This window comes from Raphanus sativus, chromosome 5 (genome assembly GCF_000801105.2).
Source record: "Raphanus sativus cultivar WK10039 chromosome 5, ASM80110v3, whole genome shotgun sequence".
NCBI classification, from domain to species: domain Eukaryota; kingdom Viridiplantae; phylum Streptophyta; class Magnoliopsida; order Brassicales; family Brassicaceae; genus Raphanus; species Raphanus sativus.
Window position 1 is genome coordinate 4,343,655 of NC_079515.1, and position 135,760 is coordinate 4,479,414.

General features: G+C 33.9%; 25 protein-coding genes, 3 long non-coding RNA genes, 1 other non-coding gene and 1 pseudogene across 34 annotated transcripts; 17 read left to right on the forward strand and 13 right to left on the reverse strand.

The window, feature by feature from the left end:
• The first annotated feature begins 10,720 nt into the window (after positions 1-10,720).
• Positions 10,721-12,028, forward strand: LOC108857054 (uncharacterized). The gene has a single exon (XM_018630976.2). The coding sequence runs from the start codon at positions 11,150-11,152 to the stop codon at positions 11,786-11,788; it is 639 nt and encodes a 212-aa protein (XP_018486478.1). The 5' UTR covers positions 10,721-11,149; the 3' UTR covers positions 11,789-12,028.
• Positions 12,029-15,574: 3,546 nt separating this feature from the next.
• Positions 15,575-17,981, forward strand: LOC108835679 (fasciclin-like arabinogalactan protein 18). The gene is made up of 2 exons (XM_018608905.2): positions 15,575-17,061; positions 17,546-17,981. The coding sequence occupies exons 1-2, from the start codon at positions 15,735-15,737 to the stop codon at positions 17,614-17,616; spliced, it is 1,398 nt and encodes a 465-aa protein (XP_018464407.1). The 5' UTR covers positions 15,575-15,734; the 3' UTR covers positions 17,617-17,981.
• Positions 17,982-18,672: 691 nt separating this feature from the next.
• Positions 18,673-22,181, reverse strand: LOC108857999 (lysine--tRNA ligase, cytoplasmic-like). Its single transcript, XM_056986439.1, has 15 exons — positions 21,935-22,181; positions 21,773-21,848; positions 21,616-21,687; positions 21,363-21,528; positions 21,167-21,260; positions 20,989-21,074; positions 20,766-20,902; positions 20,626-20,688; positions 20,344-20,469; positions 19,874-20,253; positions 19,625-19,781; positions 19,387-19,530; positions 19,094-19,306; positions 18,956-19,010; positions 18,673-18,884 (listed from the first exon to the last, which is right to left on the reverse strand). The coding sequence occupies exons 1-15, from the start codon at positions 22,045-22,047 to the stop codon at positions 18,853-18,855; spliced, it is 1,914 nt and encodes a 637-aa protein (XP_056842419.1). The 5' UTR covers positions 22,048-22,181; the 3' UTR covers positions 18,673-18,852.
• A 1,817-nt stretch (positions 22,182-23,998) lies between these two features.
• Positions 23,999-24,997, forward strand: LOC108808760 (glutathione S-transferase T3-like). Its single transcript, XM_018580864.2, has one exon. It carries the CDS (start codon positions 23,999-24,001, stop codon positions 24,995-24,997), a length of 999 nt encoding a protein of 332 aa, XP_018436366.2.
• A 1,120-nt stretch (positions 24,998-26,117) lies between these two features.
• On the forward strand, positions 26,118-27,423 carry LOC108812000 (uncharacterized). The gene has a single exon (XM_018584128.2). The coding sequence runs from the start codon at positions 26,158-26,160 to the stop codon at positions 27,421-27,423; it is 1,266 nt and encodes a 421-aa protein (XP_018439630.2). The 5' UTR covers positions 26,118-26,157.
• Positions 27,424-30,800: 3,377 nt separating this feature from the next.
• LOC108861661 (uncharacterized) lies at positions 30,801-33,666 on the reverse strand. Its single transcript, XM_057010322.1, has 10 exons — positions 33,277-33,666; positions 33,043-33,173; positions 32,841-32,949; positions 32,713-32,752; positions 32,541-32,630; positions 32,354-32,453; positions 32,140-32,264; positions 31,971-32,073; positions 31,289-31,869; positions 30,801-31,220 (listed from the first exon to the last, which is right to left on the reverse strand). The coding sequence occupies exons 1-10, from the start codon at positions 33,392-33,394 to the stop codon at positions 30,983-30,985; spliced, it is 1,635 nt and encodes a 544-aa protein (XP_056866302.1). The 5' UTR covers positions 33,395-33,666; the 3' UTR covers positions 30,801-30,982.
• A 1,154-nt stretch (positions 33,667-34,820) lies between these two features.
• On the reverse strand, positions 34,821-35,820 carry LOC108861666 (dihydroneopterin aldolase 1). 2 transcript variants are annotated; one of them, XM_018635594.2, is made up of 3 exons: positions 35,663-35,820; positions 35,204-35,420; positions 34,821-35,122 (listed from the first exon to the last, which is right to left on the reverse strand). In XM_018635594.2, exons 1-3 carry the CDS (start codon positions 35,709-35,711, stop codon positions 34,927-34,929), a joined length of 462 nt encoding a protein of 153 aa, XP_018491096.1. In that variant the 5' UTR covers positions 35,712-35,820; the 3' UTR covers positions 34,821-34,926. The 2 variants fall into 2 exon arrangements, with proteins under 2 accessions (XP_018491096.1, XP_018491097.1); XM_018635595.2 differs by having other exon boundaries at positions 35,204-35,408; positions 35,663-35,814.
• Positions 35,821-38,173: 2,353 nt separating this feature from the next.
• Positions 38,174-39,250, reverse strand: LOC108861665 (protein RISC-INTERACTING CLEARING 3'-5' EXORIBONUCLEASE 1). The gene is made up of 2 exons (XM_018635593.2): positions 39,104-39,250; positions 38,174-38,938 (listed from the first exon to the last, which is right to left on the reverse strand). Exon 2 carries the CDS (start codon positions 38,928-38,930, stop codon positions 38,325-38,327), a length of 606 nt encoding a protein of 201 aa, XP_018491095.1. The 5' UTR covers positions 38,931-38,938; positions 39,104-39,250; the 3' UTR covers positions 38,174-38,324.
• A 227-nt stretch (positions 39,251-39,477) lies between these two features.
• LOC108861667 (uncharacterized) lies at positions 39,478-40,811 on the reverse strand (annotated as a pseudogene).
• Positions 40,812-41,377: 566 nt separating this feature from the next.
• Positions 41,378-43,074, forward strand: LOC108861664 (uncharacterized). The gene is made up of 3 exons (XM_018635591.2): positions 41,378-41,756; positions 42,401-42,508; positions 42,613-43,074. Exons 1-3 carry the CDS (start codon positions 41,439-41,441, stop codon positions 42,922-42,924), a joined length of 738 nt encoding a protein of 245 aa, XP_018491093.1. The 5' UTR covers positions 41,378-41,438; the 3' UTR covers positions 42,925-43,074.
• Positions 43,075-43,857: 783 nt separating this feature from the next.
• On the reverse strand, positions 43,858-45,182 carry LOC108861663 (floral homeotic protein PMADS 2-like). Its single transcript, XM_018635590.2, has one exon. It carries the CDS (start codon positions 45,058-45,060, stop codon positions 44,107-44,109), a length of 954 nt encoding a protein of 317 aa, XP_018491092.2. The 5' UTR covers positions 45,061-45,182; the 3' UTR covers positions 43,858-44,106.
• A 1,820-nt stretch (positions 45,183-47,002) lies between these two features.
• LOC108861662 (syntaxin-121) lies at positions 47,003-48,756 on the reverse strand. The gene is made up of 2 exons (XM_056986671.1): positions 48,069-48,756; positions 47,003-47,636 (listed from the first exon to the last, which is right to left on the reverse strand). Exons 1-2 carry the CDS (start codon positions 48,616-48,618, stop codon positions 47,176-47,178), a joined length of 1,011 nt encoding a protein of 336 aa, XP_056842651.1. The 5' UTR covers positions 48,619-48,756; the 3' UTR covers positions 47,003-47,175.
• Positions 48,757-48,808: 52 nt separating this feature from the next.
• Positions 48,809-49,877, forward strand: LOC130495243 (uncharacterized). The gene is made up of 3 exons (XR_008934515.1): positions 48,809-48,919; positions 49,149-49,276; positions 49,416-49,877. It is a non-coding gene; the product is annotated as an uncharacterized LOC130495243 (long non-coding RNA).
• Positions 49,878-50,276: 399 nt separating this feature from the next.
• Positions 50,277-54,182, forward strand: LOC108836370 (T-complex protein 1 subunit eta). The gene is made up of 14 exons (XM_057011243.1): positions 50,277-50,482; positions 50,565-50,825; positions 50,930-51,055; positions 51,130-51,333; positions 51,751-51,920; positions 52,011-52,146; positions 52,392-52,508; positions 52,621-52,740; positions 52,822-52,920; positions 53,012-53,101; positions 53,357-53,444; positions 53,542-53,630; positions 53,780-53,854; positions 53,935-54,182. The coding sequence occupies exons 1-14, from the start codon at positions 50,468-50,470 to the stop codon at positions 54,019-54,021; spliced, it is 1,677 nt and encodes a 558-aa protein (XP_056867223.1). The 5' UTR covers positions 50,277-50,467; the 3' UTR covers positions 54,022-54,182.
• Positions 54,183-54,201: 19 nt separating this feature from the next.
• LOC108857978 (E3 ubiquitin-protein ligase PUB24-like) lies at positions 54,202-56,110 on the reverse strand. The gene is made up of 2 exons (XM_018631977.2): positions 55,733-56,110; positions 54,202-55,410 (listed from the first exon to the last, which is right to left on the reverse strand). Exons 1-2 carry the CDS (start codon positions 56,070-56,072, stop codon positions 54,329-54,331), a joined length of 1,422 nt encoding a protein of 473 aa, XP_018487479.2. The 5' UTR covers positions 56,073-56,110; the 3' UTR covers positions 54,202-54,328.
• A 2,382-nt stretch (positions 56,111-58,492) lies between these two features.
• On the forward strand, positions 58,493-60,521 carry LOC108858000 (uncharacterized). Its single transcript, XM_018631996.1, has 7 exons — positions 58,493-58,639; positions 58,878-58,956; positions 59,062-59,158; positions 59,597-59,726; positions 59,800-59,981; positions 60,072-60,195; positions 60,285-60,521. Exons 1-7 carry the CDS (start codon positions 58,493-58,495, stop codon positions 60,519-60,521), a joined length of 996 nt encoding a protein of 331 aa, XP_018487498.1.
• Positions 60,522-61,631: 1,110 nt separating this feature from the next.
• On the forward strand, positions 61,632-64,073 carry LOC130512568 (uncharacterized). The gene is made up of 10 exons (XM_057010675.1): positions 61,632-61,778; positions 61,947-62,184; positions 62,299-62,395; positions 62,466-62,590; positions 62,665-62,749; positions 62,842-62,986; positions 63,104-63,159; positions 63,362-63,485; positions 63,550-63,759; positions 63,882-64,073. Exons 1-10 carry the CDS (start codon positions 61,632-61,634, stop codon positions 64,071-64,073), a joined length of 1,419 nt encoding a protein of 472 aa, XP_056866655.1.
• A 507-nt stretch (positions 64,074-64,580) lies between these two features.
• LOC108834593 (uncharacterized) lies at positions 64,581-77,085 on the forward strand. The gene is given in 13 exon segments (XM_057010681.1): positions 64,581-64,869; positions 66,188-66,268; positions 66,356-66,517; positions 67,093-67,158; positions 67,538-67,979; positions 68,062-69,008; positions 69,102-69,693; positions 69,763-70,148; positions 70,284-70,418; positions 70,513-70,767; positions 70,770-71,134; positions 75,973-76,435; positions 76,511-77,085. Coding segments are annotated over 13 exon segments (4,758 nt in total).
• On the reverse strand, positions 71,445-72,788 carry LOC130512517 (uncharacterized). Its single transcript, XR_008946052.1, has 2 exons — positions 72,393-72,788; positions 71,445-72,064 (listed from the first exon to the last, which is right to left on the reverse strand). It is a non-coding gene; the product is annotated as an uncharacterized LOC130512517 (long non-coding RNA).
• Positions 74,134-75,681, reverse strand: LOC108840631 (uncharacterized). Of its 3 annotated transcripts, XR_001947941.2 has the most exons (4): positions 75,044-75,680; positions 74,707-74,800; positions 74,580-74,621; positions 74,134-74,473 (listed from the first exon to the last, which is right to left on the reverse strand). It is a non-coding gene; the product is annotated as an uncharacterized LOC108840631 (long non-coding RNA). The 3 variants fall into 3 exon arrangements; XR_008946053.1 differs by having other exon boundaries at positions 74,580-74,800; positions 75,044-75,681; XR_001947940.2 differs by lacking the exon at positions 74,580-74,621 and having other exon boundaries at positions 75,044-75,674.
• A 1,031-nt stretch (positions 77,086-78,116) lies between the features above and the next one.
• Positions 78,117-80,195, forward strand: LOC130512570 (replication protein A 70 kDa DNA-binding subunit B-like). Its single transcript, XM_057010682.1, has 9 exons — positions 78,117-78,245; positions 78,338-78,602; positions 78,692-78,788; positions 78,881-79,002; positions 79,078-79,162; positions 79,241-79,379; positions 79,453-79,634; positions 79,726-79,849; positions 79,932-80,195. Exons 1-9 carry the CDS (start codon positions 78,117-78,119, stop codon positions 80,193-80,195), a joined length of 1,407 nt encoding a protein of 468 aa, XP_056866662.1.
• Positions 80,196-83,174: 2,979 nt separating this feature from the next.
• LOC108856212 (myosin-binding protein 7) lies at positions 83,175-85,791 on the reverse strand. 2 transcript variants are annotated; one of them, XM_056986334.1, is made up of 4 exons: positions 85,521-85,791; positions 84,084-85,410; positions 83,767-83,813; positions 83,175-83,608 (listed from the first exon to the last, which is right to left on the reverse strand). In XM_056986334.1, exons 2-4 carry the CDS (start codon positions 85,323-85,325, stop codon positions 83,506-83,508), a joined length of 1,392 nt encoding a protein of 463 aa, XP_056842314.1. In that variant the 5' UTR covers positions 85,326-85,410; positions 85,521-85,791; the 3' UTR covers positions 83,175-83,505. The 2 variants fall into 2 exon arrangements, with proteins under 2 accessions (XP_056842314.1, XP_018485476.2); XM_018629974.2 differs by having other exon boundaries at positions 84,084-85,427.
• A 789-nt stretch (positions 85,792-86,580) lies between these two features.
• Positions 86,581-88,800, forward strand: LOC108856296 (uncharacterized). The gene is made up of 2 exons (XM_018630065.2): positions 86,581-86,722; positions 86,953-88,800. The coding sequence occupies exon 2, from the start codon at positions 86,959-86,961 to the stop codon at positions 88,666-88,668; it is 1,710 nt and encodes a 569-aa protein (XP_018485567.1). The 5' UTR covers positions 86,581-86,722; positions 86,953-86,958; the 3' UTR covers positions 88,669-88,800.
• A 913-nt stretch (positions 88,801-89,713) lies between these two features.
• LOC130512802 (uncharacterized) lies at positions 89,714-90,973 on the forward strand. Its single transcript, XM_057011160.1, has 4 exons — positions 89,714-90,011; positions 90,337-90,533; positions 90,632-90,769; positions 90,860-90,973. Exons 2-4 carry the CDS (start codon positions 90,339-90,341, stop codon positions 90,938-90,940), a joined length of 414 nt encoding a protein of 137 aa, XP_056867140.1. The 5' UTR covers positions 89,714-90,011; positions 90,337-90,338; the 3' UTR covers positions 90,941-90,973.
• A 427-nt stretch (positions 90,974-91,400) lies between these two features.
• LOC108848080 (glutathione S-transferase T3-like) lies at positions 91,401-92,093 on the forward strand. The gene has a single exon (XM_018621493.2). The coding sequence runs from the start codon at positions 91,401-91,403 to the stop codon at positions 92,091-92,093; it is 693 nt and encodes a 230-aa protein (XP_018476995.2).
• A 1,087-nt stretch (positions 92,094-93,180) lies between these two features.
• Positions 93,181-94,114, forward strand: LOC130512572 (uncharacterized). Its single transcript, XM_057010683.1, has one exon. The coding sequence runs from the start codon at positions 93,191-93,193 to the stop codon at positions 94,112-94,114; it is 924 nt and encodes a 307-aa protein (XP_056866663.1). The 5' UTR covers positions 93,181-93,190.
• A 6,662-nt stretch (positions 94,115-100,776) lies between these two features.
• Positions 100,777-101,112, forward strand: LOC108861235 (putative defensin-like protein 165). Its single transcript, XM_018635067.2, has 2 exons — positions 100,777-100,828; positions 100,928-101,112. Exons 1-2 carry the CDS (start codon positions 100,777-100,779, stop codon positions 101,110-101,112), a joined length of 237 nt encoding a protein of 78 aa, XP_018490569.2.
• Positions 101,113-105,895: 4,783 nt separating this feature from the next.
• Positions 105,896-108,269, forward strand: LOC108860574 (amino acid transporter ANT1-like). Its single transcript, XM_018634438.2, has 3 exons — positions 105,896-106,260; positions 106,988-107,635; positions 107,807-108,269. Exons 1-3 carry the CDS (start codon positions 106,012-106,014, stop codon positions 108,209-108,211), a joined length of 1,302 nt encoding a protein of 433 aa, XP_018489940.2. The 5' UTR covers positions 105,896-106,011; the 3' UTR covers positions 108,212-108,269.
• Positions 108,270-123,811: 15,542 nt separating this feature from the next.
• On the reverse strand, positions 123,812-123,884 carry TRNAR-CCU (transfer RNA arginine (anticodon CCU)). Its single transcript has one exon. It is a non-coding gene; the product is annotated as a tRNA-Arg (tRNA).
• Positions 123,885-124,202: 318 nt separating this feature from the next.
• Positions 124,203-133,804, reverse strand: LOC108863198 (ubiquitin C-terminal hydrolase 13). 2 transcript variants are annotated; one of them, XM_018637535.2, is made up of 32 exons: positions 133,648-133,804; positions 133,293-133,359; positions 133,000-133,156; positions 132,753-132,910; positions 132,149-132,414; positions 131,834-132,052; positions 131,634-131,742; positions 131,404-131,519; positions 130,998-131,096; positions 130,771-130,880; positions 130,418-130,492; positions 129,904-129,982; positions 129,665-129,811; positions 129,512-129,592; positions 129,291-129,410; positions 128,875-128,997; positions 128,085-128,162; positions 127,883-127,971; positions 127,574-127,682; positions 127,415-127,483; positions 127,224-127,331; positions 126,919-126,974; positions 126,671-126,848; positions 126,479-126,580; positions 126,321-126,392; positions 126,081-126,146; positions 125,861-125,926; positions 125,314-125,394; positions 125,115-125,231; positions 124,914-124,988; positions 124,746-124,832; positions 124,203-124,656 (listed from the first exon to the last, which is right to left on the reverse strand). In XM_018637535.2, exons 1-32 carry the CDS (start codon positions 133,675-133,677, stop codon positions 124,615-124,617), a joined length of 3,351 nt encoding a protein of 1,116 aa, XP_018493037.1. In that variant the 5' UTR covers positions 133,678-133,804; the 3' UTR covers positions 124,203-124,614. The 2 variants fall into 2 exon arrangements, with proteins under 2 accessions (XP_018493037.1, XP_018493038.1); XM_018637536.2 differs by having other exon boundaries at positions 133,293-133,356; positions 133,648-133,782.
• Between the last annotated feature and the right edge of the window lie 1,956 nt (positions 133,805-135,760).

A 135,760-nucleotide genomic window follows, 5' to 3' on the forward strand; every position in this document is an offset into this window, starting at 1 on the left:
AACAACCGCAACTCAGAAAGCATAGGACCATGTGAAGGAGAAACACCAAGCTTTTCCCAAAATGGTTTATGATCAATCTCCACCTCTTCATTTATGTTGAAAGGCTCGCAATTTAAACTTGTAATATCACCAAACTCATATAGCGAAAACCTTATTGCCTGACCTTCTATAGCACTCCATATCTCATGGATATTATTAACCACCAATTGGTTTGTAAGTAAATGGTGAACCGCCTTGGCTGACCAGGTATAATTCAGCTCTTTCAGCTTCAGAATAACTCCAACAGATGATGTTTTAATAGATTCCCACGCATCTAAACCAATTTCTTCTTTCACCATCTGCAAATTAGCCAAGTGACAGTTATGATTCATGCTTCGATGCTGTAATGGAGATTTCCCCTCTTCATAAAGTCTTGCTGGATATCTTTTTCCACTGTTTGATGTAGTCATCCGTCTGAAAAGAAATGTTAGATGTAGTAAGTATTACAAACCAAGACCGAGGAAAAACGACCAAGACCCAGACCCAGACGATACCCAACTGATATCAACAAATGTTCAAACGAAAAACACTTCTATCTACTCTGTGTCATGTGAAAATCAAATTCATTTGATACTGAATATTAAAAATCGTTTGACAGAGACTAACCTTTGGTGGAAAAATAGGTGGATTAAACTGATTGATGTGGAGAGGAGCTTGTAAGGGATGAAAGCCTTAAGATTCACGCAGCTGAAAATTTTAGAAAGGGGGTTTAGGGTTCGTCGATTGGGTTTCGGGTTCACTTCTCCTATGTGAATCGAAGGTTTTAATGGTTTAGGGTGCGGAGATGACGAAATCGATGAGAAATCATGATGAAAACTAAAGAGAGTCAAGAGTTTGAGGATTTCACAATTTTGGGATTTAGGGTTCTTGGAGCTACAGAAGAGAAAGATATCGTGGTTGGTTTTTTTTAAAGAGATTTCACCATTTTTTGGTCAAGTAATAGGAATGGGAATTTTATCTTAATTGATATTTTTTTACCGACGGGGCATTTGAGTCCAGATGAAGCCTTTTTTTTTTGTGTGTGTTACTCTAGTAATTTCTAGTAAATTGTATGTCATTCCAACTAATTTCTCTTAAAATTATAAAAAGATTTTTTGTGTAATAAGAAAAAAAAATTAGAATGACACTGAAATAGAGGGAGTATATAAGCGACAAAATATTTTTATATTCATCTTTACAATTGGTGATAAACACCAGATTTTTTTTTTGATAAAATAAGCACCAGATTTTAACGACAAACACAATGTGTTTTAGGAATGAATTTCTTCTATCAAAGACTATTCTAAACTATATGTAAACCAGAACAATATATATATATATATATATATTTTTTTATTTTTTTTGAGTAAGTGTCACATGTAGAAACAACTGGCTCAATTCCATTTTAGAGGCTAGAAATTTCTTGTAGATGTATTTCGATTGATCATTTCAGTTTTTTCGTTTATAAAATTGTAAAGGCTTACACTATACTTTGTTAATTTATCTCTTAGACATATACATGACGAATCATAAACAATGTTTTGGTGATAAATTCCAACAAAACGTAGTGCGTGACTAATTCCTAAATGAAGAAGATGAATGTGACTGGAACGTGTTGAGACCAGGAGTTTGCAAACAAATGTGTTCAACGTTTCTTCATGGTTGCACAAGTCACAAGGTATTATGACGTGGCGTCATTTTATTGGTTGGAAATATTAATTACGATTTGACAAGAGATAATGATTGAAGCTTAGAGATAATAATGAATCAGAAGATTTAGACTTATCAAGATTAAAAAGAGACTGGTTTGAAGGATAAAAGGGATCAAACTTTGCAAGTTTGTTTTCTACAGTTTTGGAAGTGCAGAGAGAAAACAGTGTTGTGTCGAAGTTGAACAAAGTTTTGGGTGTTGAACAAGTCGGGCGACTTGGCTGTTAGAGTAAGGTTGGGTAGATTAGAAATTGGTCAGTGTCGATTCACAGGTGTGAAGTCGAGTAAACCTGATTAAACAAAGACTGTAATTTGTTTAAAAGATTTCTAATAAAAGATAACCTTATTTGGAGAATCTTGTTCATTGTTTCTGTGTTTCTGTGTTCCTAGTTCTTTCATTTGGTATCAGAGCGGGTCACCTACCTAGATCTAGATATCTATAACAGGTTGAGGTCCTGCGAAGAACATGGAAACAACAGAGTTTGTAGCGGCTCACAGATCATTCATGTTGGATGAAAACAACTTTGGACACTGGAAGGTGCGCATGAAACAACAACTCAAAGGGATTGAGGAAGATGTTTGGACTGCAGTTGAAACAGGATGGACAGATCCAACGATCTGTACTGAAGATGATGAAGAGATAGCTAAACCCAAAAATAAGTGGACAAAAGCAGAAAAGACTGCATCGAGACTCAACGCAAAGGCGCTATCAGAAATCTTCAATGCAATCAGTTCAGATCAGTTTAAACTTGTGCAGGGATGTTGTTCAGCCAAGGATGCATGGGACACGCTTGTGGAATACTATGAGGGAACATCCACTGTTAAAAGAGCAAGACTAGACTATTTGGCCTCTCAGTTTGAGAATTTGAGGATGGCGGATGAAGAATCTATCACGAGTTTTAGCTCAAAGCTGACTTCTATTGCAAACGAGGCAATTGTCCTTGGAAAGAACTTAAGGTAGATTATGATTCAGATAGTGATGGAGAGATAAATAGGTTATCAGACCTTTTGTCAGAAGAAAAGGAGAAAAGCAGAAATCTTGAGCATAATCTGAACGAAAACAACAAGAAGATCAGGATGTTAAGCAAAGGAACAAAGGATTTGGATACTCTTCTTGCCATGGGACAGCCTGCAAAACAGAATTGGGGTCTTGGATACATAAGAAATCGTGTGTCAAGCTCTAGTAGTGGAACAGATCAAGCATGTCTCACCAATTTCGTTTGTGCTAAACCAGTTTCTGATATTAAATCAAAGGAGATTGAATCGCATCAAACCTGTTCAAGCAAAGAAGTACTCGTTGAACAGACAAATCAGAAGTTCAAACAAGGTTGTTACTTCTGTGGAAAACCTGGACACATACAGAGATAATGTTATGCTTTGGAAAGCAAGATGAAGACAAGGAAGGCTGGAGAATGTAGTCTCAACTATGGATGTTATTCTTGTGGGAAACTTGGGCATACTCATCGATTTTGCTATGAGAGAATCAACAATATCAAGAAGGCTTGGAGTGAAAGCAAATGTTATGTTGAGTCAAAAAGCTATGGTAAGGTATGGATTGCAAAATCAGATTTGTATTCCAAATGCAAGGAGACTGTTCAAGGGCTTGTGTGCAATGTAGCATGTTCAGAGAAATTGGGATGTCCGAATGTCAATAGGAGATGGGTTAACACTAAGGTTGTTCGAGGTATACTCAGATATGTTAATGAAGCCAATGCTTTATGCCAGGCATAAGCAGGATGGGGCTCCAAGAGATGTGACAAAGGCATGATTTGTTATGAAGATTTTCAAAGAGTTTTGTCACTCAAGCAGGGGGAGATGGAAGAGTTGTTTCAGCTTGATGGTACTTAGTTGAGGGGGAGTTTCTTGCAAGTGTTCGCTAGTAAGCTTGAGTTGTAAAACTCAGTGAAAAAGGGGGAGATTGTTGAGACCAGGAGTCTGCAAACAAATGTGTTCAACGTTTCTTCATGGTTGCACAAGTCACAAGGTGTTATGACGTGGCGTCATCTTATTGGTTGGAAATATTAATTACGATTTGACAAGAGATAATGATTGAAGCTTAGAGATAATAATGAATCAGAAGATTTAGACTTATCAAGATTAAAAAGAGACTGGTTTGAAGGATAAAAGGGATCAAACTTTGCAAGTTTGTTTTCTATAGTTTTGGGAGTGCAGAGAGAAAACAGTGTTGTGTCGAAGTTGAACAAGGTTTTGGGTGTTGAACAAGTCGGGCGACTTGGCTGTTAGAGTAAGGTTGGGTAGATTAGAAATTGGTCAGTGTCGATTTACAGGTGTGAAGTCGAGTAAACCTGATTAAACAAAGACTGTAATTTGTTTAAAAGATTTCTAATAAAAGATAACCTTATTTGGAGAATCTTGTTCATTGTTTCTGTGTTTCTGTGTTCCTAGTTCTTTCAGAATGTGGGTCTTCTCATGAAACGTAAGGGTGGTCAGAGAAAGGACATTAAGATTCACCTCGGATTGGTCGGAAGAGACCGGCCAAAAAAGGAACGGTTCATCGCTATATGACAATTTAGCTTAACTTCTATTCAATTTTTTTCTGGTTCTTACTTTTTCCCTTGAATTTCAGTTTTTCCTTATAATATTGTTCTTCATACACATGCTTTTTGTAAAATGTGTATTTGGCGTTTTTTTAAGATATATGACAATCTTATGTTGATAACCTTACGTCGAGATCATTTAAATCCTCTATGAACCGACCCATTTTGTACCCATAAACTTGAAAAGAAGAAAAAACACACTCAAATTTTAGTCGAGTATAAACTCAAGCACACACTGTTGCACACTCATTCAATAGACATCATTTGAAAAAAAAGTTTGCTATGTGTCATCAATGCATTAATTTTTTAAAAAATAATAACATGACATATTAATAGTAATGACATGATTTAAAGTTAACCGTAACATGAATATTTGTATTTAATGTTGATTTATATTTTGGTAAATTTTTATAAGTATAGTAATAATTCATAGATCATCATTAATATAACAATAAATAATAATAGTAGAAATAGAAATATAATAATAATTTATAATTTTCGTAATGTTATTTATTCTAATTTTTATAATTTTTAAACTTTCATTACTAAAATAAATAAAATTTTATGCAGTTTTTAACAAATTATAATTTTCTATTCTCAATACCATTAGTTTCTTTTTAGTATCTAAAATTTTAAAATATTATTTAGTTTTACATTTCGATAATTATAACAAAATTTTCTCTTAATTTTATAAAAGTACTTAATATATTTTAACTAAAGGAAATAGATAAAAAAATCTTTCCAAAATTATAGTTTTAAATATATACATGTATACTTCATATAAATTTAAATAAATGATATATATTTTATCTTAATTCTACATATAATTAATTGAAAATTTGAAATTAAATTGTAAGCAAATAACAACACCTGATTTTATACTCCCTCGTTTCAATATTAAATGATGTTTTATCCTAATTAACAGATATTAATAAAATTATTTTTATCAAAAATATCAATAAAATGTAATACAGTATAAAACTAATTTATTTAATTATAAATATATATAATAAAAACACAATTGATTACACGGTTTTTTATAAAGTTAAAGTTATCTATATTTTTTTGGTAAAACAAAGTTATCTATGTTTGTGTAAATATCATCTATTATTATAAGACAAAAAATTCTCTAAAACTTCATTTACATTGAAGCGGAAGGAGTATTGTCTTTGTTTTTTTCGGGAATGCAGTGTCAGCCGTGAGCAGCACAAAATTATAAAATAATTTAAAATGAGAGGTTAGCAATAAAGTTAAAATAGAAAGTCAAATGATAACAATAATTGATGCTAATCACACGTCAAGACATGTATGGGAGAGGCTGTTTTTTACAGCAGCGAAGAAAACACGAAAAGATAGTAACGATAGTAGCTGGCGGGAAGTGTATAACGACGCTGCACTTATATTTCTCTGTTTTGTTTGTTAAAGTTTGGTCGTTCGCCGCTGACGCTGTGTCCAGAAATATGACCAGGGCTACTATATATAGGTGAAGAACAAGCAAATAAATAAACGGCCCACTCGAGAAATAGTTGACTAATGTCTACAGCTTAGTTGGGTCGACCTTTGGTTCTGGTCTCTTTGAGGCCCATAAATCTCTTTTAGGCCATGAATCGTGATTCTGATTCTGGCTCGGCCGCTTAATATTCAACCTAGTTAACCGATATCTAAACTCCACTAGACACTTAAATAATTTGAATTTTAGCCGACTTAATTATAAAAACACAACGATTAGTGAAACTTTTATTTCAAAATAATTATCTATTTCTTGGCTATACACATCGCAAGCAAAATAAATATGTCACATTATCACATATAAATATCTGAAGTATGGAACCAAACGACTAATCATTGATGTCCATATAGACTTGGTTAACATGATTTTTTATCGTCATTATTTGGAAAATGTACACGTGTGTGACTGTGTGTTTTATGATTTATCTCCTTTGAGTTGTTGTTTAGCTTCCGGCGTCGCACTAATCTAGTGGTGGACGTTCGGTTTTTGTAACCGTCGTGGCTCCTTACTCAGGTGAATGGTCGGTTCTTGTTATTTTGAAAAGTGAAGGCTTGTTATGCTCCGATGGTTTTTCGTTTGGTGTCTTGGTAACGATTTGAAGCTTTGAATTAAAGCTCGCCGCTGTTGGCTTGAAACCCATTGTAAGCTTGGGTGTTAGTGCATGTTTGGAGGTTTCGGTTTTTTGGCTATAGTTCTTGTCGGTCTCGTGATGATATGGGTTAGATTGGTTAAGCTCTCGTGAGACGATGATGCTCTCCGTTTTAAACAACGACAAGAGAAGAAAGTGAAGTTTGGGATCTCGGGATATATATCCGATGATCGAGTAGGTGGTCTAGATGTGAGCTCGGTTTGTCCGATTAAAGCTCCTGGAGGAGGACCGCCGGTGTTGAAGGTTGAAGTTGTGGTTGCGTCCGATGCGGCGCCGCTCAGATTAGGGCAAATCCCCCGGTGGAGGCAGAGAAGAGGTGCATGATACGCGCCTAGAGTTTTCATTCGGATGGGCCTTGGGTTTGTTGTTGGGTTTTAAAACTTTTATTATCTGCTTAGTTTATTTTGGATTGACTGTGGGCCTTGTTTGGTTTCAGGCCGTAGGCCATTGTAAGAACTCTGGATTTGGCCCATTATCTTTATAAATCAATTGACGGAAAAACAAAATTCTAGATTTTAGTGCTATGTTTTTACTATATTTCCTATATACTTTAGTGACATGTTAGTCCGAGACTTCGAGAGATGTGAGAAATATGCATTTATGACTTTTTCATGACTGGTTTACACGTGTCATTGGATTCATTTTCTGTCACGAAAATGAAAGAGACATCAATCAAAGAATCAATCAAGCAGAAATTCACCCTCTTACGTCCAAATCTTCAATATGTCATCATCTCAGTTTTTTTTTTTTTTTTATAATCCAGAGGTTCCCTGTTTACGCAGATCATTTCTCTGGATCCGATCAGACAGCGGTCCACTTCACCCGGAGGAGGCTTAACCTGGGTTGAGGACAAGGCCCAACACCCAGTACCTCATCATCTCAGTTATTGCATTATCATTTAAATGAAAATAACCTTCTAATTACATATAAAATCTTTAATCAATTCATAAATGCAAGTCAAAACAAGCTTCAGATGTGAGAGTTCGTAGTCTTCTGGAACTTTCATAGATATAATGAATGTGAGAAATGATTCACCGTGTCCTTTTCGTGTCTTTCTTCTAGCGCTCTTGCTTATCCTCTCCACCCCATCCTCTTAGTCCCTTCTTTTCAGAATCATTATCAACTTGATGACTAGATGTTTGTGTAATTTGATTATGAATTTTAAGTAGAAATCGTTGGAATCAGTGGGGGAGCCACATTGTATGAGTTGGGCGCATCTGACCCTAATAATTTTTCAAATTTTAATATAAAACATTGAATAAGCTCAAAATGACCCATTGTTTTTAGCAAATATACTCCTAATTCACTGAAATTTTTTATTTATGCTCCCAATAAAAATTTGTTTTGCCTCCGCCCCTGGTTGGAATCAAGCTGACTCATATCTACAGAAATACAGGTGTGTTATTGAGATTTCGTAGGTGAAGTAGAAAGTGACTTTGATTGAATCTTTCTGTCCACCTTATGATTTATGGATGCATAGGAGGGTCCACATACTAGTGTGTATTGGAGCAAGATGACCTAATTTGAAACATGGTTTATATTATTTAATTCTTATCGATTTTGGTCGCTTGCTCCTACTCTCTCGACTACCAACCGGACCGGACCCATGCAAGTTGTTAATAGGTACCTCGAAATAGAAGAATATAGTTAGACGTGAGAGGATATCTTTCACACTAAAAATAATCAACGTTAGGTGCTAACTATAATTTGGAGGCAGCTTTTAAAATCTAGTCCTGATTGAATCAACGTGTACGCCCGTTTTCTTTTTGACCATCTTTTGTCTTTGTGTTTTACAAAATATTTAATATATTGTCTAGCAAATCAAACGTATGTCTTCCATATTTATCAACTGGTTTCTAACTAGTTCAGTTACAATGGAATCAAGGTGGCTTACATCATCATCATCCAGCTTCAAAACGAGCACGGTTTAATTGTTTCAGACTGTGTATTGGATGTCAGTGTTTTCTTTTACTTGGAGCTTAAAGGTCTGAAAAGATGCAATCTTTTGTTTCAGTCCAATGTTCATGTTATGATGTCCAAACTATTCAACCCAAATGTTTTTTAATGCCCCGCATGAAATATCTAATAATGTTTGGTTTTGCTTGGAATACTTTTATTCTTGACACTACCCAAAATACTCGAAATTTTGATTCAATATACTCAAAGAACATGTACGTTATACATACTACATATACGATCGTTCAAGTCCCTCTAAGAGCATCTCCAAACGACACTTTATAACTTTAATTATCAAGTTTTTTGTTCTCAAAAAAAAAACTTCATCAAAACCTCAAATTTAAAGTTTTGAGTAGTGAAATTTCACATATAGAAGATCACTACTTAAAACTTCAAATTTGAAGTTTCATTTTTTCATTGTATTTTAGTCTTTACATTTACATATTATATTTATAATTCTTAAATATTTTGTCCTTTAATTTTTTTAATCCTTCAAAATTTTACAACTCATAAATATTTCAAATTTGCTTTTATAATTTTAATTTCTACAAATAAAATTAAATAAAAACTTTAAAGTAATTTTTTCAAAACTAGATTTAGATAACAACAATATTAGAAAAGAAACTTAACAAATCTACTAATTTACAGAATAATGCAGTAATTTACTTGTAATTTAATATTTAATTATGTATTTCTATGTAAAATTATATATTTTATTGTATCATTTTGTTTATTAATACTTTATAATATTTTATATATGTGCTATTTATTTATAAATTTTTATGAATTTAAATTAAGTATCATAAATATAAAGACCATAAAATAAAATAATTTTTTTTTGAAGTTAAGTTTGAAGTTTTTTTTGGAGAAGACTATCTTACAACTTCAAATATGAAGTTTTGCAAACTTTAAAATATAGTGTTTTTTGAGATGCTCTAATTAAGACATGTGAGAATGGTTTTTAATTTGTTCTATGCATTGTAGCAACTATTGGGTCGTGGGGGATTTTCTGAACCAATCCGGTCCATTGCTAGTGATGAGTGTCTTCTTCAAATTTAAAGCAAGACATTTAAACTGTTCATTCTTTCTTCATTTATAGTCTGTTTTAATGTATTTACCTTTACCCACTTATGGATTTGATTCTTCTCGTCTCTAGTGTGTTGGAGTTATTATATTACGATTATATACCATTTACATATTTGGGGAGGTAATATAAAAGTTCAAAGGAATCTTCCTTACGATAATTGATGTTTCTATTTTTCTAAATGTTTTACGTAAATAGATCGTGGCAGTGTGTAGCTGTAATTGTTATCTGTTGAACTTGAAAAAGCAACAAAAACAAATAAATCTGAATTTAGGGTTAAGTGGTATATTGATTATCTCCTGCCAAATATGTCTTTTACCACGTTGTTTTCTTTTATGCTATACACATAAATGCATGATGCATTTTGTATTCATCAAAATACAGAGCGAAAAGCACCGTATCTTGGTCGTCCAGTGAAAGTAGTTAAGAGGCGAAGGAAAATGGATTTATTCTCAAAACAATCCATCATTTATTTTTTCTTGCTCAGATGCGAATATTTTCAAGATGGTACGTACTTGCATTGACCTTTTAGAAATTTTGTGTCTTAATGGCATGAACCAGTCCCCAAAGAATAAGAGATTAGTAGCTTTTTATTAAGATAACATTCTCATATAGCATCCTCATATAACTATTGGTATATACTTACAATCGATAGTGGTACGCCACACTTGATTTTTGTTTGTTTTTGACAACGCATCAGTTCGTTGACGAAGATAAGAATATACAAAAAGAAACAAACCAATCAACATCTAACAACCACGAGAAGACTTCGTCTAAATAGATTAATCCAGATACTGTCAGATTCTTAATACACATACGCTCGTATATTTATATTGTATGATAGATAAGGTAATCATTATTATCACTAATTCTTCAACAACAAATGTCATCATTTCATTTTGATTTTAATAGAGCAAAGATATGCTTCTTCTTTTTGTTTTCTGATAAGATTTAGCATATATATGAACAACAACATTTTAGATTTTTTAACTAAAAGATTTACGTTTCCAGTTGTAGATATTTGTTGGTCAAAATTTTACTTTTACAGCTACTTCTATTTGACAACAACTAATAATAAGTAAACATGATGACAAAGATGATAAGTATAAACCCAAGTAGGGAAAAGAAACAACCGTATAACTATTGTGATCAGAGAAAGCACCAACCTGAAGAAGATAACAAATATTAGTAAATAATTTATATATAAATATAGACCAGACCATTCATTCATCTTCCTCTCCTTTCTTTCAATCAAACCAAAACCTCTCTCTCTCTCTCTCTCTCTCTCTCCCCTCCATATCGGACAACCTCTCAAACAAAATTAAACCTCGAGTTTTCCCGAGAAAGCATTTCTAATTTTCTTTGTTCAGAACTCAAAAAAAAACGATTGGAACCTAAAACTTGTCGTGCCTAATTTTATCTGTTTGGTGTCTAATATTGTTCTCTTACAAAAGTCACACCACATTCTCCGTTGTCTCTCTGGGCCCATTCTTCACGTATCAGCCCCGAAGACTGTTTACTTCGCACATCACCGGAGAGAGAGAGACTCCGTTGGTGCCTGCGTTTTGAACCGGTCTTAACCATTTGATCTTGAAGAAAAATTTGAGTTTTTTTTATTTTTTTTTTGTAAAATTCTCCTTTTTTACTCCGACCAAACTGAAATTATGAACTCGAGGTTACGTTACGATCCTCAACAGATCTCAAGGCGCACACAACCGTCTGACACTCCGTCGTCATCTCCGTCTCAAAGCTACCGGAGACACCCTCTCCTCCAGAGAAGCCTCTCCTCTCCTTCTCCCACGGCGGCAGCCACCTGCGGCGGATCCACTCCCGCCGAGTTCTGCGGCGGCACGACGGCGAGCTGCGCCGCCGTGTGCTGCTGCTGTCCCTGCGGTCTCGTCAACCTCCTCGTCCTCGCGATCTACAAAGTTCCCCGGGGTATCTGCCGCCGCGCCCTGCGCATCCGCCGCCGCAAGCAGCTCGTCAAGAGCAGGATCTTTCCTCCGCTTCCGGCGGACGGGAGAGTGTTCCAGAACTCCGAGTTCGCGGTCCATCCGGTGGATAGCAACGACGTCTCCGACGAGGACGACGAAGATGATTTCTTGGATCTCAAATACTTCGGCAAACCGGCGGCGGCGGCGGCGACGGAGCTCGCGGCGGATGAAGAAGACGACGAGGCGGTGTTGGCGTTGGAGAAGGAGATGTGGAACAGGTTCTATGGTGCTGGTTTCTGGAGAAGTCCGTCGCAGAGGGAATCGGTGTCTGAGAAGTCTCCGAGAGTTTCGAAGTCTTTTTCGTTGTAGCCGAGGCTGTTGTCGTTCGCTGAAGCATCATAACTGAAAACAACGAGCAGAGGCGGGGGAAGAGGAGTTTTATAAAAGATTTGTTAATAGTGTTTCTTGTTTTCTTGATGGTGTTGTGCATTTGTTGGATCGATCTTTGGTGTGAGGGTTCTTATTTTCAAATGTTAATGGGATTTTGTGATCATCAAAGATGAAAATTTCGAATCTGAAATCATGTGGTACGATGTGTTTGTTGGTTCAGTGACATGAGATGAAAATGTATACAAGAAAAGTACGCAACTCCACCTAAAATAATTTGGCAGATGAAATATTATTGAGGGATCGTGACTGCATTTACTTCATATTTGATGTGGGATTTGGATTTGCTAGATTGGTTTTAGTTTGTATGTTTAATTGTTGTACTAAGCAATATTCAAGAAATCAGTTAGACACAGGTTACAAGCTTTTTATGAGATTATTGACTATTCAAGTCATTTTGACAACAAAAATTAATTTATTCTGTTGAACACAAAGATCATGTGATGTGGTGAATAATTACTGGCGTTTCGTGGAAACTGTCATTTTCCTAAAGTGTTTTTAATTGATTCGTAGGTGTTATGGTGACTGGTGGTGAGGCAGTGAAGCTAATGTGGGGGACGACAAAACTCAGTTGGCTTAAGTGTTTAGCATTAATTTCAGGTGTTGCTACAACGACTATCTTCTTCTGCATCTCTCTAATTACTTCTTCTTTCCCTTTCCATGTCTCGTTTTTTTTTGTTTTTTTTGTGTTTCAGTGTCTCTTACTAGAAGTCTTCTCTAACTCAGCTTTGATGTGACCCTTATTGATTTTCCCCCATTTTCTGGTAAACATCAATACACCATGCAACTGTTTATACTTCATTTGGTAAACTGAACATCCAAAGGTCCCAAACCGTCTTCAACCATTAATTTTTGACATGAAACTTTTGTTTGGATCAAACATGTGCTGAGATCTGTTTTATGGATAGGTTGAAACAAAAGGAAAATATATTACTATTAAACATGGAGACATCGAACAAAATAATATAAATTATACTGTATAAGATAAACTCTAGCTACCCTTATTCTAAATGAAATCATGCTTCTTGTTTTTTCTAGCACAAAAAATCATGCTTCTTGTATCCAAATAAATGCTCGAGAGTTCAACTATCAGACGGTGATTTTTAATTATTAAAATGTTTGGGTTGTTTGTTCTTTAATATAAAAATTTTCAGGCCATTGAGACCCGGAAGAAGAAAAAATCCATAGGCCATTCTGTTTAACTTTTTATATGTTTAGTTATCTTTCGGCTCTTTCGGCAACTTTAACCAATTTGGACCTTACAGTTTCTTTATTATACAAAGATTCGAATATTTAATTCTTAATATAACAATTGAAAAGCAAACGGTCGTCAGCAAAATGGATTCACATAGGTTTACAAAAGAAATAGAAAGTAATGAGCTAGGCCCATTGATATGACCAAGCTCCAATGCAATAAGACAACTCGGGCCTAATACAAGCAAAACTTCAGTAAGTTATGTATTTTTAAAAGTTTGGGCCTTAAGAGGTTATCTTTTCATTAAGTAATGAGTATCGTTTAGTCCTTAAAACCCATTAGTCGAAACGCGTGAGTACACCTTCCAAGTTGAAGTACGTGGTAGAAACAGGTAAGTAGAATTGAGGTGGGACATCACACGATTCACGAACTTAACGTAGCAACCAAAAAGGTGTAATAATAAGTACTAGATCTTGACCCGCGCTTTGGAAGCGCGGAATATTTTACGATGAAAAATTTCACTAATAACTTAATAAATATTTTGATAATTTTTAAAGAGTGTGTATTTAAAATATTTTTGCATTTAAATCAGTGTTTTTAAATTCAACCCGATTGTGATTATATCGGTTAATCCGGAGATCTGACAATTCAATTTAGGTTTTTAAATTATTCATATTAAAAAAATTGCTAAAACCCGAGACTAACCGATTGAACTGATGGATGACCGATATGTAATCTAATTTGATTTAAATTGTAATAGTTTCATAATTTGTAATCTTATAATCCAAATTTTAAAGTTCATTATTTTGCAATTTATAAAATTATGATGTTTCTACAAAATTTTAAAGAGAAAATGATAGATATAAAATAACTAAGATTGATTATTGTATTGTTTGAAAATATTGATAGTAGTATAAAAAATATATTGTTTGAAAACATTAATAGTAGTATAAAGAAATAAGTATATTGTTTGGAAACATGGATAGTAGTATAAAGAAAGTAATAATAGTGATTTAACGTAGGTTTAAATATAAAATATAAAGGTGTATTTAATTTAAAAACTTACAAAATAAATGTTATGTCCAATAGAATGTTTCTGTTTTAATAAGATAGATACGAAAATGATTGTTGTATTAGGTCACACACCGACAGCTTCAATTTAAGCCACGTGGTCTTCCCTACTTCTTCGGCTTAGCTTCACATGTCTTTTATGTTTGGTTGAATTTCTTAATCTCAAGTAATCACTACATCATTACCTAATAAACTATAGAAGATGACTAATTAACTATCCTTTTATTATCATCTTGATGAGTTGACGGATTGTCTTGGTCTTTACTACAGTAAACTCGTAGGAAAAGTTCAATACCATCGCTTTCTCTCTCTACCGTATTTGACGGGTGGATGTTGAACAGAAATTTTTTGGGGGCAAATTATATGTAAATATACACATACAGCTAAAGCATGATTTTAAATGGAGACAAATAACTTAATTTTGGGTAAGTTACAAGACATTTGATAATTTTACAGAGGGCAAGTGACATCTCCTTCAGGCAATTGATCCGCCAGTAATTTTAGAGATTTTATTGATTTTTTTTCCTTTTGAACATTGCTATTTAGTCTTACCAGTACATATACAGTTGCAACTATTTTTTTTATAATCAAGATACATACTCAATTAATATAGTTGCAACTATATATAGATGAATATCGAATTGCATCACTGTATTTTGTCGAGATAACTTAGAGTTTTGTTCGGTTGACGTCCTCCTCCAGTGGTGCGCCGGGGTGTTTGCCAGCCACTGCCGTTGAAGCCTGCTGGAGCCACTTCAGTGAGTCTTCGACTGAACATCCTGTCAAGTTATACTCTTGCTTGCTGGATCTTCCGTTTAAGTAAGAAGGCATTGGTTTAGGGAAGTTACATTGTTGTTTTCTTATCCTAAATATTTTATTAACTTCATGATTTCCATTGTTTAGAAGCTTAAACTTAATCCTTAGGTTTTTACAGGTTTTTTAAAACTTTTTGTGATCTCTAAAAATTAAAATGGCTGTCAAAGCAGGCTATGGCTGCAAGCTTCTTGTAACCAAAACCATTATTACAATTTAGCAAAAAAGAATATCGAATTCTTAAATGTTTTGGTACAATCACCATTCCTTTGTTGCACATGGCCATTTGATACTGACCAAAATATATAGTTACTCAATTGGTCAAGTAGAATTTATGGAAAAGGTTCTGTTTCTAATATAACCTTGTTTGTTCTGAAATAGTAGTCCTGTTTTTGTTTATTACAAAATCCTCTAATAAAGACAAAACAAAGTGCTGTTTATTTACTGATTATACAAAAGATTTAGCCAGAAAATAATTGAAACGTAATGGAAGTCGAGCTGAGTCGAGCCGAGGCATAAAAAGCCAAAGACAGCTAAAAATAATTAAAATTTTCAGACACCGTGTGGTCCCCACCACCAGCCTGTCCGAAAACCCAAACCTGTTTTGATACACAACATAGACAAGAGACCAGCCCAAACTCACACCTCTCTCTCACATCTTTCTTCGTCTTCTTGCTTGCCTGTCTTTCACTCCCACTTTCCGAACACCGACGCTTCAATTAATCACTACTGAACACAAAGTATATTCTCCACAAAAGAGCATTTTTCACAACCTTCCAGAGAAGCACCATGGATCGCTGCAGCATCTATGGTTGCTCCGCCGTAACTTTCTTCTTCTTCTTCCTCCTCGTCACTGCATCGTCTCTTCCACAGAACCTCGAACCGGTTCACCACAACAAAACCGGGTCCGGTCAGATAAACTCAAACTCCGTCCTCGTCGCTCTCCTCGACTCTCGCTACACCGAGCTCGCGGAGCTCGTCGAGAAAGCCCTCCTCCTCCAGACACTCGAAGACGCCGTCGGCCGTCACAATATCACCATTTTCGCCCCTCGCAACGAAGCTCTTGAGCGTGACCTCGACCCGGATTTCAAACGGTTCTTGCTCCAGCCAGGTAACCTCAAATCTCTCCAGACGCTGCTCTTGTCCCACATTATCCCCACTCGAGTCGGATCCAACCAGTGGCCCGAAGAGAATTCGGGTCGGGTCAAGCACGTCACGCTAGGTAACAACAACCAAGTGCTGCATTTGAGCAAAACCAAAGGAAACGGAAAGATACTAGTAGTGAACTCCGCCGTGATCACCCGACCCGATGATTTGACCCGACCCGACGGGTTGATCCACGGAATCGAACGGCTTTTAATCCCCCGCTCCGTCCAAGAAGATTTCAACCGGCGGAGAAACCTCCGGTCTATCTCCGCCGTGTTACCCGAAGGAGCTCCGGAGGTCGACCCGAGAACAAACCGTCTCAAGAAACCCTCCGCCGCCGCCGCCGTCCCCGCCGGATCTCCGCCGGCTCTCCCGATCCAATCCGCCATGGCTCCAGGTCCGTCGCTAGCTCCGGCACCGGCTCCGGGTCCCGGAGGTCCGCGTCACCACTTCAACGGCGAGGCTCAGGTCAAAGACTTCATCCACACGCTGCTGCATTACGGCGGGTACAACGAGCTGGCGGATATCCTCGTGAACCTGACGTCGCTCGCGACGGAGATGGGACGGTTGGTGTCGGAAGGGTACGTCCTCACGGTGCTAGCTCCCAACGACGAGGCTATGGCGAAGCTGACGACGGATCAGCTGAGCGAGCCCGGAGCTCCGGAGCAGATCGTGTACTACCACATTATACCGGAGTATCAGACGGAGGAGAGTATGTATAACTCGGTTAGGAGGTTTGGGAAGGTGAACTACGAAACGCTGCGTTTTCCTCATAAGGTTGCGGCGAAGGAAGCTGACGGTTCGGTTAAGTTCGGTTCCGGTGACCGGTCTGCGTACTTGTTTGATCCGGATATTTACACGGACGGTCGGATTTCGGTTCAAGGGATTGATGGTGTTTTGTTCCCTGAGGAGGAAGAGACGGTTAAGAAACAGAGTAGTCCGGTTAAGAAAGTTGTTCAGCCGAGAAGAGGTACGTTTTGATTGAATATGTGTTTGTGTGTTTACGGTTTATAGATTCCGCTTTTGATGATTTTGTTTGACATAGTCATATGAAATCATTAGGTATCAGTGAGTTGATCTAATGTAGATTGATCTAGTTTCTTGAAACATTAGCATAGTGACTCTAATTGGGCTAGAAATGGTAGGGAACATGATTAGGTCGTTTTTGAGGATACATGTTGTAGTTCTTGTGATCAAAATAATCTGTTAATTTCGATTTTTAGTACATAAGTGATGCTCAAGGTATTAATCATGTGCTAACAGTAAAGAGTGATTAGGATAATATTAGAAGATATCAAACAGAAGTAAGAATCATTAGAAGCTTCATCAACATCACCTAAAGCATCTTATCACGTTTCCAAATATTTTAATCTGGTGACAGGAGATTGTGATTGGAATTAATTGATTGTGATCATGACCTTGTAATTAAAGGTTTCCTTTTTATTATTCAACAGGGAAGTTGCTGGAAGTAGCATGTCGAATGCTTGGAGCTATTGGCAAAGACTCATATTTAAGCACATCCTGATAATTCACAAACCAGAAGAGATTATTAGAGACAAGTCTCTTAAGTGTATCTGTAAACATGCACAAATGTTAGGATTCACAGGTTCATAGAGAAGAATGAAGGCTTGGAAGAGAAAAAAAAAGAGGAACATCATCAGCAATGTTCAAATCATTCTTCGAAGAAATATGAAAGAGGGTTTGCTGGGTTTTTCTATAAATATATAAAAAAATATTTTTTTGGGCAGGTTTGTTTTTTGGGTTATAAAAATTGTAATTAGATATATGAACTCTCAATTTTTTAATTGATTTGTGGTGTATGAAAAAAATGAATCATAAAGTGGGAAACAAAAGAAAAAGACTTGAGAACCCACCACTACCTTTTCTTCAGTAGTAAGGATCTCTCTTATATTCTTTTACTTGGTGATTTTGTGTGTGGGTTGTTTGGTAGGTACTCCACTTGAATGGTATCATTATCATCATCATAATAACCATTCCAAAATAAGAACTAGTGGTACCAAAGAAAAGATGAAGTACTTGGTATGCACACAATTTTGCTTATTAATTTTCTGTATTTTATTGTTTCAGCAATAAACAAAATAAATAAGAAAGGTATTAGGTAGGAGCCACAATGAAACATGTGTCGGAGAGAGCCAGTGAGGAGGTGAGTTGGCTTATGGCTGTCTTGTGAGATATTATTTGATTTGAGACCCAATTACAACCCACAGCATAAAGTTGTCTGCCTTTTTCTATGTGATTCATTCACGAAGATATACATATTTTGTTCTTTCTCAACCGATGACTTTTTGTTTATCTCCCTATCTTAGTAAAATAGCTGTAATTCTAAACTAGGGTTTTCAACCGCATGTCATTTCAACCACTTTGACAATGACACACATTATCTTTTCCCATATAGATCAGACCCGGTCAGACGGAGGTGCTCCTCGGAGAATCAGCTCGTCTAACCACCACTTGATCTAATGAAAATGGGCAGTTGACAAAAAAAAAAAAAAAAAAAAAAAGACAATGACACACAAGTAGTATAATACTTTTAAATGATTATTCGTTGATAAAAACAAAATCTTAGGAGAACGAGATTAGAAGACAATAAAAGAGATCCAAAAGGTCTTACAGAGGGTTTTGATAATAACAAGTTGTTTGTAAAAATATGGTTTGTTCGTACATCGCAATTAAAGTTGCATAATAGCAATTTGACTACCAAACTTTAGAGGCAAAAGGCAAAAGAGATGAAAACTGTGCTCTACTCTCCTTTGTTCTCTGCTTGCAAAGAAGCTGTAACAGTACAAAGTTGTGAGAAAGTTAACCACGGATTTATTGTTACTCAATTAACAACTAGATCGTACCTTTAACAGATGCTGGATCGTCTTGTGGTCTCATTGCCGGGAAGAGAATAACCTCCTGCAACGTTTTTTTTTCAGTTCATCAGTTTAGTCCAAAAACAATTGCTCATTAACAAGAGATCAGAGATATAATAGACTGACCTTGATGTTCTGAGAGTCGGTAAAGAGCATGGTAAGCCTGTCTATACCCAATCCCCACCCACCAGTAGGAGCCAATCCATATTCTAACGCATTGCAGAAAGTCTCATCCAATGCCATCGCTTCATCGTCTCCAGATTGCCTATCCTTTAGTTGATCAGCAAACCTTTGACGCTGAACCACAGGATCGTTCAACTCCGTGTAGGCGTTGCATAGCTGCCATCAAAGTTACAAAATATGTTAAAGTGAAGCAGCTCTAAGAAAGGAATCAAATTCATAGTAAGCTTTGTACTTACTTCATGTTGGTTGATAAACAGCTCAAATCTCTCGGTCAAAGCGTTGTTTGATCTATGCCATTTTGCCAAGGGAGACATGATCTCGGGATGATTGATGATGAACGTTGGGTTCACACATGTCACTTCCAGAAATTCTCCAACAAGCTGCAAAAAAAGAGACAGCATCTAAGATTCCAATATTCGTATGCTAGACGTTGTCCCAGACATGAAACAGAGAGAGACATAAGACTTTACTTACTTTATCTAGCAGACGAGCTGTTGTCTGAGGAGGAGGGCATTTCACATCGAACCTGGCGCATGCATCAATCAAGTACTTGTTGGCTTCTTCACTAGCCAAATCTTTTGGTATGCTAAGGTTAGCCACCTTCTCCAACTCTCCTATCATCTCAATCCTCCTACATAAACAAAAAAATTTACGCCGATCATTCACACATTTATAAGCTTTATCCTTGTTGTTTAAATCATTGAGAGTATTGACGACTCAAACCTGAATGGAGGAGTGAAGTCGATTTCGATTGGCTCCTTATCATAACCATTAGCATGATACTTGATCTTGTAACCACCTGTTAGTTCCTTGACCATTCCACTCACCATATCCTCAGTCATTTTCATCAGGTCGTTGTAGTCTGCGAAAGCCATGTAGAACTCGCAAGTGGTGAACTCCGGATTGTGGGTCAGGTCAATACCCTCGTTTCTAAATTGCTTCCCAATCTCATAGACACGCTCCAAGCCGCCGACAATAAGTTGCTTCAGAAAGAGTTCAGGTGCGATGCGCATGTACAGCCTCATGTCTAGATCATTGTGATGTGTCACGAATGGTCGGGCAGCTGCTCCACCGGCAATCATGTTCATCATAGGTGTCTCAACCTATATAAAAGTTTAAGAATACCAAATGCAGGAATAAGAGAAGTTCAGAATGAAACTATTATTTAGCAATAAAAGGGGAATCATAGAAACCTCCAAGAATCTTTTACTGTCAAGGAATCTGCGGACATAAGAAATGATGTTAGCTCTGGTTTTGAATATCTGGCGAACCTCCCCGTTCAACATCAGATCAAGATAACGCTGGCGGTATCGAGATTCCTGACAGGGAAACCAAAAAAAAACATCAAACGCTTGCCCGGAAAAAGACAACGTAATCTAAACACGCAACCAGGAAGTGATACAACAAAAGATAATGACATTAAGTAATGTAAGAGGCTAGAACAAACTTTTAAGCTTTTGAAAAATTAATGTTACCTGATCTTTAAGAACATATGCTTCGGGATTTCTTGGTTGACCTGGAATCCAGTTTTCAGGTTTCTACATAATAAAGAAAAGCGAAACAGTTTTAGTGTAAAATAAGGAAACTCTTAAGATAATATAGTCTCAGCCTTTACCTTTGCTTTTGCAGTATCATTCTCAGCCTTCACCTTTGCGGTATCATACTCAGCCTTTTTCGGCATCATGTGGAGGCAATGGGACAGAACAATGAATGATCTGGGGAAGATACTTAACTCTCCTTTCTTGGATTTTCCTGGAATTAGATCAATATAAACAGTGAAAAGATGATAAAATAGGCTAAAAGAATGAATAATTAGAAAAGATAGAGGCTACACAAACCTGGAAACCCAGTGACACCAACAATATCACCACGCTTAACATTCGCATGGAGCTTTGAAAACCCATCTTCGTCCAATCCTGACTTACTGAGGTAAGAAGAAAAGTAATATGACTAAGCAAAAAAACAATCAATAGTTACGCAAAGAAGAGAGTCAATCCATAAAACAAAAGCACTCACCTTGCATCAGCCATAACTTGAACCTTGAGATCCTCACCATGTAGATCATAGAAGAAGAGCTTGGAAGAGGAAGATCGCTTATTCATTATCCTCCCTAGTAGCAAAGATTCAGAAAAAGAAAAAAAAAGAATGAACATCCTTCTCAATGTGGCGGCTAAAGAAAACGTCAACAATAGCATTTAGCTATAACATATACCAGCAAGAGAAACTTGAGCGTCTTCAACATGATCACCATCGTTCAAACTACCATACTTGTCAATGTACTCAGGAATAGACATTGACACAGCAAACTTGTGAGGGTATGGATTCTCCCCCTTTGCCTTCTCCGCCTCAAGATATTTCAACCTGTTCTCAAAGTATTGCTGCCAAAAAAACAAAAGATAACAATATATCTACATAAGCTGCATTGCACAAGATAATTTAGAAATAAAACCGATTAATATATATACCGTTGGATCCATATCCTCATCATCTGCTGCCACAGACTTCTGGCGGCTCTGGGAGCTCGTCGCCTTTGGAGCCTGTGCATACAACAATCAATAGCAACACTGATAATCCGAAACGTAATAATAATCAGATGAAACCAAAGAAAAGAGTATAGATTACAAGTTTAGCCTTCTCTTCTTCCTTGCGCTTCCTCTCTTCTTCTCTCTGCTTCATCTTCAGTTCCTTCTTCAGAGCACTGTTACAAAAAAAAAATTAAAAAAAAATTCACGATAAAAAAAACTTTGATTCTGCTACAGTGAAAGGGATTAAAGGAAACGTTACTTTTTACTCGGAGCTTTAGCTCCATCAGTAGTAGCACCAGTATCAGAGGTAGAAGAAGAATCCATGGATAGTTTGGAAATCGATTGTGTAGTCTGATCAACGGAACCGTCCATAGAAATCAAAATGTAATCCAACCGCTGAATCGGGCGACGACGAAAACCCTAACCGTCGACGGCGAAGATGAGGAAAGGGGGAAGTAGCGTCGATGAGTCTTTTCTTTAGGGTTTTTATTCCTCTCTTTCTATCTTTTTTTTTTTCACGCGGGTCCACCCCATTTTTAGTGATTCATTTACTCGTAACCGGGTTCTTGGCTTCTTTCGGTTTATGCACAAACCGAACCGGTTCATTCAAATGTTCGTCAATATGTTATCAATAATTAAGATAAGATGTTTTCTGGTTATATTTTTCGAAAATCCATATAAAAGAAAACATAAAACGTACTAGAATGATTTAAAAAGTCAACCAACAATTAGTTATGTTGACTCATGACTCCCTTTACAGAGGAGGTCCTTAGTCCGAAGACCTCTTTAAACACTTCTCCATATCAAGAATCGTGAGCCTCTACAACACCAGTGGTTGACATTCTATTACATGAGTTACCCCTTATATATACTCGATGTCGCCTTCGGCAATTAGCAATGTGGGATTTGGTAATAACTATTGAGCCCATTTTGATAGAAGAACACAAATAAAAATCCATTACTTTGGTAAAGAAAACTGAGCGTTTACAAAGAAACGGTTAAGCTCTTAAAGTTTTTCCATTCTTAACACCATAAAATCCAAGATTTTGTGTCATTAAAGAGAAATACTTACATTGTTGTTGGAGGAACAAAACAGGGCAAAGAAGGATATAGGGCATGTTTGTTTCTCCATCTGAATGAGTCATTTGGATGAAGATGAGAGTTTTATTTGTTTAGACACTAAGAGCATGGTTATCGGTGGGTCTTAGACCCATTTCTTAGCATTATTGGGTCGAAAGAAAAATGAAAAAGACCAAAAACCTTTGCAAACGGGCCTTAGCTAAGAAGTGTCCGGGTTGGTCCTTAAGTGGGCACGTGTCGGGCCCAAAAAAAACAGGTTTTTTTCACCCCGACAGACGAGTCTCTCTCTCTTCTGTTCTTGTCTTTTCTTCTTCTCTCGAACTCTCTCGACGGCGATTGCATGTCGATCTTCTCTCCGTTCTGAATCGATCTAATCCGTCCTCCGTTCTGAATCAATCTCTTCCGTCTTCTCTCCGTTCTGAATCGATCTCGTCCGTCTCTCTCTCCGGGTCCTCTCGTTGATTGTCCTCATCGAAATCCTCTCGTCCGCCGATTGTAATCTAAACAAGGTACATGTTTCTCCTCCGTTTAGAGATTTAGGTGATTTTGTTGCGATGATATGATTATTTTTGTGATTATTTTGTTTGTGTATTGTTCGTGTTTCTCCTCTGTCAAAAATCTTGGAAAAAATATTCAGATAATCGAATGGATATTTAGTAACAAGGATTTCTTTGAGAATTAGTGTTTGCTTTAGGTGAGATTATTCATGGGTGATTTGTTTTTGAATTAGGGTTTGCTTTAGAGATTTACATGATTGATTCATTGCGGTCTTAAATATTGCTTTAAAGATTATTCATAGGGGATTTCTTTCTGAATTAGATTATTTTGTTCGTGCATGATTTACTCTGATTCATTCATTAATATTGAAAATATTGAAAACATTATTCATTCAAATCTATCCACCAAATTACAATCGTTATTAATGTTAGCTCTGCTTTTGTACCAAATTACAATCGTTTATTAATGTTTGGTCTGTGTTATAGTTATTGGTGTGCATTGAAGTGTTGTGCTACCATTGCGAGTAGTGGCAACTGTAGTGGTTACTGTTCTTACTTAGCGAAACTGATTCATTTGTAGTTGACTTGGTAGCTTTGTAGTTTAGTTGATTAAATTGTGGCATTGTAGTTTTAGTTGATAGTTTTGTAGTACTAGTTGATAGCTTGTAGTTGTAGTTGAATAAAGTGTTATTACTTCTGATTAGACCTTGGTGGGTTAGCGTTAGACTTTATTACTGGAACTTATTATGATTGAGATGAGCTTATTTAACGCCAACCATCCTCCCCTATTCTATCCAAACCAGTTACCACAACGGTTTCTCTTCTTCACTCTCTTCTCTGTTCTTATGGATTCAAGTCATCCACATAGTCAGTCCTCTAGCTATGTAGGCTTGCTAACCAGTCAAGATGAAAGCATTGCACATGGTAACTTTCCTTATGAAAGTTACCATTCTAGTGTAAACTTTGGCGCTTCAGAAATCCCCCCTTTCAGTTCACAGCAAGCTCCACCTCCAACTCAAGACACACCAGTGAAGCGTGGGAAGAGAAATAAGTGGTCCCCAGCCGATGACGAGGTCTTGATCAGTGCGTGGCTAAACACATCGAAAGACACCATAGTCGGAAATGATCAAAAGTACGGAACCTTCTGGAGACGCGTAGGAGAATACTATGATGCAAGTCCTCATGCTACAGCGAGGGGTGATAAGAGGTCTCATCAAAACTGCAAGCAAAGGTGGCAGAAGATCAATGAACTCACTAACAAGTTCTGTGCCGCCTTTGCAGCTGCAGAGAGACAGCAAAGCAGTGGTCAGAATGAGACTGATCTTCTGAAAACGGCTCATGATATCTTCTTTAGGGATCATGACGTCAAGTTCAACCTTGAGCATGCATGGTGTGTGTTGAGGCATGAGCAGAAATGGCTTTCACTCAACACTATTAAAGCCACTATCACCATTGCCACTGCGAAGAGGAAAAATGCTGAGAAAGACACCCAAGCTTCAAGCTCCGAAGTTGGTATGGATCAGATAAGGCCTGAAGGTATCAAGGCTGCGAAAGCCAGAAGGAATAATCGTCAAGGGAAGGCTCATGCTGATTACAAGGACATTTGGGAGATCAAGAAGGAGGATTTGGAGAAGAAGGAGAAGCTCTCTAAACTGGCTATACTAGACACTCTGCTAAATAAAAAAGAACCTCTATCTGAAGCTGAAGAAGTTGTCAAGAATAAGCTACTAGCCCTGTATTTCTGATCATCTCGTTTGAATGTAGTTCCTGCTTGCTTTGCTTGAATGTCTTAAATTAATCTATCGTTTGAATGTAGTTCATGGTTCATTTGCTTCAATGTAGTTCATGCTTTGCTTCAATGTAGTTCACTTTATCGTTTAATAAAAATCTGTTTCATTGTTATTTATATTTATGTCCTTGCTATATCGTTTGAACCTCTTCACTTTATCTATATTATTCATGTCTGGTTATTTATATTATGTCTTTGGTATTGCAGGTTAAATAAGATATGGGACTACATAGCTACAGCCAGCCATCTCTTGACAGTGGCTATAGCGCAACCGTGGATGGTCCCTATAGCGAAACGGATGATCTTATTCGTATGGATCAAGAAGAGCTCAGCCGCAATCGTATGGAGCAAGAAGAGCAGCTGCAGAGAGACAGTATGGAGCAAGAAGAGCTCAGCTATCGACAGTATCCGCCACAACCTGAGGTCGAGTTCGGATTCCCGCAGAGCTGTTACTGCGGAGGTCAACCTCATATAGCAACCTCTTACACAAAGATTGATCCAGGTAGAAGGTTCTACACCTGTGCGAATCGAAACGATGGAGATTGCCATGTATGGAAATGGTGGGATGACGCAGTCATGGAGGAGATGAGAGCAACAGATAGACACATACTTCAGCTCGCCGAGAAGGTTGATGCTCTTACCTTAATGAGTGACAATGATACTGATCAGAAGTTGGGTAATCTTGAGATGATAGTAGCTGAGCTAGGTAACAAGAATGCAGGTTTAACCAATCAGTTTGAGAAGGTTACTTGTGTATTGGTCATTGTTTTAGTTGTATTAGGTTTGGTGGTAATGTTTAAGTGAACTGGTCATTGTTTTAGTTGTATTAGGTTTGGTGGTAAACCCGTGATGCATATGTTTCAGTCACGGGTATTGTAATATATAGTTCAAGTGAACAAGATGCTTTCTTTGTAACCCGTGATGCTTTCTTTGTACTATGAACCCGTGATGCTTTCTTTAAATGAACCTGTGATGCATATGTACTATGAAAACATCACAAGATGTATAAGAAAAATATCAATCTCTATAAATATGAGTATGGTTCGATCATTACACATATACAAAGCAACCTCTTCTACTATCTCTTTAAATATTTCCTTCCTTTTTCAAATCAGAATGTCTTCTTCATCTCATTATCATTATCATTACCAACCAAATAATGATGATGATGCTGAATTTGAATCCCTCTTTGATGAATTATTACAAATCCCTGATATTATTGTTGAACCGAAAGAGCGAAGAAAACGTATTTTTATTGAGAGAAACCGAGAAGAAGGCAACATCAAACTCTGGAATGATTATTTTTCTGAAACTCCTACATACCCTTCCAATATATTCCGTCGCCGGTTTCGTATGAGTAAGTCATTGTTCTTGCTTATTGTGCATCGTCTCTCTACGGAAGTAGAATATTTTGCTGAAACAGAAGATGCGGTCGGAAGGTCAAGTCTATCAGCGCTCCAAAAATGCACGGCAGCCATTCGTCAATTAGCATATGGTGGTGGGGCGGATACGGTAGACGAATATGTGCGACTTGGTGAAACAACAGCTCGAAAATGTTTGCACAAGTTTACCGCCGCAATTATCCAATTGTTTGGCGAAGAATACTTAAGACGTCCAACATCAGAAGATCTTGAAAGACTACTACATATCGGAGAAGAGCGTGGATTCCCCGGGATGATTGGAAGCATCGACTGTATGCATTGGGAGTGGAAGAATTGCCCCTCCAACTGGAAAGGTATGTATTCACGAGGAACCGATAAACCAACCATTGTGTTGGAGGCCGTAGCTTCTTACGACCTCTGGATATGGCACGCATTTTTTGGAGCTCCAGGTACTATGAACGATCTCAATGTTCTTGATCGATCTCCTGTTTTTGATGATATTATTTATGGAAGAGCTCCGGGAGTCGACTTCACTGTCAACGGAAGGGAGTACAATTACGCCTACTATCTCACCGATGGTATTTATCCGGAGTGGGCCACATTTATTAAATCTATCCGACTACCACAAGGAGATAAAAACAAATTATTTGCTAAAAAACAAGAATCTGTCCGGAAAGATGTTGAGCGTGCTTTTGGAGTCTTGCAAGCTCGATTCGCCGTCATTAAGAATCCATCTAATTTATGGGATAAATCGAAGATAGCAAATATTATGAGAGCATGTATAATACTCCATAATATGATAGTGGAAGATGAACGACGTACACAGAGTCCAGATGAAACGTTTCAAGATGCCGATATTTCTTTTTGCGTCAAGATGCCTACTCAGCAATTCGATAATGTTGATTATGTCGCTCAACAAATTCGGGATACACCAATCCATACTCAATTAAAACTTGATTTGATCGAAAATATATGGGAGAAATTTGGGTTTGAAAATTAACATTTCATGTTTAAGTTTCCATGAATTCAATAAATGTTTTTTTTTCAACTTTGTAATTTTTTTTCCAACTTTGTAATTTTTTTTTCAACTTTGTAATTTTTTTCACGAGTTTGTAATTTTTTTCAATGTTATTTTAATTTAATAAGTTTTATTTTAAACACAATTCACTTACTAAAACAATAATTAAATTTTTAACTAAGAACCAACTTATGTATCTACCAATAATCTACCATTTTACTAAAGTTTCTTAACTTCATTCCTTAATCTACATATATTAATAAACTAATCTTAAGAAACAATTAGTTGGTCCTAGCAATGAGCATGCTCTAAAAGTGTAACTCATTCAGATGAATCATTCGGATGACTTTTGGAAATCTAGGCTTAATTTTAAAGTTCATTCAAATGAACCAATTTGGATCATTTGAATGGAGATGGTTCATTCAAAATGGTATAATGTCTATTATACGCCTAATGTAATTTACAAATTATAAACCTAAACATAATATCATTTTGTTCCACATAAAAATTGACAAAAGCACAAAACATTTTTTCCGCCAAAACCAAAAAAATTCGTTTTCCCGCCAAAACTGAAAATCTCGTTTCCTCGCTAAAACGTGTTTCCCGTCAAAACGGCAAAAACACGTTTTTCCGTCAAAACCGAAAATTTTCGTTTTCCCACGAAAACGCGTTTTGCCGCCAAAACCACAAAACGTGTTTCTCGCTAAAATCGAAAAATTTTCATTTTCCAGCAAAAAATCGCAAAATCTCGTTTTCCCGCCAAAACAGCAAAAAGGCGTTTTTTCGCCAAAACCGAAAATCTCATTTTTCCGTCAAAACAGCAAAAAAGCATTTTCCCGCCAAAAACGAAAAATCTCATTTTTCCGTCAAAACCGCAAAAATGTGTTTTTCCGCCAAAACCGAAAATCTCGTTTTCCCACAAAAACGTGTTTTCTGCCAAAACCAAAAATCTCGTTTTCCTGTCAAACCGCAAAAATGTGTTTTCCCGCCAAAACCGAAAAGTCTTGTTTTCCCGCGAAAACCGCAAAAAATCGTTTTCCCGTCAAAACCGAAAATCTCGTTTTCCCGCAAAAACGCGTTTTCTACAAAAACCGAAAAATCTTGTTTTCCCGCCAAACTGAAAAATATCGTTACCAAAAAACGTGTTTCCCGTCAAAATCAAAATTTTGTATTTTCACACCAAAACCAAAAATGTGTTTGTCCGCTAAAACCGAGAAATCTTGTTTTCCCGCCCAAACCGCAAAAAAATACTTGTTCATTTTTTGAAATAATTCTAATGTAAAAATATATTAAACTAAATAATTAAATGTAATATAGTTAAAAATAATATCAACCATATGATTAAACTAACTAAAGGTATTTTGGTAATTTGTTTACTAAACTCATTTAAATGGAAATGAAAATAAAGAAACAAACATATGATTCATTTAGATGATCCATCTAGATGAGATATCTGGATGAACAAACAAACATGTACAAAAATCTGAATGGATCATCTGGATAGATCATATAAATGAATCATCTGAATGAAAATAACAAATGGTGAAACAAATTTGAATGGAAATGACAAATGGTGAAACAAACAGCCTGATACTCTATTTTACTTTTACAAGAGAGAGATTTGGTTCACTATTATGTTTTGGATATGATGGCTCTGTGTTAGACAAGATCACTTGTGCTGTTATTTAAATCATACGATTCCTTTGAGGTAAATAAAATCTGGTTGACAACTAAGATTGAGCCCAATATAGTGTGATAGAGCAACTTTTTAATTGTTGAGACTAATGCTTTTAAATTTTAATATATTTGGTGGGATTTAGTTTAATATAATTATTGTAGACTACAAAACATGTGTCTAAAACTAAGCAAACCTATATGAGAAATTTAATCAGAACGCTGTTCAAAACAGAGACTACTCATTTTGTTGATTGCACATCAGGTTTTTGGCCACCGGCTACACCTACACTACTGGAAAAACTGTTGTCACGTACGTGCAAGCTCGGAGAAGATGAGCATTTTGCTAGAATGAGAGCTTTCTTCTATGGAGTTGTTGATGTGTCTCTTAATTAAGGATCAAACGGTTTCAGTTTCCGTAAAATCCTTATCAAACAATTATATACACATATATAATATATACATATACATATATGTGTATTAAAAACCAAACCTTAAGGAACTTGCAATAATCATGCTCTAAACTTCCTCAAAAAATTTTGGTCGGGAATAATGTTCGTCAAGAATTTTTTTAAATCATTTATTATTTTGTTCAATTTATCATTTTTATCTCAAATATTTATTAGAAAAAAATCATCAATATTTTAAATTGAAATCATAATTTAAATTCATAAAACTGATATTAAAATACCAAAAAGTTTTCATATTTTTTTAAAAAAGTTTAAATACAAAGATCTATAAGCAAAAGTAATTATATAGAATAAAAGGTTATTAAATTTCTAAATAAAAGTATAAAACAAAAGACTGACATATACAAAAAGTCAGTCATATAATAAGCAAAGAACAAATATGTTCTTTTATCTTATTCATTAGTATATGCTTTGATATATTACTAGCCGCACGGAAGTTTAGTAAAACAAGTGCAACCATAGCCGTCTTGACGTGCAATTTTAATCTTTTCACAGTCACAACGAACAAAACTTTGGCTGGTTTGTGGTGACTTCATTTCATTTTCACACTTCTTGCTTCCATTAGGACCACATGTTCCAGGTTTTCCCTTAAAAAATCTGCACGGCGGATTATACTGTGCATCCACTTCTGTTTCCAAATAACAACAGAAAAAATAATTTCAACGTACATCAACGTTTTAGCTAAACAATGATATTATAGATTTTGTAAAAAAAAATATTTTTCTTGTTTTCCAACAATCTTTTTAATAGTCAATTGCTGTTCTAATTAAAAAAAAAATAGATTACCTTTAACATGGTTCAGAACGAGGAACATGAAAATACCAAAAACTATTAATAAAATAGCCAACCTCATAATTCCAGAAATATGAAGAAATTGCTTAAGTTTTTTTTTTTCTTGCTTAAAAATTGCTTAAGTTGCTTTAGGAAATTCTTGTTTTCTTTATCTCCTAGTAACTATATACTCTTTTCACACGCTACAAATAGATACTTTTCCTAATTACTAAATTAAGGATTTTTAATATATGAAAAATAATCTGGGCCAAGTCAACGAGATATAAAAGAGCGGTAATTTCTTTCTTTTTGGGAACAAATACCTTTTCAATTTCAATCACAAATGAAGGTTGTTTAGATTTTCTTTTGTTGAACAAGTCAAATATTACCGAAGTATTTTTTTTTGTAACAAGATCGAAGTATTGATTCTAAAAACAATAAATGTCTAGTAGAAGATGCTTATTTTGATTGAATTAAAAGTCTTTAGTACACTATCCAAATGTGTAAATAGAAACAAACTGATGTTTCCTTGTATACATATAGACTACTGTATATGTTGTAGTATTTGCTATAAACTCTTTGCAAATTCTAAGACACAAACACCTTTGGCTTTAACGATCACTATTTCAAGTCTTTCTCATCCATGACCTGATTCCGAAGCAGCGCGGTTGACGTTTTCTCTGCAGAACCGAGCTCTTACCTCCATTTAATCCGCTTGGCTTGTCGTCGCTGTTCCCTTCTGTTTGGTTGAAAAGAGTTGTGGCTTGTGAGATTGTTATTCTAGTGACCTCAGGGGTTGTCGTAGGAGCTATCTTGCTGCCTTCTCTTCCAAAAGAACTCGATCCACTTCGCCTGTAAACAACTCTAAAAAGGTCTAAATCATGTAATCCACTAGCAAACATAACTACTTAAAGTTCTTTTTAACTTTTTACCTATTGTTGTTGTTGTTGTGGTGGTGATAATGTGCGAGTGACGCTTCATCAAGAACCTCAGTGTTAGGATCTTGAGTACAAACTTTGCTGCTTGAAACAATCTCAGCTCTTTCTAAATGTAGCTTTTGTGATGATGATGATGCTTCTTCTTCTTCTTCTTCTAAAGAGGTTGATAATGTTTTATTATTATTACTATTATTATCTGTTCTTGATTTTCTAACCATCGTTATCACTTTCTCTAACGTCCCTAAAGCTTGCTTCACCTCTGGACTAATGCAGAAAAGTGTTTTACCATTGCAAGTCTTCCCAATGTAACTTTCATCCTCCTCTTCCGAGGAAGAAGAAGAAGAGGAAGAAACGCTTTTATTCTCATCATCATCACATTCTTCTTCCTCAATCTCAGTAACATCTCTTTTGCAATGTGAAGGTTCAGTTCTGTAATGTCCTTCTTTCTCTTCACAATGTCTTCTTTCTTGGCCATGGAACTTATCAGTAGAATACAGAGCTTGACGTATCATAGTATACAATGGATCAGCTAAAACTCTGCTGTAGTCATCGGACTTAGCCACTGAACCAATAGTCTGTAACACGTGCAAGTAAAACACCACACACCACAGCATCACACAACTGAGAATCAGTATTATTCTATGAACTTAAAACAAAAAGAAAAAAAAAATAAAACCTTTTTGAAAAGTTTGAAACCGTTGCCGAGGAGCTGCCTAGACACCAAATTTATTAGAGATGGAGGGACCAAGTCCAGCTTTATATCAATCTCCGATATGTATCTACAAAAGTTTCCAACATTTATATACAAAAAGAAAACCATTTTCAAAATGTGATCATTCACTCACCTTAAGTAACTCCTCTCTGGAGACACCTTTTGTATAGCAACTCCACCTACTAAATCAACCTTCACAGCATCCGCTGCTTCATATACACCGTTCTTTTCGAAGTTCTCTACTTCTGGTGTTGAGATCTAAAGGTGATGCTAACAGAGAGTGTCTTAGGATGGTGTCAAATCATTAGGATTATTAAAAAAGAAAGAATCTAATATTTTGGTTATACCGAGTTTAGTAGGATGATGACTAAACCGTCTTTGAAGTATTCAAATAAGAAAAACTGCACAATTGCTTCTCTGTTTGCCATCGGCCACGGTACTTTCATCCTTTCTTCCGAAAAAATAAACCAAAATCATCAGATTTAGATTAAGCTTAACACAAGAAAAAAAGCTTTTGCAATTTGTGAAACTGACCTCACTAAACATATCTGCTCATTGAACCGAGACTTTTGCAAACATTTGGTTTGTAAGATCTTGAATGCTGGAAATGCCGAGTTTGGCCACCTGTAAGACATATAAAACATTTCAATCTCAGAGAAGTGAAAACAAAATAAGCGTTAAGAAAAAAGGAGAAACACACTCTCACCATTTCTCGTACAGTGATGATTCCCATGAAACACATAAACCTGCATTAAACGCAGTTACAGCCCAAATTAATTTAAAAAAAAAATAAAAAAAAATCTATCAGTCCAAACTCTTATAATGAGAACGTACAGTCTTGGATAGGGCCATCCATGTAACCTTCAACGAGCAATGTGTGGAACGGACTTCCTTCAAGTCCTTCACGGTACATAACACGACAATCTTCACGATCATGTTTCACCTGTTATTAAAAAAAAAAGATAATACTTTTGCTACATTAGGACAATTCTGATTTCATGTCTTTATTGAGCAAATAAATAGTAAGAAAACATACTTTCCAATCACCATGCGATGCTTCGTTGGTTAACTGAGACAAATCTTGATCCTTTGTTGATGCACTCCTAAGCTTCTCAAATATACTAGATAGATCAGATACTCTTTGATCCAATACATCCACAGCACACTCTGTGTATTAAAAAGAAAAAACATTAAAGCAAGGGAGAGAGTAAAGCAGCAGCAAAAGAATTTTCATAAAACACAACAAGAACAAAAAAAAAGAGAAGGAAACCTTGATTGAGTTGTTGTCTGATTAACGTTTTGAGAGTTTGGTGATTGGTGAGGTCAGGGGACGACAAGGTCTTGTCAAGTCTCTCTCTGTACTCACAGATCTCTCGTTTCTTCTCCATACTCGCATTTCAAACTGAATCCCTTTTGAAAAAAAAAACAAATAATCTTCAAATCAAAGATTAAAAAAAAAACAGAACCAAAACAGAGAGTTTTTAGAATTTGATATTTCGATCCCAATCAATCAAAGGACAAGAACTTTTGATAAAGAAAATCAAAGATCGTCCAGATCAGAAGCTAGAAGAGGAGAACCTGAAGCATACGGCAAATTGCAAAAAGGAAGCTTAAAGTAAAAGAAGAGTATTTGGCAGACAAAACACACAGCTCATTTTTTTAGTTCCTGATATGCGTTACCTACGAGACGGGAAAAGAACGTGGAGGTGTTTTCCTTTGGATACTTTCTCTCATTTTTTCGGAAAAATACAAACAAAAAAAGAATTCTCAATTTCCAAAGTGCGTACAGTTGCACGCCCATTCGAAACGGATTGAGGTTTTTACCTTTGTTTGACTTGACGAAGTCGGTTAAGTGTCGCTGTCAGTTGACTTTATTTATATCAATAGATACCAAAATAGAAACTGTTACATATTTGAGTTATTTTGACCATCAATATTAGCATAGCTATGTTGTGTTCTTGTCTCAAACGGGAAGAAAATCAAAATAATGTTATGGTTTGTGTTCTGTTTAATGTGCATGAACTTGTAAAAAGGAAAATTGATTTCATTAAAAGTTGAACACAAACCATAACATTATTTTGATTTTCTTTTAGTAAATCAGAAAAGAATGTGCATGAATTCTTAAAGTTAAAGAGTTAGATGCATGAATCTATATTCGAATCGATTTTATAGTGTCAAAATTGTTTTGATGTAATCTAGAAATTGTGTCGGAAGAAGTTGAGTTGGGATAGGGTTTCTGAAATATAATTTGAGGATCCCTTCTTACTCCTTTGCATTAAGCTTTATGTATTTTTGTTCTCCTTCTTTGGACTTTGGTTAATGATCATATAGCCTTTGATTTGTAATCAATGACCGTAATATCATCACACGGTTAAGATTTGTGCTAACATGATATGATTAAATGAAGAAAAGGTAAAAGCAGTTTGGAAACAACGTTTGCAACTCATCCAGAGAGGCACAAAGGAAAGACGCACAATCTAATAGTGGGTAGCTTGCGTGCTAACCTTTCCAGTCTTGGATGAAACAACTTTTACTTTCATAAGCATATCATTCTTGTTACCCATAAGAAGCTTCCAAACGCTATTCATTAAGCATATCTGTGGATCTCACTTAACCACTGCTTGACGTTGTTGCAGCTCTACAGTCCAGGACAGTCATAAGGGATTCAATATTGATTTGTGTTGTTGTGTTATGGGGTTTTCAGATGCACAGAGATATTGATAGGGACGAGTAATCGGTCATGGTTTATCCGAGTGTTGATTTGGCTTTTGTAGTCTCTCTCACTGTGAAGTGCTTAATATAGAAGAGCAAAAAGATAAATAAATATGATAATTTCATTTCATGGATACAGTTCTTTTTGTCTGGAGGACAAAGGATTATTGAACACAAATATTAGAGGGACATCATCAGATCCCTTGAATCAGTGTTTTTGCTGTCGGAAAATCTCGACCCCTAAGTAATCGATACTGCTCTTGATAAGTGCAACATTTGGCTTCACTAGCTTCACTTGAACAGCAGTTACCCGAGGAAACTTTTCAAGCGTTCTGGACGCGATGCGTTCCGCTACTGCCTCCAAAAGGTTTAGTGGTGGGCCTTCAACAATTTCTTTAGCTATGCTGCAAAGATATTTCCCACCAATAAATCATTAACTAAAATTTAAGACATGGTACCAAAGAGCCTAATTGGTAAGAGCTAACCTGAAAATGTCAACGTAGCTGATTGTATCTGCTAAGTTGTCAGATAAACCAGCCTTTTTAAGACTCACCCACGCATCAATGTCAATAAGAAACATCTGCCCCAATGTCCTTTCTTCTGCAATGGCTCCATGGAAACCATAAAACTTCAAACCTTTCAGTAACAGTTTGTCTCCTCCAGTCATTGGCAGTTCTTTCTCCGATGTTTCTGTTCCAAGAACTATATAATAAAACTGCATATAAGCCTAACGCTGACGAACAAATATATATACAAATGTTTTTCATCTACAAGCAGGGTGAAATTTCTTTTATTAAAACAACATTTAGTAAATAGTCTACAACACCCAAAATTTCGAAAGATTAATTGAATAAATATTAAATTCAATCTTCATTACCCAACTGAGTCATAAGTGTCCAAAAAGAAACATTTGTTACCGACATGCGATGAGATTTGGGACATACCTTGCGGTTCCAACGTAGCCGGAGCTGTCGTTTCCAGTGAGCTATACATCTCTCCTCCCTCCTTTCGCGGCTATGAATTTAAAGGAGAGAGAGAGAGAGATAGGAAGAAATGAGTTTTTAAGGCTGAAGGGAAATGAAGCAAGATGATAAGGTGGTGTGGCCCGATGTTAGGTATTTTATAGGCCCAAAATCCAACAAAACATTTTTAATCATTTCACCAAACTCTTTTTCACAATCATACTCATTCAACGTGATATTCGTGTTTTGGTGATCCAGCTAATCTTTTATTTTATTTGGGCGTTCAAATTTAATTAAAGCCATCTATCACTACTGTCCACTATTACGATAGTGCTCTAAATATTGACGTATACGAAGCTAATGCATCTCTTAATCGGCTCGGCAAATCAGATATGAATGAAATTATTTTGTCAAATCAATTATCTGAAAAATCAGTCTAAACTTTAAAAAGCCCGGTATAAGCATTTTAAACAAGGTACCACACTGAAGAGATGCATTATTATTGAATGTTCAAAATAATGCATATATACGTTTATTGAACTCATAACTAGTATTATTATTGAATGTTCAAAATTCAAAATTATATATTTGTAGACTATAGATAAGAAAGATACGCTTAATATGCAAGAGATATAGACTTGGTGTGCAAGAGATATACTATTTGATACGTAAGAATGTAAACTTGATAGGTAACGAATATATTTATATATTTTTAATACAAATATGTAATTAATCAGGATGGTGGAGCAAACGTAAGCTCAAAAGAAAATGTTTAGTTCCATTTGATATTTGAATTTCTTGATATTACTGTTTCTGGTAAACCATTTATACCCACTAGAGAAGTCCTCGCTTAGCTTGTAAGTGATAACTAAAAACTAAAAAGAGTAACACACACAGGAAGCAGTGCAAAGGGAGTCCTTGCTACGAATTCTCAAACATTGGGGAAACTTTTGAATCAGAAATTAAAGTATCTTGGTGTTGTGGACCTAAAGTGTGTCTCCTCTGTCACACCAACAAAAATGCATTCTCACAGTCACAGAGTTATATGATTGGCATAGAGCTGTGTCATCTGACTATAAAGGCGTCATTACATTGGATAACTTCAATTGGTAAAACATGATGAGCACAAAAATATAAAACATATTTTAAAAGGCAAATATATTCTTTTTTTAACTCAAAGAAAGTTGAGATACATAGTGTCGTGGAAATACTGCTTTTGTTTGGTTCTTGTTGTTTCAGTCACTTCGTCGCATCCTAAGTTAGCTTTTTGGATTCGTTTTTTGTGATTTATGTTCGCTGTAGAGGTATCTACTAGACCTTATCTTGGACCTATGTGGTTTTGGGAGATGGTTTCTAGACGAAGCAGTTAACTTGATCTTCAGTTTTTCTCTTGCGAGGAGGTGGGCAGTCTTTGTTCTGTATGTCATTTGGCTGCCTTGCGAGTGTCCGTGTGTAAGAACTGGTGGTCTTCTTTGACGTTTTCCCAAGTAGCGTTTCAAGGTCTTTTGTCCTTGTATCTTAGTTTTAGTGGTGGTTTCTGGTCATGCAAGTTTCACATAGATAGCAGCTGCTGGAGTTAGTGTAGATTTGATCTCTCGATTGTTTCTGATGTTGCTGGTTCTAATATGGCTTGGTGATATTCCCTTCAGGATTGGGACTGTTCAAGACATTTGTTCTTTAGGTCAGCTCCATTGATATCGAATTCTTTTCGAAAGGTGGAAAGAATAGATTTGTGGACATATATGAGTTTTAGGTTCAATTTATGTCTTTGTTTTATTTTGTTTGGTTTATGTTCTTTGTCTTTGATTTCTTATCGACACTATGTATCTCAACTTTCTTTGAGTTAAAAAAGGCAAATATATTCAAATTAAATCTTTTCTTGCATTTGTAAATATTTTGAAATAGTCAAAACGGTCAATCACAAAGTACTTCACAACCTTTACATGTCAAATATTTTCAACTGTACTTATCATGAGTCACAGTCCTGGATACAACATTCTCTTTACATGCTTTCTATCTGAAACACGTCTGTAAAGATTTTTAAAACATGCCACAACCACTTTTTTTTCTTCTTTTGAACACATCCAGTCATCCACAACCACATTCAAAACTATTCTTTTGTTGCTAAACGCTTTTTCATGTTGTTATGAATGTATAATTATGTTGGGTAAATAAAGTGAATTATCATCATATATAGTTGAAGTCAAGCTTCAGTATTTTGTCATTCAGATATCTTGCGATCAGAATTCAGAAATCACACAGTTGAACAAAAGCAAAATTAAAGCCATTTACGTCAGAGAATGTTAACGTTTTGAGGTTATTGTAAGTTTTGTAACTCTCTTCAGTTTCAACTAACTTGCTACTATAGAGTTAGCTCTCTGTTATAATGTAGACGACTCGTAGCATCTAGATCCCATATAACTGGTCAGTTATAAGATCTAAACTTGCATTTGGCATTGCACTAAGATCTCTAGCTCTAACATTCAAAACAAAGAAAACAAGCCCGACATGTTTTTTTTTCTTTATTCAGTACATTATTATTTTGTTCACTCATAACAACCAACAAAGAGATCAAAATGCACAAACTGCAATCAATATCAAGCGCAAGCAGTCTCAGAAAATCCATAAGATCAAGAACAACACATCACTGCTGCAACTGATCATAAACACTATAAATAAGCCAACCTTCAATAGCCGCAGCTTCAAGACGATCATTCCCCCCAGCTTCATCCCACTTGGACTGAATCGAATCGAGCCTGCTCATATCATACCAAAGTATCTTATGAGCCAACTCCCTCGTCCCAAGGAACTCAACGATCGGAGTCCCTCTCGCTTTCGCAGCAAGCTTCCCAATCTCCAAGGAGCTCCTGATCACAATCCCGTGATTCTCCTTGAGCAAGACAAGGTCTTCTTGGATCTGAACGCCGACGAACGTGACGAACTTGGAAGCGAAGAAGCGGTAGAGATCCTTGAGGTTGTCGGTGAACGGGTTCGGGAGGCGGAGGAAGAGACACAAGTTCTTGGTGCTCAGCTTCACCGAGGAGAGACGCCACTCTGACTTCGCGTCGGCGGATTTGGTGACGTCCCAGTAGAGGTCGAAGACGATGGCTCTGTTGCCGTTCCAGACGCAGTCTTCTAGGAGACGGGAGAGGTACGGAGAGATGTCGGTTGATGATTCGACGTCTATGGCTTTGGTCTGGATCCAGTAACCGTCAACCATCGCAAACCCTGGCCCATCGAAGTTGGCCATGTTGTGGTCTGAAAACAATATGATAGAAACTATAACACATCAGATCCATTTTGAGACACAAACCATAATCTGATAAAGCAGCCAATAAGTTTGAACGAATCAGGTCAACGAACCTAAGACAGTTGAGTTTACAGATCTTTTGTGTAGCAGCAAATCGACTTAAGAAGACAAACCTTTGAGAGTTCGCTGCGATAAAGGTTGATGTCGTAAACAGGATTGAAACTGATTTTGGGTTTAGAGAGAGAGAGATGAGAAGAAGACGAAGTAGGACATTACTGCGCGAGTGAAAGAATGAATACATACGCCCGCTCAGCGAATGACACGTGTCTGGAATGTCTATAACGCACATGCGGTGTCGCCATAGCCATTGGGCTTCAATGTTTTGGGCAAGGCCCAATTTTGCTAAACCCGTCTCGTTGATGAAATAGTCATAAAGTAGTTAATCCAGAAGTTCAATTAGGTACATATTAATACAAATCAAAACAGGAAGAAAGAGAGATGTTTAGAGATTCAATGATACCGGTGTGATTTGTTCTAAATTTGAGTTTTTCAGGGACTTATCAATGGTGCAACAAGAGAAACAAGATTGAGAAATTTCAAATGCTTTTTTTATCAAACAATTTTGCCAAAGAGAAGGTATTTTTTATACAAAGCAAGAAGCAACTGGAACGATTCCATGATAAACATTCCACCAAACAAATATCTCTCTACATGTCGGCCACTGATGATCCAAATCCAATATCAAATGAGAATTTGATGCAGGTTAACTCCTTGTGGCCATCAAGCATCTTCATTTTAAGTGAGTATGGACCCTATGAGAAATCAAAGAATAAGATCAGTCCTTAAATGCAGAACTCGACCAACAATTTTTTGATATGCTAAATATAACTAATGATCATATCAAGCAAACTTGACAAATATAGGGCTCTAACTTCTTCCTTCCACCCCATGACAATTACTAGGCCATTTATTTTGTTAATATAGGATAATAACATTATGTTCTAATGAGTCTATATGAATCAGGGTATCACTATATATCCACAATGGCTTCAAATTAATTAATAAACTTACAGGAGGAGTATAACCGGGTAGAATTTGCGAATGTGCTACCAAGAAATCTCCAATTGCAACGGGACAGTTGGTCTCATCACAAAGATCATGTGTCTCAGAATGAATATGCCATCCAATGTATGAAACTTCAATCACCAGTTTTCCCTTTGAGATCATGTTGTCTTCATATATACGAAAGCAAACCCAAATTAAAAACAAACAAAAAAAAGCCTTTGGATGCATGAACAAGAACTATGCAAGATCATTCTCTGAGAATACAAAAGGTTTTAACGTTTGATAAAATTTAAAACTATAGAGATTCTTATAGAAACAAAAACAACAAAAGAACAAGCAAATATCTAGGTGTCATAGGTATCCTTGAGTGTACCTGTATTAGAAGCAAGGCTGAAATTGACTTGCTCGCCTCTAGGTATAGAGGCGATATATCAACTCCTTTGACTTTTACTTGATACTGTTCATTACCATCTACAACCAAACACACAACAAAATCAGATAGAGATTCGGAACCGGATCCTTGGTCAACCAACCTATCTCATCAGTCCTATAGAATCATCATATCAAACTCGATCAAAACACTATTATTAGGAAAAAAGTACCTTGTTGAAAACAACAATGAAGAACATAGTTACGCTATTAGGAGAATTCTTACATACCACAGTACTTGACATCGGTTGCTTTGACAAGAGTTGAGACAAACAGAACATAAGAGATAGCGAGTAAAAATCTCAAAACGTTCGACATGACTGATAGATTCTCAACGACGAAAGAAGCGAATGTTTTAGTTTTAGAGTTTGAGATAATGATTGGAGAACGAGAAGACAAACAAGCAAAGAGACCGGAACAAAAATACGGAATCAAAGGATTCTCATTTCGCAAGTCAGGTCAGATTGATCTTAACCGTTCATTTACACAGGTCTTTGACTCCTCTAGATAGACGGCTTAGATTTCGCAGTAAATCTATAGGGTACGGTAACTGCAGAGGATTTAACAGTAAACAAACCGTTAGGTGAGAATTTTTTTGCCACTTGGCACGAAAAGTAGTTGAAAATTTGCCAACTCAGATTTGACCCTATTTAATAATAATAATAATACAGCATATAATTAATAATTAAGTATTTGGAAACAAATAAAATAATTACTTCTCTTTTCCAACACGAAATCTAGTTCAAAATAAAGACATTTTCTCTTTATCTAAATTAATTCTACAAATTTTATCAGTTAGTATTATCAATGTGAAATTTAATTTTGGAAGACTGTAATTACGTCAGTTTTTCTGTATAAATTATATTAAAAATGATAACAGTATTAAATATACTTTTAGTTTTGGGCCGCTGGTGTGAGGCCCATAAGTTAAAAGACTTCTTTGACTACTCGGAGACACGTCCTAACGAATCGGAGGGAGAAGAAGCAAGTTTTAGAAGTTAACTCTCTGACAGAATGGCTAGATTCCTCCTCCTCTGTTTCCTCTTCGCGGCGGCGCTGACGACATCCCTGACGTCTGCCGGCGACAACAATCATGTCTACTCTCCTTGCTCAGATTCCACCGTCGCGGTAGGCGATGGATTCACCTTCGGAATTGCCTTCGCGGCGAATGATTCCTTCTTTGGCCCCAACCGTTCCGTTCAGTACTCTCCCTGCGATCATCAACGCCTCTCTCTCAACGGCAACTCTGAGCTCGCCGTGTTCAGACCCAAAGTCGACGAGATCACGCTCCTCACCGTCAACACCTCTTCTAGTTCCTCCAGTTACCGTCCGGTTCGCTCTCATCTCTATTGATCCGTCGTGGTGAATTTTAGGGTTTTGGATTGCAGGTTTTGATCTATTGTCGATTGGATCGGAGTTTCGTTTAGTTGACTTTGTCAAGATCCCAGCTTTGACTAGCTTTGGTAGTTGTCTGGATGCTAAGCTGTTTGGTTTAAATGTCTTGCATGATAGAATTAGTTTTTTTTTTCATCTGTTAAAGGTTTTGGAAACTAATGTCTGTTCTTGGAATGTGTTGTTTTTTTTTTTTTTGTCAATGATGTTGTTTCTTTCTGTGTTTGTTGTTTTAGTAAAAGAGGAGATGTTGTAAACAGAGTTTTGTCCATGTTACAGAAGAAAAAAAAAAGAAGTTTTGTCCTGTAAGATTCCTGTCGGCAGGGAATAAGCAAGGTTAAGTTATGATGTGCATGATAAAATCAGCTTTTGTCATCTGTAATAAAGGTTTTGGAAACTATTCTATGTTCTGGAAACGTCTGGTTTGTTTCTGTGTTTTGTTGTTTTTAGTGAGATGAGATGTTGTAAACAGAGTTTTGTCCTGTCAGATTCCTGTTGCTTAAAAGTAGAGGTCTTTGATTGTGTTTGTGTGTGTGTTAGTTTACAAAATTACTGGTTTTAATGATGATGCTTTGCGACTACAGGATTCATCAAAGGGATATATGGTAGCATTTGCTGGTGCAAAATACGCTGCGAGATCAGTTCCAATTATGGTTGCAAACAACGATAACGTCGTGACAAGCTTCACCCTTGTAAATGGATAAAACCTCATTCATCTTATACAAGTTTCTTCTAACCTTTATTCATCTATGTTAATCTTTGTTTTGTGCATTTACCTTGGTTAAATTATTTCCAGGTTCTTAAGTTCCAAAAGGGCAGGCTTGAGAACTTGTTCTGGAAGAAAGACGGATGCTCCAAATGCACTGGAGACGCGAAATTCGTGTGCCTCAACAATGAACAATGCGCGATCAAAAGACAGAGCTGCAAGAACCAAGGAGGGCAAGTAGATTGTAGCTTGGGGATCCAACTGGCGTTTCAAGGCACGGATAAGCATTACACCGCGTTGAACTCTTGGTACGAGGTTGCAAATCTGAAGCAGTACTCGCTTTATGGCCTCTACTCTAATCTAAAGGATTCACTAAGCAGCCAATTCAGTAGCATCTTCTGATGAGAGTTTCTTTCTCCTTCTTTTGTGTGTAGCTTGCTACTTTTGTGTTATACTATTATTTCTGGCCTGCTTTTGTGTGTGTTTAATTCTTGGTCTCTTGCTCGCATGATTTTATGCTATATATATATATATATATTCTGTATTTTATTACTTGGATTGTAACTTTTCATGAAGTTAATAGTCATATAGAGATATATACTTGGAAGTTGGATTTCTTTTCTTTTAATAACATCAAATGTTAAATGTCTTTTAGGCAGTAATTATGACGGATAATTCAGGGCTAAAGCAGATTTTAGGTGTTAACTAATTATTAATTTAAAAAAAAAACTAATTATTAATTTTAAATATTAGATATTTTAAAATTATAAAATTATTTTCACAAAGTATAAAATTACATATACAAATAAAATAAATTAGATAATTTGTGAATTTTTTGCTAAAATTGTTGATTAATTCACTAAATCTAAACCAATTTAGATCAATTTGATCGATCTAAATTAATTTTAATCAATTAAAAATATTTTAAACTGATTTGAACAAAAGAAATTATATTTAAAAAATAAATATATTATGGCTAATTTGTCGTTTAGGCTAACACTTAGTCACGGACTAAACCGATTTTTAGAATATTGATTTTTTAAAAAAATAATACTCAAACGTTACATTTGATAAATAATATTTATAGGTATTTTAGAATATATATTTACTATACCATGTTCTGATTTACCAAAGAGACATTGGTTGAATATTGATTAGTTGGAAACAGTGTTCTGAAGCGCCATAATCAGCAAATCAGATTTAACAAATAACTTTTTAACAGATATTTTAAAAGTTAATATAAGCATTTGAAATATTGGTTTAAACGTTTGTCTAAACATTAATTTTCTATAATACGTCTAAACCACGCTTATCGATTTCTTAAACATTGGTTAGACATCATGGTTATTCAAAACAACAAGATAATAGAGATCCATAAATTCAAAAGCAATAAAAAAAAGAAACATAATCAGAAAAAAAAAATCAACCGCACAAACATAGTTTCAAAGAAATAAATACCAAATTTTAAACATAATACATTTCTACAAATCTAGAAATGATGATTGTTAATTCCCGAACAATCCATATAACTAAGATCAAATGAGCTAGCACCAACATTACCTTCTTCTGCGGTTGTTCCATTTGCTACTGCTGGTGTCTCTGGACAAAACCATTGTTAGCGTTGTTGTTATTGTTGATGTTGCTTCGTTCCTCATGGCTCATGAAATCAAAAGGGTACGGGTGAGACACTGGCCCAACAAAATCAGGGAAGGCCAACATTGGTGGAAAAGCCGGCTCCATCTCCAAACTATAGTCTCCATTGCTACTACTTCCTTGATATGGATGATAACTCTGATAACATCTAGGGTCTAGATTGCTGATGTAAGATGCCATGTTCATCATGATTTGTTGATGAGTTCGAGGGGAAGGTGGCTTCAAAGATGGGAAAGTCCATTCATCCATCAAGTAGTAACTTTGCTTCTCCTTTGAAGCACCAATGCTAGCCATGTTCACCTCTTCAAAAGTCTTCCTAGCTCTCTCGTGTTCCTGGCCGCCTCCTGTGGTGGTCCTAAACTCCTTGACTTGCTCTCCAAATGGATACACCGGTGGATCGCGAAGAGGACAGTGCTGAACAGAACCTACCTTCTTCCTTAAATGCATGATGCCATCCTTTGAGAAAGAGATCAATGAATAGATCTCTTTCACGTCAAGATCATCAACTTTACGGCTACGGAAGCAGTTTAGTTGCACCATCAGCTGATCTATCTTACCCTCCATGTTCTCCTTCTGAGTCTTCCTCAAATTCTCGTGAACCTTCCATGTCTTCTCCTTCAGGTAGGACTCCAGAGTCGTCTCATTCTTCTTCTTCAAGAAATCTGGCAAGGCATTGAAGTCGTTGAGGAGGTTACGAGCCGCCTCAGCAGATGGCCACACCATTGGCACAGCCTCTTTAGGGGAGAACATGATCAAACAAGCTTTTACATCACATAATATTGTTAGTTCTTTTACCTTTTTCACTAACCCGGACCTCCTTTTCTTCAAGGATAATGCTCTTAAGTTTTCATTTGCCATCAACGCAAGTTTTATCTTCTTTGTCATGATCACTCTTTGGATTTGATCTCTCTTTTTAGTTTTTTTTTGTCACAAGATCTCTCTTTTTAGTTTAGTTTTTGTTTTGGGGGTTGTGTGTGAGAAAAATACTGCATTTGCTGTTTCTTTTATGGTAGAAAAAGAGAGGTTGTTGAGAGTTTGTGAAACCATATAACACGCCAAAATATTTTTTTCGTCAGTCAAGTGTTTTAATTTTTTTTACTAATAAGTTAGTTATCTTCTGTATCGAATTTTAAAATCTAAGAATTATGTTAAATTTTGTTTCCAAAAATAGTGGATGCATTCCTATCGAACATTTAACAATATATAACTCGTGGTCATAGTCAATATTAACTAATTTGTTAACAATTATACATAACTTTAATTTATGTTCAGACACGAAAGAACAATATAATTCGTGCCTTCGTGGTCATAGTCAATACACTGAATTTATTATCTATTAATTTAATTAACACATTCAGTGATATATATTTATTATTTTGTAAAAGAATTTTACATCAAACAAAAGATACAATTGTTGTCAAATCATGCATGTAATGATAAAAACTAGCGAATAAGACGATTTCGTATCATGATAAAAGCAAAAAATAGTGATAATTATTTTATTTTGTAACTAAGTGATAATTATTTCTTTGAAACTGAATTATCTTAAACAACCATTTTTTTAAGAAACCATTGATGTTGTCATTGTGATAGTTTATCATGACTCTTACTTTGAAAATATTTGATTGTGTGCCAAATTACTCTACTTTACTTTTTTTTTTACTCCTAATGCTTCATCTCTTTCCACTTTAGATTATGTTTGTTTCCAAATTCTAATACATATTTTATTTCAAAGATCCATGTTCCAATTGTTTGTCAAAGAAAAAAGGATCACATTCCAACTTGCAAAATACAAAGACTTATATAGTTTTTGTGTTTTCAGTTGATCTTAATCTAGCCTTATTTTTAAGGACTGGACACAAATACTTGTTGTTTGTTTTATACATGTTAATCGATCCATATTTAAATACTCGTTGTTGAAAAATTAGATATCAGTCGTTTAAATTTTATTAATTGCAAATATAAAATAAGTAACAAGTATAACAGAAAAAATTGCGACTCAAATTGATATATCCATTACTTATTTTGTAACAAAAAAAATTGTGTTTTAAGAACAGAAGCCCAAAATCAGAAAATATATTTGTGTCCAAAGAAATAAACAATATGTGTCCAAAGAAATAAACAATATTTTCATATCTGGATGTTTATGTCTTTTGTTCTTTCTTATTCTTTATATAATAGATATAAATATTTTGTTATGAGTAACTCCCAGTGTTTTTTCCAAGTCTAAATAAAATAAACTTTCGTATATTTCTCTAGTAAAATATTATGAAGTAAGTAATTCCTAAAATTCAAAAATATATTGAAGTAATTCACAAGTAATTGGAAATACCAAGTAATCAAATATGAAAAATAACTAGCAAGTAACATATCTTTGGATAAATATTCTGAAATAAGAACTATAATCCAAAATTTCATCACTCATATAAAGCAATCCAAGTATCAAAAATACAAATATACGTTAAATAATAAATATATCTAAAATAATAAGTATTTGGCTTGCATCCACTCTACTTGTTTTATTAGAAATGCACTATATGCGTCAACCATCAACCACGCATAAGAACAAACGATACAAAAAAACAATATAGCCCTCAACATAGATAATTTAACTGGTGATGGTGGTCTACTAGCACTTGAAGGAATTAAAAACTTAATACGGTGAATTCAAGTTCAAACTCCATCGACCACACGGTTATAGACTATTGCTTGCGGTTCATTTGAATACCCAGGAGAGGGTCTATCCGTGGACTTTACCTCTATCTGGTGATTAGGTCTATGTCTTTAATAGACTCGGGGTTAACCCCTTTTTAATAAAAGAAAAACATAGATAATTTACTTGATTTCTTATTTAACCCAAATATTTGATATTTACCCAATAAAAAATCAAATAAAAAGGTGGTTCACAAGAAAACTCAGCAGTAATAAGTAGAAACACAATGCTGGTTTGATGAAAGGGTTTACAAAGAAAGAATATATTTGCAAACTACAAAACTCACTTCAACGTAACAGAAGACGCCTTGCCTGAGGAGGACTTGGTGGTGGCAATTGACCTTGAGCTGCCTGACTTCCTCCTCCACCACCGCCACCACCACCTCCGTTGTTCTGCCATGGTTTAACAACAGCAAGAACCACAACAATTATAATGATGATGAGAATGATAATGGCGATACATGTCCATTTACGGGTGTTCTTCTGGTAAACCCGAGCGGTATGTAGCTCCTCTGTTCCACCTCGGATGAAGGAGCTAGCTCGTCCCACGTGGCTCTCGATGTCATCTAACTGAGCTCCCTGGTGCTCGACCAGCACGGCCATGTCTAGAAACACTTGGTGAAGCTCCCTGAGATTCTTCTCAATGTCTTTAACCGCATCATGCCTTTCTTGGATCTCGTTAATGGTGTCTAAGACCCTTCCTCTTCCTTGTTCTTGTATTGCTTTCTGCAAGAACCTCTCACTTTCTCCTGTAATTAAACAGTAGAATAGTCCCCCAATGTTACACACCACTCATATATGAAAATGTGAGAACTACTTCGTTTAAATTACTAGACATAATTAACTTAGTACAAGATAATATACAAACTAACATTATGTTAGAACCAATTATAGTTGTAACTTCCCAGATTTTATTCCGGGTATTCCAAATAGTATCAACCAAGTTATATTGTGGGATTAAAAAATCGCATAAAACAGTCACATATTAGTTTAAGTTAGAAAATGTAACAAAATTCAGTTTTGTAATATTCCAAACGCCCATGACTAATGTTCCACCTATTCGTCCAATCATTACCTATTATCATTTTCAACTGTTTTTATTTTGTGATTTTCGATCAGAATTTTCTTGGTCCTACAAATTCTTTTTTGATGAAGCTAATGAAGAGAACTATTTTACTAACCTGTAGAAATGAGACGATCCAAAGTTTTCTCGTCAGGATTCTCTCCGGTGACGGTGAAGTACCTCCTCTGTACAGTTTCTCTATACTCAGACGAGACAAGCTCCCTCAAGCGGTTGAAACTGTCCATGGAGTCCTTCAACTTCTTCCTCAAACCATTGAGAACAGACGTCCTGGTACGATCCGAGGAGGATCCAGGTCCACAGCCAGGGAGGCTCCGGTTAGCAGCGTTGGATCGATCAAGCGCCTCGAGTTTAACCTTGATCATCTTGGCCTTCTTCAGAGCTACTCCGACGTCAGCGTCCATCTTGGAGCGGAGATCCTTGACGGCTTGAGCATGGTGAAGCGTCTTGCTCTGCTCGTGAGAGGATCGGAGCGTGTCGTTGAGACCATCTAGCTCCTTCAACTCTTCTTTCACGGACTCCACGTCTTCGAAGAACTTGTCGAGGTTCACTCCCGCCGGATGCGCCATCTGAACTCCGGTGGTGCCTTGAGGAGATGGTTCTTTGCTGCTGCGGAAGCGAGTGAACGAGCTTGAAAATAAATCGTTCATATTGAGAAAGAGAGAGAGAGAGAGAGAGAGAGAGAGAGAGAAAAAGAGAGATTCAGATCCAACGGAAAGTCGTTATGATTCAACCGCACGGTTTAATGAACCACGGAAGAAGGTATAGAGAGAGAGAGAGAGAGAGAGAGAGAGAGGAAAAGTCTATATGAATTATTTAAGGTGTTAAAATGTTTTAGAAGGAAGAGGTCAAAAGAGGAGGACTTGATGGTTGACTTTGAAGCTTCCGAGCAAGTAACGATGATGGCGGCGAAGGGAAGGTGAAAGCGAAAGCGTGTAGCGTCTAATTATGGTAAGCTGTTTAAAGTAGTACAAACCACGGTTACTATATTCAGATTGAAATAAAACATCAAAACATATATAGAGAAGGAAGGGAATAATTGTTTCTATTGATATTTCAAAGACATGTGAAATTATCCATAGGCCTATTTTCTCTGACGAATTCATAAAATTAAGAATTGACAAATTTGTTGATCAAAAACAAGAAGAGTTGACTAGTTTTGCTGCTACCATTTGATTAGTTTTCCTGCTACCAGCAAAACGCTGCGTTTGGAATATAACCACACATAAGAACGAGAAGTCTAAATTTCCAGATCACTAACCGTCAAAGTTGGCCCGAACTGAGGCCCAAGGACAATCAGACACTAAGGTGGGAAAGATTAGAAGAAGATGCAACTTCAAATTTAGCTCACAAAATTAATTATACAGAGCACGAGTTACGAGTTTCAACTTAAACATAGATACATAATCAATGTCCTTTTTTTTTCTTTTATGATCCCGGTATCCAGATGCCTCGAGAGGAACCCGACTAAGACATTCATAGAGGCTGGTGATCATTCCATGTTAAGTCACTAGTGGCCACGCACGACAGATATGAGTTTCTTCGTATTGGACCCAAAAGTCCTCAAAATAATCACAACAAATCTCCGAGAGGTAACTTCGAACCCTTGACTTTGCGGACAACAGTAAGGAGCACATACCACTTGACCACTGATACATGGTTATAATCAATGTCTTTGACATAGTAGATTATCTATAAGATTCAGCATAAGTTATATTATTGTTACTAAATGTTGTTGTCAACTAGAAAATGAAAACTAGTTAACATAAGTTATATTACTGCTAAAGCCGGACAAAAAATTAGTAATTTTTGATTCGATTCGTTATCCGTTTATTTGAACCGAAAAATTCGAATTATTAATATACAATATCCGTAAAAAATAAAACAAATTACAAATATTAATATTTTAAGGAACGAGTATCCGATTTGATCTGTTATATACATATATATATATATACATATATTTTTAAAATTACATATATAAGTTACATAAATATTATATTGTATTTACGTTTTACAGTATTTTAATTTACTAAATTTTTAAAATTAGTTACTAGATTTTTAGAAAAGTAATTAAATTTGTATTTTTGTAATGAGATATTATTGTTTATAATTGTTTTTTTATTTATTTTATAGTTTTTATTTATTTTGCCGGATCGAATCAGATATCGAATCAAAATCTAAAACTTTTGAAATATCCGAGATACCGAATAGCCAGGTGGTTACGGATAGGATCAGATGATTGATTATTCGGATGAACATATCAGATCACGAATAAATGCTGGGTTAAAAAAATGAAATGGATCCGAATATGAGGGCTATCCACAAATGCAAAGCTCCAGATTCATCGGTTCGACCGGCCGGTCTAGATCTGAAATCATTGGTCGTTCTCGTCTCCTCGTATATTGAACACAACGACGTCTAAATAAACCCTAAATCTCTCTCCCCCTCTTCACTCCAATCTCTCCCATTTCTCCGTAGCCCCTCAACGCATCTACAATGGCGTCGATGATGGTAAGTTTGCATCTACACTCTCTCTGTGAATACATATATATATATATGTTCAGATACTAACTCTACTTTTTGGTGAGAGCAGCAACCGCAAATCATACTGCTCAAGGAAGGCACAGACACTTCTCAGGGGAAAGCGCAGATACTGAGCAACATCAACGCCGTCACGGCGGTTGGCGATGTGGTTCGAACCACGCTCGGTCCGCGAGGGATGGACAAGCTCATCCACGACGATAAGGGATCCGTCACCATTTCCAACGACGGCGCCACCATCATGAAGCTCCTCGATATCGTCCACCCCGCCGCTAAGATCCTCGTCGATATCGCCAAATCTCAAGACTCAGAGGTGCGAGATCTGCCTTCGTAACAGTATTTGAGATTGATCTTGGATCTTCAGCTTGTAGATCTTTAGAAAGTGTGATTGATTGATTGGTTTTTTTGTTGGTTTAGGTTGGTGATGGGACGACTACGGTTGTTCTACTTGCAGCTGAGTTTTTGAAGGAAGCTAAGCCGTTTGTGGAGGATGGTGTTCACTCTCAGAATTTGATTAGGAGTTATCGCACTGCAAGCACTTTGGTTTGTTGTATTTTCTTTTTTCCTGATGCAATTCAAGTTAAGGTACCTTTAATCACTAGTTTTTGAGGATGTAGGCAATTGAGAAGGTTAAAGAGCTCGCTGTTAGCATTGAGGGGAAGAGTGTGGAGGAGAAGAAAGGTTTGTTGGCTAAATGTGCTGCTACCACTCTTTCCTCTAAGCTTATTGGTGGAGAGAAGGAGTTTTTCGCTACTATGGTTGTTGATGCTGTTATGGCTATTGGGGATGACGACAGGCTTAATTTGATTGGCATCAAAAAGGTGAAAGACTTTTTTTTTTTTTAAAGCTTATTAGCTTTGCGGTGGGTCTTAAGTTCATGTTACTTGATTTTTTATTCACATATGTGCCCAAACTTGGGTTATGTTCTGTTTATCGTGCAATTTAAAACTCTGTCTATTCAATAGGATATCACTTACGTTATTTAAAGCAGTTTTCTACCACAAGTAGCATTGTCTGCTTCATCCCGCCTCTATTCACTGCATTTGTTTTCTAAGTTCTACTTAGATTTGGGGTAGTGGGAATGGGCATATGCTACACTGTACACATTATTGACATCTATAACAGATTGTCTTCGATAGGGAATTTTCAAGTCCTGTAAAGGAAATTTCCATTTGTGATTATGATTTTAAAGCCAGGTTAATGATGCATGTAAGCTAATGGTATGGTTTTCTCTGCAGGTTCCTGGTGGTAACATGCGGGACTCTTTCCTAGTTGATGGTGTGGCCTTCAAAAAGACATTCTCGTATGCGGGTTTTGAACAACAGCCGAAGAAGTTCGACAATCCCAAAATCCTTCTGCTTAACATCGAATTGGAGTTGAAATCTGAGAAGGAAAACGCTGAGATTAGGTTGGAATTCTGCCTCGTTCTGTCAAAATGTCCCCTTCAATTAATCATTTTTTGGCCTGATTTGACTTGACTCCTGTCGTTTGTTCACAGGCTGTCAGATCCATCACAGTACCAGTCAATAGTTGATGCAGAATGGAATATCATTTATGACAAGCTAGACAAATGTGTCGAAAGTGGAGCAAAAGTTGTTCTTTCCCGATTGGCTATTGGTGATCTAGCTACTCAGGTTTGTAGATTCCTAATTTCTCAATTGGCTGTTGACGTCTTTCTTTATTTCCTGATAGATGTTTCCACATTTTTGAGGCATAATAACATTGGCCTGATTTTTTATAGGTACCATGTTTTAGTGTACGAAGATGTTTCATTTCGTCAAATATCAATCAAATTCGTTGCTCTATGTAATTTATATTCGTATTAGTGAGCAATGATTTTCTCATTTAACAGAAATCTCTTGGCATTTTTTTTTTGCAGTATTTTGCAGATCGTGATATTTTCTGCGCTGGCCGTGTAGCAGAAGAAGATCTTAATCGCGTGGCTGCTGCCGCCGGAGGAACGGTTCAGACAAGTGTTAACAATATAATACCCGAGGCTAGTGAAAATTTGAATTTCTCTGCTTGCTATCTAGATATGCTAACAAGCTTTCAGCGACTTGTTGATTATGTTCCTTTGAATCAGTTGTTTTTACATGTACACTGTACAGGTTCTCGGAACTTGTGAGATATTTGAGGAAAAACAAGTTGGTGGGGAGAGGTTTAACATATTCAGTGGTTGCCCTTCAGGACGTACAGCAACTATTGTCCTCCGTGGTGGTGCTGATCAGGTATACATCAGACATTGGAGGCTAATGAAATTTTTTAAAAAAACAGCACTGATATGACTTTCTTTGCAACGTTAATGGCAGTTCATCGAAGAAGCTGAGCGGAGTTTGCATGATGCTATTATGATTGTGAGAAGAGCTGTGAAGAACTCAACTGTTGTGCCTGGAGGTGGAGCTATAGATGTGAGTATCTTTCACCCACCATGGTTTGATTTTAAAATTTGGCACATAGGTTAATAACATTGACAATGAAAGGGACTCCTTCTTGTTGTAGATGGAGATAAGCAAGTACCTTAGGATGCATTCACGAACAATTGCTGGGAAGTCACAGCTTTTCATCAACTCGTATGCAAAGGCCCTGGAGGTACTCTTCTGTTTGACTTGGATATTTTGCTTTTGTCCCTCTTGATTTCTATGCTATGATATTCGTTTATTAGTATTTAAGAATGAGCTTCGTAGCTGTGTTCTGTGTTATCGGTCATTGATAATGGAGAGGTGTATTCTGTTTTCTCGGTTCTTTTATGTACAAATGCATAGAAAGCCGGCAAATTTTTTTTTTTTTTTGCCTCGCCTTTGAGAAAAATATTTAAATTCACATCGATTGTGGTGTGTATTACAGGTCATTCCACGACAGCTATGTGACAATGCTGGATTTGATGCAACTGATGTCCTGAATAAATTAAGACAAAAACACGCCATGCAAAGCGGTGAGCCTTCTCTCACGCTCACAAGCTTTTTGATGTAATAGTCTTGATAGGCATAGTGATCTCATTTGATGATTCAATCATGTCTGTGTTATAACAGGTGAAGGAGCTTCTTATGGAGTGGACATAAACACTGGAGGAATCGCTGATTCATTTGCTAACTTCGTCTGGGAACCAGCAGTTGTGAAGGTGTTGCAAGATTCTACAAATTTATACTCTGTTTTTGGGACTATTGTGCCATTTATAATACTGTCTACTTGGGAATGTTTGTATTTTGTGTTAATATCTTTCTTAGAAAGGTTTATTGATGATCGGTTGTGTCCTTTTGGTTGTGGCAGATTAATGCTATAAACGCTGCAACTGAAGCAGCGTGCCTTATTCTAAGCGTGGATGAAACCGTGAAGAATCCTAAAGTAATTATCATTTTCTTCTGTTGTGTGTTTTGATAAGGTGTGTAAATAATGTGTTGATAATTGTATAAACAAAAATGCAGTCTGAGAGTGCACAAGGAGATGCTGCCGCAGGTGCTATGGGAAGAGGACGCGGTGGAGGTCGTGGCCGTGGTATGCGCAGGCGATAAGTTTTAAATCTCTAATGGCAAACTTGCAGATTTTTTTTTCTCTGAATTTTAGTTTTGCTGAATTTTGGTGATCTTGAACAATCAAAAGCTAGTGTCGTGGTGTGTTTGTTGACGTATGTCCATACAATTTGTTAAATGAAATTTCAGTGTGGTTTTTGTTACACCAATCAGAGGAGGACGAGGCGGAATCACTGCATCAAATTCAATTGATGTATCTCCTAACCATATACACACCATCTAATTGGTCTGTGGAGGGATCGATTCTCATTGTATTCATACAATTGTCGGTACAAAATGAAAAAAAGTGCTAAACACCAACTCTAGAGTAATACTCAGTGAGTAGATCTTTGGGTGAAGAGCTTAAAAGCTTAGTAAGTAAAGCAACATCGACGCATGGAAATTTCTTCCACTCATCAAAATGATCTCTAAGTATCTCTTTCGCTTTCTCCTTCAAGCTTAAACTACAGTCTATCCTTAGGACTTTACAAAGCTTCTCCACCGTCCTGACGCTAACCATCTCTTCCACCACTTCGCTTTCCGGCGAGTATTTGGATACTGTGCTTAGTATAGAGAGAGCTCTATCGTCTGCTGCAGCCGAAACCCTCAACAACCGTTTTGTCACAATCGCGATTCCCAATCTGTGGGCAAGAAACTCGGCTCTGCCATCTGCGCAACAACACAAACGAGACAAGATTCCCAACACAAGTTCAGTGGTTCTCTTCTCGCCAGTTGAGCTTATTTCGAGTTCAACGAGTTCAGAGACCGCACCGAGATCCACTAGGATGGTTCTGTTCCGGCTCCAAGAAGAGGTCTCTAGAAGAATCGTTAATGCAGCGGTCACAGCTTGTTTAATAACCACGCCATGATCAAGTTCTGATGGCGCCTTCGTTCTCACTCTAGAGTTTGATGGTTGCACCGTAGCACTCACGCTAGGGTTTATGCGATTAAAACTACTTACCACATCCTTGAGAAACCCTATGATGCCTTTGAAAACCTCGGCGCTTAATCTCTCGACGATATGAGAGGATGTATTTTCAGTTAAGTTCCTTAAGAGGACAATAGTATATGCCTTGTTGAGGAAGTCTTGTTGGTTTAAAACCAAAGTCAACGATTCCAAGATTCTATCATTTTCGATCAAGATTGTTCTTGCCTCGTTTAATGGAACACCTATCAAGTAAAGAAGACGCAGAGACTCGTCTAGCTGCCTTTTGGTACGACGTTGTGCCTCCTCTTCTTCTTCTTCTTCTTCTTCTTCTTCTTCACTAGTACACTTGACTACGAACAAGATCAAAGACTTATGTACACCTCCTTCACACATCAGTCTCCTATTCCTCTCTCCCTCCATAGCCAAAACTTCAAGCTTCTTTAACGTATCTTCTCTTCTCAAGGCTGTTCATTTTAAACCGAACAAAAACTATCAATCTTAATCGATCGTTATAGAAAGTTAAAGCTGAACAAACCGATTTTCGAACTTGAATTTGGTACAAATGAAACAATTTGTTTACTTATATTTTTCAATGTTCTGAAAATCGGCGTAGGGTGCTAGTCAATCAAATTATTGATCATAAGCGAAAATATTTTTTTCTTAAATAAAACCAAATTTGAACATTGATATTTGTATTTTTTTATCTGAAACCAAACAAAAATTTGCCAAATCAAATTATCTGAAACCGGAAACTGAAAAAAAAAACGGAAAAAACCGACACAGTACCTTCTTGTCCAAACTTTTTGAGATTCTTGATCTCCTCGACGATGTTAAGCTTCCCTAGAGGAGCTCTAGGCGTAGGGATTCTAACAACGCCGCGCGTTGCATTCTCGACGCACCAGTGTTGGATCAGACGGCGAAGCATATGGTTAGGTGTAAGATCGGAGTCTAGAGGAAGAGGCTGCTTCGTTACGGGACACGATGGGACCTTCTCTAGCCACTGAACGATGCTTTTACGGTCGTAAGTGATGCCAGAAACGGTCGTGACTGGATCTTTCATAATCTCTAGTGAGATTGGGCAGATAAAGTAATTAGGGATCTCAATCTCCTCCTCTTCATGATCCATTTTGGTGAAGAAAAGCAAAAACGTATAATATGGTTTTATAATAAATAATATAATAAATGAGTATATAACAAGTGTTGGACGGTAAGAGATGGCGGCTGCGTTTACTTGAGGACAGACTTTGTCTGAATGGTCTTCGCTTTGAATTCCACTAACATATGTTTTTTAGACTATCAGACAGAGACACGTGTATGTTTCTTTATGTCAATGAAATCATTAATCATGCATGTAAATCGTTTAAACTATAGTTTTTCATAAAAGCTCTCTCTAGTTTTAATTGTTTAGGGTTAGTAACATGTTTATATTTCGACAATGTTCTATGAAATATCGATAATTACTACATAGGACTTAGGAGTCTATAAGATAGTTTATTTCTTTTGTTTTGACTAGGTTGATTTTGGCTGGTCGGCAAAAAGAAAAAATATTCTCAACAGGAAGAAAAAGAAAAAATTATTAGAATTCAGGGAAATTTTATGTTTGTCAGTTGGAGCCTTGGAGGTCAACATAATTTTTCTAAGACGTGCAATTCCATTTCTTAAAATCTTTTATATACTCTATAAGTTGCAAACATCCAAAAAATAAGTTGCGAAGTCCACGTTCTTATTAAGACTGGCTGCGATATAATAAGATCTACAAATTAAACGTCACATCAAGAAATCAAGTGGGTGACAAATCAAATCGTGCCACACAGAGAGCTAATGACAAAATAAATTATGCGCATTAAGGTCGTGTCCATTAATATTATCCGCTGTCTGGTATATGTGCACATCATCGTATACGATTGGCTTGTATAAGGGACTAGTAGAACATTCCGAAAATGCATTTCTTTCTAAAATATACGACATATACAGAGACTTGAGAGTTAAGAGTCTTTAGTTGGCCCACCTTTGGGAGATATTTTAACCAGAAGGCAACCAAGTGGAGACCATTTGGGCTATTATGCGCCTGACGACCGAGAACATGCGTTAAGATCGTGTCCTTTTTTGTTTGTTAAGATCATGTCCAGAGCCGGCCTTGAAGGTAAGCAAAGGAAGCAGCTGCTTCCGGCCGACCAAAAATAAATATAAGTTCGGCCACATTTTTGTATTGTTGTCCGTCAGCTGAGTTGGTTGTGGTTACTACTGCACTGAGAACAGGTCCTGAGTTCGAGTATTACTCCAAGCCTAAATTAAATTTTCCTTTTCCTCTCTTAAATGTGTTAAATCGACAGGCCCAATATATTATTTTAGCTTCCAGCCCACAAAATGCTAGGACCGGCACTGATCATGTCCTATACACTACTTAATTTCTAAATTTACCATTTGGATAGAAAATGCCAAACGAGAGTTTATTTTGTTTGAATATTAGTGGTGAGTCCCGTCACACATCGAGACTTGTGATATAACTACACAATGGTTGCATTTTAAAAAGAAAGATGTATACCCTCTAATAACCCAAAATTGTTTTATCACAAACTCAATCAATTATCCACAATAGTCCACAGTTACAACCTTGCTTAGACATTTCAGGTATCGGTTCAGTTCAAATATTTTAGATACCGGATAGTTTAAATAAGGGATTAGAAGATCCATTTACTACCTAACTATTTCCGGTTCGAGTATAGTTGAGTTTAGTTTGGTTTCGATAGTAATACTAGGAACGAAAAATATCCAGAAAAATGTTCTCATTTGGTTTTGGTTGCAGTTTTTTTATTTCGGATAGTTCGGACAATTCATATTAGGTATTTTGGATAAAATATCAAATAATTAAAATAATTTCTTAGATATTTCAGATTATTTTGGATATTTCGTATAAAAATATTTGAATATTTTCAAATACTTTTGACTAGTTCGAATACTTTATAATAATTTAATTTATAAATATTTTTAAATATTTAGAGAATAAATATATATTTAATTATGTTATATCTATACTATTAAAACACAAGGCCCTTTTTTGAGGTGCCCTTGGTTTTTGAAAGTATTTACTTTGAAATGCCACTGCATTATGTTTTAATCTAAGCTTTTTATTTAAGTGATTTTTTTTTTTTAAAAAACGTTGTTAATCAATTCAATCATCAGCCGGATTTTCGTTATAATCGTTGCTTAACAAATGATCTCAAATCGTTAATATCCATAGCATATTCCAAATTATTATCCAATTTTTTAAATATTCGATTTACTTATTGCCAACCATATCTAATTCCAACGTATTTTCAGATACATTTTGATACACAATATAATCATAACAACTTAAACAATTTGAAAATACCAATAGTAAATTTTGTTTTAACTTAAATTGTGTAAATATTCCTAAATATTAGCCTTTTTATATATACGCTATCTATTCATCTTCCCATCGTCTACGCCTATATAAATATCACTCTTCATCACACCTTACCTAACCATTCAAAATATCAAAGCTTTTAATCCTCATATTCAATCATGGATTCGATAATCAAATTGAGCACTTTAAGTGAGATCAAGCCTTACAAATCTGGCTGGAGAGTTGCTGTTAAAGTGATTCATAAATGGGTTTCATTCAGTCATCAGTTTGGTGCATGTCTTGAAATGGTGTTAGCCGATAAAAACGTAAGTTCGAACCTACTTTTTCACGTTATTTTGATGCTTTTTATATATGATCTAAGCCCGCAAATGTCATTTTTAGGGTGTCAAAATACATGCAATTTGCAAACAGAAGCTAATGCAACGATTTGAGAACCAATGTGGTGTCGGTGAATGGAAAATTATTACCAATTTTTTATTAAGTGCTGCATCCGGCATGAATCGACCCTCCAACCATGTTTACAAAATTGAGTTCATGATTCAGACATCAATTACGGACTGTAACTTGACATGCGACGACAACATGTTCCTTGATCTCCATGATTTTTCCACCATTATAGATGGTTCGCGTGATAATCGTTTTCTTATTGGTATTGTGATTTGCTTATGATTTTTTCTCATTATATTATATATGTTCTGAAAAATTTAACTAACATTTTGCATAACAGATGTCATTGGAGTGATCTTAGACTTTGGATCTAACGATATTGTTCAAGGGGCAAGGAAAGAAGTAATCAAAGTGGAGTTTACTTTGAGAGATATCAAGTATGTTTATTATATATAATCTCTAAACGTATCGCTATAATATATCTCATAACTATTTTTTTTTGTCTCAGCAACCATCATCTAAAATGCTGCATTTCGGGTAAATTGGCTGAGGTTTTGATTCAAGATGCCAAACCAAAAAATGGAGATATTTGTCTAATTCGATTTGCCAAAATATTCAAATATGATGGTATTTTATACAATGAACATGATAAGGATTCTAATTATTTTTTCTATTATGTGTTCATATTGATACATAAATTGTGTTTTTTTTTTCAGATTATTGGCGAGTCTACAACACATTTAATTGTACTTTGGTGTTTATAAACCCAGCTATCAAAGACGCCCAAGCACTTAAACAAAAGCAAGTATCTCATATACAATATAAAGTATTCTAACAAACTGCAGTATATAATTTATCCTAATATTTGTTTGTAGGTTTGGTCAAGATGTAATCGTCCTTGATAAGAACAACAATATCAGTGACAAGTTACAGATCAATGAAAAGCCCCTGAAATGGTCTCAATTTCCTTTCTTAACCATTCAAGAGATGAAACGATCTGATAAGGTTTGTTTCTATTGTGTGTATAACGATAATTCTTTTCAAACATCATTTTTATACTGCTTTGTTTTGTTTATAGGATGGAAATTGCAGACTAATTTGTTCAGTTTATGCCATTGATACATCGGATGGATGGTGGTATTGTGCTTGTGTTGTCTGCGAGAGTAAGGTTGTCAAACCACGTATTGTATTTGGTGAATCGGATGTGCCAAATTGGTGGTGTGAAATTTGTCAGCATAATGTTACCAAGGTTTCACCAAGGTGAAAATTTTAAGTTTAAAATAACATGACAAGATGTGTGACCTTTTGTTTTTTCTAACATTATGCATTTGTGCTCTACTTTGTATTCAGGTACAAATTTGATTTGCTTGTGCAAGATCAAACCGGTGAAACAAAATTTACTCTACCTGACTCTGTTGCAACATATATTGTGAAAAAATCTGCATCAAAAGTTGTGAATGTTTTGATTGACCAGGTGATATATTATTTACTTAGAATAATACTTCCTAATATTATTATTTAGTTATTACTACGTAAACGATACTTTTGTAATTATATGTACAGGTTGAAGATCAAGATATGTTGCCATCTGAGATTGTCGAGATTGTTGGGAAATCTTATGGATTTGGAATTTCAGTAGACAAAAACAACAACTCTAATGTATTGGCCACATTCAATGCAATGAAAGTTTGGAGTCTCAATGATGCTATATGGAAAAGAACCAAGTCTCTACACCAGAACTCAGTTTATTCCAGGAAGAAGCAATGCACAGATTTGAATAGGATTGATAAAAGTGGCTGATATGATTCTGGATTAATTTTTTTATTTTTAAGCTTTTTATTTTAGGATTTCTATTTGGTATGTTCTTGCTTTTTTTTTTGGTTTTAGTTTTTATATATTATGTGTTTTAGGTTTTCTTATTCTGGATTCGTGTTTCGTTTCGATTTGTCTTAATTCAATTAATAAAATTGATTTTTAAAATTTTGTATATAAATTATATAAGATGATATTATTAAAAGTGAATGCATAACAATCAACAATCATCATGTATTCCCCATTTTTCCTAACTATCCAGAATCAGTTCCATTCCTATCAGTTTCTAATAGTATTGAGAAATCGTTGCATACCTTTGTATGGTTTAATATTATGCAACTCATGTCCCCCCTCCTGTATATAAATCTTTTTCCATGCATCCAGAATATCTCTCTGTAAAAAAATTAACATAACAATGTCTATTAAAAACTGCAGCGTGCCTAACACACACATATAGATAAACAAATATTATCTACTGATACTTTTTTTTTAGGATTATATTTTTTTCATGTAAGATGATCTTTTAAGTGCATTTTAAATATTTTTTAACAGAATATTCTAACACTTGCATATATTCAGATAGTTAGTATTTTGACATATTAAACACGCGAATAACTTTATTATCTTATCCCGCCCAAATTCTTTTATAATTCAATATTGTTTAAATTAAAACAAAAGAATATAATGTGAAATAACCAACTTTTTCGAATATGCCAAAACCACTATATTTCTGTTTAAAATACTTCAACTAACTTGATACTCAATAAGTTTTTTTGGTTTGAATAAATTCTCTAACTATTTCAAATTTGACCTTGCTATTATATCGGCCTTCGCCCATATTATATATACGTACATTATTCTCTAACTAACTTCATATTTTTTTCATGTCTAACCAACTTTCGAATATGCCAAAACCAATATATTTATGTTTAAAATACTTAAACTAACTTGATACTCAATAAGTTTGTTTCATCACAATATATTCTCTAACTATTTCAAATTTGATCTTGCTATTATATCGGCCTTCGCCCACATTATATATACGTACCTTATTCTCCTCACGTTATTCACATTCATTTTCTCCAAACAATTGTAATCATGTCTTCGAATAAGAAGTGTGTTTACCTTGATGAGGTCAAGCCGTGGAAATGGACTTGGTTGATAAATGTGAAAGTCCTGCACACATGGAAACCATCATTTACCGGGTTTGGGGAAAGTATGGAAATCATCTTTGCTGATAAAAAGGTATACGTCATTCGTCATCCTTAAAGAGTTCTTTTACTGTAACATTAATCATAGATTACTGTATATAGTATAGATGAATGTGGTTTGTCGTGTTATTTTATCTATTCTGTGAGATTTATTTTGAAATAATATTTAAACATTAAAGTGATTGTCATTGTTATCATGCAGGGCTTCAAAATACAAGCTACATGTAAGAATAATTATATGAAATCATTGGGGGATGAATGTATTGTGGGTGAATGGAAGACTGTTGAGAACTTCCAAGTCAGTCCGGCTGGAAAAACTTTCAGACCAACAAATAACATCCACAAGATCACTTTCATCAAGCAAACAATTATCAAGACATCTGATGTGGAAAACGATGACATGTTCCTTGCATTAGCATCATTTGATTCTGTTCTCGCTGGTAAAATGGATTCTGATTTTTTGATAGGTAATATTATAAAGATACTTTAATCTACTTCTGTTGCTTATTATTGTCATTATACATTATTCTAATTTGTATTGTATTTTTTTTTAGATATTATTGGTCAGGCCATAGATGTCTCAGAGCTTCAAACTCTCAATTGTGTTGGAAAGGAGAGGAAGAAAATTGAATTCAACTTGAGAGACATTAAGTATAGATGTTATTATTCATATATTATTTGTTTATTAATGGTCTTACTAATTATAACCTCCTTTTTGTAGCGATCAACGAATTGCATGTTGTTTGTGGGGTAAGTTTGCTGAAATTATGGATTCTCATAGAGAAGAGGCACAATTTGGAGTTGTTGTGTGTCTGCTCCGATTTGCAAAACTCGGTTCATTTAGAGGTGAAATAATTGATTGTTATGCATTCTGATTTGAGTATCAAGAATTAATACTTTGTTATTAAATATTTTTATAGGTAAAATCCAAGTGTCTAATGCTTATGATTCGTCGCAATTGATTTTTGATCCCAACATCAAAGAAGTCGAGGAGCTTAAAGAAATGTACATTTTCTACCCTTTAAACCTATACAATTTTTTGGATAAGTATTTATATGTCAATATTACTAGATCATTAGTGTTCGAATTATATATAGGTTCAAACTTAATGGTGATAATTTGAGTATGGTTGAGACATCTGAAGAAGGAAAACAGCTTTCACTTCCTAACGTTCAAAAAAAAATGGACACTTGGAATCAGACAGAGGATATAACCGTATCTGAGCTTTTGAATTCTACCCAGGTATAAATTAAACACTCTTTTAGCTTAATTATATTTTTGAAACCAATTTTCAATTTATCGTGATCCTGTATAATGCGATTCTGAATTTTGATTATGTTTATGTGTATTTTTTTGAAGATTGGAAAATGTAAGGTTGTGGCTACAATCTATGCTATAGATACCAACTATGCATGGTATTATTTTGGGTGTGAATTGTGTCAAACAAGGACTTATAAAGATCTAGATCAACCGATCAACAATACACCTGAATTCTGGTGTGAAAAGTGCAACCAGAATGTGATAAATGTTGGACCAAAGTATTGTTTTCTGTCCCAAGTTCATGTATAATGTTTCATAATAATTGATATAAATATTCATGTGGAATTTTATTTTTAGGTTTAAGCTGCATTTGAAGGTTAAAGATGATACAGCTGAAACAAAATTGCTTCTTCTTGATTGGATTGCTTCCCCATTGTTAGGAGTTAAAGCTGAAAAAATTTTGGATGGTTCATTGGAAGAGGTATTTTGTTTGTGTTTTTTTTTTATTTAGATTTATAAATTTATTCCTTTGTTTTGTTTATAAGCTAGAGGATCCCGAGATGTTGCCTCCATGTATCATCGATATTGTTGGGAAGACATTTAAGTTTGGTGTTGATGTGGTAAAAGATAACATCAGTAAGGGATATGAAATTTATAAGGTTCTAAAAGTGTGGTCAGTCTACAACACATTAATGGTTGATTCCCAGTCAGATGCTATTATAGAGACCGGGGCATCAACACATTCTGTTTCTGAGGTAATTTTAATCAGATTATATTTGTTCCGTGTGTAAGTATTTTTTAATAAATACGAGTAGCTATTATAATCTACTTATATATTACCTCATAGCTATAAATGCTGATTTGTTCTATTATACAGGGATCCCTATTAACTTACAGTGACGAGAGTTCTGGCTTGGCGAAGACTCCTTCTAAGCGATCACAATACGAGTTAGGAGACCTGACAGACACCAACTCCACATCAAAGACGCGGCCTACAAAAATTATCAAAGTAGAAAAGATGAGCAATGAAGAACTAAGCTTAAAGAAAAGTGACTACCGCAACAAATGATGAGCTGGATTGTCTTGATTTTATTGATTTGGTTTTATTATTTCACTTTCATAATAAGTGTTTATGAAACGCAACTGTTTTTCCTTGGGATTTATTATCACGTTTTAAAATTTCTCAACTTTTATTCTTTTATTTTATAATAATAAATCTATGTTAAATTCATTCCTTGAACTTTTCATATTCTTGAATTCCTAAATGAAAACTGACATTTGAGAATATCTAGAGACATGCAATAAAAGTTTAACTTTTTACCTTGGCAATGACAAGACTTAACCATGCTCAACAGTTTTATAAAGTGTGTGATGTCCATCAACTTGGTCAAATCAGCTTGGTCGATTTCTTTATATTGCATGTCTCCCTATTCCCATTTTTGCAATTCCTCCATCTACCTGAAACAAAAGAGAGAAACACTTCTTTAATCCTTTCGAATTTCTTTTTACTTCCACCTTCACAAACACAAATAACAATATTTTAAATCTCTCATCCAAGAAAAACAAACCATCAGAGATGGTGTCAGATTCATCGGTTAACAATGGTTACATAATCGACATTGACTCTGATTTCGACGATTATTCAGAGGCCGATCCGGATAACTACTTCAAAAATCTCAACCTACGATATTTTGCTGCCAAACCACAGGAAATGCTAGAGTACACTCAGTTAAAAGAAAAGTGTTTGGAGAATGACAACCCGGTTGCCCACTATATTGAGGGAATACTTAAGTACTTCGTAGAGGAGGAACATCGTGAAGGCCTGAGACATTTCCGACAAGCTTCCATTGGGAAAAATGATGACGGTACGTTTCTTTACGGTTTGTTAATGATGGTTCGTGGTCACTATTGGAAGGGGCGAAAGTATATGGATAAACTTCAATGGCTGGAAAAACCATCGAGGTCCAATCAATGCTGGGAGAGAATCAAGAACTCCCTAAGTTCAATTCCGTGTAATTACAATCAGGATGATTATTCGGAGATGGTTAACATTCGACCACGGAGACATTGTCATCCCGAGGATGACTTAACTTTAGTTTGTGATGAGTGTTACTACTACAAAAGGGCTTATCAATGGTTTTCCTTTGCTACCCGTGAAGAATAAGAAATGGAGGAGTTGTTGTGTGTAAGTGTATCCATGCACTATGTTTAAATTTGTTTTTTCAGTTCTTGCACTATGTAATCCTCTATGCTACTCTGTTGTTGTACGTTGGTTTGATGTCTGAGTGTTTATGTTGTTGTGTTTATTTATCTATGTTATTGTTCTAATTTTGTATTTTCAGTTAATGTAAGATATGTATTATAATTTGCTGTTTTTGTTCATTGAAAAATTATTACTGCTTTAAGGGTCGTAGAAGGTAAGTTATTTGATGGTTTCATGAGAAAAAAAATAATCAGTATTTGTAATATTCAGCAACTATTTATAACATAGATAAACAAAATAGTCAGTTATTAAAAATCGGACCGAAAATAATATACCTTATCGATATTATAATATCAATAGTTTATAATAACGTGTAATGTCAATGCAATTGTTAAGAATATTACACCATTTAAAAACTATATATTATTTTAGATGTTATATTATATCAAGTGAATTAATATTGACAAATCTGTTAATATTATATCTTAACAATATTTATGTGATCTAAACAACAAAAACAAACACAATCTAAGATCATATAAGAATATCTCTACAAGATAAACAAGACTATTTTGTTCCAAATTATTTCAGATTCATCATAGAGAGCGAGACTGTTTCGAATGAACCATCTATGAGAAAATGAAGAATCCTAAGAAAGACGACTCTCAGCCAAAGAAACGGAAACATATTATCAATGAGAACAATGCTTCTACTTACAGCGCTAAAAAAAACAAAAGCAAAGAATCCGTTGTTCTGCAAGATGTCACGAACGTACCTAACAAAAATGGTGTTGTTTCCTATATATACCTTTATCTATTTAACTCCAAGTTCAAGTATATTTTTGTTTCTGCATAATATAGTAGTTTATATATTATTTTGATTCTAGACTATGCTTTTTACTCACGTAATTATATCTGATAACAGAGCCATAATGTATAAGAAGTAACTATAAATAACTTTTTCTTTGATTAATGTTGTAGACAATGAGACTAGAGAACAAGTTAATCCTACCATGAAGACTAGACCGGAATCGAAAGCTGTTTTGGAGCTACCAATCAGACGTAGGTTTTATATACTATTATCGTATTTTAACTGTATAGATATTACATACTATATTTTTCACTTGATTTGTTATTGTTGCTTTACAGCTATGGGCCTCAGGTCACTTAAGAATACAATACGGCAAGTTAATAGGGAGATGAACTCTACAAGCAGCATTGCTCTAAGCGATACACAATTCAGACTATCCTCTCAGAATAACACAGGAACATTTCGTTCTATTGTTACTGACAATTTGGAAGCATCTCAATGTTAATCTTAAACCCTTATATAATGTTTTTGTCATCGCCCGCGTCCTATTTAGATCAATTAAACTATGATGCAGCTCATATTCAATTACCGAGAGTTGGAATTTCAGTAAACGAGTCTCAAGATATGCATTCTACCCCTAACTCAATGATTCGAACACCCCCGAGCAATCAGTCTATACCTCTGAAATCTATTTTTGGCAGGGTATTTAAGGATGTAACCAACTTACCTCATGGTAGTTTGAAGAACTCGCAGTCGCCATCGCCATATATATCTCCTTCGGGAGTTAACTCAGGAACGCAATCTCCATTTGTGCCTTCTAGCAGTAGATCGATCTGTAAAAGTAAGAGTAGACATTATTAATTCTTTTATATTATATTTACTGATTAGGAGTCAAAGAAGTTGTATTTGACACATCTACATAATTTTTACAGATAAGCATACAAAGGAGAATCAGCATACAACACCCAGAATAAATAAATTTGGTGGTCTTAAGTGTTGTTATTAAATATCATGTTACTGTTGTTACAATAATAACATTCTGAAGATGCTTAATGTAATCTTATTTTATTTTTAGGCGGCAGTTTCGGTAAAGAGAATTTACATCCTAATGAGCCTAATATTGCTGACATTTTGAACTCAGGTAAACCATTTTAAATTATGATGCAAACGAATATGATGTTATATGTTAAATTTATTGGGATTTAACAACGAGAAATGTTACAGACGTAGGTCAGTATGCTCAGACATATGATTTGAGCAGTGAAGAAAGCGATACCTATTCTTCTCTTTCATCTCATTCACCGTATATATTTAAAGATGTGGATTCACCCAAGTTTGATTTTCAAAGAGTAATTAACAAGGTTAAAGCCCGGGAACTATTTTCTGCCCAAAGCAAAAAGAAAAAACAATCAAAGACATCTCTGATAAAAATTGGTAATTATTGACTAACCAGTTCTGTAAGTCTATTTTTTATAAGATATAAATTTTTAGTTTAACCAACCAAACTCTGTGTTTTACAGCCTATGTTGACGAGGGTAATCCTACATTCCAATGCAAGTTCTGTAAAGCCAAACTGTGGTATGGTGAACGTTTAGACAGAAAGACTAATTCAAAGAAGGATCCAATTTTTTCGATCTGTTGTGGACAAGGACAAGTCACACTACCTATGTTAAGAGAGAGCCCTTTGGTCATCAAAAAACTGCTTTATGGAAAAGATGCGAAAAGTCGGTACTACCAGAACAACTTGAGATCATTGAACATGCTGTTTTCTTTCACTTCTCTTGGTGGTAAAGTTGATCGCTCTATTCCTAATGGTGTTGGTCCGAAAACTTTTACAATGCAAGGGGAAAACTACCATTTAATGGGCAGTATGAAACCAGATTCCGGTGACTCCGCTAAGTTTTCTCAGCTTTATATTGTTGACATTGAATCCGAAGTTGAAGATAGAGACGCTGTTCTGAGGTATTGACCCATCAATAATAAAAAGAATTTTTTGTTTGGCAGTGGCGTGTTGTTTATCATTATTGGTTTCATTTTGTTTCAGCAAATACAAGACAGAGACAGATAAAACTAAGAAGCTTGAGTTGAGAAAGCAGATTATTGAGGATATAATAAAAGTGCTTGACGATGTTAATCCGTATGTTAAGCAGTTTCGGCAGGCAAGGGAAAGATTGAGCATGGAAGCTAACGAGAAGTTCCATATGAGGATAGTGAGTACTCGCGAGAAAGATGGAAGGACTTATGATACTCCAACTGCGTCTGAGGTGGCCGCATTAATTCCTGGAGACTTTAATTTGGAGATGGACAGGCGTGACATTGTTTTACAGGAAAAACAATCCGGCAGTTTAAAAAGAATTAGTGAGATACATCCTTCTTATCTTGCACTTCAGTATCCCCTTATTTTTTCATATGGTGAAGATGGATTCAGACTCGGTATTAAAAAAAGGGATTCTCCTGCTGCTGAGAAATTGAAGAGAAAGGATATAAGTATGAGGCAATGGTTTGCTTTCCGTCTTTTTGAAAGAGATGGCGAGTGCCAGACTCTTCTGAACTCAAGAAGATTATTCCAGCAGTTTCTGGTTGATGCATTCACAACTATAGAAACTAACCGTATCTGTTTTTTGAAGCAGAATCAGAAAAGTTTGAGGTCAGACAGTTACGACTCGATCAAACAGTCTGAGAACGATGGGAAAATTGATATGAATGATCAGGGTTCCAGATTTATTTTGCCATCATCTTTCACCGGTTCACCAAGATACATGAAGAATAACTATCTAGACGCAATGGCTATTTGTAAACACTATGGTTTCCCTTCGTTGTTTATCACGTTTACATGCAATCCAAAATGGCCGGAGATTACAAGATATCTATCCCTACGGAATTTGAATGCAGAGGATAGGCCTGAAATTGTTTCAAGAGTTTTCAAGATGAAGTTGGAATCACTTATGACAGTTTTAACAGATGGCGAGCTCTTAGGCAAAACTCTGGCATGTAAGTATTGCTATTACTATCGATTGATCTATTCACATATGTGTATTTTCGACTGTCAGTATTATAATTACCTAATTTTAAAATTTTGTGCAGCGATGTATACAGTTGAGTTTCAGAAACGTGGGTTGCCGCACGCTCACATATTGTTATTCATGCATCCAAGTTCTAAGATTCTCACAACCGAGCACATTGACCAGATCATTTCAGCTGAGATTCCAGATAGAGATGAAGACCCTGAACTCTATGAAGTGGTTAAAGACATGATGATTCATGGTCCTTGTGGTGTTGTCAACTCTAAATCACCGTGTATGGAGAACGGAAGATGTTCCAAACAATTTCCGAAGGCTTTTTCGTCCAACACTACTGTTAATAAAGAGGGATTTCCAATCTACCGTAGACGTGATGATGGTCATTTTGTTGAGAAAAAAGGTTTCAAGTGCGACAATAGATATGTTATACCATATAACAGAACTCTTTCGCTTATGTTCAAAGCTCATATTAATGTTGAGTGGTGCAATCAGTCGGGATCTATCAAATACTTATTCAAGTATATCAACAAGGGACATGATAGGATTACCGTTACTGTTGCACCGCCGAAAGAAGTAGGATCATCCGATCACAGTGGGTTGAACCAAAATGGAGATCAAGAACAAAAAAATGAAATTAAAGATTTTTTCGATGGCAGGTACATATTTTAAGTTTCATTTGCTTTTAATATTAACTTTTTGACAATTACAAGTATTTTATTTTTCAGATATGTATCTGCCTGTGAATCTGCATGGAGAACTCTAAAGTTCCCAATTCACTACAGATCGGTGCCTGTTGAGAAAATTCAGTTTCATTTGCCAGGAAAGCAGAATATAGTGTTTAAGGACGACGACACATTTGAGGAAGTAACAAGTCGGGTGCTGATTCAGAATACCTATATCATGGCATGGTTTGAGTTGAATAAGGTTAGTGAGGTTGCTAGAAAGCTGACTCTAGCTGAAATTCCTACAATGTTTATTTGGAACAAAAAGGAAAGAAAATTACAAAAAAGAAAAAGGGGTTTCTGCCTTGGGAGGATTAACTATGCACCCAAGAAGTTTGAGGAAGCATATTATCTGCGTGTATTGCTGAATATTGTCCGTGGACCAACCAGTTTTGAAGATATAAGGACTTTCAATAATGTGCTATATCCTTCGTTCAAGGAATGTTGTTTTGCTCGGGGTTTATTAGAAGATGACCAAGAATACATTGACGATATAGTCAGGTCAAGCTTCACGAGTTCTGCAGCCTGTCTGCGACATTTATTTGCTGTTATGCTCATGTCGATGACCTTATCAATGCCAGAAAAAGTTTGGGAAAATACATGGGAGTTTCTTTCAGAAGACATTGAGTATCGGCTGAGAAAACGGTTGAACAGACAAGGTTATTTATCTTATCTTTTGCTTTATTTATCAGTCGAGATTAGAATTTGATTATTTACATATGCTTCCTTTTTAACATGTAATTTTTTCTACAGATCTATGTTTAAGTGATGCTGACAAAAAAGAAGGAGCTCTATTGGAGATTGAAAAAATTTTGAAGATTAATGGAACTTCTCTGTCAAATTGGGATAAGATGCCAAAGCCCTTCTGCGATGCTCCTGATTTACAAAACGTTTTGATCACGGATGAGCTGAGTTACAACCGTGATAAGTTAAGAGAAGAGCATGATAGGGACGTTTTGAAAATGACTGATGAGCAAAAGATGATCTACAAGGAGATTATTGATGCTGTTACGGAAAAAAAGGTGGACTTTTCTTTGTTTATGGATTTGGTGGTACTGGGAAGACGTTTTTGTGGAGATTATTATCTGCTGCTATTAGATCCAGAGGTGAGATTGCGTTGAATGTTGCATCAAGTGGTATTGCTTCCCTTCTGTTACAAGGAGGAAGGACTGCACATTCTAGATTCGGTATACCAATCAATCCAGATGAGTACTCCTTTTGTAATTTGCCACCAGGGACAGATGCTGCTAATTTGGTTAAAGAAGCCTCTATGATTATTTGGGATGAAGCACCGATGATGAGCAAGCACTGTTTTGAGTCACTCGATAGGAGCTTAGCAGACATTATGAGGATTAAAGAAAACACTACAGGAAATGTAGGTAGTAATAGCGCACGAAAAGCGCTATGACTCATTTTTAATAGCGCTTCCTTGGACGCTCTGACATCGCCCGTTATAATAGGTCTGACCCTTTTAATAGCGGCTTTTCTTTGTGCTGTAATTAAGCGTACAATAATAGCGTGTTTAATTATGCAATTGTTAATATTTATAATAACGTTTTACAAATGTTATTAAAACCTAATAATTTGTGTTATTAATTAGTTTTTAAATTATCCGAAAATTTATTAATAATAATATTATAAAAACTAAATTAACCAAATATAATTGAATTTAGAATTAATCCAAATTTTAAAAATTAAATTTTATTCATTAATTAAAATTTGTTTACAAATAAAATCAGTTTATACATTAAACCAGAAAAAAAACCATAACCTAATTAACCAAACTTAAATAAACTAAAAATTTAATAACTAAAAAATTTAAACAAAACCTAATAAACCAAAATCTACAGCTCTACGTCTCTTTCTTCTCTTCTTGTTCGGCTTCACCTACACCACCACCACCACTAGCTTTCTCTGCCATCTCCTTAAGCCTATGTTCTCTTACATCATCTCAATGGCTTGAGATGTCACAGCTAAAGTTTTTGTACCTCTCTTTCTGGAAAGTTAAGCACTAGCATCAGACAAGATCTGAAGAAGCTCGGCTCGGGACTTGGCAGCCTGTTCAAATTTTTTCTTGTAAACAAGACACTCTCTCATCACTTTTACCAACTTCATCCAAGATTTCTGTTGTAAAAAAAATCCACACCACACAAGAATTAATAAAAGCTTTGCAATGTCTGTAAGAAAGAAAGTTATGGTTGAGAGATTTATCTGCAAATTTTGCAGTAAAGTTCCACAAGTAATCTCCCCAACAAAAGAACCTTCAGCATCTGTGACCACCATTGTCGTGAACTCACAAGGTTACCTGCAGAAAAATATCAAAACAAAAGAAGACCATAACTAAACTAAGAGTATGATATGTATATAACTCATGACAGTGATTAATGGACATTACGCATCAGATTGCAATGAAATCTTAATTAAGAACACAAAGCTAGGAGCAAAGCAAGAAACTCACATAGCTTTTCTCAATCAAAGTTGAAATCTTTTTCCAAATCCAAAAACACATCCTAATCACTCTTATAAATGATTTAACTTCAGAGACAAAAAAAAAATTAAACCAGCTCTGCTCAACGACCCACTTCGTGTACCGAAATCAAAAAAAAAAAATCAAAGAGAGAGAGAGAGAGAACTTTAACGGCGAGGTTAATGGCAAAGAGAGGCTGAGACTTCCCTCTTTATTCATCTCCGGCGAGATGAACCATCGAAGCCTCTTCTCCCCATCTTTTTATGAACAGCCGTCTTCCGCCTTGCCACCGGCGCTGCTCCGCCATCTCTGTTTGTGGTTCGAATCTGACTCGAGTCAAGTGTTGTCGACGAATCTTTCATCATGGCCGAGTGAAAGAGAGAGAGGTTTGTATCCAGCAGGTTGAATCGTAAAGAGAGGGAGAGAGAGATGGAGAAGATTGAGTCGTGAGTGAGAGAGAGATGGAGAGACAGAGATGCAGAAGATTGATCTTAGGCCACACGATCAAAAACAATCAATGGTCACAAATGGTAATCCTGGTTTTTAAAAGATTGACCAATAAGGAGAAAGGATGAGGATTGGCAGAGATTGATCTGTGACCATTAGATTGAAAACAATCAAATGGTCAAAAATTAACCAATCAAAAACTATTTTTAATCATTGTTTTAAAACTTATAATTTTTTGTTTAACTAAATTTATTTATAGAAAATTAAACTATATTCTAATTATTGTTATATTTATTTTTTATTTAAAATTTAGAGTTTAAAAGTATGAGTTTAGAGTATATGTAATGTGATTTAGGGTATATGATTTGTGTTATGGTATACATTTAGATTTTAGGGTTAGAGTATTAGATTTGAGAATTGATATTAAATTTTAAAGTTTTAAACTAATAAAAATTAGAACTTTAAAACATTTAGTTAGAGTTTAGGGTTTGTGATTAATTTAGGGTATGATATATATATATAAGTATAAAGATTGGATTTATGATTTTGTATGTAGAGTTTAAGTTTGGTATAAGAGTTAGAGTTTAATATAAAAGTTTATAATTAAGATTCAGATTTGAAGTTTGTTAAACTTTTAAAATTTATATTGGAAATTTATATTTAGTGGATGAATGGTTTATGGTTGAAGTTAGGATTTAGGGTATAGAATTTGATGAAGGATCTAAGGTTTACATTTAATATTTTGAATGGAGTTTTTAAATTAGATTTAAAGTTTAAGTTTTGGCTTTAAAATCTGAAAATTTTATTTAAAGATTCTATCTAGTATTTAGAATATCATTTAAATTTGAATTTTAGGGTTTAGGGTATTATACTTAGGGTATTAGATGGATTCGGGTTGCATTAGTATATTTTTATCAAACTATATTTTTATATAAAGTTTAAAAGTTTAAAATTTAGATTTTAGGATTATATTTAGGGTTTAGGAGTTAAATATATTTAGGGGTTAGGGGTTAAAAATAATTCTTTAATTTCACTCTTAAATATATAATAAATTAGGGATGTGGTTAGAAGTTTAGGGATTGAAGTTATATTATGATTATACTCATTTATTTAAATTTTATAGTTTGTATAGTTTAGGGTCTAGAACTTAAGATATTTATTTTTTGTTTTTCCCAATTTATCATCATTGTTGGATTTTCTTTTTTATCATATTAAAGTAAATTTTTATTTATTTATTTACTTATTAATTAGTTCTTTTAAAATCATTAATAAATACAACTCACTCTAATAAATCATTAATAAATATAAATTTATCAAATCTCAAATTATAATTTTTATCCTTTTAGGGTATGTTTAGGGTTTAGATTTTTTTTTAGAATCATGGTTTATGAAATAGAGTTTAGGGTATATAATTATGATTTTGAAAATTTGAATTAAGTATATAGTTTTACACTAGACAATGTTTTAAATGATTTATATATTATTTTTTATTTATAATTTATGTTAACAATAGTTTTAAATGTTTAAAAACAGAACAAAAGACAAACTCAACGATGAGTTTTATAACATACAAAGTCAATACATATTGTTTACAAAAGGAGATGATGACTTGGTGGAGAGAGAGAGACTCGAGAAAATGGCTGTACTACAAGGCACCATGAAGTATTATCTTCAGTCTCCGGTGAGCAGAGGCAGCTAGCACCACTACCACAATGCCGTGCCTCCTCTGTGTTCAAGCTCACGACCACCAACTCTTCTCACGACAACACTTCATGCTAGCCTTTGTATGGCATTTAGTTCCTATCACAAGTCAAAGAGGGAAAAGTAAGAACCTACTTCAATTTACCAAAGGAAAAGAATGTTTGGAGAATCTAAAGCAATTGAAAGAGATTTGAAATCAAAGCACCTTGAGGTTATGCTCACCACAATCAACAGCAATCTTATCTGGCTGTAAAGCCTCATACTCTTTGACATCTTTCTCTTCCAAGTAAAAAAAAAAGGAAGGTCAATCTTAAAAGGAAGAATCTCTATACCTGCTCGAGAATCGACTCCACAGCCTCCTCAAACCCAACAGCAAGCATCTGGTCAGCTTCGTCAAGCACCAAGTACTCAACTTCACCCAGCTCCCTGTTTACACTATCAGAAACTGATCAAATCGAAACTCAGTTCTTAAACAGCTCATACTAATTTCAAAATTGTCTTAAAACTTAACAGAATCATAAACAGATTAATCACTCTTCTAAAACCTAAACAGCCAGATAACACAGATTCTACACAAGCAAACAAAGCTTTGGAACATGGAAAAAAACTCGAAAGTGTCAAACTTTTGTTTATTGGCGACCAATCACACGCAAAGGGTAAAGGGCTGACCTTTGGCGTGAAGAAATTGGGAAGCTTGAGGAAGTAGGTGTGAGTATGGTGGTAACACTAATTCATCTTTTTCTTGTAAAATCAAAACAAAATGAGAGAGAGAGAGAGAGAAAGAGAGAGAGAGAGAGAGATGGCGGATGAGGGATATGGCGATGATGGTGATGGCGGTGACGAGCTGGTGGTGGTGGGATAATGAGCGATGGGGTCAAAAGGAGTGTGGTGATGAAGCTTCAATCGATGGTGACTAGAGATGAATCTGAGAATTTGAGGAAGTCAAGTGGATTGAAGGGAGGAGTGTGCGGCGGAGCAGGAAGCGGAGGAGCAGGGGACGGTGGCGGCAGAGGAGGAGAGGGAGGTGGGTGAAGGTGGGGGTTTGGATTCGCAGAGGATGCAGGTGAAAGGACGGCAAGGGGGACGTAGAGGGAGAGGAGGTAGTAGCTTCCAGAAGTAGAGGGAGGAAACGTGCGGAGGAGCGGGAGGAGGATAATTTGAGGAGGTGGAGAGGAGAGGAAGAGTGTTTGGAGGCTGAGAGAGAGTGTGTGAGAGAGGGAGAAGAAGAGGTGATGATGACGAAACAGAGAAGTAGAAACAGTATTGGAGAATAATAGCCAAGTAGAGGAAGAAGATGCAACACGTTTTCATGTCTGATATATTTGTAGGAATGGTCAAATTTTGTATATAAAAAATAAAACTAAAATTTGGGATATTTAACATTTACGATAGCGTTATAATTTTTGATCTGAATTGGTAAGGCGCCTACACTTAATAAATTAACGCGGTTAAATTTTTTATTTTCCCGCGATACCAAATATAGCGTTTTAAATTTATAAACGCTATTAAAAAAGCCAGTGTTAATATATAATAGCAGAAATGTCAAAAACGCTATAATTTGATGCTATTAATACTCACATTTCCTGTAGTGAAAGAAGCCATTTGGTGGGAAAGTTGTTGTATTAGGTGGAGATTTTAGGCAAGTGCTGCCTGTTATAAATGGTGGCTCGAGGCCTGAGATTGTGTTGAATTCGCTAAATTACTCCTATTTGTGGAAACATTGCAAAGTGCTCAGATTAACAAAGAACATGAGGTTGCTGTCGACTAATATGACTCCGGAAGAGTTGAAGGAACTTGAATCATTTTCTAAGTGGATATTGGATGTTGGAGATGGAGTTGCTGGTGAGCCTAATGAAGGTGATGCACTAATCACTATTCCGGATGAATTTCTTATTATGGATGCCAACGATCCCATAGAATCAATCAGCCATGAAATATATGGAGATACAGCAGCTCTACAGCAGCAGAAGGATCCTATTTTTTTTCAAGAGAGAGCTATTCTTTGTCCGACAAATGAGGATGTGAACAATATAAACCAGCATATGTTGGATAAGCTCGAGGGTTAGTAAGAATTTATATTTTCTTATTATTCCTATTTATAACCTATTAACAGATTTCATTTTTTAAAATACGCAGGTGAAGAGAGAACATATTTGAGCTCAGACAGCATTGACCCATCTGATACACGTTTCGTTAATGATCAGGCTCTCACACCAGATTTTTTAAACAGTATCAAGGTATCAGGCTTACCAAATCATAATCTTAGGTTGAAAATTGGATGCCCTGTCATGTTGCTGAGGAACATTGATAATGTTGGAGGTCTGATGAATGGAACTAGATTGCAGATAATAGATATGTGTGAATTCTGTGTGAAAGCAAGAATTATTACAGGAAAGAGAGTTGGGGAAGTTGTTATAGTTCCTAGACTGTCTATTACTCCATCAGACAATAAGTTACCATTCAAGATGAGGAGAAGGCAGCTTCCTATTTCTGTGGCCTTTGCTATCACGATTAATAAAAGTCAGGGACAGTCTCTCTCACATGTTGGTATTTATTTGCCACGCCCTGTTTTCTCTCACGGGCAGCTCTATGTTGCTATCTCTAGGGTCACATCCAAAAAAGGTTTGAAGATTTTGATTCTAGACGATAATGGTAAGCCTCAGAAACAGACAAGAAATGTTGTATTCAAAGAGATTTTTCAAAATCTCTGATTTAGATAGTTATAAGTACATTACTATGCTTTGTTTATTTCAGACCTTTTGTTTTATTTCACACAATATGCGCGTGTGATTACGCTCAAACAATAAGAACTTTAGGAAAAGTTCATTTTGAATAAACCAAAACAGAATCGTTTACATTCATAACGCAGGACTAACACTTTCCATTCAGTTCATTTCTTACTGTCTAACAATGTGTCTATGATAATCTATTATATCTATCATGTATCATTATTGGAGTATTGTTTGTTAGTTCAATCATCTCTATGCTATTCTTTTCACACTTCACATGTTTTAACTCTTTTTAACCTTTTTATTTCAGTATAATCGTCATGTTATATTTCAATTTGATGTAATGTTTTTATTATTTTGTTAATGACCCTAGAACTCATTGCATACTATATGACCAAGTGACAACCAATTATGAAATTTAAATTCTTAGGAAAAAAAATATTAAACCAAAAACAATCAATTTGTTCGGGTACTAAACTATCAATTCATAAAATAATTATATTCCTGGCTATTTCTTTAAGTTCGATTAGCTAACCTTGGCATTCTTTATTTCAATGTAGTGGCCAGGTATGATTATTTTCCGAGTTGACCTGCATTCTGAGTTTCTGGTCAATGAACTCAACTACCTGAAACAATTTTTATGTATAAATCATATTATAAACAACCATTAATAATAACAGAAGCTATAATTCCTATTTTTTCATATACAAATATTTTTTATTTATACGGATTGACTATCAAGCTAAAAAAGATTATATATTTTCTAAACTTAATCCATAAATTAATATATTAGAGAATCGAAACTATATTGTGATATAATATTCTTATTGTTGCAACTTAACGGATCTCAAATCTTCAAAATATATTATTCCTAGAATATTCCTAATACTAAAGTATTTCTATATTTTTTAAATAATAATAATTTGGCTTTGACCATAACTATATAAATATCCGATCAAACACACTCTTTTTATGCCAAGCGAAATCTCAAAAATCTACCGTGATAAACACTCATGGGTTCCATAATCAATATCAGCAATGTGAGTGATATTAAGCCTTACAAACCTGAATGGAGGGTCGAGGTCAAAGTTCTTCATAAGTGGGTTTCTTTCAGTCTCCAGTATGGTGCTTCTATTGAGATGGTTTTATCTGACAAAAATGTAACCTTTCTGTTAAACTTATACGTTTATTTTCGATAATACTTCTATTAATTTCAACTTTGGAAATGTTTCAGGGTGTAAAAATCCATGCCAGCTGCAGACAATCTCTGATGCCAAAACTTGAGACTATATTTCGTGTTGGTGAATGGATAGTTGTTACTAACTTTGCATTAGTTACAGCTTTTGGTTTATACAGGACGACCAGCCACCTCTACAAGATGGTTTTCAGAAATGAGACTACAATAACTGATTCAAGTCTACACTGTGACAACATGTTCCTAGATCTCTATGATTTTGAGAACATGTTAAACGGTTCCCATGACACAAGATTTCTTATTGGTAACTTATTACTTTTTCCCATCGTGTAAATTTATTATTATATGTTTTCAGATTTTTTTTTTATAATTACAATTGTTTTTGCATATCAGATGTTATGGGTGAAGTCTTAGATCTTGGTGTGTTTAACAATGTTCAAAATGGAAGAACCGAAGTAAACAAAGTGGAGTTTACTCTTAGAGATATCAAGTAATTTTTGTTGTTCAGAAGATTTATAACGAAGTAAATATGTTTTATTTATTTCAATAGCTAATCTGGTTTATTTTCTGATATTATTACAGGGATAATCGTATCCATTGTTGCATTATGGGAAGATCAGCTCATATTTTGGCCGATGATGCCCATAAACTAAACAATGGAGATATCTGTTTAATCAGATTTGCTAAACTTCAAAACCTAGCTGGTATTTTCTTGACATTTGTTGTATCTAAATTTTTATATTATGTTGTATTTAAACATTTTTTTATTTGTTTTACAGGAAAAATTCAAGTATCAAATGCTTTTGATTGCTCATTGGTTTTGATAAACCCATCTATAGAGGAAGCACGAGCACTGAATAGAAGGTACTTAAACATAATTTTACACAATACCTATGTTTTTACATAGATTTTAATATCATTCTATTAATATAAATCTATAAGGTTTAATGGTGATGAAAGCTCTGGTGTTAAAACAATTATTCACCAAGCTGCAAGTGACAAGATTGAAATACAGAATAAGCGCCACAAATGGTCTCAATCTCCATTCAATACCATTCATGAGATGATACGAACAGCTAAGGTTTATTTTTAGTTATTATAACAACGTTGTTACTTTATTGTATCATTATAGCATATTCCTTTAATGTTTTCAGGGTGAACACTGCAGAGTCATTTGTACTATTTATGCTATTGATACAATGACTGGATGGTACTATTTTGCTTGTGTGGTGTGCAACAATAAGGTTTCCAAATCACGAATTGCATTTGATGAACTAGATGTGCAAAAATGGTGGTGTGAATTTTGCGAGTGTAGTGTTCTGAAGGTTTCGCCAAGGTTATATTTTTTCCATCCATATATTTATTAACATATCAATATTTATAATTTTTGATGAAACAAATAATTTATTTCGTCTTTATATTTTCAGATTCAATTTGAATTTGCTTGTGCAAGATCTCACTGGTGAATCGAAATTCAGTCTGTTAGATTCTGAAGCTACTTACATTGTAAAATCTTCTGCAGCTAAAGTCCTAAATGGTTGTTTGGATGAGGTTAGATATACTTTATCCAAATCATAACAATATTATATTTTGTTGATTATTTGCGTTCTCATTATATAAATTACTTAAACAGAATGAAATGAAAGATATCTTGCCATCTGCAATCGTGGACATTGTTGGCAAAACTTATGGTTTTGGGATTTCGGTTGATGATAATAATGGTTCTCTTGGAATTCAGTTCAATGCCATAAAAGTTTGGAATCTTAATGATATAATGTGGAAGAGAATCAAGTCACTTCATCAAATGTCTACCAGTTCAAGGAAGAAGCGATGCATAATTTTAAATGAGGTTGAAAACAAAGACTTTCAGGGAGATGAAGACCATAAAAGTGGCTGATGTTAAGATTATATTCTCTGGTGCTTTTAGTTCGGTGTTTTTTATTTCGGTGTTTTTTATATTTCTGTTGTTTTCTTTTTTGGCTTTTATTGTTTGAATTCAGGTTTTGCGCCCTTTGTTTTAATCTTCCTCTTTAAAATATAATAAATTATCGTTTTTTTATGATTGAGTTTGTTTCAGATAATAACTTATTAATTCCAAACTTTTTAATATTAGATTATAAAGAAAAATAAATACGATTATTGGAAAACTATCAGCATCCATACTCCATTTTACCTAACTATCCACTATCAGTTCCATTCCTATATACTTAGTAATATTCTAAATGGAATATAAAAATCATACCTTATTTTGGCGAATATGAATTCCCATTTTCAGGCTGTACTTTATTTTCCAGGTACGATTGTTCAAATTAAGGCTATGATTATCTGTTGGAGAACAGAAACATATAAAGAAAAATAATTATTTATAACATCAATATTCCGTTTGACAAACATATTGAGTAAAATCACTTATCTTCTCTCAGTTTGTATGTAGAACAAAGATTTGATCTTATTCTGTTATTAGTTCCTGTATATTACCATATAAAAAGCAAGTTAAATATTTGATTTTGATGTAATAGGTTTGTAACTAACTGACAGAACAATATGATACATATCTATACTAAGAAGTTGATATAAACACTTATCTTTAAGTCGGTGTGGATGTATTTCCTTCCGTTTATCACAAAACTTGACAATCTGGATGCAAGTTTACAATATAAATATTTAGTGCCATGAGTAAGTAAATGCAACTTGAAATGTTGTTTACATATGATAAAAAGTAACCGAGCAAATCTTTTTTGATGAATATAATATTTGAAAGTAATATGTTAAACACGTAAACACTTATCTGTAATTCAGTGTGGATGTATTTCCTTCCGTAGATCACAAATCTTGACAATCTGGATACAAGTAGAGATATAAATATTTAATGGCAGGAGTAAGTTGATTAAATAGAAAATTTTATTTACTTATGATACAAAGTAACCAATCAAATTTTATTTAATGAATATATTATTTGAAGTAATATTATAAACATGAAAAATCCATTTATTTGTTAAAAAATAAATAATAAAACACTTATCTTTGGTCAGTGTGGAAGTATTTCCTTCGTTTGATGACAAAGCTTAACAACCTGTATACAAATTTTCAAAATAAAATAATTAATGGCATAAGTATGAAAAATAATATTATTGATTTACATTGTATAGATTTTGTTTGACGAAACCTATAATTCGGAAGTAACCTTATATACATATAAAATCCTTTTAATTATAACAATCTAAATTTGTAAAATTAAATTAAATAATTAAAACACAGAATTTAGTTTCGTATATCCTAAGAAGATTTAATAAACGGTAATGAAACGATTTATTAGAATAAAAGACAAATATTTCGAGTTTTGATATGTTTTAAACCAATAGAGAACGATCTGTTGTAGAATCATATCGGTTTCGATTTCATCGGATCTATGAAGTTCAATCCTTTGAAGATAACATGCGAAAGAAATAGAAACCAAAAGAGAGAGAAGAACATACCTTCAGACGAATCGTGGAGACCGATTGGAACAAAAGTTGAAAACCCTAATCGCCGTCGGAGATTGATCTTTTTTTTTTAAAATCATGTCTGAATGAAAAAAAAATTATATGTTGTTATTTTGTAATAAAATGAATCAGATACGGGCTTGGGCCTAATTTATTCGGGCTTTATTAACATATTATAAAAAAAATAATACAGCCCATATTTAAATCTATAGTATTCGAAATTATTGACAATTATTACTCTGGCCCATTATTAACTTCATTCAATATTTTTAAAAATATTATTACCCATTTTATATAACTGAATATAATATACATATTTTAAATAAAGTGTTATAAGGACACAATTTATTTATTTAAAAATACTAACTTATCATAAATAACCAAAGAGAATACTTTTTTGAAATTCAAATATAAAACTTTTAAAAAAATTAACCTCTAATCAAATTAATTTTTTCAACAATTCACAATACTAACATTTTGCATATAAAAAACGAACATTAACATGAAAACAACTTTTAACAAAAATGAATAAGACAATTGATATACATTTTATGTTGAAACACATAATATATACAAACAAAAATTTGCCAAAAAAACATATCCGCCATTGTTACTTTCTCAAAACATATATTAAAATATAGAATATTTAACTCGGTATATTATCAAAACATGAGTTACAATATAAAACGGGTAACTCGAATTAGTAAACGGACCAAACCAAATTTATTAACGACAATCGATCTCAACCCGGATACTCATTAAGCACTTATGAAAAATCGAATAAGAACATAAATTTAAAACTAAACCACTGTCCCGCCCTCTAAAGGGCGGGTCAAAATCTAGTATATAATTAATATTCTTATATTTCGCTATCCGATTATGTTATATGTATATATAATTAATATTCTTATATCTCGCTATCCGTTCGGGTTTTCGGATGAGTTTAGTTTCAAATATATAAACATAAGAATCATTCAGCTATTAAAAGATTTTGTTTCAGTTCCATTTTTGTTCAGTTATTTACATATATAAACATTGGAATTGTTTGGATATTTGAGGGTTTTGATTCGGTTCGTTTCAGTTTTCTGTTCTAATTATTTTACCCAGTTACGATCCAATCAATCATATACAATGGTCTACAGATCTAACCCAACCAATTATCTACAGAAATTTCAAATAAATAATTTTAAATTATTATTTTAAAAATATTTTAATTACATTAAATATATTATTCATTAGAGGTGTCTTACAGCTTTTGTTCTTTAATAAAATTTATTATGTGCTATTTTAATCGTAGATATTCTTTTTAAAGTGTTTTATATGATTTGCACTTTACAAGATTTATGATGATGAATCCATGTCCAAAACATGGAAAGGCAAAACAAAACAACACATGTTAGAAACCATGCAAAGATTGTATAGCCTCTCTGAGTTATAAATCATACAACAAATATTGAATAGCCTCTGAGTTATAAATCATTCTGCAACCCCATTATTTTTTATACAAACAATTAAAACATTGGAGGGAAAACAGAATGAATAAAAAACCGCATAGGACAAACATTTTTCTCAGCAACCCAAGAACAGGAACCCCAATTCGAGTTGGAGAAAAACACAACACACTTCACGAAATGTAATTCATCAGTAACTGATACTTATGTGGTTTTGGAAATCTAGAGTGTCAGGAGATTAATGATCTTGGCTTTGTAGAGGACTGGATCTGTTTCATACTTGCGTGCTCCTGAGGCATCGCCATTTCCTTGATCTAGGGACCTTCTCTAGTAGCATTTGCAGTCCCATGTTGTTTGCTGACATCCCATACATGTACCTACACACACATTTTCATTGCAACATAGACTTAATGTAAGTTTCAAACACCAACTTCTAACTATAAAAAAAAAGAAACAATGTCTCTAGTGGAAGAGATCAACTTCGTCTTTGTATCAAGTACAAGGATCTTCTTCATGCAATAAGAGATCTACTTACTTGCTTCGACGAGCCTTTCTTCTCCAGGAAACAAAAGATGTGATCCACTGCATAGCAACAAATAATCAAAAGAAGTGAGACATAGCTTTAGAAGCAAGACTAAGCCTAACGAAACATTCGCCTCAGGTTCCCGAATTTTTTTAAAAAGATTATATATACATAGGTCTACAAATTTGTAAAAGAAAAACTGTTCAGGTCCCATGAAATCTTTATTAAATCGTCTATAGACCCCAAAGTCTCAGATACAATGTTTCCTATTAGTATATGCTCTGTCTTAATAAAAACTCAAGAATTTGGGATGAAGGGAGCAGAGTGACCTTAAAGACTGGCGTGAAAGGCAATGGCCCATCAGCGGATGCTTTCCGTAGAGGCAACCTCCTTTGAGGGACAACTTCCTTTGACAAATGCTGAGCAATCTCTTTCAACAGCACCATCTGAGCCTTCTCGGTCCTCATAGAAACAAGCGCCTGCTTCATCGATTCCCTGTCAGCTTCCAGCGCTTGAAGCCTCATGTAGAGTTTCGTTATATCAGGATCACCACCAAGATCCTCCATCTCTTCTTCTCTCGGGAAAACCACATTCCCATCTGAAGTCTCCGCCTCAAGCTTCTTCTGCTCGGTTCCACCACTATGATGTACAGAATCAATGGTGTAGACTCTATCACTCATGTCATCATCTCCTATATCAGACGAATCATCATTAGCCACTTTCCTAGGAGACTCAACATAAGCATCAGTCCTAACTTCTTTAGTAGACATCCTCCTGAAATGTCGTTGTGGCCTTGGACTCTGACCAACCACAACCATCTTCTCTTTCACACCGGAGAAACCACCATCCAGCTCAGTAAAGCTAGGATTCGTCTCCATCTCGCTGATCCTCTGATCCAAAGTCTTTAAAGGCGAATCAGCAGGCGGGTAGTTCCCATCATCAGCAACATAGATATCATGATTCTCAACCACATTACACTTCAAAGGAGGATAGTCATACACAGGGAGATCATCATATTCACTACTCATCAAGCTCTTCTCCTCCCCACCTTCAGCTTCAGCCTCCGTTAGACCATAACTCATCATCCTATGCTTATAAGCCTGAGCCTCACAGGTCAAAGCCATAATAGTCTGCTCCCTCTGGTTCAACACATCCTCCAAGGCCAACATCTCCTGCAAATCATGCTCCATCTTCTCCCCAGCGTAGAGCTTGTACTGCCTGAGCTCCATCTGAAGCTCGGCCTTCTCGTTCTGCAGCCTCTGCATCACGTTCATCGACTCGTCCGCCGCCGAGGCCGCCGCGTTCCTCTCTTTCTCCAGCTCGTCGTAGAGCTCCTGGATCGACTGCTGCTGGCTGGCGACGGTTTCTCGGAGCAGCTCGCATTCGTTCTCGATGTGGACTTTGGGGTTGTTGGATGAACCACCGCCGTCGACGAGGAGCTCGTCGGCTTCGTCGAGTCTACGTTTCACGGAACGGTTCGAGGGACGTGGAGAGGAGGAGTGGTGGCATCCACAGTCGCAGCATTGGATTGGATCTCTCGACGGAGGAGAGGACTCTGTTCCTGATTCCATCTTAATCGGAAGATTCGGTTCTCACAACAAAAGAGGGAGACTTTAAGCCCTAGAGAGCTTGGTTATTGCGATACATGATGATCCTCTGCGTAAAGCATCAAACTTTATATGTATGAATTTAGATCATCATAGAATCTCAATTCTCAAATTCGAATCATAATAGAGAGAAAAACGTTAAAAATTGAAGCTTTTTACCTTTCTGGCGACGGACTCAGAAACAGAGAGACGGAATCAGGGAAGCAGAATCAATTTTTATATGTAGAAGTAAATAAATTTATATAAATTTGGAGTTTTTTTTCTCGTAAATGGAAAGAATGAAAATGTAAAAAATTCTGGGTTTTTTTTTCTGAAAGAACCCTAATAAAAATCTGTTTTTTTTTTTGTTCGGAGAAAGTTTGTTTTTTTTTTTTTGGTCTGGTATTAATGGGGTGGAAGGGGTTTTGGATTAATGGAGGGAGGGAGACTTCTTCTCTCTGTGTGTGTGTTTTGACTCTGTCTTCGTGGTTTTGTGAGAAGAGGTTATTTTTGGTAGGAACGAGGAGATGCTGAATGAACGTTCAGGATGGGGTGATTGGGTTGATATAAACGGTTGAGATTTGTGGTATATGAGGTGTCTTTTACTTTAAAAAGAAAACAGTACATGGTCATCTGGATGGCATTTGTGTACAAAGAGTTAGAGAAGATATGTATATTCTCTTTAGATGCTTTTTTCTTATTTTTAGTAAAGATTGAAATTACTTTTAAAAAAAAAAAAATTACTCTCACAACCTCATGAAAAATGGTTTTATTTTCCTTTCAAAATCATGGCCAGTAAAATGATTTCATTTTCAAATGTATGAGTTTCTGAGAAAAATAAATAAAACTTTAAAATAACAAAAAAAAATTTTAAGTAAACCTTGGCAAATTTTTAGGAAATTGTCAAGATATTTGTTACTTTTAATGATTAGGTGCCAAAATATTATAAAATAAATAATTTTATCATATTTTAAAAATAATGTCTTAAATATTAAAATATATTCCGTCACTTTTACAAAGTGTATTTTTGACATATTTTTCATAGATTTAAAAATGATTATATATATTGCATTAATTATATTTATTTAATTAATAGTATTTGAGATAAGTAAAAATATTTATAAAATTAATGTATTTTGTAACTAATATCAAAAGTAAAGAACATATTGTAGTAAAATTTTAAAATAATATTTTTTGAAATAATATTTTGCCAAAAAAGAATATTTACCAATAAATTTGAGTTTTTAACAGATAGTGTCTGAAAAATGACTTCTTGAAAGTGCGAAAAAAAAAAAAAAAAATGCTCCTCCCTCCGATCAGAGACGAAAGCTCAACGATAGTCATCGTCATGCCTCACTGACTGAACATTAGAAACTCAAAAGGTACGACCTCCTTCACATCCATCCATCTCTCTTCAATCCCTTTGCTTATTAGCCGCTTCTGGATCGCAAAGCTACCGACTTTATCCCCAATCTCTCCTCTACTTTACTGAAAAACGGAACTTGGATTCTAGGGTTTCGCCGATTTCACTGGGTTTTGCTTCGATTCCTAATCTTTTAGTGTTACTCTCACAAAGATTACAACTTTCTGTTACTGTTGTTGGAGATTTCAGGGTTTAATGGCGAGGCAAAGGCCTAAACAGCTGGAGCCAAACAGGATTGGTTCTTCCAAGCTGGGTTTCGATGGGGAAGAAGAAGACGGTTGGGTTTTCGTAAAGAAGCAGAGAGTCATCGTTGTGTTGCCTTCTCTTCCTCTACCTGAGCCTTCTTTCACTCTGGAGAAGCCGCCGCCTGCAGCTTCTCATCCACAAGTTGAGCTTAGAAGAGACTCCGTTGTTGTTGCTGCTGATAATAATAATCAAGAAACTGCTCGTGTGGTGGTGGTTCCTTCTCTTCCTCCACCTGAGCAGTTCGTTTCGCAGAAGCCTGAGACTTGTCGGTCACTAGTTGAGTTGAGAGACGTTATCGCTGCGGATATACATAAAACTACTCCTCTTCACACAGTGGTACCTTCTCTTTCTCTACCTGAGCCTTTCGTTTTTCAGAAGCCTGCAACGTCTCCTGTTCACACAATGTTGCCTTATGTTCCTGTACCTGAAACTTCTCAAACACAAGCTGAGTTTAGAGATGATAAGCATGAAGCTTCTCTTGTTCACACTGTGGTGCCTTCTTTTCCGGGAACTGAGCGTATCACTTTGCTGAAACCTGCAGCTTCCCAATCACGAGGTGATTCAAGAGCAGAGGAGGAGAAGCGCAAAGCTAGTCTTGTTCACACAGTGATGATGCCTTCTCTTCCGGTAACTGAACATACCCCTTTGCAGAAACCTGCAGCTTGGAGATCACAAGCTGAGTTTAGATCCAAGGAAACGCCCAAAGCTAAGCTTGCTCACACTATGGTAGTGCCTTCTGGTCCTGTAAACGAACGTGTTATCGCTTTGCAGAAACCTACAACTTCAAAATCACAAGCTGAGGAGACGCTCAAAGGTCCTCTTCTTTCAGTAACAGATCATCGCAGTTTGCAGAAGCCTGTAGCTTCTCAGTCACAAGCTGCGTTAAGAGCCAAGGAGACGCTCAAAGCTACTCGTGTTCAAGCGGTGCCGCCTTCTCTTCCTGTGCTTGAATACTGCACTTTGCAGAAGAAGCCTGCAACTTGGCAATCTCAAGCTCAGGAGACGCGCAAAGCTCCTCTTGCTAACACTGTGGTGGTGTCTTCTCTTCCAGTAAATTTGCAGAAGCCTGCAACTTCTCAGTCACAAGCTAACTTGAGAGCCAAGGAGACGCCCAAAGCCACTCCTGTTCAAGCAGTGGTGCCTCCTCTTCCTGTGCTTGACTATTGCACTTTGCAGAAGCCTGCAAGAGACTTTGTATCAGATGCTCAGGAAACAGCTGATTTTCAAGCGGTAGACAAACCGGAGAGGGCGGTGGACCGCAGGAAAGCTCCTCCTCCAGGTCCAAGAAGATCACTACAGGAACCAGAAAGAAGGCTGGCGATTCAAAGAAACCGTCGTGCAAGTCACAACAAGCCTGTAAGGTTTCCTAGAGTGATGTGCAGCTCTGTGGCTATGGACAACGAGAAGCTTAGAGTAGTGAATCTGGAGAAGAAGGTTGAGAAAGCAGGAGGGTTGAACGAATGGGTGGGATCTATAGGGTTGGGGAGAGAGTTTGAGAGGATGCTGAGAGGACAGAGGATGAGTAAGTTTCAGATGGCGAATCTGACGATGGAGAAGCTTAAGCAGATGGGTGCTTTAGCTGTTGGACCTAGAAGAAAGCTTATACATGCTATTCGTTGTGTCTATCACCCGCATTGTCTTCGTGCTTCCTTTAACTGAAAACAAAAAAAATACACATCTTATCACAGTTTAGTCCTTTTCATTGTCCAATAAAGGAAACTTTCATAATTACTTGTTTGATTTAGAGATTTTCAAATCTTAATGGTCAGAGTTTGATGAGTGCTTGTAAAAGTTTAGGCGTGTTAGGTGGATGGTAGAGCGTTCTAATCTCTGGATATTCGGTTGATTTAAGGCCTTTTCCTAAATTTGTTGGTGTGTCCTGATTTTTTTATTTAAGTTTCTAATTAAAGCTAAGGTGTCACCAAGTTTTTGTCAATGAACGAAAATGAAAATTATTGAAAAAAATCAATGTTTTTTTGTAACTTGGGCTTGAAAAATTCAATGTTAGATGGAACAATTTGGATGAATGTGAAATGCAGATTTGTGACCACTGTTTTGATAAATAATGATGTAATTAATATTTGTACTAGTTTTATGTCTATTTGTGAAGTTAACGTTGACATATATGCAATCTCACCAACTTGTTTTGTTTCTTGTAAAAGAAAAGGATTAAACTCAAGTCAATCGAACCTACAGATAGACTTTCTCGTGGACATTCAAATGAATCCAAAGCAATGGATCCATATCCGTATGACCAGTAGGAATCGAACCCATGACTGTATTAAGACCGAAGCTCTCTTAAATACCATTAGGCTAATTCGGCCGGTTGATCTCACCAACTTGTTAACGTTGACATATGCAATAATCCCAATAACTAACTTTTTCTGTTGTGCACCTCCTTCCTTCATAATAACTAACTAGTTAACAACATATGCAATAATCTCACTAACTACTTGATCCCAAGATCTTGTTTCCTATCTTAATTTATACCAACAACAAATCTCTCTCTATATATGTAACACACTGAGGATCCAAAAAAATAAAAGCTGAGATGGAGTCCACATTTATACAAGCAAAATGATCTATAAAACAAAAAAATCAATTACGTAAATTAATTCAGTACTTACACGAAACAGCATTTCTAAAATAAATAGATAAGCCCTCCTAAGAGCATGCCCATTAGCGGTTTTTAACGGGTTCATGGGCTCAAGTTCTTAGGGCCGGGCAGGAAAAATAAAATCGAAAATGGACAATATTCGGTGACCCGAGTCTTACGCGTGATCCGCTCTTAGACGGGTTCAAGACACGTGTTCGTAAGGCATTGGCCCCGCGTTTTCGAGTTTACGCGAAGCATTGACCGAGACCATTCATTTTCTTTTGTTCTTCGATAGCTAGGGTTTCTCTCCTCCGAAAGGCGATTGAGAGGTGATTCTCGTGCGACGGCGAGTTCCGAAGCTTTTCATCATCAAATCGACGAAGAACGGTTCCCTTCACGAGCTCAGGTCAGTATCGAGTAGATTCTCCATCATTTTAAAGCGGTTTGGGTCTCGGGGATTCTTAATCAATTTAGGGTTTTCGTAGTAGGGTTCGAAATCGAGTTGATTGTTTCGATTAAAGGTCATGCGGGGTTGTATTTACCGAGTTATGGTTGGTTTATCGGGGATTGTTAATTGATTTGGGGATTTAGGGTTAGGGTTCGAAATTGATTTGGGGGTTTTACAGGTTACGGTTCTTAATCGATTATGTGGGTTTAGGGTTACGGTTCTTAATCGTCTAGACGGGTTAATTGTTTCGGGTTCACTAATGATTGACATTTGTTTGTGGTAGAGATGGATCCCGCAGCAGAGAGAAGAGACATGAAGAGGAACATTGAGTACAACAACAGTTTGATCTATGTGGCGGATTCAGAGTACGGGATACCAAGTAGGTGTTACTGTGGTGGGAAAATGATAGACGAGGTTCAGGGGAAGGAGGAGAGAGACACTCTTCCGGGGAAGCGCTTCTTTACCTGCATAAACTACGAGGTAGTGTTTGAATTCTTTCTTTGTTTCAGTTATATTTCAATTTTTTTTCCTATCAAGATTCTGATGAGTTATATATTTTTGTTTTTGGTATAACCAAGGCTGATGGGCTCCATTATCGTCAGCCTTGGGTGTTTGGTGTCCAGGAGGAGATCGAGAAGCTGACTGCCCGGCTGGAGAAGGCTGAGAAGGTGATCAAGGAGGTGCCCATCCTCAATCAACAGATTGAGTCACTAGAGGTAATCTCTTCTCTCTTCATTGCATTGCTTTATTGTTTTGGTGTTTTATTTTATATTAACTCATTTTATTTTTCTTCTTTACATGTCCAGGAACAGGTTAAAAGGCTCTCTGGACAGGTGGATGTTCTCTCAGTGAAGGTCGCCGACTTGGAGATGGTCTGCTTGGATTAAAGGTAAGACTCAACTCAAAGTTTCTGTTTCTCTTTTTTTTTAATATATACTTGTAGTATAAAAAGTATACTTGTAGTATATACTTGACTAGAACTTTTTATACTAGAAGTATATTAAATTGACTAGAACTTTTTATACTACAACTATAAACTACAAGTAGAACTACAATTATAAACTACAACTAAAAGCAAAACTATAAACTAGAACTAGATCATAAATTGTATCGGTTTGTTGGTTGGTTGCTGTGATTAATATGGATTGTACTGAGGTTTAAATTGACTGATTTGATAGCTAGAGTTTGTACTGATTTGATAGCTAGAGTTTAATGAAATAGCGATAGCTAGTTGTTGTGTAATGAATGTTTGGTAGTTAGAGTTTAATGTACTAGACTAAACTAGTTTAAAAACTTAGCAAGTCCTCATGTAAAACACACACATATCTAACCCAAACTGAAACCAAAATGGAACATTTACCCCAAACCTCCCAAACCTCACTTCAAAGAAGGAAGTGGTCAACCAAAGAAGACGTTGTGCTCATCAGCGCTTGGTTGAACACCAGCAAGGATGCCATCGTGAGTACTGACCAGAAGGCTGGAGCTTTTTGGAAGCGCATTGTGGATTACGTCAACGCAAGCCCTGTGCTTAGTGGCGCCGTTCCTAGAGAATGGAGTCAGTGTAAGCAGAGGTGGGGAAGAATCAATGAGCAGGTCTGCAAGTTTGTGGGGTGCTATGAAGCAGCAGTAAGGGAGCAAGCGAGTGGCCAAAACGAGAATGATGTCATGAAGGCTGCCCATGACATCTTCTTCAATGACATTGGCATCAAGTTCACACTTGAACATTGTTGGAGGGAACTTCGGTTCGATCAGAAATGGAAATCACTTGGTGTTCCCAAAGAAGGTCCCAAGGAGAAAAGGAAGGAACCTGCGGAGGTGGTGGCTGAGGAGGAAGGTGCGGAGGTTCGGCCTCCTGGTGTCAAGGCTTGCAAAGCAGCCAAACGCAAGAGGCAAGGTTATGATGAGATACATGCCATGCTTGCTGTGAAGAAGGAGATACAGCAACAGAAACTGCTAGAGCGTCTCCTTGCCAAAGACCCTACCCATCTAACTGCAAGTGAAATCACCCTCATGGAGAAACTCATTTCTGAAATGATTTGAGATGGGTAATATGATAGCTTAAGTTGTTCGTTTGATTGCTGTTGTGGTTCATTTGGATAATATGATAGCTTAAGTTGTTCATTTGGTTGCTTAATGTTGGTTGCTTGCTGTTGTGATGGATAATATGATAGCTTAAGTTGTTCATTTGGGTGCTCATGAGTATATAATTTTGGATAATATGATAGCTTAATGTTGGTTGCTTGCTGTTGTGCTCATGAGTATATAATTTTGTTTTCTTTTGTCTTGCAGGTCACGGGCTGCAGTTGAAGTTGTATGGCAGGAAGGGAGTGCACATGTTTATTAGCTTTATGGTTGTTGTGTTTCACGGGAAAGTGTAGTATTTTGTTTCTTTCTACACTTCAGTTCAATTAACTTGTCTTGTTTCTTTGTACTTTGTACTTGTTTGGTTGCTCACGGGTAGCAACCACATGATTACAACTTGTATCGGCTATGTACTGACTCTGCCAACTCTATATATAAAAGCAGGGTATTTGTTTCATAAATTTGCTCACTTCAGTCTCTTCTTTACTCAACTACCACTCTTCTCTCTACTTCAGTCTCTTCTTTACTCAACTCGAACTCTTCTTTACTCTACTGTCAAGACAACTTTGAAGACAACTATCAAGACAAGTAAAGATAGACTACAAGTATACACTCATCTATCAATCTCTATCTCTCTTTGTCATTTTATTACATAGACTACAAGTATCAAGAAATCACATTTCATTATATATATTTTTTTTAAAAGTTATGTTTTGTTATTAAAGTAATGAAGATTTATATTTTTTTTTCAAGATATCACATTTTATTATTAGACTAGTGAAGATTTTAATTTTTATTTCAAAAAAAATATGTTTCTTATTAGACTAGTGAAGATTTTAATTTTTTTTCAAAAAAAAATATGTTTCTTATTAGACTAGTGAAGATTTTAATTTTTTTTCAAAAAAAAATATGTTTCTTATTAGATTTTAATTTTTTTTCAACAAAAAAATATGTTTCTTATTAGATTTTAATTTTTTTTCAAAAAAAAATATGTTTCTTATTAAACTTGTGAATAATTAAATTTTTTCTTGTATGAAGGAAGAAGTGTTCAAGTGATGTCTTTCTCATCAGATGATGCAGCAGATAAACTAATTGAAGATACGTTTGACGAACATGTTGATAATTTTATCGACCAACAAGTTGATAATTTCATCGACCAACAAATTAACAAGCCGAAGAGACGAGCTTATATCGAAAGACATAGGGAGCAAGGCCACGAAGACCTTTGGAATGACTATTTCAGTGAAAATCCTACATACCCACCAGAAATGTTTAGGCGGCGTTTTCGAATGACGAAGCCATTGTTCCTTTCCATTGTCGATCGCCTGAGTAATGAAGTTCCATACTTTCGTCAAAGACAAAATGCTCACGGAAGGTACGGCCTATCTGCACTTCAAAAGTGTACTGCAGCTATACGTATGCTAGCATATGGTCAATCGGGAGATACGTATGACGAATATCTCCGACTTGGTGAGAGTACCGCACTTTTATGTTTGGAGAAGTTCAACGAAGCGATAATACAATTGTTTGGAGATGAGTATCTACGAAAACCTACACCAGCTGATCTTCAACGATTACTCGATATCGGAGAGGTACGCGGATTTCCGGGAATGATAGGCAGCATCGACTGTATGCATTGGGAGTGGAAAAACTGCCCTAGGTCTTGGAGAGGGCAGTACACACGAGGTCACGGAAAGCCGACCATTGTCTTAGAGGCTGTGGCATCACAGGATCTTTGGATATGGCACGCATTTTTCGGTTTACCAGGTACCCTAAACGATATTAATGTTCTCGATCGATCACAAGTTTTTTCTGACATTATACAAGGTCGAGCTCCTAAAGTTAATTTCACGGTCAACGGCCACAATTATCGTATGGCGTACTACCTTACAGATGGAATCTATCCGAAATGGTCAACATTTATCCAATCCATTCCACTACCTCAAGGTCTTAAAGCTGAGCTTTTTGCTGAAAAATAAGAATCCGCCAGAAAAGATGTCGAACGTGCTTTCGGAGTTTTGCAATCGAGGTTTGCAATAGTAAAAAATCCTGCTCTACTATGGGACAAGGAAAAGATTGGAAAGATTATGAAAACTTGTGTCATACTACACAATATGATAGTACAGAACGAACGAAACACATATATTCTGTCTGATACATCTGAGTTCGAGTCGGGAGAGTCAAGCAGGAGTTCACAGGTGGAAATCTCGCAACCTACGGACTCTCCTTCCAACTTCGTTAATAGGCATGGCATTCAAGCTCAAATTCGGGATCAACAAAAACATGATCGTTTGAAAGCCGATTTAGTTGAAAATATATGGCACAAATTTGGTAATCTAGATGAATAATCTTTGTATGTTTTTTAATTTCTATTGTATTAAATAAATTTTTTTTTTAAAAAAAAATTATTATTTTATTCTTATGAACCCCATTTTCGGGTTCACTAATGGAAGAACAAAATTAATACGGGTTCGTCACTATTCCCGGACCCACCCAAAAACAATAAAAAAATCCCTATGAACCCCCCCCTTGGGGTTCACTAATGGGCATGCTCTAATACGGCATGTATTGTGGGTTTGACACCGTGTGACACATAAAAAGAGATGACACATACTACTATTTGAGTTGTTTTTTGTTTTGTTTTGAACTTTTACTATTTGACTTGTTGCAAACATGACGAAAGACATATGACTCCCCATCCTCTTATTATTAAAAAGGAAGCAAAATATCAGAATAGCTTTAAAATGATACTTTAATTACATAAATGCCATAATGAATACGTGTCACACCGAAAAAGTTTTTCAGACCCGTTTTGAAAACATCCACTCCTGTCTAATCTAATTACAAATAAAACCACTGGACTAACTATAAACATATTATTTTCTAATATTTTTGTGAAGCTATACATAACATAATTATATATTAACTATAATGTGATGGCATTCATAGAATTACAAACTTTAATTTGCGAATCTCATTCAGGTGACATATACATGAGACTGGGGTAGTATCTTTTTGTCTTATTCGTAATATAACCTGCAACATAAAAGTTCGAGTTATTTTCAAACACAAAACATTCCTTTACAACGCTATGAAGCAAAATAAAATTAATCTACAATAACAAGAACAACACAGTTCAAGGATTTGCAAATAAATTAGTCATATGTAAAGTTCAGAAAAAATAAAATATTTTGTGCTTTGATAAGATATTTGGTCGTATGTTCATGTGACTTGCATTTATGTATGAAACCTTAAAATGGTAAATAGCATAAAATCAATGTTATATTCAAATATGAATATAAACCCTTGGACATTTAATTTTTAATCAAGAAATTCATATACGACGATGGAGTAACATTATCTTTTTTTTTTGTTTGTGTTGATAAATTGATGCTACATAACATAGTAAATAAAATAGATTTAGTTCATCTTTTTTGGTAACATTATTTTTCACAGTAACATACATGATAATACATTTTTGATAAATAGTAATCATATAAAGTTGAAATATTTATTATATGTAAGCTCAAGAAATTCTGGGAAGATTTAGATGTAATATTACGTGACACCCTATTACGGGAAATTAGATTAATTATCGCTGAGAATGTACTTTGTGATTTTAAATTTATGACCTTAAATATTTTGTAGTCAATTAGATTAAGACAATTATGGAAAGGCAATCAATAGTCTCCTATTATTGTTTGAGTTGATTTGCTTAATTAGCGATAGTCAACGTTCCGACTTGATTAAAATTAACGTTAATTATAATACTTTGAATCCAATTCTATAAATGGAATCATAGGTTTGCAATTCGAATATTGTTAACAATCAGTCTTATATTAAGGTTCAAATAATTTCCAAGATCAAATCGGACGATTTAAAATTCTTCAATGTAATTTGCCAATTACTCATTTTATTCGTATATAACATTTATCAATTTATATTTATGACAGTTGACAATTGTATGTATTTAATATAAAAATGCTTTAATCAAAGTTTTTTTTATAAAAAACTTTAGTCAAAATTGTTTTTTCACTGTTAGGAACTATATGCCTATTCTACGCAACCTATTACACATGTTTAAATTTTATAAATTTATGCAAAATATACATCATAATTTCAAATCAACACTTTCATCTCACGTAAGGCATGGATCTCTATCTAGTGTTGTTGATAAGATAGGTTTGGCCAATGGCTTGCGATTAAAATATTTTTGCTTTACCAAACAATTCTCCCAACATGTCACACTACCTTAATTAATTTAATTTGTTTGAAGCAATGTAATTTTTAGACTCCTCGAATATCTTGGTATTCAGGTTGGATAAATCTGGCAAGAAATACATAAATCTGTTCATTTCGAAACTTTTGTTGGCAAAGCCTGCAGCTCAACAAAAGTGTCTCAAAGAAGACCACTCTCAGTCAGCCCAGAACACAAGTGAAGAATTGGGCCTGAACACACTTAATCCATTGCGCAAATATCTTCAAGGGTCTGCATCAGCTCTGGCCGTGTCTAAAGGAAGTGTTGTAGTTAGAGTTATGGAATTATGACTAAAACAACGCATTTATCATGCTGGTCAATAACGAAACATGAAAATAAATATTTTAATCAACAAATAATATTCAGAATTGTAATGGTCAAGGCATTTAAAACTTACTCATTCTGTTTTTAATAGATAACGTTCTGGAGATATTTTTTGCTTTAAATTACATGTAGTTTTCTAATTTTAGTGCAAAATTTATTGATTTTATGTTATGTGGTCTTCTATATTCTGCAATTTCTTTTCTATTGATTAAATTATGGTTAATTAGATAGTTAGTCAATATGTTCACAGTTCTGAAACGTCAAATAAAATACTATCATCATTTATTAAAAACATACTGAATAAGTTTTAAATGCCTTTACGTTTAATTTGACGTCAAGTAAGAATACAGAGTATTAATACAAATAGCATTTATTAATACATATTTACTACCATGGTATTGTTTGACTCTGAGGTAGTATATAAGACAGATTATTTGACGAAAGAAAAATAGATCATACATACGTACATCATAAGAAAGACTAAAAACTTATAAAACACTCTCATCATGGCCAAGCAATTTGTTTCTTATTTTGTGGTTCTGATGGTTCTCTTTTCAGATAATTTTTATTTGTTTATTATATAATCATCTGTATTCGGCGTCGATAAAAAAATCTTATGTGTGCGTGACTATGCTCACTAGAATAGATCCACATATAATCTATTACTAGATCTTGACCCGTGCGACCGCACGGGTATTAATTTTCAGTTTTAGTTTTTATTTATTTATATTAAATAATATATTTATAATATTTGATTGTTTTATATTGACTAAGCTAGGAATAGGTATTTGGGTATCCACTCGAATCCGGTTAAAATTTATTCGGGTTTGATATTTTCGAGTTTAAAGATTTTATCTCTATTCCGGTATTTATAAACTTTGGTTCCTATTTGATTTAGATATTTGCCGGTTTGATAACCCGTTTAAATTATTTTTAAATTTTCAAAATTTATATATCTTTAAATATCCTTAAGTCTAAAAAATATAACATGTAAATTTGAGTAATGTAAGGTAAAGTACCTAAATTAAAAATTAAAATAAATTTAACTTGAATATTTGGATGAAGAATAAATATATATATATATATATTTTTGGTGTTTTGATTATTGTTTATCTACTTTAGATGTTTACTTTTGACTATTTTTTATATTTCAAATCAACTTAAAATAGCTTATATCTTGGATATTAACTCGAAAAATAGCTAACATATTGAAGTATATAAATATGATTTAAATATCCGAAATATTTCGTTCGGATAAGGTTTAATTATGGTTCTCTAGATACCAAAATGGTAAATCCGTTTGGATATTATCTAGTTTCGGTTTAAATTTGGTGATAATTTTTCGTTCAGATTTGTTCAATGAAGAATTGATATTATAATTTCGATGAATTGTTTGTCCAATAAAAATGTATTTTTTTGAATTTGATATTGATTTAATTGAAAAGTTAATGAAGTGTATTTAATTCAAATTTAATTTTAGAAAACACATTAATGTAAGTGGAAAAGACAAAGCATTAAAATATGAAATATTATTTAATTGTGTGTTTAATTCAAATTTAATTTTGGAAAACACATTAATTAAAGTGAAAAAGACAACATTAAAATAGAAAGTATTAGTTAATGTCAGTGGCATGGAAGTGTAAATAACACTGAAAACTAAGGGATATTTTATATGTGTACTTCTCTTTTAATAATATAGATATTAAAAGAGAAGTCATGACTTAATTCACGTGTGATATTTAAAGTTGACCATCTCCAAAAAAACATTAATTAAAATATACCTATCAATTAAATTTACATTATATCTATGTAACTACTTTAATGATAATATCTTTTGATATCTTTTCATTATATATATATATATATATATATATATACACTAAAAGAAATCTAACAAATTTGTTGAAAAAGATTTTAACAAGATCTCAATGCTTAAAATTTGATGTAAAATTTTTCACCAATTTCGTAAATAATTCTAAAATATTCTTATACATTAATATATACTCATTTATCATTAATAAAACGAAAATAATAATTCTATCACATTTTATTTATTTTATAATCATCATCTTACAGATTAAAATAATTATTATACTGATCACTGAATATGATAAAATTATATTAAATTTATATATTAATATACTTTATTTTCATAAATATAAATACTTATGTTAAAATAATATAGTATTTAAGTAAAGCAGGTTTCACATACTAAATTATATAATACATGTCTACAAATTAACATATCTTAAATTTACATATATAACAATATATTATCTAAAATGAATAAACATATAAATTGCTAAAAGGTAATACAAACTTTGAAGCGGATGTAAAAAATTAACACAAAATAAATACAAATAAATTTTTAATTTTTTTTCCATGTATGTTTTGAATCCTTTAATAATAAAATACAATATAATACGATAAATAGATAATAAATATGATAAATATATATAACGTTTGAAACAATTGATTAATTACGATTTACGATTTACGACATATAAAATATAAAATTATTGTATTTAAAATAATTATATAAATATTTAAATATATATATAACAACAATATATACCATTAATGATGTAAAACCAATATCTATAAATATATACAAATGAAAAGAAACATCTGTGCGGTTGTGCGGATCATAGTCTAGTTATTGTTAAAGCAAAGAAATAACATTGAGGCACTTTTGCTCAGGAAAGAGTATTCCGTCTTCTTGTTATATAGTATTACAAACATTACACCTCATTATAAAATGAGTAATTGGCAAATTACATTGAAGAATTTTAAATCGTCTGATTTGGTTTTGGAAATTATTAAAACCTTAATATAAGACTGATTTTTAACAATATTCGAATTGCAAACCTATGATTCCATTTATAGAATTGGATTCAAAGTATTATATTTAACGCTAATAATTATGACATTTGACAATTGTATGTATTTGATATAAAAATGCTTTAATCAAAGTTTTTTTATAAAAACTTTAGTCAAATGTTTTTTTCACTGATAGGAACTATATGCCAATTCTACGCAACCTATTACACATGTTAAAATTTTATAAATTTATGCAAAATATACATCATAATTTCAAATCAACACTCTCACCTCACGCAAGGCGTGGATCTCTATCTAGTGTTGTTGATAAGATAGGTTTGGCCAATGGCTTGCTATTAAAATATTTGCTTTACCAAACAATTCTCCCAACATGTCATACTACCTTAATTAATTTAATTTGTTTGAAGCAATGTAATTTTTAGACTCCTCAAATATCGTAGTATTCAGGTTGGATAAATCTGCCAAGAAATACATAAATCTGTTCATTTCGAAACTTTTGTTGGCAAAACCTGCAGCTCAACAAGAGTGTTTCATAGAAGACCACTCTCAGTTAGCCCAGAACACGAGTGAAGAACTGGGCATGAACACACTTAACTCATTGCGCAAACATCTTCAAGGTTCTGCATCAGCTCTTGCCGTGTCTAAGAGAAGTGTTGTAATTAGAGTTATGAACTTATGACTAAAACAACGCATTTATCATGATGGTCAATAACGAAACATGGAAATAAATATTTTAGTCAACAAATAATATTCAGAATTGTAATGGTCAAGGCATTTAAAATTTACTCACTCTGTCTTTAATAGATAACGTTCTGGAGATACTTTTTTGCTTTAAAATACATGTAGTTTTCTAATTTTAGTGCAAAATTTATTGATTTTATGTTATGCAGTTTTTTATATTCCTCAATTAGTTTTTCTATTGATTAAATTATGGTTAATTAGATGGTTAATCAATATGTTCACAATTCTGAAACGTCAAATAAAATACTATCATTTATTAAAAACACACTGAGTAAGTTTTAAATGCCTTGACGTTTTATTTGACATCAAGTAAGAATACAGAGTATTTATACAAATAGCATTTATTAATACATATTTACTACCATGGTATTGTTTGCCTATGAGGTAGTATATAAACCAGATTATTTGACGGAAGAAAAACAGATCATACATACGTACATCATAAGAAAGACTAAAAACTTATAAAACACTCTCATCATGGCCAAGCAATTTGTTTTTTATTTTATGGTTCTGATGGTTCTCTTTTCAGGTAATTTTCATTTGTTTATTATATAATCATATGTATTCGGCGTCGATATAAAAGCAGTTGTATTTAAATTGTAAAAATTTCTTTACAATTTGGCTACAGTGTTACTGGTCGTTCCTAAAACTGAGGCTCAAAAGAGATGCGTAAAACAACTTATGCCAGGGACCCAATGTTTGTTAGCAAAGTGTAGGGAAGTGTGTTTAGGAACGTTAAAAGGATTCGGATCTTGCATTGAAAAGCCACCAGGCTCTGATAAATATACCTGTAATTGTGTTTACAATTGTTGAGCACCATGATTTCTACAATGTAAACTATAATTTAAAATTTAATATACTTTCTTATAGATAGCCCCATCTATAATTTTATGTACAACTTAAATTATCTGTTAATTATGTGTGCGTGACAGTGCTCACTAGAAAAGATCTACATATAATCTATTATATTAAAAAAGAAGTCATGACTTATTTCATATCTATACTATTAAAACACAGGGGGCTTTTTTGAGACCACCTTGAAGTTTTGAAGTATTTACAACTTCATGCCATTGGTATATTTTTGGTCTATGTTTTTTTATTAAATGCTTTAATATTTTATAAGTAATGTCAACTTTTTTTTAGGAACTCTCTGGTATATTTATTTCTATATTACGGTAATTTTAAATGATTTGAAAAGACCAGTAATATAGGAACTTCTCTAACTAGACGAGTTTATTTCTAAACTACACGATTTTATTCCTAAGAATATATTGTCCACTTTAAATAAAAAATCGCGTATGAGTACTATAAATATGAACAAGCTATCGAGATCATAGCCACCACTCCGAGCAAAACAATTTATTTATTGAGCCATGTCTCATATTAAGCAAAGGAAATCTAGATATTTAGTCATGTCTTCTATTTTGATTTTCTGCAGGATATCAAAATGCAGGTTCAATATGCAGGAAAGAAAAGAAGAATATATATGAAGTTCACAAAGACATATAGTAAGTACTGAGTCAAATTTAGTAGTGTTTGTTTAAAAAAATAAATTAACATGTTGGAGATCTAATTATACAGTTTTCGATTTTGTAGTGATCAATGCTAATATGTTGTCTTCGGGAGAAAAATTTGCTAAAATTCTCCATCAGCATGGCAAGAGCCAAATGAGAGCATAGTAATATGTTCACTGACGTGAGCCATAATCGGAGCTTATAGGGTAAATTTATCCGTTCTAATTATTTATATATATATACAGACTATTGCTATCACTGCCATATTAAACCAAACCAACATTATTTTGAGTAGAACTGTTTGGTATGTACTTACCGAAGCTCATGTTGAAGGAAACTTCAATTAGAAGAAGAGTCATACAAACAGATTTAAGCATCCATATCAACTAAACAGGTAAATCTATTTTCTTTATATTTCAAAACTGATGTTGATTAATTTGTTTTTGTCAGCTGATGAAATTTTCTTATTTTTCGGTTCATTCATATTAATACTTGCCAAGAGTGTTAGAGTTAGGTTCGTGAACCCTATTTTTCAATAAACTATTATTTTGAAACTCACGGATTTTTCTATAAGGCTAATCTTGATTTGTTATTATTTTAATAGAATTGTACTCAAGGAAAACCAGATGGCTAGCTCCGTAAAATCATTTACTTTCAACAAAAAAAAATATATACAAACAAATCTTACAACAGAAAATCTACGTCCCTAAATACAAGTCAATATTTACTAAGCATATTCTCTTAACAATATTGCAACAGAAAACATTAATCACGCTAACCACCCGAAACTGTATTAACCAAATATTCCTCTTCCAAAAAAACATTTTATCTAAGCATTTTGAAGTTTCTTTGGTTTAGTTACAGCAATACCATTATTTTTTAATGTGAAATAAAACTAAATGAAATATTTATCATATACCAAATCGTGTAATTTTATTTACCTTATGCACACACTGACACACACATATACACTGCATTACCGTTTAGCTTTAGTTTATTAATTTTCTATTATTTTGATTTAAATAAACTATCTTTGACAAACCATTATCAATTGGTTTTGTTGTGATTCTTATCACACTGTTTCATATCTTATTTTAAACAATATACGACTGCAAATCTATATAATATAACCTTGAAAAGTCATTATATCACCTTTATTTGTTGTGATTATTAAAAAAACAGTTTCATCTATACTAAAACAAATGAATGTAACTATATATGATTTAAGTTTCATATTATCAATATATACCATCATAGGCTTTGACTTTACTATTAGTTAATCAAAGACAGTCGAACTATAATTCATGTAAATAGAATTAAATATTTTTATACTATTTTTTTGTACTTCAGTATTATCAAAATTTATAAATATTTTCATACATAAAAGATCTAAACCAACAAACAAGAAAATTTTAAAACTTTTAATTTAGACATATTCATTTAGTTGAAAAATAAATGTAAGCAAATTCAGATTTTGAATTTTTTTTAAATATTGAAAATGACAAGACTTTGTGTCAAAATTTAACATTTCTTTTACATTTTGAAATAAATGTGATCAAATATAATAGTTTGAATATAATTTGGATAAAATTTAAATTTAGATCTTCAATATTTAAAACTCGAATATTATTTTAACAAAGACTATGAAAAATTAAGAAATATATAACAACTTTAAAAATACCCTCTAAATTATCACTATTTACTAAATATTTGTTCTATATAAAATATATTTCACATAGTGACATATTGATGGTATTGATCTATATATTCTCAATGAAATTTAATTGTAAATCAAAGTTATAAACATCAAAACATTTAAAATATTTATAATTACTTATTGGATATTTGCAATAGTTTTAATACGATAGCAAACTTATAATTTTTACTTATAAAATTTATCATTAAATATAAGCTTAGTGCACTTATTTATATAAAAACAAGATAGAATATACAATTAGATCTAGGCCTCAGCATATATATTGAGAACCGAAAACCAAACTTAAACTGAACAAAAAAAACAAAAAAAAAACGAAAAATGAATAAATATTTACAAATATCTGAACGATTCTTAAATCCATTAAATTTTGAAAACCAAAACCAAACCGAGTATTGAATGGATAATTCAAATATCCAAAACACAGTTTATATACCTAAAAATCAATAATATATAGTTTTAAAATTATCAAATATTCTAAAATAATACTTAAAATAGAATTAGCTAAAAATCCGGATTACCTACTTATCATAATTTCTTGAATATTTTCTTATCTGAAATATTTGAATCTATCAGAGTTATCTGTGTCCAAAAAATCCAAAATGTGAATTTTATTTGAATTATTCCAAAATATCTGAAAGAGAATAACCTAACCAAAAATAAATTGAACTTGAAATTTTCCGGGTTCTTAACACTGTTATTCGAACCAAACCGAAAATCAAAATAACCAAACTGAAATCCAATTCAAATTCATAAATAATCGAACGGTACTTATATCGTTTGAATCGAGAAATAGAAAACTGGAACCAAACCAATAAAAAAAGAAACAAACTGGAACTGAACCAAAAAACGAACGTCTATACCTAATTATACTAATGAATAAACAGACGGTTAATAAATTTGTCACAGAAAAAAAAATATCGCGTTTTCAAAGCGCAAATCAAAATCTAGACAAACAGACGGGTTAATATATATATATATATATGTTGGACCAAACCAAATTTATTAACAACAATCGATCTCAACCCGGATACTCATGCCTAAACACACTTATGAAAAATCAAAAAACAACATAAATTTAAAACAAAACGATTGTCCCGCCCTCTAAAGGGCGGGTCAAAATCTAGTGTTATATTTAAAGTTGACCATCTCCTAAAAAATCATTAATTAAAATATACATATTATTTAAATTTACATTATATCTATGTAACAACTTTATCATAATATCTTTTGATATTTTTTCATTTTAGATGTATATATACTAAAAGAAATCTAACAAATTTGTTGGAAAAGATTTTAACAAGATCTCAAGGCTTAAAATTTGATGTAAAATGTTTCACCAATTTCGTAAATAATTCTAAAATATTCTTATACATTAATATATACTCATTTATCATTAAAAACGAAAATAATAATTCTATCACATTTTATTTATTTTATAATCATAGTCTTTCAGATTAAAATAATTATCATACTGACAACTGAATATGATAAAATTATATTAAATTTATATGTTAATATATTTTATTTTCATAAATATAAATACTTATGTTAAAATAATATAGTGTGTGAGTAAAATGGGTTTCACATACTAAATTATATAATACATGTCTACAAATTACATATCTTAAATTTACATATATAACAATATATTATCTAAAATGAATAAACATAAAATTTCTAAAAGGTAATACAAACTTTGAAGCGGATGTAAGAATTTAACACAAAATAAATACAAATAAATTTTTTAATATTTTTCCATGTATGTTTTGAATCCTTTAATAATAAATACAATATATTACGATAAATATATAATAAATATGATAAATATATATAACGCTTGAAACAATTGATTAATTACGATTTACGACATATAAAATATAAAATTATTGTATTTAAAATAATTATATAAACATTTAAATATATATATATATATATATATAACATCAACATATACCATTAATGATGTACAACAAATATCTATAAATATATACAAATGAAAGAAAATATATGCGCTGTTGTACAGATCATAGTCTAGTTATTAGTTATTGTTAAAGCAAAAAAAAATAACAATGAGACACTTTTGCTAAGGAAAGAGTATTCTGTCTTCTTGTTATATAGTATTACATACATTACACCTCATTATATTCTTTTGGTTACTATATATATATATATATAGTATACACAATTATTCAAATCCGAATTTTGCATTTAAAAACAGAAACAAATCGTTGAAAACTAAAAATATATGGATGGATACTGTATTTGGCTTTTCATATATATGCAGAAGAAATCTATCCACGGATTCGCGTGGTAAACACGTGGGACGTTTAGGGATGCCACGACATAGGGGAGGAAGTTTTGGCGGGACGTATAAGAACGGCGGCGAGAGGAGTTCGTTACGTCTTCCTTCCATATTATCGGAGAGCAATATCGAGAAGAAGAAGCTCTCCAAAAAAAAAAGAAAAAAAAACTAGCTAGGCGATGGCGATCAAGGACGTGGGGGCTAACGAGGATACATCAGCATCTCTTCCCCTAATAACTTCTTCTCCGTCTGCAACGGCCGGCGGAGACAGAACGTCTACTATTCAGACGCTCGGAAACATTATCGTCTCTATCGTCGGTACAGGTGTCCTTGGACTCCCTTACGCATTTCGCGTAGCTGGATGGTTCGCTGCCTCTCTCGGCGTCATTATCGTCGGTTTCGCTACATATTACTGCATGCTCCTCCTCGTTAAGTACCTTTTGATTTCTCTCTCTTGCAATTATCATAATTGTTCTCCATCTCCTAAAATCATATCACAATCTACAAAAATATTTTTATCTAAGTGGATGATTGGTTGATAAATGTACATCTGCTGTCCTGTACATAGCCAACTAAAATATTGACATGTATAACCTTCAAATTAACATTGACATATAACCAAGAAAATTATATACATATATCATATATGTAGGCAGGTGGTACTTTGGAGATGATGAAATTAACTTTTTTTTTTTTGTAAACCAAAAAATGGTACTCTCTGATGGTAAGAGAAGAACTCGGGACAAGACCTAAAATCCATTCTACAGTTATTACTGATTTTCCAAACAAAGATGGAATTAGGTTTCATTAGAAAATTTCCAATTAGGTTTATTAGATAACTGGAATCATGTTATCCCTTGAATATTAATGGATCTTCGGCTTAAATCTTCTTAAATCGGCATAAATAATTTTTTTTGGTGTAGCTATATCAGTTTTATTTCTAGAATAAAAATTTAGAACTATAAATATTTAGTTATATCTTTTAATATTTTTTTTGTTTAGATAATAATATAAAACATTATTGATAATTTTAAAGTTGAGAAAAAAAATTGGAACTGTAGACAAGAATTGATTGTAGATTGTTCGTGTAGTCCAATCAACCATTCACTAAAACACTCTGGATTGTGATTATTTTTGATATATGTGTTATTGCAGATTCAGTGCAGAGATAAGCTAGAATCAGAAGAAGGACAAGAAGATTCAAAAACCTATGGTGACTTAGGATTCAAATGTATGGGAACAAAAGGTCGATACATGACCGAGTTCCTCATCTTCACTTCTCAGTGCGGTGGATCAGTAGCGTATCTAGTGTTCATAGGACGAAACATGTCATCAATATTCAGCTCATACGGATTAAACATGGTCTCTTTCATCTTGATTCTTGTTCCAATCGAAGTCGCATTGTCGTGGATCACTTCTCTATCAGCTCTCTCGCCTTTCAGCATCTTCGCTGATATATGCAACATCATCGCCATGTGTTTCGTCGTGAAAGAAAACGTGGAGATGGTTGTTGGTGGAGACTTCTCGTTTAGTGACAGAACAGCTATTGCCTCTACCGTTGGTGGTTTGCCGTTTGCTGGAGGAGTTGCTGTGTTTTGTTTCGAAGGTTTTGCAATGACGTTGGCTCTTGAAGGGTCTATGAGGGAGAGAAAAGCTTTCCCTAAGCTGTTAGGTAAAGTTCTTGCTGGGATTACGTTTGTCTACATGTTGTTTGGTTTTTGTGGTTATATGGCTTATGGAGATGAAACTAAGGATATCATCACGCTTAACCTCCCAAATAATTGGTCTGCCATTGCCGTCCAGGTAAAAGCTCAAACTATGCCATTGTGAATGTTTTTAATGCTTTATATTTAAAAATAATTAGATTGTAGATTCATATGCTATGTATTGCTTATGAGTGTTTTTTGATCATGTTAAGATCTTAGCTAATTATAGAAACTCAATGCTTATCTATTTTATTTTTGGTTTAAACAGATTGGTTTATGTGTGGGATTGACGTTTACATTTCCGATCATGGTACATCCGCTTAACGAGATTATTGAGCAGAAACTGAAAAGGACAGAGTGCCTTCAAAAGCATCATCATCAGTACAGCAACGAGACAAGTTCAGTCTCCAGATACGTAGTCTTCACCACGAGGATGCTTTTGGTGGTAGGACTCGCAGCAATAGCGTCGTTAGTCCCGGGATTTGGTACATTTGCATCTCTGGTTGGAAGTACTGTGTGTGCACTCATTTCATTTGTGTTACCTGCTTCCTATCACCTCACGCTGCTCGGTCCATCGCTAAGTCTATGGAACAAATCTGTTGATGTGTTCATCGTGATTTGCGGGTTGCTCTTTGCTGTCTGTGGTACATACAACACAGTAGCTGGATTGTAAAAAAAAGACAAGCAGGTGAATGAATCTGTGTAACACATCAACCGAATTTTACATGAAACTATTGGGTGTCAGTAGAAATAGTGACAACATATTTTTGTTAATTCCCGCGAAAGCATATGATTGGTTCTATTTAAATATTTACTTGGACAGGCATGGATCATGTACTCGTCACACACACTATACACAAGCATACAGTCTTTATATGACTATTACCAACATATAAACCACATGTGTCGTCAAGTTCTAAAACTAAAGATGGTCAATCTCAACGAAATATCAAGAAATATTTGATATGTTTATTAGACAAATCTTTAATAGTATACTAGAGAGCTTGACCCGCACACCCGTGCGGGTTTTGATTTTGATTTTTTAAACATTGATATTTGTTTTCCATAATCAAGTTTATATATTTTAGATGTATTACTATATAACTAAATGTATATTGATTATTTGAATATTTTAGGTTCTTATACATCATAATCGAATTCGAACCAAAACGGATAATATGATTACTTTTCGTTATCTGGTAATTTTGGGGTTATTTTTTTTTATTTTAGATTCAAAATATCTAAAATGAATCGATTAATATGGTTATTTTTGGTAAAAAATATTTGAATTTTTAGATAGATTAGTTATTTGGATATTTTTAAGTTCCAATACATCAGAATTTAACCCACTTAGACCAGGAGGATCCAACTCAAAAGTCACCCAAAAAATTATAATACTCGAACGGAACCTAATTTCAAAACTCAAAGAATCTAATACCTAGGATCCAAACTTGAACCGGAATCCGAAAGACCATATAGCTAACTGTATATTATTATATTTACCTGAAATAATTAAAAAAAGTAAAACCATTATTTTAGTGGCATTGAGGCGTTCTAGTTTAAATGTCATGTGTGTTTTTAACATATTTATAAATAAATATTTATTTTATATAAATGTTAGTATATATTTTATAATTTAAATTTATTTAATAATTGTTTATTATGGAACTAAACACAATAATTTTATAGTTTATATTGAATAATTTTATTTTAGTCTTGAACTATCAACCATTTCATTAAGATATATGATCCGTCCATATAGTTTTTCATGGACCAAATTTTAATGTATGATAAAAATATTTATATTTTTCAACATTTATCATATTCGATTTCCATTGAGATATTATTTATATGAAATATAAATAAAATAATATGTTCACATACTTATTTATTATGTAAATACTCCCTCCGTTTCATAAAGATCCATATTGTAGAAAAACAATTGTTTTTAAAATATACATTTTTTACCTTTTCAAAGTATTATTAAATAAAAAATTGTTAACTTCAAAAAATTTAATAGTGTTTATTGGATTATTATTGGTTAAAAATTATGAAAATTGTTATTCATAAAAAATAATGCATTTACAATCAAATTTAATATTCTTTTCTAAATATATGTGAAATGTATATGCATCTTTTTGAAATAAAAGGAGTAACTCTTATGTGGTTTTAGTTTAGATATTACTAATAAATAATGAAAAATATAACTACATAGCTTTTATGTTGTTTTATGAACGATTCTAATTCTTTTAAAGAATGACAAAATATGAAACTACATAGTTTTACAACGATTTTTTGGTCAACATTAGAGTAGTTTGTGGCCATTTTTATTTAGCTTATGTTGTTTTATGAACGATTCATTCTTCAATTTTTTTTGTCAATATTTTACAATCAAAATAAGGAGTATTTTTAATTATAACAATAATAGAAATTTATCTTTAATTGATTGCATAGAATATGTAAATATGGTAAATCTGTTGGTTAGCTAGATTTTAGGAAGTAATAGTTTTAGTTTTAATTAAATAAGGAAATATAATAAATACTTAACATTAGATTTATTAATTAATTGAGTGGCATATGATTGTAAATATTGTGCAAGTTTAAGGATTAGTCTTAATTTGTACTTCTCTTTTAATAAATTAGATAAGGTGGATGGGCCACTCCTTTTATCATCAATTGGTTTTAAATGTGAAGCCCATCTAGATTAACATGGTATTAGAGCCCGATCCAAACAATCCAATCCGATCCACATCGATCTGGCCCAAACTTTGCCCATCGATCCTTGTCCGAGCATTCCGAGATTGATGCTCAAAGAGCCATCATCTCGAGGAGGCGTATTAGACACATAGTTGTCCCACATTGGTAGTTGGAAATGATCTTTAGTAGTATATAAGGTGGATGAGCCACTCCTTTTATCACCAATTGATTTTAAGTGTGAAGCACATCTAGCTTAACAATGTTAAAACTTATAAAATAAGATTCAAGAAGATATAGGGAAAATATGGTGTGAAAGATGGATGATGCTAAAAAGCCAGATATCCATATATTACTCTAAATTTATCTAATATGCCATTTTAAGTTAATTTTGAATGATGAAGACAGTACTATAGCTAGGTTTGAATGATATATATATATATATATATATATATATATTAATTATAAAATTGTTGTTTAAAGAGTTTACTACTCTCTCTATTTCGATATAAATGTTGTTTGAGGTTTTATTCATGGTGTTTAAAATTACATAAAAATATCATTAAATAAAATTAGTTCAACTAATTAGAAAATATTGTATTTTGTAATTGGTCACAAATTTTAAATAATATTCATTCTGTTTTATAATAAGTATTATTTTGATTTTCTTTTATTTTCAAAATAAATGTCATTATACAATCTCAATGTAGTTTTGTACACTAAATCCATTTTTTACCATTTTGAATAGCCAATAGATTTGTATATAAATTATTCTTATTTAATTAGTGATACATTAAATAGAGATATACTAGTCAATTATACAAAATTTTTAATCTCCATAAAAATGTTAATGTGACACTTATTTAAAAAATGGAGTATTAAATTCTATCTAAAATATATCCCGAATAGTGTGGATATAAATTATCTCGTAATAAAATATTTTTTAAAAGACTATATATAGTAATAGGAAGGAGTGTTAATTTATCTACAACACAAAAATTAAATGAAACACTCATCAGTCATTAATATTTTTAATGTAGTATGGATACTATTCATGTTTACCATCTATTCTTCTGTTTTGCCTGTATTAATCTATTAACTAAATTCCAGTTGAATCGAATATTAGTAAGAATTTAACATCTGTCAATTAAAATTTGACCGAAAAACAAAAATTAAATGTTTCCTCAGATTAAATAGTTGGTCGTTTCTATCATTGACTATAGAGTCATAAATGTCCCATGTCTTAGTCTTTGGAATTAAATGTTGAAGGCACAATGCGGGAAACATTCTAAATATTTTCCTGTGATGTTCTTTATTTAGAAAAATAGAGGAGCCAGTTACAAAAAAAAGGAAGAAAATAGAGGAGAGTCAAAAAGTTTCACCTTCATATAAATACTACATAGATTCTGAGTATATCATCCATGGTTGGTTATCTTATCTTATCTCCAAACAATAAAAGTAATTCGCTTGATTTAAATATTATTGCAATGTCTAGTGATGCATCATCCTCAAAATGTTCCATTGTCATCGATTTGAACTCAAGCCCACCCATGGAAGAGCCTGAAGAAAATGTTGATCACTTTGTTGAAGATCCAGGTAAACTAAATCACAATATTTTAAAAATATTTATTTAATAAATGTAAGATGTAATGAAATATGTCATAATGACAATTTCATATTATAAATTATTTATCTGTAGATATACTGTACTTTAACCTAATATCTTAATCAAACAAAAAAATATTACATAAATAGTTTCATTTGTAAAACTAATGAATTAAAGCATGCATATGAGAATATTTTATACATCTATTGACCCTTTTTTAGATCGCTGCATGGAACACTCGTAGGAATGTGGAACTATAATTAATGAGTTGGATTGTAATATTGAATAAGTGTCACTTTACAATCTATTGTAATATTTTGTAATTAATGAGTTGGATTGTAATATTTTATACATCTATTGACCCTTTGTTGTGTCATAACAAATAACAAATGTAACTTTAGATTTTTTATTTTTTTTCCAAAATAAGTGTTATTCTACAATTCTAATATAAATTTGTATATTAAATCTATATTTTCTTAAATCTACTATTTACCCTTTTAAATAACTAAATAGATATTTATTTAAATTATTTTATCTAATTAAGTATACATTAAATATATAATAAAGTATACATTAAATATAGACTAATATAAATATATATATATATATATATATATATATTTTCTTAATCTCACTGAAAATGTTAAAATGACACTTATAATAAAATAGATGAAATAACAGAAATTCATTTTTAATTTGGGTTTAACTATTTTGTGTCAGCTCCAGTCGAAGCTGATAATGTCATCGATTTGAACTCAAGCCCACCCATGGAAGAGCCTGAACAAAATGTTGATCACTTGGTTGAAGATCCAGGTAAACTAAATCACAATATTTATTTAATAAATCTAAGGTGTACTGAAATATGTCATAATGATAATTTTCATATTCTAAATTATTTGTTTATAGATATATACGTTTACAGTACTTGAATCTAATATCTTAATCAAACAAATAAATTTACGTAAATAGTTTCAATGATAAAACTAAAATAAAAACATGCGTATAGGAATATTGTATACATCTATTGATCCTTTTTAGATCGTTGCATGAAACACTGTAGGAACGTGGACACTATAATGAGTTGAATTGTTATAGTCATTGTTTAATTTGGGTTTAACTTTTTTTTGTATCAGCGCCAGTCGAAGCTGAAAATGTCATTGATTTGAACTCAAGCCCACCCATGGAAGAGCCTGAACAAAATGTTGATCACTTGGTTGAAGATCATGGTAAACTAAATCAGAATATTTATTTAATAAATATAAGATTTAATGAAATATGTCATAATGAAAGAAAAAATATGTCATAATGACAATTTTCATATTCTAAATTATTTATCTATAGATATACGTTTACAGTATACTTGAACCTAATATCTCAATCAAACAAATAAATTCACGTAAATAGTTTCATTTATATAACTAATGAATAAAAGCATGCATATAGGAATATTGTATACATCTAATGACCCTATTTAGATAGTTCCATGAAACACTCATAGGAACATGGACACTATAATGAGTTGGATTGTATAGTAGAAAGTCATTTTTTTAATTTGGGTTTAACTCTTTTGTACAGCGCCAGTCGAAGCTGAAAAAGTTATTGGCCTCCGTAAGAAGAAAAAGAATTTGACTATTCGTCAAAAAGAGTTAATTTTCAGTGCTTTGTGGGAAAGGAGTTCATACGGAAAACTGCGAGGAAATGCCACACAAGAGGTATCGGAAATGTTTTCAATTCATATTCGAACTGCTCAAAGGGTATGGAAACAAGCTAAAGCGAATCCTGGTGCTTTCAGCCATATGTACAAAAACTTGTAAAATTAAATCATTACAAATGTTGGATTAAACCCTGGAGGTTCGCTATGAAGAACATATTTTAGTATATATCATTAATTGTAATGTTTTATTAATTTAAAATAAAATAAAGAGCAAGATTTTGTAAGTTTTTTCTTGTTTTTAATGTTGAACCTTTGTTGTGTGTAGGCATTTACCCGGATAGTGAAAATAGGAACAAAAAAATACCCGGAAAAAAATTTGGTTTCTCATTCGGTTCAAACTCCGGTTCGGTTATTTCATATAATTCAGATTAAATATTAGATATTTTGGATAAAATATCAAATAATTAGGATGATTTATGATAAAAATCTTGGATATTTTGGATTACTTTGGATATTTCGGATAAAAACATCCAGATAAATCCAGATATTTTCGGGTTTTTGGATACTTTGTAATAATTTAGTTTTCTTAAAATATACTTGTATATTTTTAATAGATTTTTAAATTATAAATAAATATATTTAGTTATGTTATATATATAATTAATATTTTTATATATTCCCGTTCGGTTCTCGGTTCGGTTATTTCAGATATAGAAATATAAGAACCATTCTAGTATTCGAAAGTTTTGGTCGGGTACCGGTTTCGAGATATTTTGGTTCGGTTCCGGTTCGGTTTTTCGATTCCGTTTTTTTTTTGCCAAGGCTTAGTAGGGGTCGGTATTAGGGTACCCATTCGGATTCAGTTCAGTTCTATTCGGGTTTCGGGTTTTTGGGATCAAAGATCTCAATCCCATTCGAATATTTTTGAGTGTTGGTTCGGGTCTGCGGATTCTGTTCGGGTTTGGATAATCCATCTAAATTATTTTAATTTTTTAAAAAATTCGTTATATACATAAATTTCTCAAAATCTGTGAACAAAATAATATATTACATACAAATTTGAATAACATATGTCAAAATACCTAAATTTAACATATAAATTGCTTTAGTTGAAATATTTGAATAGAAAATTGGTAGATATTTTAAGTATTTTTTGGTGTTTAAATACACTTTAACAATTTTTAACATCTACTTTTGACAATTTGTATATATATTCAACTATTTTGGATAACTTAAAAGTATCTTATATATTTTGGATGTTTTTAATATACAATAAATCTAAAAAATAATCAATATATTTAGGTATATAAATCTATTTTGAATACATGTTCGGATATCAAAAATACTTATGTTCGTGTCGGATTCGGTTTCGGTTTTCTAAAAGTACCGAAATTTTGAATCTGTTCAGATATTTAATCAGTTTTGGTTTGGATTCGGTACTATTTTTACGAATTGGTTTTGGTTCGGTTCTTCGGACTTGAATTTTTTGTCCAGCCCTATTAATATTTCAGCGTAGCAAAACGTAATAAAAATTTAGCTGCAAATTTAATTTAATTAATATCTCTCCAGTTTTGTTCTTAGTCTCTTATGATCTCTATAACTTTCCAAAACCACTCCCTGTCCAGATTTAATTGTTGTTGTTTTATCGAAGCCAACAGTAAGAAAATTAAAAACAAACAAAAGAAACAGTTTTAAATTAATAAGTAACATTTGAAAACCACTCCCTGACTCCCTGTCCAGATTTAATTGTTGTTGTTTTATCGAAGCCAACAGTAATAGATTTAAAAAAAACAAAAGAAAAAGTTTTAAATTAATAAATAAAATTCACTGTAAACATCTAAATTAATTCCATAAACATTTCTTCAAGTGGCAGTGCACTAACACTACTGTATGATAGATTGATAGACGAGCTAAGTGAAACCGAGAGGGTTAATGTAGTACCAAAAAATTGTGTATATTTTTGTTATACATTTTTCTTTTTGAAATTTAGTTTTGATATTAATGTTACATAAGAGTGATATATACATTTTATTTTATATTTAAATAAAAGAAAATAATAATTAGATTAATTATATATTAATACATCATGTTTCTAATTTAACGGAACGGATAAGTAGAGGTATCAAAATGGATAAAATTTAATGAGTTAATTTAATCCCATTTAACCATAAATTTTAATTAATAGAAAAGTGGTGCATAAATTGAATTAGTGGATAAAGTGGATAAAATTGATAAACTGATTTATTTAATTGAGTTAAAATGTTTTGGATTAGATTGAATAATGAGCTATTCATAACCAAACTAATACCAATTTTACTAAACAATGTTTTATATTTTTTCATATATCTAAATTAAGTTTAATAACCCAAAGATAACATAAAATTATATATATATATATATATATATATATATATATATATTTGATTTTTAATAAACACAAATTAAATCATGTTTGCCTTTCAAAACGGTAAAATTAAGTTTTTACACAAAATCGCAAAATTACGCTTTCTGCTCAAATCATAAAATCTGTTTCTCACCAATTAAAACTCATTTTGTCTTCTAAAACCGTAAAATCGTATTTTTCGCCAAAACCAAAAAGACGAGTTTTCTGCCATAATGACAAAATATATTTTCTGCTAAAATAGTCAAATCATGTTTTTTGCCAAAACTTTGAAATCATGTTTTCCAACTAAACTACAAAATCGTGTTTTATCAACCAAAACATAAAAATGATTTTTCTATCGAAACTGTAAAATTATATTTTCCCGCCAATTGTAAAATTATGTTTTCTAGTAACAGCCGTAAAATCATGTTTTACTGCAAAATTGAGTGTTCTCGCGTGAACCGTAATATTTTTCCATCAATATTAGAAAATCATGTTTTTCGCCAAAGTAACAAAAAATCATGTTTCTCCACAAAAATCACAAAACTAAAATTTCTCGCCAAAATCGTATAATCAAGTTTTTCTGCCAAAATCTTTAAATCGTGTCTCCAAAATTTCAGAATATGTTTTCTCGCAAAATTGAAATTTTCACCAAAATCAAAAAATTTTGTTTTCCACAAAATGTAAAATCATGTTTTTACCCAAACTGTAAAATTATGTTTTCTCACTAGAACCTTAATATTTTGTTTCCTGCTAAAACTAGGGGTGGGCAAAAAAACGAACTAAACGAGTTAAACCAAACCAACTAAACAGAAACCGATCCAAACCAAACCAAAATCTATTATCAAATAGTTCGGTTTAAGATTTTCCCAATTCGAACCAACCGAAATTGATCAGAATCGATTTGAATTAAACCGAACCGATAAACCAATTTATTTTTGTTATTATTTGAACTAAACATACTAGCAATATACAATATACTAAAATCTAAGACTAAAGTCATTATTAACTTTATTAACAACGTTGGGTTTTTTTATTTTCTATTTACTTTAGTTAACTTGGTTTGACTGTGTTCTTATAATTTTTGTGATTTTTAAAGTTTTTGTTTCAGTTTTATATTAGATTTAATTTACATACTTTATTTAAAAGGTGTTATTAACGATGGTTTTTAATTTTATATTTACTTTAGTTAATTTTGATATGATTGTGTTTTTATTAATTTTGTGTGTTTTAGAGGTTTTTCAGTTTTATATTAGATTTAGTTTACATAATTTATTTTTTCAAAGTCACATACATACTCACATGATTTTCTTACCATGTGTTTATGTTTTAAAACATGATTTTTCTAAAACAAACTAAACTCAAGGAAACCCGATTAAACTGAACCGAAATACAAACCAAACCAAATACAAACCAAACCGAAACCGATCCAAACTAATTATGATTTGCTTCAGTTGAAAAAATTCTAGAACCGAATTACCCAGACTAAACTGAACCGATGAAATAAGTGAAGTGCCCACCCCTAGCTAAAATCGCTAAAACATGTTTTTTGTCAAATATTTTCTCAAAATTGCAAAATTGTACTTACCCGCAAAAATTGTACAACCGTGCTTTCTCAAAATATAAACAATATTTTATGTTGATAATCTCAATAAAAATAATTTTAACTTATAACAATTTAAATTAAAATTATTATCCATGGACAAACCATCAAAACCACTAACTTATTAATTTAAATGATTTAAATACTAACCTAATTTATTTGTCAAATGTGTTGAGTTAATCCATAATCCATATAAACCTAAAATTATTTGTATATGGTTTGGTTTAAGTTAGTTTATCCATTTTGACACCTCTAGTTAAAAACATTATCCATGTTTAGCATCCATTAATTACATTCTTTGTTTTCCCTTCATTAATCTATTAACTATTAATCTAATTAGGGGTGGACGTTCAAGTTCGGGTTCTGTTTAGATTTATTCGGGTTTCGGATTTTCAGGATTAAAGATTCAGTCCTATACGGGTATTTCTAAATTTTGGTCGGATCTTTGCGGGTTCGATTCCGGTTTCAGATAACCCTTTTAAATTTTAAAATTCATTATATACTTTAAATTTTCAAAATATATAAACAAAATAGTATATTACATATAAATTTAAATAAAATATGGTAAAATACTTAAACTTAACATATAAATTGATTTTGGTTTGAATATTTTGATAGAGAATCAATAGATTTTTAAAATATTTTTGGTGTTTTGAGTATATTTTAGCTATTTTAGACATTTACTTTTGATTATTTGTATACATTTTCAAGTATTTTGGACAACTTAAGAATATCTTCTATATTCTGAATATTATAATATACATTAAATCTAAAAATAATTAATATATTTAGGTATATAAATCTGTTTTGGATATATTCGGGTACCCAAAATATTTTTGTTTGGATCAGATTCGGTTTTGGTTCTCTAAATATTAAAATTTTAACCTGTTCAAATATTTAATCAATTTCAATTTGAATTTGGTATTACCTTTTTAGATCAGATTCGGTTTAATTCTTCGCATTCAGTTTAATTATTTTTTGCTCAGCTCTAGTTCCAATTGACTCGAATATTAGTAAGAATGTAATATCTGTCATTAAAAATTTGACCGAAAAAACTTTCCTAAGATTAAATGTTTGGTTGTTTATATCATTGACTATAGACATAAATGTTTTATGTCTTAGTCTTTTTTTTTGGTAAAATTTCATGTCTTAGTCTTTGGGATTAAATATCGTTGAAAACACAATCTAGGAAATACTTTAATTATTTTCTGAAATATTCTTTAATTAGAGAAGATAGATGGGAGCTAAAAGTTTCATTCTTCATATATAAATACTACATGGATTCTCAAGAGTAAATCATCCATGGTTGGTTTCAATATTATAACTATTTAGCAAAAAAGAAAAATATCCAAACAATAAAAATAATTCACTAGATATAGATAACATTGCAATGACGAGTATTGCATCATCCTCGAAACGTACCCTTGTCATCGATTTGAACTCAAGCCCACCCATGGAAGAGCCTAATACTGACGTATTAGAACAAAATGTCGATCATTTGGTGGAAGATCCAGGTAAAATAAATAACAATACAGTTACAAAAAAAAATTAAATAACAATATTTATTTACTAAATCTAAGATGTATGTCATAATGACAATTTTCATATTCTATATATGTACGTTTGTTCAATCCAAAGCCAGTACTGTAACCTAATATCTTAATCAAACAAATAAATTTACGTAAATAATTTCATTTATAACAAAAATAGTATGAAGAATTATGTTAAAATAATAAATAAAAGCATGCATATTGGAATATTGAATGCACTTATTCAATTTTTGTTGAGATTGTTTGCATGACTCGTAAAAACATGGACACTATCATGGATTGGATTGTTTGAGTAGAAAGTACTTTTGTTAATTCGCGTGTTAACTATTTTGTACCAGCACCAGCAGGAGCTGATAATGTCAATGGCAATCTTAAAAGGAAAAGACAATATATCACTACTCATAAAAAAGATTTAATTTTCAATGCTTTGTGGGAAAGAAGTTTATATGGAAAACTGCAAAAGAATGCCGCAAAAGAGGTATCAGAATTGTTTTCGATTAATACTCGAACGGCTTATAGGATATGGAGACAAGCAAAAGATCATCCTGGTGATTTCATCCATATGTGCGTGAAATTGCAAAATTAAATCATTACAAAAGGTTGGTGAAACCCTGGAGTCGATGTGAGTCACTATGAAAGAAGATATTTTACTATAACATTGAAATGCTTTAAGAAAAAAAAAGTAGCAAGATGTTGATTTTGTTTATCTATGTTGAACCTTTCGTTGTTTGCTTCATGAACTAATTTTGTAATATGTATTATATCGTACATGTTAATGAAATTTTGTTCTTTTTTCTTTGAAATATACATGATCTCGTACGACACGCTAAGGGCAACACTGAAAATGTGATGGTTTTCCATTGCATTTGCTAATCCAAAATTTAAATGATAAGTTGACTCCAGTCTTTTTCGTTTGTCATTTTTCTTACTTACATTAATACGAATCAATATAGAGAAGATGAAGTTCTGGAAATAAAACCACCGTTATGAGAGAGAGAAAAAAAAAATCTTTGATAGAAAGAAAAAATGTTCTTTAAACTCATAAATGAGAACCCCAAGAAGCAAAATAAAATTAATAACATTTAACAGGATGACATTAGTACTGTAACAAGATAACTCCTTAAGGTAACAACACCCCAAACATGTCTATGTTTTGTTGCATGGATTAGAGAACCAAAACAATGGGGGTGATTGGTTGGGCTATTGTTGTAAAAATTTAGCTTTAAAATTTGGGTTGTAGGTGTTTTAGCTATACCTGTAATTTTGTTGCTGTAATTTTATCAAAATACAATATGATTGGCAATATATTAAAAAATTGTAGCTGTAAATTTTTGGTTATAATATTATAATGTAGTATATACAAAACTTTTATGTTATTAAAATCCCCAAAACTTAATAGATTATAATAAAAACCATCTAACAATAGTAAAACCACTATCTAAATAATAGTAAATTTTACCTACGAAAAATCCATAAATTCATTGCAATTTCGTCACGAAAACTCTCCATGTATTGTTTAGAATCGACCACTTGGACATCTTCAGATATTTCAATCTCCTCATTTAACGTTGTTTGATGGTTGCCACCTTGCTCTCAGTTTGCTTCAAAGTGAGGATCTGTTATAGTTGATTTTCGTACAAAGTTATGAAGAGTTGTCGTTGCTGCCACGAGTTTTTTTGTCGTCTGAATATCATATCTTGCTCTGTCTTGTATTGTCTTCCATTTTCTTTACACACTCCAAATGTTCTTTCAATATGGACTTACAGCTCGTGTTTGAAAAGTATATAACGACCTCTCGGTTTTTGTATCTTATGATGATAGATTAGAAGATCAATTACTAGTTCTTATATAAGTTTTACGGTAGGGTTTTCTTTCTTTGATGTTTGATTATTTCTTTTTTTTATTAAGTGATAATTTCTGTTTTTAAATTTATCTAATAAGTATGAATTCTTTTTTTTCCTTTAAAATTTCTACAGCCTAAATAATAGGGATGCATAATTTTGAACTAAAATAAATAAAAAAGGATTTTTTTTTTTGCTATAACTTTGAAAAAGAAATATATATCTTGATTGGTAAATTTTGCTGTAACTTTAAATTTTAAAATTAAAGTTACATCATGATTGGTTAGATATGTTGCTTTAAAAATAAATAGAACTAAAGTAGTAAGTTAAATTCTAACCAATCACCCAGCAATATGAATTAGGTCAGTTCTATAGATGTTCTCTCCGTTTTGGTGATCTCATTTATGCGGTTGAAGTTGTGAGGAAATAATTGCAGGATAACAATTAGGAAACTTGGGAATCAAAACTATATATTCCATATTCTTGACACATTTACTAGAACCTGGATTCTTTTACGGGGCTTATGGCATGTTGCTAATTGTCTGATGTGTGTTGCATCTTGGACACCGGAAACTTTTTTTTTTTTTTGAAACTGAACGACACCGGAAACTTCTTTAGCGATTTTTGAGTCAAATCATTCTGGTATAGATAACTCTAAAGAAGATTTCAAACATTTTACATTCTATCCCTAGAATACGTCAAATAGCTTTGGGTCTAGCTGCTCATATGACAACTCATAAACCCAGATAATACTTCATTCTATTTGGCGAAACTAAGATTTTGGTTGAGATGGAATTGAGTAAAGTTTATTTTTCAAGAACGGTTGCAGATGATGAAAATGAATTTATGTACATGGTTGATGTTGATTATGCTTTGTTGCCTTCTAAATGTGAAAGATGTGGTGGTCACCTTAAACACAGAGTTAAACACTACTTGCAATCTGCCAGTGAATCTCTCATAAGTTACCACTGACCTTTCTGAAAATTCCTCCAATAGTGGCATTGTGGTTGCAGCTAATGAGACCAAAAATTCCTAGCAGGTCAGGCATCACAGTTATCATTCAAGCATTCCTCTTGATGCAAGTACTAATCAAATGAAGTCCACATAGTTAATTATGGTGATGTACATGATCTGGTTTCCTTAAATACTATTTCGGGATTTGAGAACATGAATGTCTCATGTAATTATATATTCCCTTAGTTTTTTAATATAAGTTGTTAGGAGAAACTTTTTTGTTCCAAATTATATGACGTTTTCAGTTTTTATGTAAAATTTATTAAAAATTAATATTATTTGATCAGTGATAATATATATTCTATTTTGTTATTGTTTAGATTATGGTTAGGTAAACAATCAATGATGTTTTTGTTTAGAAAATGTAAAAAAAAAAAATCTTAATGTATTGTATGTGTCTAAATCTGAAACTGACTTATATTAAAAACGGAAGGAATATATCAATGAATTTATTAAAAATCTGATTATGGTGTCTGCCCCAACGCTGCCACTTAATGCCATATACATATACTTTGATAGCTCATGCAACACCTATGGTCCAGAAGGATAGCAGTAGAATAGGTGAGCATGATTTAGGTTCAAACAAGTTTGCCTCATTAGTCTCTTTGAAAGAAGAAGATTTAGCAGATGCTGACAAATAAACATATTCGATGGATGTTATGACACAAATAGAAAGAAAATCATTTGAGAAAGACCTGTTAAACCATCAGCAAAAGCCAGGAAAATGCAGTACTTGCAATCCACGGTTGTGAACATTATTCAGCTTCCTTTTCAAAGCTGTTAACTTTTTCGCATATAACCAAAAATTATTCAATTATAATTGCAGTATCCTAAACTCCAAATCTTTCTCTGTCAAAATAAAGTTAGGGTTTACTTTTTGTTGATATAATGAACTTATCTTCTAGCTATATTGAGTTATGAGTTATGAGTTATCATAACTCAATATAGCTAGAAGATAACTGATAACTTAAAAGTTATGAAAGGTATTATTTTTCTAATTACATTAAAATAAAAACCGAAATTTAATTTAAAATCTATACTAAATGACATTTATGACTTCATTTTTTAATTAATGGTTAAGTAATATATGGGTGATTAGTAATAGACTTTTAGGTTTATAAATGTTTTGAGAATAACTAATCTTTTTTGGCTAAGTGTATTATTATTTTTTTTGTAACAATGTTTTTTTTTGATAATATTTTTTTGTAACAATGTTAAGACTAAGTGTTTTATTTTTCAACAAACAAACATACAAACTATCACAGTGAACAGTTTTGGGAAGCATGGGGAGAATTAAGCACAAACTTAATATAGATTTTTAAGAAGCAAACAATACTTGGTAGTAGAAAAAGGGAAATACAAAAAAGAAGCAAAAAAAATCTAGGAACTCTGTTAATAGAAACTCCCCCGACCTCCACATACCGGCTTTAACTACGAGTCATCCAGTCCATAATCTATTGTTCTTGGACCTTTTGAGTTAGTTTAAGTTGCCTACTTGCTTTTCATATATCCTTGCATACCAAGGATATACTGATCATTTGGAATGAAGCTTTGAGTTATATAGAGATTGATGCATGGGGTGCCTCAACTTTCATACACCTTGTTGATGATGCTTAGCTGAGGATTTCTAGGTTCCCTAATTTGAGTTTCTTCCTGAGAGTGATCCAATGCCTATCGGACGAGAGGGAAGCGGGTCTACTGTCACAAAGTTTCTTGAGATCCCATGCGAGAAGAATCACCAACGATCTGAATAGGCTTACACAGTTACACCAAGCTCTTTAGAAGATAGCATAGCTTTAGGCACTGTAACAGAAGGGAATAGTGATTAGGGGATGTGAGTCATGTGACAAAAGAATGAAGTATGGAAAAGAAAGAAAAAAAAAAGTCTGGAAAATGTTTTAAAAAAGGGAAATAGATAAAAATGTTTGCGCGCCAGGTAGGGGTCGAACCTACGGCCTTCTGCTTAGGAAACAGACGCTCTATCCACTGAGCTACAGGCGCAATTAACAAGTGTCTACGGATATAATTATTCGAAATGTATCTCCTTTGAACGTAGAACTGAACCTTTTTCTCAAGTTCCAAACTAGACCATCACAACTACTTATCTAGCGTCTTTACTAAGAACTTTACATGTCATGTTTGTGATTCTAAGTGCCATCGAAATATAAGCTTATACTAAGATAACTTTTATGGTGAAATTTTCCTTAATCTAATACTGTTCGTGTTTATCTATTGTTAAGTGCTTAGTTTTATTTAAGTAAGGCTTGGCGGCGATAATTTCAAAAACTCAAGAGGAACAGTCTAACAGATAACATCAAATCAACAAGAAAAGAATAGAATATATTTTAGATATTTTTTGAACATAGAAAAACTGTACCCGGGAAAATAGACAATCCTAATTGAGAACCAAAAAGGCCAACGCCCTCCCAAATACAAGAACGGAGCTCTCGTCTTCAAAATGATAATTTTGAGTATAGTCTCAGAGAAATACCAATATCAACACCAAAATAGTACTTGGAAGCCAGATAGAGCACCGCACCACACTTACTACCGTCAGGGCCCAAAATAAAAACCCTTTTCCTTAAAAAGATATATTTAATTTTTGGTTATCAAGAAAATCTAAAGTGAGGACCCCTCTCTATATCCCTACTACTCCTCATACCAAAACCACCCTTTAATGATCTTCCTCCATGGATAGCCACGTATCCTCTCTCTGTCTCTCTTGCTCCTCCTAATTGTATATTTTCACCGGCTTCTCATAAGCGTGTCGATTCTACAACCAAAGAGCATTCAAACATATTAATAACAGACAGAGGAAGAGCCTTTAGAGAGAGAAACAGAGACAGAAGATGCCTTCTTTACCTGATTTGCAGCATAAGCCCTTTTAGGAGCATTATCAATGTGCTCCAACCCAAGATACTGCTCCCACGCACCATATACATCTCTTCTCTGTAGTTTTCCATAAACAGAAGAGGATTGAATATCGAATTTTCTTGTGAGCAATAAGCAAGGTTAAGAAGTTCTTATGACCTGAAAGCGATCATAAACGATATCTGTGTCCTGCAAGTAGTCGGGACGTCCCATTGAGAAAGAAGCAAACTTCCACTGGGTGTGACAGAGAGGATAAAAAAAAACGAATTAACAATAACCCAATCTTGTCACCACTTATAACAACAAATTAACATTCCAGTAAGCTACTAACACAATCAGCGTCAACAAAGACTTGCATACCTTGGCGAAGTCCTCATCAGGTACATGGAGTTTCTTTTGGATACGGGGCTTGATTTCTTCTAAAGTTTCACCTTCGTGGATTACCTGAAAGAACGGCTCCCCGAAATTTTGTACTTGCTGCAAAAGGAACAATGGTTAAAAAAAAGTAATCGACACCTCAAATAACTTTATTAAGTAACTTAAGCTTGATAGGGACTACCGATTGGTTTTGTTCTTTAGTAAAATGGTACACATGGACTAATCGATCACCGGGACCAATATTCTTCTCTTCCTCAGGTATCTGAGATTTCACAAAATAGTAAAAGAAGAAATTCAAAAGTCGATAACCAGCGTATGAACATGCCACTGTATTGAATTAGTGTAGCTCAACACAACCATTCATCTCAAGCATTCAAATAGCCTATACAACTAGGTATTATGTGGTGTATGCTTCTCTAAAGCAATCCATGTGATCTACCCCCTCCTAAAAGACTCCACTACATCGCAACAGCAAATAAATAATCTCCTTTAATTACAGAAATACTTCAACCACCATAGCAAGATTATCACATCATTATAAGTTTTTCAAATCTGAAACTATAGAAAGAAAATAGGCAAAAAGTTCAAAGAAACAAGAATCAACATCTGAAGGGAAACAAGAAAAAAAATCAAATAAAGAATCAATAGGCCACAAGAGAGACAGAAAATACAGCAAAACGTGGACAAAGACAGAACTAGAGGAAAGAAGGCGAAGCCTGGTGATATACCTCCTCTGCTCGTAAAGTCCAGTACTGGTCATTGATATTCTCAATTCTTTCCGTAGATGTAAAGATCTGCAAAGCGTAACATTAGATCAAAATTTGCCAAGTTTCAGAAGATCGCCAAATTGCATCACACAAAATGTGTTAAAAGTCTACAGACCATCATATTAAAATAGTAAAGACAAAACTTAAAAACAAAATAAAAGAGAAGAATTTAGCCTGTTACCTTGTAAATCTTGTGGAAAAACACCTCTAGCAACCTCAGTTCTGCATCAGGATGCGATAACTCCACCTGATGAACAAGAGTATACTTTATTTAAACTCGAAAAATATTAAACCAGTAATTGAATGTAACAGAACCATTTAAGAAAACAAGCTCTATCTCCGGAGGAGGAAAAGCTTAATGTGGCCAGCACGTAAAAATACATGCAATAATAGAACAAGATTGCAAGTATAGTGAAACCACCTTTGTTTTAAGCTCCTTAATAACATCTCCCACAGTACTCTGTTTAGGAAGCCTGATATTGTGGATTACCACCTGCAAATTCAATACTTCTGAGGTTCAAAGACAATTACGTGTATTAAAGAAAGATAAGTTTGCACAACTGTAAGTTCAACACGTACCTCGTCCTTTGTAGCATGATGGAAAGCTACCTTTAGAGTCTTAAGACCTTGCAATTCTGGAAGAGGAATGTCCAGAACTTCATAATACAAAATGTCAGACGTCTGAAAAAACAAGAAGCAGTTATAATAAGCAAATCCGCATTGGAATGGAAATAAGAATATATACGCTCACTCAAAAATTACGAGAATCACCTGATTATAGTGAGCTAACATATCTGAAAGATGGTCTACTCCACGGTATTTGATAGGCTGGGGCTTGGGTTGCTGGGAGTAGCAATTGTGAGAAGTAAGCCTAATTTTCGATGGATCATCAAGGCCAAGCTTCTCAGCTAATCTTTCAACAACAACATCATATGTGTGCCGCTTTGACCTGAAAGTAGAAGCATTATGAATTCCAAAACTGGAATTTGCGATTTAATGTTGTCCATATAGGTACTTACAACTCCATAGTAAACTCATCTTCTTTTGGTTTTTCCAGAGTACGAAAGCGCACCACCTACGAGATAACAAACTTAAAGAGTATTATCACCTCATTAAGTCATCACACTGACAGGACAGAGGAGACGGAATATTTTCCAACTGTACCGCTAAAACATTGGATCCTCATATTTTTTACTTTGCCACGATTAATTAACAAATGCTGCAACTTAATAAAACTATAACAATCGTTGCTCTACTGTTGGTACAGCTTTAACACGACACTAGCCCAGTTCACTGTTGCCAACATTGCCCAGTCTAATTATACCTCTCGATTCTGTACATACTCCAAAAATGATGGTACATCCGGGTAAGGACATCCATTCTCCTGGATAGAAAGGGGTTTCTGAAAGCAAATGATATCTCCATCTTCAATCTGAAAGTAAGAAACACATTTAAAAAGAAAAAAAGAAACCAAACCATGAATCACTAAAGTTGCTACAATAAGAGCAACATTACTTGAGATAGTCTGAAAGAAGTCTTCTTATCCAGATGTTCGCACATGACATTGGGTTCAAACTTTATCTCCTGATAATGGGCACGGAAATCAAATCAATAGAATTTTCATGGCCAAAAAGTATGATGAGTTAGCCATAATTAAAAGGCACCAGCCCCTACCTCAAAAAGTTCTATTTCCTCATCAGGAGGAAAGCCAGCCATTTGATTCAATTGCCCTACTATATCCATCGGCTTAGTGGAGTTTTTCACCATGAGCCTGCCGACATATCTGCACCACATGACAAGTTTTGTAAGAATGTTGGGAGATGGAAATTTAAGTGAATAAAAACTTGAATAGGAGTACGGGTGACAGCTTCTTCATTCAGGAGGAAAATGATAGAAATAGTAGTCCTTTTAAGATTATAGGACCAGTATACCACCTTTCTTTGAATACATGTCATAGTGGAAACTGGTGGACACTTGAATTACCTTAGAACTGCATTCTCAGGGTCATAGAGCTTAAAGAAAAGGAGAATATCTTCAGATGACTTGTCTGGGGGAGGAATAGGACGTTCGTCCTAAATATATAAAGAATTTTTAAGACTATTTTTTCTCTTTGGAAAAATAGTTTCGAGAATTTCATTCAGGGAATTGAACCCAACAATCAAAATAGGCAACAAGGAAGTATTACCGGTCCGCGCACTATTTCCAGAAACAGCTTTAGTTCAGCATTGTTTGCCTTGTTACATGCCTCTCTTAAAAGTCCAACCTACAATAATGTCTTCAGAATTAAGTATTCTAAAACAGAGACACTGTTCTAAGATAACAAGCTGGCTTACACAAGCAATCTGATACACGCTATGGTATCACATACAGGAGAAAGAAGACCCAAAACTAATAATTTTCCTTAAAACATTATTGCAGATTTGGTAGTTTTACTATTCCTAGATATTAAGAAGTTTTCCAATTCTTATTACGTAGAGCTATGGGTTGTGTAGCTCTATATATACCTATCTAGTTATCAATAAAAAATCATCTTCCAGCATTAACCTTATTCTCAAGAGAGACTAGGGTTAAAGGAAGTTTTGCAATTTATAATTCTCTGTTCTTACTTACGTCACGACGGCACCGGTTACTCGAGCTCAGACAAGGAAACAGGCTCGTATCACAATCATGGGGGAGGGAGTTTGGCTTAGTACACTAACGATGACTCTAAAAAGTAAAAAATACGAGCTCATGGAAACAAGACACAGTTTCAGTTCGTGAGAAGCAAAAGAGTACCTAGGCATGACATATATGACAAAAAAGCCCACACCTAAGACAAGAATAATCCCAACTAGTAATATGTCTTAGAGCAGATAATTATACACAGATAAATAGTGAAGGCTTTAACAGGTTTTATTTCAAAAACAAATAATCCTATCTGAAAGACGCAACCAATATGCATGGAAGAACTACTTATATAGAAAAATATTTACTACCGTCTGTAATTCTTCGTGAGATAATAGGGGACGATTGAGCCGATAAGTATGGTTCTGCCGCTTTGCCCAAATCCAGAACCGCTGGAGCTGAACCGGGATACCAAATTCTTTGGCCACCTCCTCCTACATGAGGATAAATTTTAAACAGTGTTATAGCTACAAGTACACAAGATACCAGATGACCAGCAACAACTGGAAACTTCCCATCAAAACAACATCTTATTAAAAAAAACTTGAACAAATTAGATTCCGAACGATAGCAGATATTATTCAGAACAGAATCCTGAATCCCTGAAAACTATTCTTCTACTCCGAGATACATTAAGTTACTAAAGACAACTTTCTTCGCAAAACACGTATCCTGCCGAAGATTGAAAAAACACATTTTTGAATAAAATAGGAAGACCGACTCCTACCTTAAATAGTTGAAAGGGAGTCTGTTTCTGAATACGGAAACTCTTAACTTTTTCATGATCAACAAGATCAAAATATATATTCTTTCCAATTTGCTCAGTGATGTCTTCATCTCTTGAGACCTGTATAAATAGCATAAATTGCATTAGTAACATCAGTATCAAATATATACCAGAAACAGAACTAGATCTGGTTAGAAACCCAATTTAAGAAAATAGAAAACCTTGATTGTCGTGAAAAGATGAGCTTGAGCCTTATATTTTCTTTTATCTTCCTTTTCTTCTTGTTCTTTTTTTAGTCTCACCTGTCAGACCATGTTAAAGTCATTCAGGTAATACCAAGACAGATAAACAGAGGAAGAGTAAATGAATTTTACCCGTAAATGTTCTGCAATGTCCTTTTCATCAACGTTGCAGATTATTTTATCCTTGTCACTTTCCCGGATATAAACAAGCATGTATGCGTTCGAGTATTTTGTGAACTTAAAAGGTGGGTTATTTAAACCAGGATTATTCTGTGGTAACTGCAGCCAAACCAAATTTGATAGTTCAAGAACTGAGAAAAATAAGACTTACAAAGCAAATATAGAAATAAAACCTAGAAAGAGAGCGCTACCTCTTCCTCACCACCATATTGCTCTTCCAGAGCCCTTTTCACATCTTCCTTAGTCACCCGTTCATCATCAAATTTATACCTGGAAAGCAAGAAGTTTAGGTAGTCTACAAGAAAAGCACGGTAGTCTACAAGTAAAGCACAGAGTAATATGTTCATTAGTGTCATCTTAAACCACACTAAAAACCACAGAAAAATGCAACAATTATTCATTTCAAGTTTCAACTTATAATTGGGAGACGAGGGGACACAAGAAGAAACTACAAAGATCACTTATACAGTTAATCTCTATTTTCAAGTATGAAACTAATATCATTACACATAAGTTTAGAGATGTGGATAGAGAAGTCAAAAGAAATCTAATAGCATATCAAGTATCACAAGACATGGCTTCAACCGTGCTAGCCAAGATGATGAGTAAACTAGTTTTCAATTGAACTACTTCAAGCATTACATATACAAAACTTAATTTAGCAAAAAAAGAGATGGAGAGGTGGAGACATAGAAGGATAGATACCACTGGTCTGAGAGAGTCGGCCTAATAAAAGCATAATAGTGCCCTCCATGCACTCCGCCACTATGAACTAAGACACTGCACAAAAATGGTAAAAAGTTCAAGCAGGCAGGCAACACGAAAAAATACTACAACATAATTCATATTGCATTAAACGATCATAAAAGAAATTTAAATGACCATATATGAAGGAAATCTAAGTTCCAACAACCAGATTCCCTGAGAAGGAAAACCTAGCAGAGAATCAAAAAAGAACTTGATACTTAAAGAAAACATCCTACCATATTTATGAATAGTCCTGATTGAATCTACTGTAGCTCAAGTTATAAAAGCTAAGATACAACTGAAATATATACCTGTGGAGTGTGTATAGATTACGGACACTCTTGTCAGCATCAGGGGATAAATACTTTCTATTATCTCTGTCGAGATCCAGTTCAAGAGGAAACTCATATCGATCATTTATCTGTAAATAGAGATATGTCAGCACCTACAGACTGATATTAGTGAAGAGTCGCACAGTCAGTACTACTATATGCTGACTTTCTGACTATGTTGGCTTAGAGGAACTTCAAATACTAACCTTCACCATTGTGTCTCGCATAAAATCATATTCAAACCTCTTGAGCTGAAGTTGAAGTACGGGTGGAAAGTCTATAAACAAAACACCTTTTTTTGCATCCTGAAAACAAGAAATTATTCAAATATAGGATATAAATGGACTAAGCAACTATGAATCAAATACAATTTTATTTAAGTTCAAACAATGATACTTCATAATGCTTTCTACAAATTCCTAACATAGCTTGCTTGATAGCATGCAGACGCAATACAAATCCTACACCATAGAATATACAGACAACTAGATCGATGGGTACTCAAATAAAGACTTTAACAATTACTCAACGTTCTCCAGAACCAAAATATGAGAAGGAACGAAAGAGGACAGCTTTGACAACATAAAAATGAAAAGCGAAAAGACAGACAACCTGTAAATCATGTCCTTCTGCATGGTATTTGTTGTCACCTTCAAGGCGTTCAACTTCAACATACTTGTCAAAAGAATCATATACATCTTTGCAGCCTTTAACATCAAGCTGGAGGTCTGCCAATAGACAAATTGCACGCATGTGAAGTTAGTTTATTAAATCATATTAGCTTCTGAAAAAAAATACGAAGCCAGGACAATGGGACATATGTCACTGTTTTAATTACATACCATAGAATGATTCTTTCCGTGTAGATTTGTAATCTACATTGATGCACTCAATGTAATTCATGTGGTGACCCTCGAATAACTTCTGTATAGTTCCCTCCACAACAGTTCCCTTGAAAAAGAATAAAAAACATATATATTTAAACACACAAATCACTAACAGAGAATGGAAGAATCAAGAAAGGCCACCGCAGAAGAAGAACCTTCATTTTGTCCTCAAGCTTTTCACAGAGAACTCGGTTGAGTTCTTGAACATCATGTTGCATGAATGAATCATATGTATCCCAACCAAACGACTTGGTTAGCTCTTTTGTAGCTACACTGGTATCATTATACTGAAGCTTATAAAACAAACTCTGGAGCGCCAATGGGATACTCGCCGTAGGTGCATCAGTCTCAGTTGTTGGCATGTGGTAAACAGCCTACAAGAAAAGAGCATTATTCAGATGGCTTTATCCAGAATTTGGAGAAATCGTGTTTTGCAAATTGAAAAGAATAAAACAAGACATGCATCCCACCTTTCTAAAGTAAGGTATGTGGTATAACGTCTGCAGGAGAGAATTCATGTAGCAGGTAGCACCTTGGTTTTTTAGTCCAACAAAACCAGTCTCTTTTTTTGAGTCATATGACCAGTAATCAAGAACCTTCCGCACAGCAACTTCAGCTTCAATTAGAATAGTATCATTCACTAAATATCCACGAGTAGGATCGTAAAGCTCGCTGAGAGGCATGAATGATGTAAACCCCCAGTCGCTTTCTCTTGAATTGAATTGATGTTGGGTCTCTGCAACCATACAAAAGAAACAAATTACAATGAAAACTGCATCTACTTATCAGAACAGCTGGTTAACCAGAGATTTAAAGTAGCAATGTCACTGGCTGTTGAGAAAGTTCAAAGACGTGAAAATCGACATAGTGATCATTAACCATGCTTACTTCAACTCTCAGGTAAAGCATGGTAAATGTTAAAGAAAACAGTAGCTTGACTCAATCACAAGGTCTACCATATACTCTTTTTACATATCGTGATACACTTAACTTCGAGAAAGTAGAAACTTAGCCAGTACTTGCTCATTTAACGCATGCATTAAAAGTGCTAACAAAATAAACCAAAGAAGTTACCTTTTCTGATGGAATAACTGCTGTTGATTTGATTCACTAAAGTCAGGCCGAACTGTGAAAACCTGCTCCACCCATACGGCAAACTCGCAGCGTCAGCAACATCCAAGTACATGGACAAATGGTCAACATTGTTTCCTTTGGGAAAAATCAATACTCTCCTGCGATAGAAAACATCAGCTCACACAATGTCAGTCAACAAGAAGAGAAAAAAACGATATCGATTGCAAAAACGCATCGAAGCTATTACCATTTATGGCCTCCAACAACGAATACATCAGAGTAATGCTTCCTGGTGTTCAGCCTAGTGAAACCTGGGATAGTCCACGTGAACTTCATAGTGGGAGGCTCCTCCACAGGAGGACTCTCCACAGCGGTAGCAGCGGCAGCAGCCTCAGGTTGAGCAACTACATATGCATCAAACAGTGAAACATCATTTTCTACCCTTCAGCACTATCCCAAAGTGCTAAAGCATCTGCACCATCATCCAATCAGAGCAGAGAAAAAATGATACTACAACAAGCCGATCGAATTCAATTATACCTTCCATAGGCTGGGGTCCCTCGACCACATCAGAATGCGGAACGAGCATTTCCTCGTCCTCTTGCTGCTGCAATAAAACAAGATGAATAATAATCAGACTTATGACTTATCGAAACCCTAATCTCACAAACACGTGATCAGAAACGTCAAAACAGAAACCGCAATGGTCAAAATACACAAAATCGCAGTATCTTCTAGATGATTCTACAGCTTCGTATCCAAGGAATCAAAACCCTAACTGATCAGCCAAGCAACCAAAACCAAGCAGGTTCAGGTGAAAAAATTACGCTAAGAAACCTACGAACTTAGACTACAAATTGATACAACACACAATACGAGTCTAATCGGAGATTACATCAGGCGGCGGTGGAGTCACCGTAGTCATTCCACTGAGAGCGATTCAACGGTAGGATCGAGAGCGCCGAACTGAGGGAAAAAAAAAAGTTCAAACGGGAGAAGAAGAACAGAGAACTTGCAGAGAAGATCAATCAATCTCTACTTTCATACTCTTTCCGAAGGGGTGGTTACGATATTTTCAAAACGTTTGGGGGTTTGTATTGTAAATTTAAAAATTGTCTTTGAGGTACATATTTATATGTTCCCATGAGGTTTTCTTCAGTGAAACGTGACAGGCTAATGGGAATGCGACACTTGTGACTCTTAAGATGCTGATACCGAATAAAGTCTCTCCGCGTGGAAAAACAGTCACGTGACGGTGTGGGTGAAGCCTTTTTGGGGTAAATCTCCAAAAAAGGTATTTAGAAATACAACTTTCATAATATATTTTTTTTTGGTAAGAAGACTTTCATAATATTTTGACTGTCAATACTTTTTTTTTTGTCAATATTTTTTTTGGTAAGAAGACTTTCATAATATTGACTGTCAATACTTTACTCTTCTCAAGGTTTAAAATAAGGTATTTAGAAATACAACTTTCATATATTTTAGGAAAATACATTAAAGTAATTTACTAAGTGGATTTCACATTACTTAAAACGTGAATTATATACTAAAATAGTATAGATACACATCCACCTTCATTTATAAGTTTTATATCCTTTTACCAAAGAATCCAATTTTTATTTGTCAGTTGTTAATAAAGAATTAAATATTTATCAAAACAAGTATATAATATCCATTACTTAAGATTTTCAAAATGAAACATATTTTGCTAAGAATAGATTTATCAAAACATACATGGCAGTCCCAGTATTGTGTTACATGATAAGCCACCACGTCCATGTAATTAGAGTTTTCTATTCTTGTAAATATTATTATGTTCAATAAAAGAAATCCAATAATCCAAACCAACACCAAAGAAAAATAAGAATCGTATATGCAGTTCTTAGTTTATTCAATAAGATCAGCTAATATGCCATTTGGACATTAGATCCTGTGAACTTTGCGTTATGTGCAGATCATTGTTGCACATATATGTTTTTTTAACTTATATATGTTTACTATTGAATTTTGAGAAAATTATGTAATGTTATTATGATAAAAGTTGCCTTCCCTATGGTTTTAAGTTTTAAACCAAAGTGTGTTTTCTGTATGAATAAAAACGTATGTCGGTTTTCAGGCTCTGGAATGTTGCTTTCTTATCACCCACCAATAATGTCTCTAAATAGTATTTGCAGGTTGATCGTCCTCTCTCATTTGATCTTTATGTAACTCTTTTTCATTTTTTCAGTATTCCTATGATATATTTCGGTTGTCTTGTCTTCTTCATATTCTTACAACTTTGATGATGAAATCGACAATCATGCTAGTCATGGCGTTTTGTCCCCAGTCCGTTGTTTTGTATTGGGCTATTATTGACATAGGCTTTAACTTCAGCGATGGTTCCAATGAACACCTAGCACAAAGATTGATGTAACTACATTTTACTTCATCAACGTTTTATCGTATGTTATTTCATTGTCATTTATGAAAAAGACAAGGCTATTATTTCATGGTGGTACAATAAGGAGATATGGCTTGATAGGCTCTTAAATCATATTCCTACGTATTTAAACTGTTTCGCTATAATCTGTTAGTGGCACTTCCTTAACATTCTTTTTAGTGGGATCATGGACATGGGAGTGATGGGCTGAGCGAAGAAAAATCAGTGTTTACACTGAACCAAAAAAATAACAAATCGGTTGTAGTAATGTTTCCGCGTTTTATTTTTTTTCCTAGGAAACATTCCCTTAGAACTTTCTTTTTGTAAGCTCTTTTTTTTTTTCATTTCTAATGATATTAACATTTTAGTAAAAAGAAAAAATAACAAATCTAAACACAAATCTTGTAAATAACTAGAGTTTTATCTCATGCCTGAGGGGCATATATTTCATCTTTTTCTTGTAGTGATGTCATGTCTATGTTATTGCTCTTCATACAGTGGAATTTTCTTAGCATAAAAATCATATTTTTTTTGCTAAATCATTTTTTTTAATCTGGTTGAATTTAAAGGAGTTGAAAGTCCGCGG

Bases quoted from the DNA above. Each gene is read 5' to 3' on its own strand.
- LOC108857978 (XM_018631977.2), bottom strand. From the start codon at position 56,072: ATGGATCATGAAGAGGAGGAGATTGAGATCCCTAATTACTTTATCTGC. The intron at 55,411-55,732 runs GTACTGTGTCGG...TAAAATGAACAG, and splicing joins CAAAAAGTTTGGACAAGAAG to CCTTGAGAAGAGAAGATACG.
- LOC108857054 (XM_018630976.2), top strand. From the start codon at position 11,150: ATGAACTCGAGGTTACGTTACGATCCTCAACAGATCTCAAGGCGCACA.
- LOC108835679 (XM_018608905.2), top strand. From the start codon at position 15,735: ATGGATCGCTGCAGCATCTATGGTTGCTCCGCCGTAACTTTCTTCTTC. The intron at 17,062-17,545 runs GTACGTTTTGAT...ATTATTCAACAG, and splicing joins AGTTGTTCAGCCGAGAAGAG to GGAAGTTGCTGGAAGTAGCA.
- LOC108812000 (XM_018584128.2), top strand. From the start codon at position 26,158: ATGTCTTCTTCATCTCATTATCATTATCATTACCAACCAAATAATGAT.
- LOC108858000 (XM_018631996.1), top strand. From the start codon at position 58,493: ATGGATTCGATAATCAAATTGAGCACTTTAAGTGAGATCAAGCCTTAC. The intron at 59,159-59,596 runs GTATGTTTATTA...ATTTGTTTGTAG, and splicing joins TTTACTTTGAGAGATATCAA to GTTTGGTCAAGATGTAATCG. The intron at 59,982-60,071 runs GTGAAAATTTTA...CTTTGTATTCAG, and splicing joins GTTACCAAGGTTTCACCAAG to GTACAAATTTGATTTGCTTG.
- LOC108856212 (XM_056986334.1), bottom strand. From the start codon at position 85,325: ATGGAATCAGGAACAGAGTCCTCTCCTCCGTCGAGAGATCCAATCCAA. The intron at 83,814-84,083 runs GTCACTCTGCTC...GTTGCTATGCAG, and splicing joins CTTTCACGCCAGTCTTTAAG to TGGATCACATCTTTTGTTTC. The intron at 83,609-83,766 runs GTAAGTAGATCT...ATGTGTGTGTAG, and splicing joins AGAAAGGCTCGTCGAAGCAA to GTACATGTATGGGATGTCAG.
- LOC108861661 (XM_057010322.1), bottom strand. From the start codon at position 33,394: ATGGAGAAGAAACGAGAGATCTGTGAGTACAGAGAGAGACTTGACAAG. The intron at 32,265-32,353 runs GTATAACCAAAA...CATCACCTTTAG, and splicing joins TCATCATCCTACTAAACTCG to ATCTCAACACCAGAAGTAGA. The intron at 32,074-32,139 runs GTGAGTGAATGA...AAACTTTTGTAG, and splicing joins CCAGAGAGGAGTTACTTAAG to ATACATATCGGAGATTGATA.
- LOC108856296 (XM_018630065.2), top strand. From the start codon at position 86,959: ATGGCGAGGCAAAGGCCTAAACAGCTGGAGCCAAACAGGATTGGTTCT.
- LOC130512570 (XM_057010682.1), top strand. From the start codon at position 78,117: ATGGGTTCCATAATCAATATCAGCAATGTGAGTGATATTAAGCCTTAC. The intron at 78,246-78,337 runs GTTTTATCTGAC...GAAATGTTTCAG, and splicing joins ATGGTGCTTCTATTGAGATG to GGTGTAAAAATCCATGCCAG. The intron at 79,003-79,077 runs GTATTTTCTTGA...TTTGTTTTACAG, and splicing joins TAAACTTCAAAACCTAGCTG to GAAAAATTCAAGTATCAAAT.
- LOC108861663 (XM_018635590.2), bottom strand. From the start codon at position 45,060: ATGACAAAGAAGATAAAACTTGCGTTGATGGCAAATGAAAACTTAAGA.
- LOC108808760 (XM_018580864.2), top strand. From the start codon at position 23,999: ATGATTGAGATGAGCTTATTTAACGCCAACCATCCTCCCCTATTCTAT.
- LOC108861666 (XM_018635594.2), bottom strand. From the start codon at position 35,711: ATGTATAGCTCACTGGAAACGACAGCTCCGGCTACGTTGGAACCGCAA. The intron at 35,421-35,662 runs GTATGTCCCAAA...TTTATTATATAG, and splicing joins GGCTACGTTGGAACCGCAAG to TTCTTGGAACAGAAACATCG. The intron at 35,123-35,203 runs GTTAGCTCTTAC...ATATCTTTGCAG, and splicing joins AGCTACGTTGACATTTTCAG to CATAGCTAAAGAAATTGTTG.
- LOC108863198 (XM_018637535.2), bottom strand. From the start codon at position 133,677: ATGACTACGGTGACTCCACCGCCGCCTGAT. The intron at 130,881-130,997 runs GTTAGTATTTGA...CTCTATTTACAG, and splicing joins TGCGAGACACAATGGTGAAG to ATAAATGATCGATATGAGTT. The intron at 129,983-130,417 runs GTATCTATCCTT...CTTGCTTTCCAG, and splicing joins CCGACTCTCTCAGACCAGTG to GTATAAATTTGATGATGAAC.
- LOC130512568 (XM_057010675.1), top strand. From the start codon at position 61,632: ATGTCTTCGAATAAGAAGTGTGTTTACCTTGATGAGGTCAAGCCGTGG. The intron at 61,779-61,946 runs GTATACGTCATT...GTTATCATGCAG, and splicing joins TCATCTTTGCTGATAAAAAG to GGCTTCAAAATACAAGCTAC. The intron at 62,591-62,664 runs GTGAAATAATTG...ATATTTTTATAG, and splicing joins AAAACTCGGTTCATTTAGAG to GTAAAATCCAAGTGTCTAAT.
- LOC108848080 (XM_018621493.2), top strand. From the start codon at position 91,401: ATGGAACATTTACCCCAAACCTCCCAAACCTCACTTCAAAGAAGGAAG.
- LOC130512572 (XM_057010683.1), top strand. From the start codon at position 93,191: ATGTCTTTCTCATCAGATGATGCAGCAGATAAACTAATTGAAGATACG.
- LOC108861235 (XM_018635067.2), top strand. From the start codon at position 100,777: ATGGCCAAGCAATTTGTTTTTTATTTTATGGTTCTGATGGTTCTCTTT. The intron at 100,829-100,927 runs GTAATTTTCATT...ATTTGGCTACAG, and splicing joins TCTGATGGTTCTCTTTTCAG to TGTTACTGGTCGTTCCTAAA.
- LOC108861662 (XM_056986671.1), bottom strand. From the start codon at position 48,618: ATGAACGATTTATTTTCAAGCTCGTTCACTCGCTTCCGCAGCAGCAAA. The intron at 47,637-48,068 runs GTTAGTAAAATA...GTTTAATTACAG, and splicing joins GGATCGTCTCATTTCTACAG to GAGAAAGTGAGAGGTTCTTG.
- LOC108857999 (XM_056986439.1), bottom strand. From the start codon at position 22,047: ATGGACGGTTCCGTTGATCAGACTACACAATCGATTTCCAAACTATCC. The intron at 21,688-21,772 runs GTAATCTATACT...TTGTATGCACAG, and splicing joins AAGAAGAGAAGGCTAAACTT to GCTCCAAAGGCGACGAGCTC. The intron at 20,254-20,343 runs GTTTCTATGATT...ACTTTTATATAG, and splicing joins ACAGTAAAAGATTCTTGGAG to GTTGAGACACCTATGATGAA.
- LOC108861665 (XM_018635593.2), bottom strand. From the start codon at position 38,930: ATGGCCAACTTCGATGGGCCAGGGTTTGCGATGGTTGACGGTTACTGG.
- LOC108836370 (XM_057011243.1), top strand. The intron at 53,102-53,356 runs GTACTCTTCTGT...TGTGTATTACAG, and splicing joins CGTATGCAAAGGCCCTGGAG to GTCATTCCACGACAGCTATG. The intron at 53,855-53,934 runs GTAATTATCATT...ACAAAAATGCAG, and splicing joins AAACCGTGAAGAATCCTAAA to TCTGAGAGTGCACAAGGAGA.
- LOC108861664 (XM_018635591.2), top strand. From the start codon at position 41,439: ATGGCTAGATTCCTCCTCCTCTGTTTCCTCTTCGCGGCGGCGCTGACG. The intron at 41,757-42,400 runs GTTCGCTCTCAT...TTGCGACTACAG, and splicing joins GTTCCTCCAGTTACCGTCCG to GATTCATCAAAGGGATATAT. The intron at 42,509-42,612 runs GTAAATGGATAA...AATTATTTCCAG, and splicing joins TCGTGACAAGCTTCACCCTT to GTTCTTAAGTTCCAAAAGGG.
- LOC130512802 (XM_057011160.1), top strand. From the start codon at position 90,339: ATGGATCCCGCAGCAGAGAGAAGAGACATGAAGAGGAACATTGAGTAC. The intron at 90,534-90,631 runs GTAGTGTTTGAA...GGTATAACCAAG, and splicing joins TTACCTGCATAAACTACGAG to GCTGATGGGCTCCATTATCG. The intron at 90,770-90,859 runs GTAATCTCTTCT...TTACATGTCCAG, and splicing joins AACAGATTGAGTCACTAGAG to GAACAGGTTAAAAGGCTCTC.
- LOC108860574 (XM_018634438.2), top strand. From the start codon at position 106,012: ATGGCGATCAAGGACGTGGGGGCTAACGAGGATACATCAGCATCTCTT. The intron at 106,261-106,987 runs GTTAAGTACCTT...GTGTTATTGCAG, and splicing joins ATTACTGCATGCTCCTCCTC to ATTCAGTGCAGAGATAAGCT. The intron at 107,636-107,806 runs GTAAAAGCTCAA...TGGTTTAAACAG, and splicing joins GGTCTGCCATTGCCGTCCAG to ATTGGTTTATGTGTGGGATT.